The 144,179-nt window shown below is 37.0% G+C and overlaps 2 protein-coding genes and 1 long non-coding RNA gene across 8 annotated transcripts; 1 reads left to right on the forward strand and 2 right to left on the reverse strand.

The window, feature by feature from the left end:
• Positions 1-1,296: 1,296 nt before the first annotated feature.
• Positions 1,297-56,755, reverse strand: SCFD1 (sec1 family domain containing 1). Of its 4 annotated transcripts, none has more exons than XM_075151740.1 (25): positions 56,687-56,755; positions 52,221-52,291; positions 51,287-51,375; positions 50,178-50,268; positions 49,220-49,342; positions 47,921-48,008; positions 43,854-43,943; positions 42,561-42,616; positions 41,483-41,568; positions 40,129-40,228; positions 36,117-36,256; positions 35,592-35,682; positions 35,166-35,239; positions 32,833-32,914; positions 25,658-25,754; positions 21,715-21,782; positions 20,709-20,788; positions 20,085-20,147; positions 18,974-19,049; positions 16,714-16,767; positions 12,473-12,525; positions 9,718-9,751; positions 8,393-8,458; positions 4,210-4,278; positions 1,297-3,276 (listed from the first exon to the last, which is right to left on the reverse strand). In XM_075151740.1, exons 1-25 carry the CDS (start codon positions 56,715-56,717, stop codon positions 3,253-3,255), a joined length of 1,896 nt encoding a protein of 631 aa, XP_075007841.1. In that variant the 5' UTR covers positions 56,718-56,755; the 3' UTR covers positions 1,297-3,252. The 4 variants fall into 4 exon arrangements, with proteins under 4 accessions (XP_075007841.1, XP_075007840.1, XP_075007842.1 ...); XM_075151739.1 differs by having other exon boundaries at positions 21,715-21,785; XM_075151741.1 differs by lacking the exon at positions 49,220-49,342 and having other exon boundaries at positions 21,715-21,785.
• Positions 56,756-58,967: 2,212 nt separating this feature from the next.
• On the reverse strand, positions 58,968-83,340 carry G2E3 (G2/M-phase specific E3 ubiquitin protein ligase). Of its 3 annotated transcripts, none has more exons than XM_075151744.1 (16): positions 83,232-83,340; positions 80,256-80,311; positions 79,123-79,220; positions 77,495-77,596; positions 76,774-76,898; positions 74,867-75,032; positions 74,059-74,165; positions 72,912-73,028; positions 71,488-71,612; positions 71,252-71,384; positions 70,452-70,577; positions 68,994-69,304; positions 68,147-68,328; positions 67,811-67,983; positions 63,912-64,111; positions 58,968-63,270 (listed from the first exon to the last, which is right to left on the reverse strand). In XM_075151744.1, exons 2-16 carry the CDS (start codon positions 80,290-80,292, stop codon positions 63,038-63,040), a joined length of 2,235 nt encoding a protein of 744 aa, XP_075007845.1. In that variant the 5' UTR covers positions 80,293-80,311; positions 83,232-83,340; the 3' UTR covers positions 58,968-63,037. The 3 variants fall into 3 exon arrangements, with proteins under 3 accessions (XP_075007845.1, XP_075007846.1, XP_075007847.1); XM_075151745.1 differs by lacking the exon at positions 83,232-83,340 and adding an exon at positions 82,712-83,052; XM_075151746.1 differs by lacking the exons at positions 79,123-79,220; positions 80,256-80,311; positions 83,232-83,340 and having other exon boundaries at positions 76,774-76,935; positions 77,495-77,571.
• A 4,186-nt stretch (positions 83,341-87,526) lies between these two features.
• On the forward strand, positions 87,527-94,952 carry LOC142082936 (uncharacterized). The gene is made up of 3 exons (XR_012673895.1): positions 87,527-89,249; positions 90,166-90,276; positions 94,891-94,952. It is a non-coding gene; the product is annotated as an uncharacterized LOC142082936 (long non-coding RNA).
• Positions 94,953-144,179: the final 49,227 nt, after the last annotated feature.

Consider the following 144,179-nt stretch of genomic DNA (forward strand, 5'->3'; position numbering starts at 1 on the left):
TTACTCTTAGGATTGCTCCAGTCAACACACTGGACTAACCATTAAACAATTCCATTTTGGACTTTATCATTTAAGTGCAAAAATAAGTTTTTCAACTCTAATCATGGAGCTTCATATACATAGCAGTGTTGGCTCTGCAACTGCGGATGATGATAGCAGCGCTCCTATTATCTGAAGTACTGATGTGTTTTGGGAAAAAGCTGCTATTTTACATCCCATTCAGATTGATGTAAACACCATCAATCTTAGCAAAATTTTCTTCTAACATAGGAAAAAAAATATTGATTTGTATCAGCTAGCGTTATACTAGTAAGCGCATTTAAATCAAGTGGTGATCTCCAGAGCTTTCTTTTCCTCATTCGGATTGTTTCCTTTTTCATTGTTACTTTTTCTTTTTTAAAACTGTCTAATTCTGAAAAACAAAGGCACTAAATTAATCATTAATTCACAAAATATCAATCTAAATATTCCAAAACCTTCAAATCAAAACAGGAAAGCAAGCAAAGGGTTATTGTTTCAAAAACTGTGAATTAATTCTTAAGTGACAAGTATATGCAACCATTTGTAAGATTTGTCTGTTCTTCCTGAAAGACAGATGTGCCAGTTTTCCACAGCTGAAGACCGGACTGCTTATTGTCTTCCCGAGAACAAGTACAGCACTTGAAACTCAGCCTTGTGCTGCTTTTACTTACCTCAATGGGAAGGTAGGTCCCCATGAAGAATTGCCAGTCCTGAGACACGGAAGCTGGAGCTGCTGTGCCAGAGGCCGGCGCTGCCCTGCCAGGCAGCCCTGCCTGAGGTTTATTAACAAAGAAGAGGCTAGAAAAGTTCCAAAACTCCCTGGTCCGCCATGCAGCCACCTAAAATACTTATTAGCAACATGAATGCTGCTGGTACTATTTTGCTTAAAAGACTCGCTGAGCCAGACATAACCTCTCCTTTAAGCACAGGCCTTTGAGGGACCTTTGAGGACGTGAAGGGCATAGCGACTGGCTATAAATTGAATAAGCTTGCCAAAGAGCCAGCTTACTTTTAACATTGTTTGCCTCTAGATTAACCGTGGAGACTTCTTGTACAACCTTCTACATTCCTAATTCCACAAGAGGTATTCAGGGAAATGGGCCACGTAACAAAACCCAGCATGCCATAACTCAGGCTGGGTCAGAAGGGAAGAAGCGTGACGAGTACGCTGTTGTTACAGAGGTAAGAGTGGTAAATCTGAGATTTTAATGGTAACAGAGCGCTTTAAGACTACTAATACAACAAAACAAAATTTGGAGAGGAAAGAGAAGAATGTCTGAGGTATCAAAACTGTATTTATTCATTTTTTAAAAAAACCAAAATCTGAATTGGCCAGTGGATGCTCACACAACAGACCTGAAGATCCAGCTACAAAGCTGGGCACAAACGAAACCTGTCTCCAGAGGCAGTGCAAAGACTGCAAATTAAGTTTTTGAACACAGCCACCAAAGTAATTTCTGATATCTTTACATAGTTTACTGAAACAGCAAATTCTGTGAGCTGTGATTTAGGAGTGCTCCTGGTTTAAATGGGCAGGGTCCATCGTATCACAGGCTGCCACAAGATTTGGACAAAAAGCCATCAGCAGATTTTTCAGAAGTTGGTTGTCAGCTGCAAGGTTAAAACTCTTTGCACAGGAAGCACAGTTTTCTTGGGGATGGATTATTTCAAGCTCCTGGAACGAACTCCCACAGGAAGCAATAAACACCTTAAATGTCATTTTCTTTTCCAAATGCACTTTGACCTTGTTTTTACTAACAAATAGAGTATATATAGGGAATTAGAATAACAAACTGCACTTGACAGTGAGTCTTTGCTGATTGATGTATGGGAGAGTGCTCACATACAACAACTATAGTTAACACCACAATAAATATATTTATTGACTTGCCAGAGTTAGAAGTTTATAGTAGTAGTGTGGAGTAGCTTACAACACTCAGCTGAGATAATTAAATAACATTATTACTTTTTGATAACATGGTCTAGGTTATGCATATTTTTATTGTGATACTCTTATGGAATAGATCAACTGCATTTCTTGTATAGATGTTCTGAAAAAAATCTAGCTGGGGAAAAAGTATTGCATGTAGAGCAAAATTAACATTCAACATTGAAGAATAGTGAAAAAAACACTGCTGAAAAATTTACACTAAGCCAGTAATTCTTATGATCTCACAGTTTGCTAATAAACCAACAAGAAGTGTTTTCTTCTCACTTTTTGAGTATGTTAGGCCTCATTTTGAAGACAAATTATTGCTTCACCAGAAGCAGTGCTGTTTCCAGAGAGGACATTTCTAGAGGCAGAGACCTATACCTATGAAGAAATTTTGTTACCTTCTCTCAATTCCCGTATGCACTCTCCAGAGCTATCATTACTGGCAAAACTTAATTACATCATGAGATTCTTTAAACTAGTAAACCACCCCTACCTAATGCAATTGTTAAAAACTGTATTTTAAGTATGTGCTTATAAAACAGTGAAGCGCTGTTCTGTGAGTACGAGTTGGTTTCTTCCCAAACATAACAGTCAAAGCAGTTACAATAAAAAGTGCAGAAGAAAATTATACTACAGATTTCACAGTTTTACAGTTTGAAACTGTGACTGTGTAGGCAAGCAATTTTCTCTTAACCTTAAGAGAAAAGCTAAATTACTGTATCAGAATCTTGTACTGAAGGTATCTTCAAATACATCTTTGGACCATCAAGCAAAGACTCCACAAATCTAAGTACAAGTATAATGACTTTGGTAAAATAAAAGGGTAAGAACTAGAAGTCGTAGTTCTTTTGCACTACAGCTGTTTATCTGTGGTCCTAAAAGGCAGTTTTGTCCTTTTCACTTTTGTTAAATAAAGGTAGTCTGGCTTTCAGGAACACCACATCTCCTAAAGACAGACTCGAGCTTTTGTTCAAGGTATTGCTTTGTCTACTGTAACAGAAACTATATAGAAGAACTTGAAAATGCTATGCTTTTCAGCCAGCTCTGTCATATACCATAGCTAATATTGCATTTAGAATGCAATAATGTGAAACTGACCCCCACCAAAAATATAGCAGGTTTTAAGGTTTATTTCCAAATGCTGATATACACCGTATTAATTACAGATCTTTTTTTAAAAGTTATCATATTAATGAAATGGGTTTAAGTTTTAATATAATGACAAAATTATAGATATGAAGATATCTGAATGTTGTAACAATTCCCTGTTGTCACGCTGCCATCCAGTTTCAGTCTTATTTCTGGCCAAGTTGGGACAGCTAAACATGAAAAGACAGAAAACCATTAGGTTGCTAATCTTATTCTTTCACTCAAACTAATATCCAGTTCTTACCATAAGTATTTCTGTCCGATAAGCTTTGTTTGTCTCTTACAACCAAAAGTATGCTGGTAATAGAATATTTAATGCATACCCTCACAGGAAAGGATCTAAGCTTCAAATCTTAAGATTTGAATAAATCTCAGAGGTAAAGGTACACAGTCAAGTCAACAAAAAAGTTAATCAAGCTGACTGAAGGGTTATAAGCTGATAAGTACCATTTGTCTGCTTCAAGTGCAACAAGAATACATTTAAAATGTAGTTGTGATTAACAATTTATTCTCATCTTAGTAGGAAGTAAAACCATAGGTGGTGACAGCTACTGAAGGGCCCCTACTTGCTGACCACCGTGAATAATTTTTATTTTGCATATGTATTGGAATGAGGCATGGAGAAGTAATGGTGACGATAATGTTTCTAACAGCACTAAAAGATTGATTTTACTATAGGTATGGACAACATCAAGCTCCCACTAGGCCAGTATTTATAAATAGCAAAATTTAGGACAAAGTTGAATAGCAGTTTTTAACTTGTAAAAGTCACTAGAATAGTCTGGAAAGACATGGTATTTGTGAAAGTATCAAGAACTGAGTCATTTTTTCATTAGGATTTATGTTAAGGCTATTATTACGAACTTGTTCACCTGCAGTACCTGTGAACTCACATTGACAATACAGGTCTTCAAAAGTTAATTAAAAACAATGACTCCAAACCCCCATTTCCATCAAGTGAAAATAGATAACAAGAACATGTATTAATCTTTCACAAATTAGTTTGGGGTTTTTTTTGTAAAAATCCATGGAGAGATGCAAAGGTAAGTCAACACACAGTTACAGAAGTAATAAATATTACAGACGTTATCAAAGGTACCTACCTGTTTTATAAACTGTGTAGCGTTAAAAAGTTCACTGCAGCCATACAGGACATGTTTGCCTTGTTTACCCTGAAAAAAGAAAAGACAGGAAGAAATCAAGTGTTTAACAGAGTAGCAGAAGTGGCTTAAACTAATTGTATACCAAAAAAAAAAAAATTATCTTGATGATGTTGAAGCCTTACACTTTTGGCTGGAAAAAGAACAGTTGTTCCACCAGAGGAAAAAAAACCCTGTAATTAAATTGAAGTGGAAAATGGAAGACCAGAGGCACAAAGAAAGTGGAAAAAAAGGGGCATTTTACACATTTAAACTCACTAGATGTGAAGTTCTCTGACATATCTATGAATGGCCTGGGGAAGCTAACAACCTTACCTGAGCAAACCCTACCCCCTAAAATAGCTGGGCACTGCACTAAGAATAGTAACAACATATTTACTGTTTCTGTTGTGTTAGAACCTGAAAACGTCCATCTGTAATTCATTTCCATATGATGACGATGTTAAAAACAGCGCTTTTTTTGTAAAGGGGTTCTGAAACAGAACGTTATGTTGATTTCAATCGGATGCATAATAAACCTAGTTTGCAGTTTAACAGTACTCGCTTGATAGTAAGGCTACCAAAGTGCTATGTTAGCATTTTGGAAGTGAAAATTAGTTTAAGTAACACATAGTGTCAGACTGAGTTTATTTCCAGTGTTGGGCTAATAATCCCATGGTTCCTCAAAGTTCAAGTATAGACTTGAGAAATCTGTTTCACGGTTAAATTATTTTGCATTTTCCCATATTAGTTAGGTAAAACTTACTTATTAAAGAGCAAAATAGGAACATAAGGAGCAAAATAGGAACATAAGCCTTGACAAAATGATTTTGTTTCATATATACATTTCATATATATTACTTTCTGCTGAAACGGCACAATTGGTAACAGAAGCAGATTCAAACAGTCCTTAGCTGGTGGTCACATGCTAATTGGGGAGATGGTAACCCTGGTTCAAGTCCTCATCTTTTTCTTCATAATTTTGAGTGGTTTGTGGTAATAAGCTATTCTTGTCGCTGAGCAGGATCTTGAGCTTGCACCTTCCCACATTTCAGGCCAGTTTTTTCTAATCTTGCTGCCCAAACAGGTCTGGTTTTTATCTAAACTGGTATTTTGACAGATTCCAGTTTCAGTAGTATGACTGAATAGCATTTGTTTCTGCCTAGTACCAAAAAAAATTTTAAACTATACAAATAATTGTGAAATGGGACTGTTGCCTTTCAGGCAGCTCTAAAATACGTTAATGTACACTTCCAGTCTGTCATATATATTCTTCAAAAAGTGTAATTTTTAAAATGTGTATGCTTTTATTTAAAGTTAATTATTTAGTCCATTCAAACAAAGTGCTATATCTCCAAACAATTATTGGAGACAAGTTGAAACTGCTTAACATCTAAAAAAAAAAAAAAACCAACAAACCTCAAAGTCCAGTATTTTTTAATGACTGAAAAACTATGCTGGATTTAAATTTCTTGTGATAAATGATAATGTCTATCACATGTAGATTGGAACAGATTATCAAGCAGTAACTTTCTAACCATCTACAAAAGGAAATTAAAGGACATGCTAAATTCTTTTGTACAAAACAGCATGCTAGTCTCCTCTTCGAAGATCCCTACAGCTTGCAATTTTGATGACACATTTGCAGCATGTTGAACTGAACTTGGCCAATATATTTATTTTAAGGCACAATCTGCCTTACTGACATTATAAATATTTGCTTTTTGATGACGTGAGATAGTGCATTCTAGCGCAGAACTGCAAATAATTAGATTTGAGGGTTGCTCTTAATTCTCCTACAAAAAAACCCAGAATGTCAAAGCTGAATGAACATTGCTTCCTGTTTTAGAAAGTTTTAAAATACCTTCTCTGTGCTTTCAGAGGCAAACTGGCAAAACAGATAGCGTTTAGAAAAATAAAGCAGTGAATAAAATCTTTGTGGTATCTGCTTGCAAAAACAGAGCTGTTGGTTTTTCTCTTTTTTATTCTGGAGGAAGACATTGAATATTAGAATAATTAATAAGCTGCATCTGTTGAAACAACAGATGCTGGAAGTGTACTACATGGAAAAGCAAATTTTATTGGGTAAGCCTGTAAGAGTCACCTGGGAGAGGCAGACAAGTCTTCGGGGGGTGGAATTAAGGCTTTCATTAATATTTCTTGTTTTTTCAAGAGCAAACAGCTAAGTGGAATAAAGGTGAGGGAGTTTCCCCCTTGAGAAGTACGCAGTCTGATTGGAAAAACATACAGGACCCTTCAGCTGTGACAACGGATGAGGAAGAAACCTCTGTCCACGGGTTCCAGAAGAAGAAAAACTACATCCAACTTCTGACTCTCCGTAAGATCTAACATTACCATTCCTGTAGTTTTCAGTTCCTTCTATCCTCTCCGTTTACCAAATGACCTCCTGTTTGCCCTCTTATTCCTCAGAAACTTCAGCTTCCTGCCACTTTGCATGAAGTGCCAAGTGTTTAACTTGTCATCACGCTTTGTATATACACATGTATACATATATGCATACACAGCAAACCTCAGCTCTGTCAGTATGCAGCTACCTATCAGAGAAGTGTATTAGCCTCTAGGGGATTCACAGTTTTATTTTATTAGGAAGTAACAAATATACATCACAAACATACAAGTTGCCGGCCATCTTTTGAATTGATATGGCACCTGGAGTGGCTTTGGGTAAACTAAGTAGCAAGCCAGAAGTTTGACAATGCACTCTGCTGCAGGCAGATGCCCCGCTGAATGCTGTAATTAGTTATCAAGAATAGTGATAAGTGCTAAGCTGAGCCTAAATAACTGCTTTAACTGACATTCCTTTTCCTCTCCTTTCCCCTATCCCGACCAGCTCTGTTCCAAAATGGCTGCCTGTTAGAGTGGGAAAACAACTCAGCACGCACGTTCTGACTTTATGTTCTTCAAGATCTACCTGGACATAAAACTCTCATGTGCTTGTTTTGTGGAAGAAGCATTTTTCAGTGACCAATGCTCCATATTTATTCTTTTGTGTGAAAAGCCTCAATTCAGTCCATCATAGGATAGGATGATTGTACCATGAACAAGGTTAAGATCAGGAAGGAAGAGTGGTATGCTGCTGCTCTTAAATAATTTATTACCTACTTCAAAATTTTATCAAAGTTCCTTTTGTACTTTTTATTCCTGGAAAATGCTTGAATTCCACCCCTGCCCCCTAAGAACTGTAACGATGTAGTTACTTTTCTCCATCCACTGATTTTTGGTATACGTGTGTTCTGCTAGGCTGGCCAGCTGGAACCAAAGAAATTAAATCTGTTACACCAGCTTTACATACTTGGTTACATATTTTCTTCTTTGTTCATATGACACCTCTTATGATTTCTACATAGAATCAAATGATGCAGCATATCAAGAATGAGCTTCCATTAACTCATGAACAAAAACTTCTAAATGTGGGTAAATAATAAATGCTTAGATACTGATGCCAATCTGATCTTTGTCTTGACAGATAGCATAGTATTTGCATTATGTTGGCTTCTGAAACAACAGACATTATGCTCAAGTAAGATTGTTGTAAAATAAGATACTGTTATCTCTAGGCCTTGTTTTGAACTGACTTCATATTGCTAAGCTGCATACGAAAAAGCACTGTAGTATCTCTTTTGCAAGATTTATGGAAACTAGAGAATTCTGAGCAGTTCCTTACTTTCAAGGCTATGATACGCTACAGCTGCTTTGTTTAACAACAGCAAATGAAAACTAATAACAGGACCCTCAAACATGGACAGCCAAACTGACAGCATTTGATGTATCAGTACAGAAGACAGGTTAATTCAGTTAGCTACATCTGCTGACAGTTTTCAACCACGTTAGTGTGTATGAAGACAAAATAAAGCAGAATGCAGTTTATTTACTCAATTCAAAAGTGCAACATGAGCAAAAACACCAGCAACAGTAACTCTTTGTTGGTCTGAATTTATAATCCACATTTTCAACTGATTTCTTACATACTTTTTTCCCAGACTCTGTATACAATAAGGATGTTTGTTAAGGCTAATTACATAGACTTGATCTTCTAAATACTACAGAAAATGTATGTTACAGGTAACCTGCTAAAACTGGTTTCTATCAGTAAGTTATAGACCACAACCAACAGAAGTGCACATACCTTTATGTAGTCAATAAGATTTTGATATTCAATATAGTTGCCTCCTCCAACTACAAACACTATCGCCTAAAAGGCAACACACACATAATCAGAGTATGCATTCAAATTCTTAACATTTCAGTAGTAAAATATATACCAAATCATTAAAACTACAGCAAAAATCATCCTAATCACACTGCAGTCTAATAAGAACTGGATAGAGAACCACTACTTTCCTACCTGAAAGAAGATAATAGAAGAGTTGTAGTAGGATGCAGAATAGCAAGCTGAGAGCTTTTAACATGTCACTATCTTCTACTAAGAAATATTTGAAACATAAACAGTTTCAACATGTTACTTTTTTGTGTGGAGATGTCTCCAGTGTCCATAGGAACAGTTAAAATATTTCCATGGATGCTTAAGAATTAATTCAGGACACAAATAAAATACTTCTGTTATAAAGGAATATACTTTTTCACTATTTTTCCCCCTCCCACTTACTCCTAGTAATAATCTATAATATTACAGGTAAAGGCCTTCGGTATTTTCTGAGCTATGTTTAAAAGAGAACAATTACTGAACAGAAAAAGGAGACTTAATAGTTGCATCATTTTTTTTAACATTCACTATCCAAAATTGTTTGACTATACTATACGAATTTATGTTACTACTCACATTTTTGCTATGATCATCTGCTAGCCATATATATGACACCGCATGGTAGTTCTTTTGTTCAGGAGGATAATTAGGACATTTCAAGAGAAATCCAAGACATTTGTATATTGCCAAGGCAAAGATTTTGCTTATGAAACTTGGTAGTAAGATCAGATAAGTAAGACTTTTACTATTTGCACATATTTATGTTGAAAAATACTGAAAGTTATTGGCATTTGTATAAGATGACAACATTTGTTGTTTTGCTTTTTTCCTTTAATTGCAGAGACTGTTTAAAACACTGTCACTTAAATCAGTGGTCAACACTGCTGTTTAAGGCCGGACAAAGGATTAAATCTAGAGAGCATTCTAAAGATTTGGTATAAAAGTCGGGGTTTTAAATTGCTGAGTACCCAATTATGATATTAATAATCTCTGTAATTACCTCCAGAAGAATTTTCTAGATCTTTTTTTCTCCAGTATTAGTTAATGCTTACATAGTCCTCTGAAGATGAAGAGACTTCTTCAGAATAACAGCTAATTATAATTAATACTAGATGTAATTAGTCTAAGTGGTTTTTGCAAACAAGGCCTCTCGTTTTCTTAATCATGATCATCAAAAATGACTTGTACTTCAGGATTTTTTTTTTTTTAACACATGAACACTGAAAAATAATTTCTACACGACTTACCTCCTGGAATGGATTTTTGTTTCTTGGAACTGAGCTATAAAAAGAAACACAAACAAACGACAACTTAAATTTTATTAGACATTAATATAAATATGCAAAATAAGTACCATGTACACATCATGTTTATGGAATACTATATAATATCAGACAAAGATATAAAACAGAACAATAATTGCCTTTCTGCATTCATTCTGCAAGTATTTTGTTTAAATGATTTGTTATGGAAAACCATTCATTCTACAGGACTGAATACATGAGTAAATAGGCGTTTTACTTCATCAGTTTTAAGGTTGCTGTTTGAATCATAAGCTTTACGACAACACTTCTTTTAGAGCTTAAAAGCTCTAACTATAGTGCTGCTAGCTAGGAGCAAATACAATGAGTAAAAAATTTCATTAGCATTAGCACAGTTCATGGCATTTACAAATCCTGCCTACTGGAATCTTAACTAGGTAAGCCAGTCACCAGTTTGCAGTGCCTGCATATATACTTACCGATGCTTCAAAATCTCAAAAACTACTATAGGCAGCAGGTATGTGTTCTGCTGTCAGGTGTCAGGGCAACATTAGGATTAAAATGATTTAAGAAGGAAGAGGTAAGTTACAGTTTGGGTAGTACAGACTCTTCCTCCCCTTTTGAATACACAGTCCTAGCCACAGGGAGAGGGGGAGAAACCTCTCTTCCTGCACCACCTTGCACCTTCAGGAGGAAGGGAAAAAGCAAAGAGAAAGCTCTGAAGGGTCAGTCTGCTCTTCTGCCCTTTGCTCACAGGCTACCACTACCATCCTGCCCTGTACTGGCCTGCAGCCCCAGGTAGTCAAATATATCTCATGTTCTAACACAGATTAAAACCATTGCATTTTTCCCTTCAACTTATCTTTTCCCTTATTTCAGGAAGTTTTCTCTGAGTGAGCAACAACAATTGACTCAACACAGATTCCAGTGTATCAGAAAAATAGGTTTTAAGAGGGAATGGCTATCTATCTCTAATACGTTGTTTTGATCTGTCATGAATACTATAGACTCCCCATAAGTAGAACTGTTAGCCCCATTCTCTCGTTGTTGGAATATAGTATGACAAATCCACATACATTTTGTGTCATCCTTCTGGAGGGCGAGGCCTGTTTATACTTGACGTAAGCTTACACAGGATATAAAGATACTGTTTTGCTAAGACTGAATTACAGTAATGCAGTTCCTACTCTATTAAAAAAATAATAGGTAGAAATGCCTATACTTCTTAAAATAGGAGTAGATTAGGGGAAAAAAGTCACTTTTTAATATCATTCCATTAATTATACACTATACGATATTGTTCTTTTAAACTAGTAATATTTTGTCAAGCCAGCTAACCTATGTTTTTTTTTATCATCTACATAAATATTTGAAGGGAGAATTAGACAAACCCCTATATGGCTATACTAGAGTTTTGTTGTCATGCTCAAATATGATTTAAGGAATATAACTTGAGTTTATGTACAAAACCCAAACAAAGCCCAAACCAGAAATAAAAAGTTTTTCCCTGTGATGATTATTATAGCTACACAGAATGGCACATTTATGAACTGCTGTAAATGCGTATCTTTACATTGTTTAAAGCAACATAAGAACTATATGGAGTGGGTAAAAATGCACATTTACGTGAGAAAAACCCTTTGGCTTTAATAAAACAAATCTTTGCCCTTTTGCACAAAATCCTCCAAAAATGCTATAAAAGAATAACAAAACAATGAAAGTTGCAACTAAAATGAAACATAAAATACTGGCAATTTTCTTCTTTGATGCTTTCAAAATCTGCTTATCTTTGAAATTATATAGTCTGTAATAATACTTTCCATTAAAACATATGTATTATCTGAAATTTGTTTCCTATTACTACTTACACTGTCAGAAATACACTTTCCATGTTTCAAGAATAGAGGAAGTGGGGACAGATTTTAATGCAAATAACTAAAACCAAGTCTGGACCTACTTTATCCATATTCGTCCTGTAAAAAACCCCTGCAATTAACTGAACTGATTGTTTTGCCACAGGTTTGATGAAAGTTAGTTTTAGGTGGTATGTTAAAATTAAGTATCTTCTCTGTTTCTAGGATATTAGAGATGAGATTATCAGCCACAGTTATTGGTCAAAGATATAAAGCAAAAGATATAAATTTATAAACTTCTAGTGTAATTCCTTTTCCTCTCTTTTATTGGAAAAATAAACTATATCCAACTCTCCCTTCATATGCACATGAATATATAATATGCACCTGCCTACACAAGAGCAAATGCAGTCAATTTTTAATGATTTTTTCCCAAAGTTATTAACAAATTACTAAAGAAGGATTGTATTCAAATTAAAATTTTAACTGTTTAAAAAGCGATAAAGAAATTTTGATGTGCTATCTGATAACTTTTTAACATTGAAAACCCACAACGTTTCAAAGAAACTAAGAAGTACAATTATAAAGAGTTCTAACATTTATTATTGCTAAATATTAGTACACGTTCCTGTGACTGAACTGATGTACATGTTAGCAGCACGTCGAGTCACTGGAACAAAAGATTTTTTTTTTTTACAGTGTTACAAAAATTTATCTGATTGATCCAAGTTCCCGTTGTGAATTCCTTCAAGACCAACTGTCTTGACTTAGAATTAATTATGATTAAAATTAATTACTTGTAGTCAGCAAGTAAAATAAAACTGGATTTCTTAAGTTAGCCTTTTCACAGGGTACAAGGAAAGAAGCAAAACTCATAGTAAACTCACCTGTCACTGCCTCGTAGCATCTTGGGGTCAAAATACCGGTAGTCATCTGTCTCCTAATGAAAAGTATGTTTTTATCTCAAAAGATCGGAATTTTGGCTTATGAATTTCTGCTTGTATCTATTACATTAAACATCATTCAAACCAATATCATTTCCCATTTAGCAGTTGCATCATTCAAAATTAACTGTGGTGTCCACTAATATTTATAGTATTTGTACATAATTGAACCAGTACAGAATAAACAAGAGCGAGAGAGCTATGAAGGGTGCTATTGAGCTTTTTGTTTCTGGTTCATCTAAAATTGACTACACACTTTCAAAGAAATACATCGGTTGCATAATAAATCCCAACAGAAAGGCAGTATGCAGAAAGAAAAATGAAGGTATTACCAGCTTTAGAGGAACATCATATGGTTAGTTATAAATGCTAAAATTTTTCAGGTTACAGAGTTCTGCTATTGATTTAATATTATAAAACAAAACACTTTTACAGCAATGAATAGATAGATCAAAATCTGCTACTGTTACGTAACTTACCCTTTCATTTCATGATTTATGACTACTATTAAACCAAAATTAAGCTCTTGAAGAAGAAATGAGTTCCACAAGAATTTGAAAAGTCTGACTGTCTAAACTATACAAAAAATTTTTTTCTTCAGACAAAACACTGAGGCACTTCCAATATTTTTATTGGCCATAAGCAGGATTTTTGCTAATTATTACGGATGAAAACCAAAACTTCTTAGTAACTCCTTCTGACAACTATTTGGCTTTCTTCTGTTTCTATACTACATTTTCATCCAGGTTCTGTGAAGTTTGTGGATAAACTGCATGCAGGACTGCAGCTGATTTCATCTGAGTGCTTACATGCAAAATCTCTGTGTTTTGATGATTCTGTAGAGCAGAAATAGTTCTTCTTGAGTAATAGACAGATCATCTGGGGCATTTATTAGAGCTCACAAAGCATAACTATCTCCAATACTACAAAATATTTAGTATACATGTGGTGGTTACACACACAGAAAATAAATCTATTTGATATTAAGAACTTTTATGTAATTACATAAAATAAGTCTCTTATCCTCAAGTTTGGCTTTTTCAAAAATTTAATTTAGATCTGATTTCACACTGAACCTCTGTAAAATGCTTTTATATGCTCCACTGGGAATTTCAGCTGCATTTGTAAAGTCTGCCAGCATTCATGATTTTGGCAGCCTCGTACATAAATGTGGTATAGCGACTTTGAAGTAATGAGAGAGCTGGGAATGGATAGATATTGCTAGACTAAAACTGAGAGGTATTTGAAAAAACTTCAACTCGGATAAAGAGCTGCAGCTTCCCTGCTTGTTAGAGTGAATTACAGATTAATGCCAGAACTAAAATCAAAGTTAAAAAAGCAATATTACAAACATTTCCTCCTGAATGTATTACTGCTTTGTTTTTTCGCTGTGGGCTTGTGTAAGTAGACACACGAAAAGTGGTAAAATAATAGAAATGTGATAAGCTAGTTTATTTTTCTGTTGCTTAAATACACCATTCCTGCTGAAATCAGTTCTGAGGGTGCAGGGAAAGAAACCCTACTAGATTTTATTTGCTCTAAGAAATAGCTAGTCTGCCGATAAAAACAACTGAATAGCAGTTTCCTTACACAGGTGGTCAATTTCATATCTATGAATTAAAATTTGTGTATACTTGACAACCTGATTTTTTTTGTGTTAGGAAGATTTAAGGTTTTAATCAATCTCTATTTAGCGATACCAAAACAAAGCAACTATGTTATTAGATTTATGGACAGAACATTCCTTTATGAAAACATAATCCCAAAAGCAATTGCTTAAAATCTGCTTCAACCAATAAATGTTAAAAAAAACCAAGTAATGGATTACTTTAAGTTCATCAATGAATGTTTCTGAATAAATATTTCAAGAAAAAAGTGTAACTATAGTTAAACAATCTAGACAAATTTAAAAAATTAGAGGATGGTATTATTGCTCATAAGAACTGTTCTATCTGTTCCTGCTTCTGAAAAACTTGGAAAGCACAGGTGCAGACTCCTTTGTCCTTCCTGGTAGCTTTTGCCCGTGTGAGACAAAAGAAGCAGCAGGGACAAGTAACACACAAAGTGATTTACAGACAACCCTACAGAGTTTTGCACAGCATGTAGTTCTGAATAGGTTTAAAATTTCAACTGACAATAATAATTGCGAATGTTGGTGGTACAAGTTGTACATTTCATATATTTACTTTATTGTTGCATTTTATATTTAGAAAATAATTTAAATTATTTACATTCATTGTAATAATTGTTTGACTTCTCAATTATCTGTTCTAATTTTGCATTATAACTTTTATCTGTATGTATGTTTCATACACTGATTACTGTGGTTAGTAAGATTCAAAGAACTATAAAGGAGTTTTTTTTCTGTGTTGTGAAAAAAATAAAATCTTAAGGTTTTTTTTCCCTCCCTTTGTATTTTGCCTGCAGTGCAAGAGTTTTCTATTCCGGGGAATAGAAAAGGACCTCAAACATCAGAAGATGAACAGAGGCCACAGTGGTGTATTTCTACACATTGTCCTTTTCCAGATACAATTTCACTTCTGTTGATGGTACAGCAAGTCTAAACATATTCCACAACGATTCCCTGGCTTGCTTCTGTTAGCTGAAACTTACTCAAAAAGTCGCTGTTAATTTTCCTGCAGGTTAGGAGAATCATTCTTTAGGGCTTGCCTGGTCTCCTATGACTTGAAAAGTAGGACTCCCTGTTCTGGGCCATGAATTCCAGTCTCTGACATGGCAGTGAAACATGAAGCCGCTGTCTGACAGACTGGCTCAATCTCTGCTTTTTCAAGTGAGAATATCAATGTTTTCTCCAAATTATCAAAGTGATCGTGGTTGTTTTCTACTAAGTCAAATGTGACAATATCAAGTCATCAAAAAAACCCCGTATGACTTGTAAACTTTTCCAAATCAATTCCTAAACTTGTAGCCTGAGGAAGCTGGTGTTTATTAAAAAAAAAATTGTTTCATTTTTCACCTACTTGTAAGTTACCTGTGGTTTTTAATTTCAGCTTTTCGTATTAAGTGTTCTGAGTGACCTCTACTGGTTGACTAGATAAAATTAGCCCTGTACATATTTTCCAAGTCCTGCAAATAGGGACAACAATCGACTGCCACTGAAAACAGCGTCAATTTCTTTGTTCGTTAAGAGAAAGCAAATTTTCTGCTAACAATCATGACATGTATTATCTATGAAGTACAGTTTAAGAAAAGACAGGATTACTTGCATGTTGATCATTTTCATATTTTACCATTATTTATCTCCCTTTACATATAGTTAATACCTGAAGGTGAAAGTGGACTAAGAAGAATGTTTTAAATCTACTAACCAGTGTGGGATACTACAATTGTACCTCTCTGTCTGACGCTGATGCCATTAAAACAGGAAGACTGATACGATGTGGCAAACATATTAAAGCTTTCTAAATGACTTTTAAGAGATGATTTTTTCTGAACAAGTTTGTGCACAGGATGGTCGTATCTAAAAGTTCTGAAGAAATGAAATACATAGCATGAAAAAAAGACTGCTTTGACTATACACTATGTACAAAAAGACTTAGTGCTATTTTTAGCTGTAAATTCTAGCAAGTGTCTTGACTACATAGCTAACATTTAAGTGTTTCAAAAGTTTGTAACTTATGTAAGTCTGAGTAAATATTCACAGAAGCAAGGGGAAAGGAGGACTCTTCTGACACAAAACCAACTCTGCTTGCAAACTGAAAGACTGCATGAGTACTAAAATATTTTCCTCTAAATAACAAAGCTTCAAAGATGTAGGCAGCAAAATTTTCTTAACATACCTCTCTGTAACTACTTTACTTCTGAAATTGCGCTCTTAAAAAAAAAATCACCTTGATGCAAAGAACATTTCAGACCACAGTTTAACTTTTAGAAGTTTAGGAGCAACAGAAACTCAGTATAGCACATGAGTAATAGAAGCTCAGAATAGAAAAAAACCTCAAAAACACTAGTTCCAATGAGATACAATAAATTGTCATTGTTTAGAAATTATTTTTATGCAAAAAATCTTATTAAATAGTTATGAAAATGGTTCTATTCTTGAGATACTGCATGATCAGATTTAACTGCATTATCATGAAAAAAATAGCCATGACATATTACATATCACAGCCTCAAGATTTCATTTGTTCCACCTCTTTCCATGTGAAGGCAGTTATACTCACAGGGTTTGACTTCATCTCCATAAGGTTGTCCAATATACGTGTGACTGGTAGATTCTGTAAAACATAATGTGAAATTAATGGAATGCCGAAATGCTCACTAAGAATTATTCACAGGCATACTATTATTTACAGACTAGTTCACAGAGCATTTGAAATACTACTTTAAATAGTTTTCCTCTTATATTTCGTAAAGGTTGAGCATTTTTATCATCACCTAAATGATCTTTCTGTATAGAAAATGCAAACATTTGAGGAGCATCTAGCTAGGGGATGAACAGAAAGTGCAAGAAAAGTGTGAAGATAGGAACAGAGTTGTATTTAGGTATTACTAATATATGCAGACATGTAACGATGTATGAATTCTTATTAAAAAAAATACTTCGCAGTTTAAGAAAAGACTTTTAAAGCTGAAGATTAGAATTAAGGGCGTGATTCTAAAAAATGTTGTCAAAGAACCAGGTAAAAAAAGCAATCCTGGCAACAAATATTTGAATAAACTGGAATGGAATAAACTGAGGTGAGATTCAAGGTGACTTTTCCTTCTTTAAGATGGGAAATGTTAGCTTGGACAAAAGATCAGAAGTATTAAACAGTCCAAACCACTTTAGCTATAATAAACGGTGGGAGAGTTTAGATTGCAATGGAATTGGAAACGTGTCTTGTTGACAGAATATCTCAAGAAAGGACATTCCAAAGGATGATCTACAAATAGCACTGAAAAACGCTTCGTAAAAAACCAATGTAAATCCCCGAATGACCGAATGAGAAATAAAAAGTTAACTTTAATAGAAGCTACATCAAGCTTAAAAATATGAGGAAGAACAGCATTTTATTTGGCTACCCCAAAACACCTGGAGAAGAAATTAAAAGCCAGAAGAAAAATATCCTGAAAACATCGGCATTGTGGCTTCTTACTCACTCAGAACCCAAAACAAAGCAAGCCATTTTGTCAAGAATAATACTAACTTTTTAAAGCCACACACGTTAAAAGAAATGACAAAATGTTTAATACAAGAAGAATAGGAAGTCTCATTTAGAATACAATTATTATCTATTGTTATAAGTAACAGTTTATCTGAAGATCTCTCTATAAAATATAACATACAGGCAAACTGCATATTTAAAACAGTTTCCTCAACTATATTTCACGACATACCACTGCTTTGTAACTGTGCAATGCAACTTATCATATCTAGTCATAGTGAAATTCCTGCAGAATTAATTTCATTGCGACAAATGCAACAGAAATAATTTTTTAAAACTTTTATGTGATAGCTGATACTTTTCATGCATAAATTATGTCTATAACAGGATGACTAAACAAACAACGGCTATGATAAGATTAACTGTGTCAAAAAGATGCACATTTAATTAGAGGTGAGATTTCATTTTATTAAGTTTTGTATGCTGTATTTCTAAATTAAATTCTGATTCTTCCACTAAGAATTATAATATGATGAATGATCTTTTTCTTATAAATGTTGATGTCAAAATATTACAGAATTAAGATTTTTAACTGTAAATATTTTTTATTGCCATCTGACGAAAGCGCATATTGGAGACAATAATGCGTTCTCTACAGGGAAGCAGGTTTCTGGGAACCACAATTCAAAATTTCAGCTACAACAAGTTATACAACCAGTGTCTTTTTTTTGTTGTTTGTTTTCTTTTGGGGGACGTACATTGAAATTTGCATGCAAGTTATACTCAGAAATATTTTCTAAAGTTAAGTGAATATTTCAAGGTGGCCATGTCATTATAAACACACCTTGATTTTCTAGCACATTTCAAGATTATGGTTGCTGTACATTATTTATGTGGGAAAACTAGAAATGCTTGAATTGTAACTGAACAGCGAATGAACACTTTCATCTTTGAATCACTCTGGAATAGATGCATTTAACACATGCTGTTCTAAGTAAAGACATGGAGGTTTTTTTTTGTTTATGAAGGTCTAGTTTATTTTGAGTATTCCACAGCTGCTCTTTTTATAATGCTGAAATCAGTCTTAATCACACATACTGGAATCTAATTCCTTACAAATGGAGGTATTCAAAGAAAATTTGAACATTATTCGTTACTTGTCTAAAAACTGGAAGCTACAAAGTGATAGGTCTATCCACCAGCAGAGGCTGATGTTTGTTTTTTTTACTCTACAACTAATTTTATTAATAAGACAGAGGTACTGAAAGTTGTTTTTTCTAAATGTTCACAATGCTCATACGATAGACCATTTTTTTAAATTGTTTTTTAAACTTACTTGTTGCTTCAGTACCAAGTTTTTCACTCCTTCCATTACAAACTGTGATCCTGTATTCATAACACGTGAAAACAGACTGAAAAACAAAATAAAGATGATGTGCAAGACCTTCTTTTTTTAATTTGCATTCTTAAGCTTTATGCTAACATCCAATTCCCATTAAAGTTGGTGGGACTTACGTACCAAGTTATTCAATTTGTCATGAAATATATTCTTCAAACCACACGGCAACCAAGTGTATGGGAATACACCTATAATCTAGCCGTTAGATCCTCACCTATCAATAGGAGTCTTGAGTTCTAGTCCTTAATCCATTGAACAGTTTATTTTACAACTTCAGTAATGCAAGGATTTGAGTGCTCCATTCAAGTGGGTGTCCTAATCACCAGAGTTAACAGAGTGTCTCCAACCAACCAAACAGTAATTTTTCCAAGTGAGACAGCACTGGAATTCTCTCTAACCGTACTGCGCCACAGTTTCCTTATGACAGTGACAGTGCATTCCTGAAAATAAAGTTTGTAGTGAGGATTCAAATCCTCTCAAGCGTGGAAAGACCCTAGTCCCATATCCTGTATGAGATATATGTACCCTTAGCACAGTCATTTTTTTTAATTTTCATGTCTCCAAATAAATAACTACACCTTTCAACAAGCAGACAAGACACCCAGTCCAGGATATCCTAATGAAAAAGCAGTACGTTCTTGCATCCCTGACAGTCTCCAAGCCCTGGAAAGAACCAGTTTTGAATACACGGGGCTGTTCTTGTCTTCTGCCATTGACTAAATAAGGCTCAAAATGACGGCTGTCATATATCCATTTCCTGGTGCCGAATTCTTCTCCTATGAGAGCCTGCACATATAATGTGCAGGTGCAGATATCACTATATTAAGTTACTTTGTGGATTTAGTCACAGTTCCTTTTATTTTCCTGTGTGTAAGTCCTATGCACTGTTAAAGGGAGATGAATGCTTGTAATTGTCTGTAACTTAAAACTTCTTACAAATGAGGAAATGTTTTATTCTGGGCCTTGTATAGCACTAATCACACTTTCAGTACTACTAAAATAAGCTAAAAGAACCCAAAGGCTTACAGAAAATTCATCAAAAGCATACCCCAAAGGTTTAGGCGTAGTGTTTCCATAGCTGGTTGGAGCTGAAGCCATCTTAGTGAAAGCCCTGTGAAAGCAGGGATAGAAATCAAATGCTTATCTCATGGCACATACTGCTGTAGGATGTTCCACTCTGGTCATCTGAAAGTGAAAAAACTTCTGCTTCTCAAACTCTTTCAGGAAGTAACTATTTATTACATGCATCCCTCTTGTCTAGAAATACAATAGTTAAGGAACTGAAAGGAGTTAGATTTTATACTTAAAAGACAAAATTATTTTGATACCATGTAAAACTAAAATAACTGATGGCCCTTTGGTATGAACCAAAAAAACTTAAGAGTCTGAACTAGCACAACTTTTCATTTAATTCAGTAAGTTGTTTCTGTCTTGGATCATTAAGTACACTGCTATGTGTCACGTTCAATAGTATTCTGGCATTACTGGAGTTTAGTTTTAAAATAAGATTTGCATGTATTACCACAACAATCACAGCAAAAAATGCCAGAATGAATGTTTAAGGATAATTTACGATGTATGAGAAGTAACACATAATTCTTTGATAACAATGCTGAGTTCTGTAAAATTACCCAGTTATAGCCTCACATAGCAGAAAAAAGAAATTACTTACTTCCACTGTTTTATGTAGCTCAAAGGAGCAAGATTACAACCTGCATCCATCAACGCTTTTTTATACTGCTCCAAATCAACCTGAAATTATGAAGTGGAGAATTGCAAAAGGTTGAAACTATTCTTAACTCTCTTTATGTGGAAAGACAAGATATTCTTATCTAAATACTAAATAAGCTGTGTAAAGTTATAGCATTAACCAAAGTTAAAAAGTAATTATGAGTCTTAATCCCATCTCCTACCAACTATGAAAATATAACTTAAAATGCAATTTGCTCTGAGTAGCTCTCATTAAACTTAACAGTATTTGTGGAATTAAATCCTGTGCATTTTCAGATATGGGAAGTCTTTTATATCAGCATCTTTAAAAAACCTAACAGAATACTGGTTTCTGTAAAATGTTACAACAGCAAATAATAAAAACGAAGAGGAGTTAACATACATTTATAAGAATACTTTCTCTCTGCCTAACCCAACATATTTCTTCTACCACATAATATTTATACAGTATAATAAAAATCTTCCTTGAAATTAATCATCATAAGTTCAAAAGAAATATTAAGAAATTGTTTCCTGAATTATTCAGATATTGGCACAAGAAGCATTTCTCCTTTATTCATCTGCTAGTCAACTCACACAATTATTCTGCAATATAAAAGGACAGAGTGAAAAGAGTCTTATCGACATTTTGTTTTATCTACTTCTATTGAGCAGTCGAGCAGAATAATAGAAAGTATGCCAAGATGTGTCTTGCAGTAGCTCTGAACTAAATATTTCAGAAGATAATCTTCCATCTTACTAGTCATTCATATCCTTCGAAATGGTGGCTAAAGCTTTGTGAGCAGATTCCTGATAATACTATAAAATTTATTTAAAGTTTTAATATTTCCTGGGCATTTCATACTTCGCTTCAAAGAGAAGCGGAAATACTTATTTAGTGCTGAAACGATATAGAAAAATCCTGTGTGGTAGAATTTGGTGTTGGAAGCTGTAAAGAACATACATACCTCTGAAGGTGCCTGAGCTGAGCTTATGTAATAGATAAGAAATAATCGCATTTTGTCTTCTGGAGTTCCTGCTGCAGTGAAAAAAAAGAAAATAAACTAAAACCCTACAATTGTAACTATGCTGCTATCTCAATTGCTCTTCAGTAACAATATATATGTACATTCAGACCTTTAGTTATGACAATAATTGTTATCTATAACCATGGCTTTGTTCAGTGGATAAAATGGTAGAAAGACATTTAGCAATTTTATTAAAAGTTAGACTGGCTCACTGTTCCTGGAAGTTTACTTACACCTCCCCCTTTTGCTTATAGTGAATGTGATTCTTCAAATAACATACTAAATAAGTTATGAAGTGGCATTATGTCTTATTTTATGCGGGGATTGCAAGCATTAGCAGGGAGTAGATCCATGAAAGAGGAGACTAAAGAAAAATCATAAAAGTAAAAGCCACAGCACACTATTTTTTAGCTCTACAATTTGTTTATGCAGCTCTATGGTTGTACTGAAATACTTGAGGGCTGCAAAAGCACTTATGTGAACTTTTGGTCAGGAAAAAAATCCTGAACTTTCAGCTTGACTTCAGGAAGGATTTCACCTCCTGAATCATCTTTTGCCACACCATTTATTGGAGAAAAACACCACTACAAATTCTTGGGAAGCATTATCAATGGCAATCAAAATTCATCTCCACCAGATCAAAAAGATGATGTGGCCATCCCTGTGTTACTTAAACTATAACCTCCTACAGCAGATTTTGAACACCATCTACTTTTTTCCTAGAAGAGGATCACTATTAGTAAAGATCATAGTTTCAAATGAAGATTTCAGAAGTACAACTTCTCAAAACAAACATTTCAAATTAGTAATCCAATACTTCATTAAAAAAGCTTAATACCCTTAGATACAGTACAATATTTTATAAAAATGCACTTTCTTGTACTTGTGGGTAAGAAAAAAGATTTTTTTTTCTGGTTTTTTGTTTGGGGTTTTTTCCCCCCACTATGGAATGTGGATCGTGTCAGCAGGGGATCATCTAATGTAATCTGCAGCTTTTGTTTATATGTAAGCATATATTTAGTTTGGCAGAAGTTAAGAGTAAGCACTGTCATAATGAACGTTTATGACGTGGTACAATTTTTTCTGGGAAATAAGTTTTATTAATCTTTACCAAATACCTGTAGGCCAGAAGATCAAGAACTGAAGAAACTTTGTATTATCTAAACCAAAAGCCAGCTTTCAAGGTAGACATCCACTTGGAGCTCACTTTGGTAAAAAAAGCACTTAAACATTCTAAATATACAGTGTAACTGACTTTGGTTTCTGTAACTGACTTGGAAGCTTGGTTTCCAGTTTGCCAGTTTATAGCTTGTTTCAGTACTTTGCAGATCAAGAAGTTTCAGTTTCAACTGGAATCCGCTGGCATTTCGATAGCGTTTCCCTCGCTGGGCCTATTTACCATGTCTACAAAACTCCTAGAAGGTTTGTGTTCACAGGAGTGTAAGTGGTCTCACTTACACATGAGCATAAGTGATATTTTGTCTTACTAAAAGATAATAAATTAAAAAAAAACCACCTGTGATTGTATTGTGTACGCTTTACTAAATCTTAGGAAAACCACTCTGTTTGGCAAAAATACCGTACTCTTGACATACTACTGATGTAAATCATAGCTGTGATAAACAGCTCTAAGACCCACGTCAGTTGCCTGTAAAATGTTCACTATTTTTTCCTAGGCTATGGTCTGCAACAGCATAGAGAGGGGGAGTGCTAAGTGTTCTGAAGAAAATTTAACTTGGTAAACCTAAACCAGAACAATTTTATTTTCCACTCAAAATCCAGCAGGCAGCCTTTAGGGCTACTGATTAACTACTAGAGCAAAGCAAAACCAGTAACTCCCGTTTTATCACTACTCCAGGATATAATCATATCCATTGAACTGGGAGGCAGCTAATAGCCCTGAGTGGTAGATTAGTAGTAAGAAATGGGAGGCTAAAGCCTGAAGCTGTTAAGTGGTCAAGTCTACGTGCATTTGTGAAGAGCTCTGCAGATATCATTGTCCACAAGACATGTATCCCCACAGATAATGCAAACAAGTAGTTCACCACTGAAAGCACTGGAAGACTTGATGCATTATTCTTTCAAAATGTTTTCTGCTGGTATTTCTCAGTGACTCACACAATAGGACGCTGGCCAGTTTTACAAGATAGAATGCCTGGAAATAGTCGACATGATTTAACTTAAATCCTTTTGTTATATAAATTTACCTTAAACCTAGGCAATGCATATGAAATGCTAACATGCTATTGTGAACCCCTGAATACTTAGCTTATGAAGGAAAACTCTAGCCTGGAAATCTAATCTTTCTCTTGCGTATAAAGCCAGTAACTTTACTAACAGGAATGTTGATATGATACATCAGGCTTGGGAAACAATTTGCTTTATATTGCAATCTAAAAACGCATGGAAAATGTGGATTCAGGTAAAAAGCAATTCATCCAGTAGGAAATACTAGCAAGCATAATAATTTGTTTTCATATCTAAGTTCATGCAAACATAAAAGCTGAAATCAAAATAGTACATGAACAGTTAATTCTGAACATGGAAAAGGACTGGTTTGTATCAACGCTTAATAAAAGTACAAATTATACATATTCTTATTAGCTTCATATTAACAATGAATGTCTGTATTGAATTACAGATTGATGCCTGACAGTAGATTTTCTGAAAGTCTGTTAGTTTCTAGACTTGATTCAATCTGAGATCTGTAAAATTTTAGTTCAGACTTCTACCAACCGTGTACTATTTCTGCCACTGCCTTTTGATTCTATAGCACAGACACTAATAAAAGATTTTTTTTAAAAAGTCAGCAGGATTTATATATACTCTTTCTATAAATATGAATCATTATGCAAACTCCAAGCAGACATTATGTCCAGTACGTGGCTACAAGACTACACACATAAGCATGCATAACAAAACATTTTCTTAAAGAGCATACTGAGAAAAGAGCAGGAACCCTGGGTCTCTGAAGGCTCGAGGTTTGCCAATATACTTGCCAATACGCAGACACGCCAGTGGTCATAACTTAAGTTTTACAATCTTGCTCTGCAGGTTATTTTGTTCCAGCCAACTGGTATCAGATCATACTGAAATCTGTCAGAGGGTTGTGACATACCTCAGGTTGTGAGAGGTTGAAACGAGAGTTGATGCTATGATACTACAAAAAGCTGAGACCCGTTCTGGTCTCAACCTTTTACAGAAAGACCCGTAGTGACTCCTGCTAATAGAGAATCTGAGTATCACCCAGTCTGTAAAGCTTTGTTATGTATGAACCATATATGAAACAGAAGCTGCGATGCACTGCTCTTAGACAATGAAAACAGACATGCCACAGCTGGGTCAAGGCATGCAAAACTTCAGGTGAGTCTCTCAGTGAACTGTCCAATTTACGTCTTGCTTCCCTTCTCTCCATCTTCTGCCATCCATCTTTCTCCTCACACAAGCAAGAGCTACCTACATTACAACCCCTTGACTTAACCAAATTATATGAAATACCCTTTTTCATTCTGTTTGTGAGGTATGCGTGTGTTCTAAAACATGGAGTAGGATTCTAAAGAATCATTATTGTTCAGACCACACAATTCCATGCTATACTAATAAATACTGGAGAAGCACAAAAGTTAAAATATTTTGACCTTCAGAAACAAAGAGTTAGGAAAGGATTTTAGTAGAGCTGCAAAAGTTGCCAGTATTTTGGATATTACTCAACTGAAATACTAAACTCTCCAGACTGCTACTAAAAATCAATAAAAAGCTGTTTTCTTTACAAGTCTTGCAGAGCTTGCACGTAAGCTCTTTACCAACCCTGAAGTCCCAACAGGTACAGATTTATTGTGTATCTTAACAAATTTTATACCAACTTCAGATTTAAAGTACTCACCATCTGGGTCAGAAATCATGTCCAGAAGAGATTTATCCAGAGTGGATTTGCTCATTATTTTTTCCTCATATTCAAAATACACATCCAGCTTTCGACTCTGTTTAAGAACAAGTGTTAGGGTTAACATCTTAACACTGTGAAAGAATATTTATTTCCTCTTCAAAAAGGTATATAGTTTTAGTTATCAAGACTGCTTTTAAAAATTTATTTTAAAGTAAATTATCAGTAAAAATAACTAATGCTTGCATTATAATATGGTTTTATTAACTCTCAGAAAATTGATGCTATGTAATTCTCGTATTAAAAGTGAAAATGCAAGTTAAGCAAGGCATGTCTGACATGCAAATATTAAACTGGAAGAGGAGCTTTGTTTTTAACTACAGTTTTGCCATAGCTGAAAACTACATGCCATCATACGTAGTGTTATGCTGTAATAGGAAAAAATAACGTTCAAGTGAACCTCAAGTCTCTCAGCCAACAAGGCAATTACTTAATGCAGATAAATGTGGGGAATTCCTAAATACATTAAGGCATCATCCCAGAGAAAAGTTGGCAACTGCCAACTTGGGCTGGTACCGAAATAACTACCTCAGATCAAAGGCTTGCAGTAATTCATTCACACCAAAGATGGAGGACTTCATAGTTAGATTATCTTACTAACACTGGAAAAGAAGTCTCTCATTATACAATGACACACATAGATCAAGTTGTGAAAATCCTTTTTTAGGGAGGATGGCACAGGGACTGCACAAAATTAATGTGGCAAAAGCTTTATAGAAGACATCACACGGTCATGCATTGCAATGACTGCAGTCTAATGACTGCATTGCAATACATCTGCACAAACAGCCAAGCTTTGCACTTCTCGACCATCATACCATGAACTTACAATTTGAAGATAGAAAAACGCATTCAAAAACTTATTTAAAAAAATTCCATTACATCACAGATTATTATGAGCATTTGAACATTAAAATGTAGCACCACAACAAATGCTACAACTACTCAGCTTACAAAACCTTAATATCTGGTAACTAACTAAATCTTGGTGTCTGGACACATTCAGCTCTGTATTGGCTCAAAGAGGAGACCAGCAGAGTGGATCTCCATCGCGTTGCCTTGGAAGTGTTTCAGCTCCACATCACACCCGTTGGGAGATTGAAATGATATTGCCAGAGTGAGGCAAGAGTCACCGGGGTTTTTCTTGGGTTAAGAGATTCAGGAAATTTTGCCTGATAATGTCGAGGCATGCAAAACTGCTATGGCCCCTTCTAACGCAGTGCAGTAGTTGTTGTAATGACTGCAACATAAAAGCTTTAGAAGTCTGGTTTTCACATGTTTTTGAATTCTACTAAAATTATTCCTGAGATCACAAATAAGGAAATGGAATTTAAAAAACCAGTTATTTCATCACTCCCCCCAAAAAAGGAAAAAAAGAAAGGAGAAAAAAAAAGGTACTTCTTTAGCCTAAGGATATTAGGGTAGTTGACCTTCTGAGTATTATAAGTTCATCAAAAAAGAGCTGGAGATGAGAATACAAAATAAAAGAAGAGGTAAGTCACAGGAATATTTTAATATTGAAAGCCTTTGGCAATCAGCTTATGATGCAGGTAGCTATGTAACACTTCTATTTCTCATTCACCATCTACTGAACTTATTGAGAAGAGCAGTTACTTGCAGAACAGCAACTTAATTTAAAGTCTCTGTGGAAGCTTGTAATTACAGCTTATAAAGTAAATTACCATGAAGAGTGCTCAAAAAATGACCACTCGCTACTTTTAGGGGCAGAAGGATGTCTTCTGTTGTTTGTGATAGTGACTATGACTACACATAAGGTGTACGAAGTGACAAAAAAAAATAGCTAGAGCTTCTTTCAAGCTATATTTATCTTGAGCTCGTGTTAGAAGAGTAGTCACAGCCAAATTTTGGTAGTTACGCTACTGTAAAACCTTGGATTAATCCTGTAGTTAGCTAAAGTTAAAGTGATTATTAGCAGTTATGTTACACTAGTTTAAAGTCTGAATAGAACTGAACTACCAGCCTTTTTCCAAGTCCTTACTTCAGATGCAATTTGGTATCCAGCACGTCAGACACGTTCTGACTTCAATTCTACAGCACCTTGGAGACTATCTGCGTTATAGTTTCCTTAACTCTCTCTAGAGAGATAAAACAATTGCAAAGAAACTACTACTATTTTTCTAGTCTTTCCATTATATTCACTTGCTTTTTGTGTTTTAACTGCATTTGTATCTCCTTACATGGAGCTAAATTCAATGTTTTTAAGTTTAAAATATTTTCCCCAGACAAAAGGCATCCAACAAACAAAGGATTGTCTTGAAATGTGGAAACTCAATCTTATTAAAATAAATATATTATTGTTGAATTTGGCAATGCCCATATTATCTTAGCTGGTAATCTGTTTAAGACAAATTTATTCAGATGGCATGTAAAAATGTAGAACATAAAAAAAAGATTCACTAATTCACTATATTTGCTTACAGATCAACTTTTAAATAAAATTATGTAATTCAAACATGAGATACTTTAAATTTTAAGAACAGATTTACAGTTGTTAACTTACTTGGAGCACAAACTAGGTAAAATTCTTCTCAGCCATGTGCCATTTTATGACTGTTTGACTAAGACTGCTGAAGAAAACAGACTAACCGCAGCAAAGAAAACTCACTGGTTGCATATATTTGCTATACTTTGAGCCTAAACTGAAACATTAATGGTACATGTACACTCACTCTCTTCAAAAATTTTGGACAATTACTTTTGGAGTGTGAACTTAGCACTCTTTGGGGGAAAAAAAAAACCAAACTGAAAATTCTAAAACTTCAGGTCCTTTATTTCTATCCACAATAGGGACATCAGAGGTAAGCAGCAATATAAAATTTTCGACACTCTTTTTGATGCAACAAAAGCACGAACTAAATAGATGGATCAATATGGTGAGTCTATTCAGCTGCTTCTTCACTAGATAACTAACGAAGGTTACTAGCAAAGACACTAATCAGGGCAATATTTTTCTTATACTGGTTCACTAGGAATTAGCTGGACACCTAATCAAATTTCATATCGATTACCGAATAGCCTTAAACACTACTAGTTACCTTTTGACAGATTTCCCAGATATGCCACATCAATGAGACAGTTACTTCCCGAAGAATCAACTTGTCTAAGAAATGCTGATAAGAAGCAGATGTCCCATTTTATTTAAGTAACTGCAATTTTGCTCACTCAATGGCAAACTCACAGACATGCCAAGAGGAAAAGCTGGGGAATAGGAGCTAAACAATCCTGTAGATTCAATAAAAAAAGACAGCAAAGAAGAGGTTCTTATGGGTGCCAAACTGGCAAGCAAAGTGAAGAAAAATAATAATAAAAAACAATAATAAAATCAAGATGCATTTACATTTACAGTTATTCCCTTTCTGCCTCCTGCTCTTGATTTCCTACTATATCTTGTTCCACAGCAATCTCATTCAGGACACCTTTCTGGCTGCCAATTCAGGGACAGGATCTGTATTGCAGTTAAAGCACTACACTTCAGTTTGCTTTGTCTTTTTTTTTTTTAATATATTTGTGAAAGCTTTCAACTTAGCATCTTTAAAAACAAGCTGTTCGTAAGCCAAAACTTATTTTAGGGAAAATCACTGAAGTGCATGGGAATCTCTACCTGAGCTCTGTACTCCAAAATGAACACAAAATTCCTTCTTTTTTAATCAGAGAAGTGGAAGCAGGACTCATCGAAATCTCTTGGAGGGTTATTTTTGTAAGGACTTGTAGGAGGCTCTCCTATCCTCTTTACAGTACAAAGGTTCTTCCTTTTAGAGAGAGAGAGAGAGAGAACATGCAGAAGAGAAAAGAAATTTTCTAAGAAATTACTGGGAGGAATTTCTCAAAGATACTGACAGAAAACAACCAGAAATAACAGCCCCTAGAATGACTGAGGTAATTATAGTGTGCTCCTATCAAGAGGAAGAGGAACTCTGGGAGAAGGCTGAGAGTGGCAGCTACAGCCAGTTCCCTTTGACTGAATTGCACAGAATGATGCCGGAAAGGTCACTGTAATTGAACTCAGAAAAAGCTGTTGTTTACTGGGAAGTTACTCAATTATCAGTTCTGAACTACAGAAAAACAGCCTGGACCACTGTGACATATATATTTCACAAACACACACCGTTTCTGTTCACATGGTAAGACAAAAACATAACCTCATTTAAAACAGAGTAGTTAAAACAGTGGAATTCCTTTACAAAATATGAATTCGATAATTTGAAAGGCTATTGGCAATCCCAGTAATGGAGTCATTCAAAGTATCAGGCCTTGAGATCAAGCAAAATTGGAGATACGTGATAAGAAAATTATGTAGGAATTAAAAAAAAAACCCTAAACCAAACAAGTGTAAGTAATCTAAGACAGATAATAATTCACAAAAAACCTGCCACTTAAATTCATATGTATAGAATTCTAGCAAGATGTTATCTAATCTACCCCCTCTCCAATTAATCATTTTAGAAAAGTGTACATGTACACCTTTTTATATGCCACAACTTAACATACTTCAGTAATCCTAGTATTCACATTAGAATGACACACAAAAATAAGCATTACTGGAAACTCTAAAGCAGCTAGAAAGATATCCATAATTCTAGTCCTAAAACTGTTATCTGTTGGGTACAGTACTTCAGCCACCAGCTTCTTCAGAGAAAAAACAATCAATGCAAAACAAGGATGCATTTGTTCTAAGCACTGACAATAAATACTTGATGGTTCACTTCGTGAAAAAAGTGATGCATTCTTTCCATTATTTCACTAAACACCTAGATATGCCAGAAAACTGCCAGGACCCCTGAGTATGTGATTAATTTCTGGTTTCCTCTTGCTGTGTCTTAGAAAATGATCCAAAAGAATGTGGAAAGCAGCTGTAAACTGAACACTACAAGAAAAATTAAATTCACTTAGTATATCCAAAGCAGGTCTCGTACCATTCTTTGCACTGATTCTCATATATGTAGTGAAGAAAAATGCTCAAATACTTAATGTAGTAAAAAAACCATAATGGACAATGCAAACAGTCTGTTTTAAAGTATGAATGTGCTTCCAGATTATTTTAAAAGTAAAAATATAGTAACCTGAAGAAGAGCATGGTGCCTCACTAGCTCCTCATGACTGGGCACTCGCCAAAAAAATTCTCTCTTATCCTAATCTGTTTGAATTATTTAATTGTATAGAAAACCTATTAACCACAGACTCCAGGTGCCATCAGAATTTCTTTAAAAAGTACTGGCTGAGACATTGCCCTTTTTGAGAGTATTCTTGAGGAATCCATTAAGTAGCATATCATCCTGCATGTTAACATTCTACAGCTCAAGATAGAAAGATACTTTTTGTAACACCGGAGAGTGAAAAGAGGGGAGAAAATGGATAGGACAAAGCAGTTGGAAGAAACTTTACATTCATTCAGTGAAAAGGCTTTAGCGTAGGTAAATTCCAACAGAAAAACCATGTGCTTCTGCATTGGTTTGAGTTTAACATAGTTTCCTAAATATCTGGAGATGAAGGAAGTGATTCTTTCTAAATCAAAAGAAAAGATGACACAGATGCACATATCACCAATATATTGAAGAAACTGCACGCCCATTTGTCTCACAATCTTCTTTGACAGCTATACAATAAGAAGGAGCCTGAGCACTTCGCAATACTAGACTTAAGAATCATTTATAGAGAAATGGATCACCGTTCCCTGGGAACTCTCTAATAGCAGGCTCCCTGTCAGAGGAGAGAGCCTAAGGGCTAGTAGAGTGCTGTGGCAGAGGGACTCTAAGGTAATTCCTTCCACCTCTAGGTAACAGAAAAGCGTGTCACTATCACCTAATGGAGAACGAACAAGTGCATCTGGCTCCCGTCCATTGCCAAAGGGATGCTGGCAATCAAAACTGACATTATTGCCATTCCACATCCTGATCTGAAACCTGGCTTCCGTCCAACAAATAATATATAAAATACTAGTGGTGTAGACCTGACACTACCCACTCAGTATCTTTCTTAGAAAAGTGAATTTACAGATAAGGCATCAAATAAAACATCGACATTGTCAACTTCTGTTTTTTTTTCAATGGTATTAATGTGCTGCTTTTAAATTACCAGATATGAAAATTGACATGTCTTATACTGCAAAAGCACGTAAACTAGCCCCTACAGTAATAAACCAAACATAGAGACACACTTATATCTCTTCCCCAATTTTATAAATATGTAAAATTCATTTATTCACTAAAATTCAGAATGAATCCTTTGTTCATTATAGTACTTAGCTGGAAAAAATTCAGTAGCAGTAATAATTGAGGACAGATCTTAGGCACTTTACAAATGTTAAAGTTAGCTTCAAAACACATTGCCTTCCATGAGTTATAAATTTTCTAACTATTGGTTTTCAGTGAGACTTGGTGCTTGAATCACTTTCAAAACCAGAATTTCAGTGTTTCTGAAAGCCTCATGTATCATTTCTGTTCTCATACTGTGAAAACAGATCCATCTTCCAAGTTATCCTAGTAGTAACTATGGTCTTTACTCGATACTGAAACCACCTGCAAGTTCTCTGATACAAGAGCAGCAGACTTAAACAGAAAAGAGGACAAACATCCTTCTGAAGTGCTTAAATTATGCACAGGACAGCTAACACAGACCCTGCTGGAAAGACCAGTTCAGTAACTTGCATCATTATTGCCACACCTCTATGTATCATTTTTGTTGGTGAACAGTAAACAGTACCCTTCTGATAAACACATACAGAACAGAAAACTGTTTAGACTGAAGTCGTAACTTGCCATGACACATCCCTAAAGTAAACAAAACACTTCCATCATAAACTTATTTTAGAAAGACTTCAACCCACAATAAAGGTCGTGGCCATCATAAAAAAAAAAGAAAGTATACTAGTAAATTCTGATAAGAAAAAAATTGATAACTTGCTTTGCTTTCCATGCAGAGGCATTCAAAATTCATTCCCTCTCACCTCCAACACTAAGCAATGTTATACAGTGATTTCTGTAAAAGGCAGCACAAATGAGAAGGCTCACTTTCTTATCTTACTTCACCTGCTCAAATATATTTCTTCAGGTAAGGAGCACTACTGTCAGAAAACTGAAGTTCGACAGCAATCATACCTTTATATGCTCCAAAACGGCTGTTGCAACATTGGTATGAAGATCAATGAGCCTCTTCTTTTCCAGAAGTTCTGGAAGAGAGCTGAAGAGATTAAATACAAACTAACCTGCTGAGTTGCACAGTTAGCTGAATTGTGTTACAGTCGGTACAAAAAATTTATAGAATCATAGAACAGTTTGGGTTGGAAGGGATTAAAGATTATTAAAATCTAAAATTATAGAATACAGTAGGATTGGAACTAAAAAATTACAAAGTATAGATGTAATGATTCTTATAACAGAGTACATTATCCACGTGTAATGTAGTAAAACAAGTTTTTACCGTGACTAGCAAAAAATACAGATAATGTAGGTAATTTAATATTCCTATTGAAAGCTTGTGATCAACAAGATACATGCCCTGCTTACCTAAACAAACAATCTACTAGAATTATGGCTTATATAATCAACATTTAGTTCATGTCTGATACATGTAAAAGTGTCAATATCTGCCAAATAATAACAAATAATGTCAAATAATCATCAAATAATATTAAATAATAATAGTATCTGTCAAATAAACACAGAACCTCTGGATGTTCTGGAATTTGTCACAGGTGCTTCTGCATAGAACACAATTCTCCATACAGGATTCATGACAAATCTTTTCTTTTGTGAAATAGGAAACTGAATGGTGAAGTTTACTTTGTAGAAAATTTGTTACTTAAGGTGTTGTGATCTATATGATTTTCACTGCTGGCACTTGAGCATCACATGTATAAAAGACTTCTCAGGTTCTATACACTTCCACATCCAAAAGCACCCCGTGCAGTCAGTGTCTTAACAATAAGTGGATGAGAAGGCACTTAATGGCATTGACTGCATGTCCTGAAGAATCATGAAGTTAAGTAACCATACTTTCTTTCCTCCTTTAAGCAATTATAAAATCAATGTTATCTATGATGACTGACATTAATGACCTTATAGCTGGAAGGTACTTATAGCTAGTACTGCCTTTGTAAAGCACTGCATTTAAAAAAAAAAAAGAAAAAAGACAGGAGATCCTCTGGTTTTTAATTACTAATAGATATTCCAAAGTTTTCTAAAAATTGTAAAGCCTAAGACAACTCTGAAGGGTATCTTCTTCCTGCTAGCAGATGACGGACAACAAAACAGCCAAGCCTAGTCTAATTCTCCAGAAACATGCCTAAATGGAAGATCCTAATGGTATTTGGACTTCTCAGCATAATCCTAAAGATTAGAGCCGAAACACTGCAATAGGAGAGTTTACTGTGTTATACGCTTTTCTGAAGGGGATCAAGATTTTCCTTAACAATGTCAGATTATAGAAAACAGTCACATAGAGGCTAATTGAACAGTAAAACTTCCTGATGAAGCTTTAGTCATATGATTTTTTTTTTTGCTATCAGTTTAAAGCTTTTGATGCTTGTCACTTTCATACCTTGCTGCTTTAACCTGAAAACTAGCATCTTGAGAAGTACAAAACTTTAAAACTTTATAGGGGGAGCTTGGAAACACCTGCTCGCTTTTTTGAAACTGTCTGATCCATCCCACATCCTTTGTAATTCCAATCAAATTCTAACCAGGGCATAGCATACAAAAAACCTTTGAAACTCACAAAGAGACAACTAATGCTGGATTTCACAGGACACTGGGCATATCACCCCATCTATTCTCAGAGTAACTACAGTTCCTTCTTCCTTCTGATTGGGGTCTTAGCGAAAGGCAACAAACTGAACATCTCCCTTCTCCAAGGCCTCAGTGGAATGAAAAACAGATTTACAATGAGGAACAAGTCTAAAACTCAGACTTCCAGTGTCATCCATGGTGGCTAGGTCTCCAAAAGCAGGAAAGTAAATTTCCCATGCAGAGTTCTTAATGACTATAATCTTGCCAACAGATGTTATACTAACTACAATAATCCAAATGTAATTAATTACACATTGTGCAAAGCAAGCAGATGCTTCAGGACGTGGATTTCACTAACAATTTTTTTAAGGAAGGAATGCAGAGGTAGGTAATTGGGTTTTTCTGGTGGAAGAGTGTAAGCAAATCTATGATGCACTTAGATTATTCAGCTTTGCTGAGGAAACACTCCAAAGCCATGCGTAGAGGGCTCACACACACATGCTGTGGAAGTTACATGTGCAAGTACTTGTCTAAGACATTGCATTAAACTTTACCAGAATTATAAAGCATTTAAACTTTACTATTGAGCTGAATAGCCTACTTTTAAAGCTATTTATTTCAAAGGATATCAAAAGTGAAACGACAGAAAAGAATTAGAAATGGTTCCAAATTAATTAAACAATAATGCATTATTGATTACTTACCTGACAGCTGAAGTTAGCTTAGCTGTATTATCAGAAAGCATACTTATTGCTCCTTCATCCTCCCCTTCTATACCCTGGGTTTTGGGGAAGGGTTTGGAAAGAGGAATAAAAATAGTCATAATAAATACAAAGATCACACATGCAAATACAGTCAGTACATTTAGAACCTATTTTCTCGTAATGGTATTAATGTCTGGATTGTGTTTTACAGTTATTATGCAAGTTATATAAACGTGATGCCAATAAATGCAAGAAATTGAACCTTCTCATGAAATATGGTAGTTCTAGTCCTACTTTTAAGATTGTATTATGCCTAAAATTCAGCATGTGCTGATAATTTTTGTGTGTGGGGTGACAGAGTGGGCTAAGTATCTCTACAAGTCCTATTATGCTTTACATAAAGCACATATAGGTGATAAAACTTACCATGATACTTTTAAGTCTTTTGACTTCATCTTCTTGGGCTCTGTAGGATTCCAGTTCTTGCTGAACAGATTCAGCTACCTCTGGAAAAGGACTAATGCAATACTCTGCATTAGGCTCAGTTAAATTGTTAAATTGAAGTTAAATTGAAGCACTAGAACCAGACAAGTTGTATGATCAAGATGATCATGAAAACATTTTCAGAAATATCAATACACAAATCATGCAGCAGTATCAGATCAGTGAAAATAATGACATCTTACTATAATTTTACTTAAACTTTCTAAGATATATTCACTGCTTTCAATATTTTTATATAATTTTGATAAGAACAATTTTGTGCTCTGTAACAAAAGCTAATATACAATTAATATGAACAATGAATATTGACACTGATCATTCCTTAAAAAACCCCCAAACTTTAAAAATATTTTCAAAGAAGCTTAAAAATAGAACTACCATAATATGAAGAATACTTAGAATTTATATTTACTAAATTAATATAAACTCTGTACTTATACAGCTTACCTGCCCTTATGTTTCTGCCAGAATTTATCAGATGCAGTTAAATCATAGGACTTCTTATTTTTCTTCTTAGGTCTAGCACCTGCTGGAGAACTTTCCATTCCTGTTGATTCTTCCAAGTTAACTCTATTCAAATGGAAATCCTAAAAAAAGAGGAACCTTACGTAAATATTTGACAGTTTTTAATTATTTAATCAGTCTTTTATACTTGACCAATTCTCGTCCAGAATATTTTCTAAAAAACATTAACACAGCTATTTATTAGAATTTCATGAGAGGGCAAGAAACAGTTTACTAACTAACTAGATAATAACAGCAGCAATGTAACTACTCCAAAATTACTCACACTTATTAAAAAAACACCAAACAAAGCAACAAATGTTAAGCAAAGACATCTGATTGTCTCACGTGCAGGCAATATTCTGACACTGAACTCTCAACACTGTTTTCTGTAGGGAAAGTAAATTATTTAGCAGTAACTGAGCTCTAACAACTGACCAAAACTTTAAAGTAACAAAAGTTTCAGTGTTGCAGACAAAAAGTGTTTCTAAGGCTCAATTTCACTTACACAACTACAACAAATGTATCAAAGCTGCAAAGAAGCTCGTGACATCAGCAACAGGAATATCCACTGTAAGGACTATTTAGCTACACCTTCACAGCTCTTTCTCTGTTTTTTTTAAACACTAGTAAAATAGCAAGTGCATGTTAAAGCAACAGTTCGCAACAAAGCTGCTATTTCTCCATATAGCTTTTCTTCTTCCACAGATACATCAACCTAGAAACCACATCTTTGTGCTAGATGACACAGTTATGCTCACATGTCAGCACACTGCTCCCTGTATGTCTTCTGGTTCTTTCCCCCATTACTTTTGCCAAGGACAGCTCTGTATCTCTGCAGCATACATATTCCCTCTGGTTTTCAACAAAGATTAACAAGCATTCCACTTGCTGACTTTATTCGAACCTTTTTCAAGAACACTTAAAATTTCAAAAGTGCTCTTTGCTTGGCAAATAATGATAAAGAAAGTCAAATCTTCAACTATGCAGAATCTGCCAGGAATCTTTTAGAATAGATATTTTTTGCAGAAATAAAACTCCACTTTATTACATTCATTACAGTATACAGAACTAGATCACTGTAAGAGAAATTGTCAAAAAAAATTTTAAAATGTTTCTAGTTATCCCTTGGCAGAGTTCACACTTAAAATGAAATAAAATAAATGATCCGTGCCAGAATAGAAACAAACCCAAGTAGCTACTCAAAGGAAGCACACACAGTCAATGAGCACAAACCTCATCTTCCAAGGCATGTTTAATGTTTTCAGCAAAAAAAGAGTATTTTTCAAGTACATATGTTCAATAAAAACTTAAAGGGAAAAAAAATCATTTGATTGCAAATTCAGCTGTAATTTTTAATGGACATCTATGTTTTGGCTCAGTTTAATTCACCAGTGACCCGAGTTTCCAAGTTAGTTTTGCCATTTACAAGGAGTTTGACCAAAATGGTTCTTACCGATTAACATTTCTCCTTTCACCTCCCCATTTTGTCTTTATAAGGTTTTCTATCCACGCCTCCCATTTTTCTGTATCCACTCCTGAAAGGTTTTTTTATTCAGAAATGGGAGTCTCTTCATATAAGCCTGTTTATGCGTAGAAGCACCACCATTATAATCTAAACAGATGCAGCACACGACTTTGCGGCTGGGTTAGCATTTAGTTCAACACCCCACAGAATTCCTGGACTATTGTAACTGAGAGCTTAAATGAAAAACAATTTATTTGAAAGTACAGTTATATAATCACCACCTTGGTAACACTTTCATGGTTACCATTTATGGCTTTTTAAAGGGCTACTGTGGTTATTTCATGAAATATTATGGTCAGTACATGAAGAAGCTGGCATGCTTGCCTTTAAGATGAATAACTTGACTGGTTTTGAAATTAAACTTTTGCCCTTGACATGGAATCACAGGCCACTTGTTACAATTTCACTAGACAAATTCATAATCCTATCAACTCGGTCAAAAATTAGATGCAACATGCAACATTTAACAAGTTGTTGCAGAGAAACTACTGAAGCCTGATGCAGTACATATAAATATCCAACAATCCTCAGATCACTCTTCAGGTGTTATTCTAATACCCCTCCATATTTGTAGTACTAGTTGTCTCAGCTTCCACTACATCTTTGATCCCTCTGCATCTTGATGCACTGAAGTCCTAACCCCAACACAGGCCTGAGGCCACCCGACACTACCTTCTCTACCTAGCAGCTGAGTAGCAGGCAAGTACATGAAGATTTGCATGGATTTACTATCTAGTAAGCGAGCATTTTCTGATTAAATGGTTGGCAAGTAACAAACTGAACTAAGTGCAGACCTTGTGCAATAGCATTTACATCTGTAAAAATTCTAATTTGGGTTTCCATCCCCTATTCTTTCACTGCTTTTCAAAAGAAACCTTTAGAAATTCAGTACTTCTATTTGCAAGTGTCTAGCCAGTTCAACAGTTATTGGAGAAAACACAGTGCAAACCATGTTTTTTTCATATGTGCCTTTCCTAAAGAAAACAGGGCAAAAATTGTTATTTGTAAAAAGCACCCTTAAGTTTAAGAGGAAGGGACTTTTCACAAGGAATGAATTACATAAAATAGAATTTAAAAGTGTCCTGAAACATCCCATTAGTGCTAAAATATTTTCATGGTAGCAATGCAAGTTTCTGGATGACACTGTATGTATGACTATACAGTTCACAACCAACTTGGTATACAAACACACATCTGCATATTTTACAGATTCCTCTAACAGTCTCAATAATAAAACCAATATATTTCTCAAAGCTAGATATTGAAATGATTTGCATGACTAACCTACAATATAAAAAATCCTCCAGAAAGTAATTATTCTTACTCATATTATCTTTTCTTATTTAGTCTGGAACTATATACGAAATGCATAAATCTTAGGTAAACAGTATTTGCTTTCATTCAAGTATGTTTCTACTACTGGTTTTATAAAATAAACTTGAGGAAATAAAAGTGGTTTAAGGCTATCTGAATTTCAAAAGAATTATTAAAAAAATCTATTTTAGATTCCTCACAGTAGGGTCATACACCACTTGGTATCTCTATATTGAACACCTACACCACCTTGTGGAGAAAAACAGAAATAGGTTTCAAACTAACACTAAAACCGGTTTAAAGACTCATTAAAAGCATTTATTTTTCAAAACTGAATTGCACTTAATGGAGTTTGGAGTTTACATAACATAAAACACCATGAAGAAAAAACTAGGACTGCTGAATTACCTACCTTTTGATAATATCAAAATGTCAACTTGTTGTGGTTTAACCTGGCAGGCAGCCAAATACCACACAGCCGCTCACTCACTCCCCCCGCCCCCCCAGTGGGACGGGGAGAGAATTGGAAGGGTAAGAGTGAGAAAAACTCGTGGGTTGAGATAAAGACAGTTTAATAGAACAGAAAAGGGAAAATAATGATAATAATGATAGAATATACAATATGAGTGATGCACAATGCAATTGCTCACCACCCGCGCTGACCGATAACCAAGTAGCGATCGCTACTTCCTGGATCACGCCTACCGTTCATATACTGAGCATGACGTCACATGGTATGGAATACCCCATTAGCCAGCTGGGCTGGCTGTCCTGATTATGTTCCCTCCCACCTTGTGTACCTAGCTCAGTCAGTAGGCATGGGAGCTGTCCTTGGACTAGGAGGGCACTTAGCAAAAACTGAAAACATCAGTGTGTTATCAACATTCTCCTCATACTAAATCCAAAATACAGCACTAGGAAGAAATTTAACCCTATCCCAGCCGAAACCGGGACACAACTTTTTAACCATTTTAGAAATTATTGCTAAATAAACCTTCTAGAGAAAATAAAACAGACAAAACAGATTTTGGATTAAGAGAGAATCTGGTATTAAGTTTAATAACAAACTGAGTGAAAAAATAGTTTTGGTAACAAAATCAGATTTATTCTTACCAGAACATCATGCACTAAAGCTTGGTATGTCCATGTATGATGTAGAGGAGTTGCTAAATCTATGTTTCTGTCAACAAGGACTAATAGGGGCCTTTGGAAGCTGAAAAGATGACACTGTATTAGTACTTCTTTAAACATGTTTAGAACATCCCAGTAACATCCTGAGTTGTATCAGCTATCTTCCACGTCACATTTCAAATTAAAAGCCAGACTGCCTACTGCAGAGTTCCTCCAGCCTTCCCCAAAGCATCTGGGGCTGATCACTGCCAGAAATTCCATGAAGCACTGTCTTAGTAATGATAAAAAGAGTATTTTATTTTGTACTAAGTGAAATTACCAATCCATAAATATTGAGCAGAAGCCAAAACAAACCTTTCCTTGTATTTTGATTTTCTGAGGGTAATGATGCTATATTATCAGGAAACCAAGCCACCCCTCTGAAGGAAGAACAGTGGTTACAATTCAGTTCCCATGAAAATGAGGGAACTGGTACTTCACAGCTGTTCTGTCTCCTAATCTCATTTCAGTCTCATTCCATTTTGCCACTTGATGTTTTTTATGTCTTTTATCCGAGTTCTGCTCTTAATTTGAGATAAAAATATGATGACTATTTTATATCCAGTTAGGAGATCATAACTGTTTTCTTCAGCTACAGTCTTCCCAATACATCTCCTCACCTTTCCATGTACAGTGTAAACTCCTGTAATACGCTCTCCTAAGGCAGCCTGGGGAATATTCAACTATCCGGGGGCAACAGTATACACAGGAGGCAAGCATCCACAATGTCTTTTCTCACCCCTCTTTCCCCTCAAAGGATTCAAATGGTCATGACTTAACAGTCCTTAACTGTTATCTAATTATCCAAGTGGTAGTCCTTAAGCAGTCCTCCTCTGGTAGACATAGAGATCAGCTGAGAAACACTTGCTTTTGACATAACTACAACTGATAACAGTGCTCACAAGTGAGAAAATGTGTATTTCTTTCTTTTTAATGGACTAAAGGTTGCTAACAGATATGTTCAGACATCCGATTGCATACCCTGGTCCTGTAAACTGAGTATATTTGCAGGACTTTGGTTCGTGCTGGGTTTAGAGGTTGAACAAAATTACCTGGTTCGTTAAATAATTTTTGTCTCACTGTCCCAGGACTGCACACTTAGCTACAAAAGTTTTCAAATCGGTTACGCTAAGAGATGGGAAAACTCCCTTAAGAGTATATAAATTCTTTTAATATAGAATTTGACCCAAATTCTTGTAAATACAGTTTTCAGTACAGTGGTGACTTATCCTAATGAGATATTTCAGACAACTGAAATATGAAAAATAAAAATACATAGTTATTACTAACACCATACCTGAATTGGCCAGCTCCAAGTGTGTCACCTGTAAAAAGACTGTTTCTGGCATCTCTTAGATTCTCTCTGAGCTTCTTATCTAATTTCTGAAGGGGGAAAAAAACCATAACAGCTTTTAACAAACCAGTGGTTTCCTAACCTCTTTATATGATCAACATTTAAAGATTTATTGTGCTGTTTTTGTAGTTTATAAATGTCTTAGCTGCAGGAAGTCTAGGTCCACTGCACATGGGAAAGAAAGAAATCTGCTCCTTCTATTTTCTCCCTCCAGCATTTATATCTATATCCAGGACTACACAGAAGATATTTCCTTTATGTCCACTGATCTCCTCCCAGGGAATTAGCACCCTCTCCCTAAACATGCGAATAGAAAATATCAGTAGGATGCACCAAGAGGGAACCAGAGCAGAAGCAGCAAATTGGGCTGTCAGACGCTGCCACACTAAGTGTTTCATAAAAATGAGATTACTCTCTATGAATGCATGCACACTGAATACCTAGGTTTAATCAGTATCAAGGCTTCACTGACAAAGAGAGATGTGAGGAAGATGGAAGAAATGAAGCACAGTGCTCTAATGAAGGCAGTGCTGTAGAGATTTTTAATTGTGATTTAGTTTGGTAATTTCATCCCTACTTGATGATCAAGTTCAGTGTCAGTTTAGTTTGATATTTGATATAGTAAAAATGTCTTGTGCTTACGGGGTTTCCCAGTAAGATAGATAAAAATTTCTTACTAAGATACACAGAAAAACCCAGGCCAGACTTTTTAAACTGTGTAGATATAGCTTAATGGCTGTAATTATAATGCCTGTCAGAAAATCTTGATAAACTCTAGATTAGGAATGATTATTCATGTTTAAGTTTCTCACCAGCTGATTCCATAATATTACAATTTCTACAGATGAGTTCCATGGAACTGAAATCAGAAAGGAAAACTGGTATATCTCCTTTCAGTTTTATTTCCTTCATAAGAAAAAGGATACAATGACACTAGATCTCTGCCTAGTATTGAGAAAAGTAAACAAGCTATTAGGAAAGTTTTAAAACAATGATTCTTGTTTAGAAAATAGTTTCTTACCACTGCCACCATTTCAGCTGCAGTTCCTCTTGAACATCTGATTATAGGAATAGCTCCTAATAAAAGATATATTGACTTCTACTTGTATTATAGTTTTCAGATTATAAATTAGTGTACTTTTCATAAAACAAATTTTTAGTAACATTCTGAGATGAAATTTTTCAAGTGGACAATACTAACTTACATTAAATTTGTCTCTTGCAGTCTTTATCTATGAAACAAAAAATACTATATGGAAATATTAAACAAAGTTTTACAAAAGTAAGTGAATACCTCACACCAGAATTTATGAGAAGTATAGCGTACACTAGAAAGATAGCTAACGTACTATGGAGGGGACAGGCTATCTCATATAGAAGCATTAAAACTTAGTTTCAAAAGATTAAAGTCCCTTGAAAACAGTAATAATAAGTACTATAACACCACCATCACCACAATATATCAGTTACAACTCACTGCAGGGTAATGTTATTTTCAAAAGCACGTTTTCCATTGGCTTTCAGGTTTCAAAATCTTTAGCTACTGTTTCTCACTTAGCTATATAAATATGAAAATTCCAGCACCATAGAGTTTAAGTGACTGAGTAAAAGAGATTTCATTTGTATCACACTAACGCTTGAAAGAACTCAATAGGTCCAAGGGAATCTCTCTTGAACAGACTGCCCCATAGTGATCCCCAGCTCCCCTCGTAGGAATGCTGTCTCAGACTGACTGACTTCAGTGAGAACTTAGGTTAAATGTCATCACTATGAAAAATCTATGAGCTAATCATCAAGAAAACTCACAATAAAATAAATACATTTAATATATTTAGATATATTTATAATTTATAATCGATAAGATTTAGTTAAAATATCTTCCTATTGCTTGAGTTATTTCAGCTAGATCTTTGCAGGGTTTGTGTGAGGGTTTTTTTCTTCTTTTTCTGAGGGTTTTTTTTTTTTTGAGAGCTACAAATCCAAACTCAAAGCACTATTGATCTTCTTTGCAAACTAGGATTTTGTAAAAACAGTGAATCCAAACCTTTGCATTTCGGTATTCTTTTCCCACTGATACCGAAGACTAAGACTCAACTCCCATGTAGGACAGCCTTTAATGTCTTTTGCAGTGATGTACAGCAATAATTTGAGCAAGATCATTAACCCACCCTGTGAACTATTAAGATTTCTGTCACAGATCTAAAATGCCTTTAATTTGCTATATGAAATCATTAAACTTCTAGGTATCTCATTGAATATGGATCCTTTCTAAGAGGAAAACATATGGAAAATATGCTAGAATTTGAAAACTTACCAAGTGTAACAAAAAAACAGAAGAGGCTATCAACAATAGTGTCCATTATAGTTTCCATTTCTGTATCCGTTATATCTGGTCGGTTAATGGCTAAAACAGCGTGGAAAAGAGTTAAGAATAGGGTTAAAGAAGTTTATGCCACTTTAATACTGAGAAAGCGATCCTCTTCTTACCTAATGGCTGTTAACAACCAACAGCTTTTTTTGCAAAAAGAGATCAAATCGTGAAATGCCCCTCTTAGCACATCCATCATTTTTCCCCCCCTTTTTTTTTTTAGTTTTTTTGAGCAAAATATTGGGAGAACTTAATTATTGCTCACTGTATAAGGTCAAACACTACACAACCTTTTCCAATTATCTCTGACAATGCATACTATAACTTCTGGATTGTGTTAGTATTGCATCATTAAAAACCTCCTAGAAAACCATGTTACAGAACAGAAATAGCCATCCATTTGGAAACCATTTTTCAGATATAAAATCCTCAAGAATTACTTGTGTAATTTAAAAAGAATTACAGTATGCAGTTATCTATGTTTAAAGCCTCTAAATCCCACCTCTTGTAATGGAGATTCCTTTTTTTTTTTTCCTTTAATAAATTTATTCTTAGTCTCTAGGTTAGGGATAATTCCCAAGTTCTAAAACATTTCACACTACAGATAGAAAGATTTCCCTCACATATTTAGGTTAGAACAAGAGAGACATAGTATTCTCTTTCGTTTTATTTTACCTTTAAAAATTTCTCATATAATCACCTGTCTTACACTTTTTCTTCAAAAATGAACTTCAAAACTCTGAATATTAATAAGCCTTCTATCTCAAATTTATGCATAGCCAGCCATACTAATTCTCTAACTTTAAAGGTGCTTTTTTTCCCCCAGCTTTTGTCCTCTAAGAACTTTAGAGAGATGGATTATATTAGCAATTTCTATCAGCAGCTATACTTAGTAAGTCAAACTTTTTACTAGGCTGCAAGGATGACAGCAGCAACAGAAGCACTCTCCTCACCTTTTTTTTTATTCTGAGTTCAAGTTGCTGAAATATCAGCACCAAGAAAGGCAGACTGTTCCCAATATCTGTATTTTCCTGTAATGACCAGGACACAAAGCTTTGAAATTAACTGGGGCTATCATTCTGTAGTTATCTCCAACTAATGGTCTCCCAGTTTATGGGGGGAAATAATCTTATTTTTACTCCCTTGCCTTTCTCAATGTTAAAATTTAATTCCTTCCCTATTATTATGTTTAAGGTACTCATTTATGATGTTCCAGTAATCTGCATACTGTCAGTGCCTTCTAATTTTGTGTAACATGCACATTTTATGAGCACATTCCTTTTTTTTGTGCCATAGCAATCAACACAAATATTCAATATTACTGCTCCTTAGGTCAACCTTTGAGAAACTCCATTAATAATCTTTCAGTAAAATGTTCTATCATGTTTTCTATATATTCCTCTCTCTCCACTGTAACAAGCTTATTGGGGATGCACCTATTACAGAAAAGTAAGCTTAGGTCTCCTACATTTTCTTGTTGTTTTACAAAATTGATCCAAATTTGTGAAAGCAGCATTCAAATCGCATCAAACAGGATGCCAGGAACATCAACTTTATACCAATGTTGCAGATTTACTTTTCCTTCTACGCAGTCATAGAAAAACAGAACCAAAGGGAGCCTGAGGGATTACCTGGTCAGTCCTCTTGCCCAAAGATGAGTTATTTCTGTATCTACACCAATTCCCAAAGCCTCCCAGTCATGAAAATGCCATAATGTTTATAGGTAATCTATTCTAATATTTCACTATCTTTAATGTTAGAAAGTGCTCCTAATATCTAATCAGAAACTTTCTTGTTGCAATTTAAGCTCATCACTTTTTGTCCATTACTACATGGACAGAGAAAATGTGTTACCTCCTTTCTGTCCGTGAAAGCCTTTTACATAATGGAAGAATGTTATCAGGCTTATTTGTCCTGACATTACCTCTCTGTAAACGCAGTCATACAGCCAGGAAATCAGGAAACAGAAAATTAACCTTTTTTGTTACATTTGTTCTTAGTTCACCCATTCAGCTACATGCGCGGCCACACGTGGCAGTGCTGCTGCAAGAACAGCAGCAGTCTTTCATCACCGTCTTATTTACTTTGACTTACGTAGATTATGAAACTACATACAAACTGGCAGTTTCCTGCTAGGGTTACTCTCCAAAGGCAAAAAAGACCATTTCTTCTTCGCCCCTGCACTCCTGCTGCCTGCCTGGGTCAGATCTAGAACTCACACAGCGAGATGGATTGGCTCAGTGCTCTAATGGAAAACTAATCACTCTCTATAGGAGATTAGACTTCTGTTCGATCAGCTTTTGGAAACAGCCCACTTCTAGATTGGTTTAAACATGGTGTGAAACCACATGTCATGTGACAAATTTCAGCAGCCCAAGAGAGGAAAACAAACCACATAGAAACTGACAGGTGCAAAACATTCTCAGTCATTTTAATCCAAATTCCTTGTTAGCTAGCAGGAATCTTATGAGAGCCTGTCAAGTATCTTTACATACACACAAATACATCACAAAACAATTATTACTAAAACTCTTAACAGCAGGTTTTAGTAAAAAAACCCAAAAGTCTGCTTTTCAAACAAAAATGCCCTTCATTCTGACAATGGAATCCATCCCCAGTGTGAGACAGAACTCAGTATTATGGATCCAGTTTCAAAGAAAGGTACTGACTTTGGAAATTGGGCAAGAGGTGAGAAAAATCTCACCGCTAAATGTTAGGCATATGGAGACGTCTCATCTCTACCTAGTCACTAGTGAGTATTCTGTGCATCCAAATAAATCAGGAATTAACTGTGTGACACTGTGTGTAGACACTGCGACTACACTAAAGTAATGAGGAGCTGCTGCTAAAAAAGGGCTATCTTGCCTCTAACTTACACACTTCTGCTGCTTCCCCTGCATTGGATTTGTAGATCACACAAATGAGCTGGTATTTTCTATGGAATGAGTCAACTGAACACACACTCTGCAGCTCCAAGATTACTGGTTCTGATGTAAGAATGTAAGATGAGGGAAACTACAGCAGGGGCAGCAAGACAACCCACCCTGTAATAGCTAGCCATTTGAGCAAGAGGGGCAGGACAGGTACAGTGATAGTTCTCTGTTGATTTAGCATATTGAATGGGTCAGGGGAGCACAAAAAACAGATCAAAGGAGGGAGGAAAACCATGTGGACAATTATGACAACTATTTTATATGTTGACTTGGGCTGCCGTAGCACTATAGCTGTAGAGGTAACTGACCTAAGGCAGCCACTTGTTTTCCTGCTAGTTCCAAAACTGGTCCAACAGAAGTCTCAAGAAAAGAAAAAAAGAGTTCCATGAGGCTGACTTCACTTGCAACTCTGAGACTTTACGAAGAAGCTGACATGTGACATGCTTGGCTCACATGCTTGCAGAAGCAATCAGCGTTTCTTATTTTCTAGAATGCCCATTCCCAGATTCTTCCCTGTGCTACTCCAGCCCCTGATCCTAACTATCTCCCCTTGCACAGCCCCACATGTTTTCACTGCCTAGAAGACACAAGAAACTCCGTCATCTTTCTTGCTTTGCATTCCTTACAGTAACTTTCCAACTGACCATTCACACAGAAACAAAATACTTAATTCCTTAAGAACTGCAGAAGGGATCATGACTAAATAGTGGTGCCTAAACACAGCAGCCACCCACAGTGTCTATCTACATGTGTAAACTATATGAAATTTTTCCTATATTATTCCATGTATAAAAAGCCCTACTATCCATATATGCCTATACTGCAGTTTTGCTTTACTAAATTTGTTATTTAAAAATACATAATTATTTTTCAATATTACAATAGCCGTGTAGTAAAGATGCTGAAATTAATACCTAAGAACTGCTTCCTTCATAACTTTAAACTACACAGCTAACAGATTATCCTGAATTCTGAGCAGATCAAAGCAAAATAAAATCATTGCTTGGTATAAGCTACAACTTCAAAAGTAAATTTCAACTTTAGACATTCCAGTATAATTTTTATACAAATTTTACTTACCACGATACGAAACAAGTTCTTTGTTTTGGTTACACAATACAAACATGTCATCTTCTAAAGTAATAAAATTAAGATATTGATCAAACACCTAGAAATCAAGGAATAACGGTCAGAACAGCCCAGGTTGAAGCATAAAAAAAAAAAAAATTATCTGTGATTTATTGCTACTTTTTTTGAACCTTTTACAGAACTACCTATTAAAAGAAAGAAATGCAAGATACAATGCACGAATTAAAAAGCCTGTGTAAGGATTGAGTGATAACACAAAACATTAGAGCACCTGAAAAGTGCTAAAAGAAAACAGTCCAAGTATTTCCGTGGACAAATTTTTAGTAGCCAATCATCACTGAAAAAACACATATGGAGGTCATTATAATATTACAGATTTATTTTTTATTAATATGAAGGACTACAACATAAACAGTGCTGAGCTCTCAGGCACGAGAGAGGAAAGAGGGCAATACCTACACAATGAGAGATTATAGCCCACAAATTCTAATTTTTCTGTAACATACCTGTACACTCAGGAAAAAAATTAAACCTCTCTATAGCATAAACTGTTAATGGGACATCACAACAGAAAAATAGATTTAAGAAAGTTAGTTCACAATTTACTCCTGCTGAAGACCTAAGGCTTAAACAATATTAGTAGTTTTCATTTCATTTCACAACAGTTTGTTTCTCTCATGCCAGTAGTACTCCCTAACAGGAATGAGAAAAAGTGAATATATAGTATAGTATATATGAAAATAATTAGTTAATAATTTGCAGGTTTTGGTACAGGCATTCAACAAAAATAAGAGGGGACATACCTGACACCTGCTTTTAAATCATAAAGGTATAGGAGTGTACTGAATAACAGTGCATATGAATGAAACATCCACCTCCACGATACACTGCTTATTTAAAATGACAACTGCACTCATACTGCACTTTTTCTGTATTTAGGAGCTAAAAACCCCACCACATTACATATGCACTGGATGCACTCATTGAGCTGATGAGATCGTGAATACTCTGAAACCGCTGTATTTCCCCTCTTATCATTTAGCACAAAGGTCTTGCAGCACTTGGACTTTTGACTAAGCTGAAGTACAGTACTAGGCTGCATTACTGAGATGTCTGTAGATTCCTTCTTTGACCCCAATAAATCTATGCCTGACATTGAGTCCAGCTAAACATTTATCTTGTTCATGATTCAGTCAGAAAAGCTGTGTATGGCACTGAAGTGGCCACATAAGAATGCAGTAACACCTGTAATGGTAGTATCTTTAATTAGAGACTGGGGGATTTTCTTACCTTAGCCACTTGAGTTACTGCATTAGCACCTATGGCAGCATTTGCAATATCTTCCAGTTTACTTCTCGAAATGGCAGAAATAAAGTTTAAATAATAAGACTCATAAAGCTGGTTTCGAAGATCCTAAAAGGAAAGAAAACCACAAACTTTTTCCTGAATAAGTACTAATATATTTCTGACTAATTAAAAAACATTCTTACTTTTACTATGTGATGTTCTAATTATCCACAGTCAAACTAGATTCTTGGAAGTGCTTAGCTGTCTGTTTATACAGCCCTGTACGCAGTGTTTTGACTACATAACTAGCTATAACTAACCTAACACAGAACCGCAAAAACCAGGAAATGAAATTTGAGCTACCAGATAACAACCACTACTCCACACCTTACCACTGACCAAAAGTACCCTTTGCTCTTCTCCCTTCCTTCAGTGAAGATGTCAACCTTCCATCAATTCCTCCCAGAGAATGTGAAACACTGAGGTTAGCCTAGTCCAACCCCCCTGCTCAAAGCAGAGTCAAATAGACAGGTGGCTCAGGATCGTGTCCAGCCGAGTTTTGAACATCCCCAAGGATGGAGACTCCAGAAACATTCCAGGCAATCTGTTCCAGCATTCGGCCATCCTCATTAAAGTAGCTTCTTCTTATGTTTAAATGGAATTGCCTATATTTCGATATGTGCCCACTGCCTCTTGTCTTTTCACTCCCAAAACTCTCCCTCCGAAACACAGAAGACATTTTACCCCTCTATTTTCTAGGAAATTGAAATTTTGCACGTAAAAATTTTTGGTAGTACTTTTATGACAAATATGTGCTAATGTATAAAAAATGCAAGCAAAGGTGTTCAGACACGCAAAAGAACTAGATACAAAATGGTCACACTCCGGTGAGTGCAGGATTACTCCACACACTCTACCTCTGTTGTGTCCACTCATTTGAAACATTAAGCATGCAAGTTACCTGGCACATTCTGTCAATATTTTCTTCTGTCGGCATTACAAAGTAAATAGCTGGAACATCTGGAATAGCATCCCGATCTGAATGCAAAAGCCTGAAAGGAAGAAAAAATACATCTCTAATGTGTTCCTCCTCTGATTTGTGTAACATTATAAAAGTTAAAGAAATTATTTATTTATACAGACACGTTTCGTTTCCTACAATTTCTTCCTATATTTAGCTAGATTTTAGCAAGAACAAAACATGTAAAAATAGCAAAATCATATTTGTATAATTTTTGGCTGAATATATTAATAGAGGTCTCCAAAGTTTATTCAAAGCTTGAGAAAAGGCTTTGCAAATCTTCAAAAATAGATTAATCCATTCAGAGGAAGGTAAAATACTGCATCCACAAAGTTCATATATCAATTATTGATTGTTGACATGATAACAAAAAACCCGCACATCTCATACTGTTAAACTTGCCTTTCCTGCTCATTAAAACAAAGTCAGGCAAGGTGCTTACACGCTTCTCACATTTCTGCTGATATGTCAACATGTTAAACTGTCTTTTCATTTCTAGCCTTCACTTAGTAAAAGTTAATAAACTTTTGAAAAAAAAAAACGTATCTTCAAAGATCCTCCATGACTATTACCACAGCTAAGGAATGACAATGAACTAAATAAACATAATCTGGAGAAAGCAAAATGGGAAATTTTAAAAATAATACTTAAAGATTCCGTATCTTTGACAAGAGACAATTAACATCTATGTGCAAAAAGACAAGCAGAGAATATGCACAGTCCCATGAAACAGTTTGTGCCAAAATAATTTTAAGATATATGAATACAGAGGGGATTGTACAGGCAGATTCCCCAAAACACCTATTGGATAATTCTTATTTTGAGCAGGGGTCTCCTCTACTTAGTAAGAAATCCTACTGAACAGTGTTCTGAATGCCCTTTCTACTCCCTGATTCTGAATAATACCGCCTGATTTTAGAAACAAGGCAGGGTATAAACTTTATTTTAGTACTTATTCATCAAATGATTTTCAATTTTTGTTTGTGATTTTGGGGGAATATTAAAGAAAGTTCTTTTTAGCAAAAAAAAATCCTGATTTTTTTACTTACAGATGCAAAGTGATCCCCATATCTCTCAGCTCTTTCACTGACAGCAAAGGTGAGATTATATCTTGGCCAAATCTGTCATAAATGAGAACCTGAAAGAGAAATACATCTTTTTACAAAGTGGTGTAAAAAGTAGATACAGTAGAATAGGGGATACAGGAATTCAGGTTTAAGGAACTACTGTCGTAACCTGAAAAGTGCTAAACATTTGCCAATTTATAATACATCATTAATTTGTCATGGATTTCCTTTTGTGTTTACTAATACAAAAAAAAAAAAAAAAGAAGAATGAAAAGAAACTCAATGATAAAGGGAAATAAATTCATCACTTTCATCTCCTGAAAAGCGTCAGTCAAACAGGAATCTCCTGTCAGAAATTTGTTATTGTAAGTGCAGAATTTCTCTTAACTGCATTTGGGAGGAAACAGAAGGAGAAGCAGAGAGGGAAAAAAGGAATTAGCAAAAAAAAGACAACAGAATGGATGAAGAGACAGAATATATGCTTTGTAGTAGTAAAAACTTCCCACAAATTACTTTTTAAAGCTAATAAAGGTAGCTTGAGCTCAGTTGTCCCAAATTTAAGGCTATCAATAGTTCCTCCCTTTCTATGGGCTTCTTTCTGATTCTGCAAGTTCACCTGTAAGGTATTATGCAACTTTCTGCCAACAGGTATCAATAAGACCTAAGTATATTCCAAAAATGTCCTCCTCAGTTGCTCATTAAAATATTGCCTACAGAATCAGTCATTGGGTCTTCAAGCAGCCAATATCTCAAATATGTTTTTTTCTCAGCAATTCTGATATTCAATTCTGTATATTCATAAAACACAAGTACAAGTTAAGAACATAGAGAAGATACTCAAGTTAGTTAAAATTTGAAAATCTGCACTTTTTTGAAGAGTATAAAATTCTCCTATTCCTATTCAAATAGTTCTTACCTTCCACACTGGTTCTCCTGTGCTGTTTTTAACAGGAGGAACATTGAAGTTCAGCATACGTTTCAAAGCCACTGGAAAATACAGCAGAAAAATGCTTTACTCTCTTTACACTTCAACCATAGAGATTAAACACATTACCAGGATTTTATTACACGTTTCGTTTGAGAGAAAAAACATCATAAAATATAAATGCAACAAGTCACATTTTCATTATTTTTAAGCAGCTTTGACTGACAAGGGGCACACGTCAGCTAGAATTTATGGGCTCTGGAAGACACTGAAAAAGGAAAAGAAGCAAGTCCCAAAACATGAAGAAACAATCTCTCTCCTCAGTTATACGGGCTATATTCTGTCGCAGTTTGCCTTAAAAATAATTCCAGTATTTTCCTGAAGGTGCATTCTGTTCTGAAAGAACTAGTTTGCTTTATTCCCCTGATCTGCCTTTCCCACCCCACAGGAACAACACAAGCAAAAAATACCTTTTCACCTGACTAAAACTGATACACATTTGGAAACATTTTGAGAACTTTGAAGAATTTGAAGAAATTGCTGCTTTAAGGGGTACAAAAATACCCCTAATTTGCAGCAGGAAAACTCTCTGAAGCAGGAATGAGCTTTCATTTAACTTCGCATTCAACACAGAAACCAAAGCAGATGCCTCCACCTACCTCTAACTTATAAATCTATTAAGTAAGGAGTCCTTCCTCATTTACCTGATTAAACGATACACTATGTGCTATTCTCCCATCTTTGACTAGAAGCAAAAGAGTATTTGCATCAATATAAGTTAGTTATTCTCTTCAAACTCATAAACAAAATCATCACAAAGCTTTGCAAAGAGGGAAAACTTTCAGAAATTGGGGCAATGTGCTCATAAATGGAGAGCAGTAGAAATGGTTAACTTTTAACTCTTTGGCTGAATGAGGCTTGTGAGTGTACTCAGTGCAGTTCCCCTGGGGCTTACAGTATCACAAGACAGCTCAGGCTGGAAAGGACCTCAAGAGATCTCCAGTCCAACCTCCAGCTGTGAGGTCAGGCCAGGCTGCTCAGGGATTTATCCAGTCAAGTCTTGAAAACCTCCAGGGATGGAGATGCCACAACCACCCCGCGCATCCTGTGGCACTGACTGTCCTTGTGGTGAAAAAGTTTTTCCTTATATCCAGTTTGAATATCTTGTTTCCATTTATGCCTGTTGTTCCTCGCCCTCCTGCCACACACCACCCCAAGGAGCCTGGCTCCATCTTCTCAAGAAGGAGGTACCGGGGAGCTGCTGTTAGGTCCCCCTGCGAAGCTGCCTTTTCTCCAGGCTGAACAAGCCCCAGTCCTGCAGCCTCACCTCACAGGGCAAGTGCTCCAGCCCCTGACCATCTTGGTACTCCTTTGCTGAACTCCCTTCAACCGACAAACACCTTTCCTGTACCGGTAGCCACAAATTGGACACGGTATCTAGATGTGGTCTGCTGGGGCTGAGTAGGGGGGGGATAATCACTCCCCTCAATCTACTGGCTGTGCTCCTGTGAATATGGCTCAGGCTGCTGCTATGTGGGGGCACGCTGTGGGCTGATGTTCAGCTCACTGTCCACCGAGAGCCCTCGTGGGCCTTCTCCACAGAGCTGCTCTCCAGTCTGCCGGTCCCCTGCACTGTCGCCTGTATTTTGCAAGGGGTTCTTCCTTTCCAGGTGTAGGAATTTACATTTGTCATTGCTGAATTTCATAAGGTCCCTGTTGGCCCATCTAAGTCCCTCTGAGTGGCAGCTCTGCCTGCGAGTATATTAACCGATTCCCGTAGTTTGCTGTCACCTGCACACAATGAGAGTGCACTTTGATACTTCCTCCAGGTCACTGATAGAGATTTTAAACAGTACAGGTCACAGGACAGACCCATGCAGTGCTCCAGTTGTTACCAGCCTCCACGTATAGTATGTCTGATTAATCACAACCCTCTGAGCCTGACCATCCAACCATTTTTTTACTTGTCTAGTTGTCCACCCCTCCAGCCCATAACATCCTAACTTGGATACAAGAATACAATTTCAAAAGCCTCGCTGAAGTCAAGGTAAATGACATACTCTGTCTCCTGTTGCCTACAAATCCAGCCATTTTATCACTAAGGGCAATCAGGCTGGTCAGGCATGATTTACCATACATAAATCCGTGCTTGCCTTCTCCTTCACATGATGAGAAATATTTTCCAAAGGGATTCACTCCATGATGACTCTAAAGTGACACAAAGGCCTGGGAGAATTTGTTGGTGAAGAGTGAGGCAAAGAAGGCCTTGGGTACCTCAGCCTTATCTGCATCCATCACCACTAAATGACTGGCTCCATTGAGCAATGATCCAATATTTTTCCTTATTCATATTTTCACTACTAATGTCGCAGCAGCAGTTGCTAAAGTTGAACTTTAGCTTTCCTAACACCATCCATCCATGCCAGACAATGTTTCTAAAGTCCTCCTTTGCAGTCTGTCCCTGCCTACTCCTCCTGTGTACTGCCTTTTCAAATCACATCACCGACAGTGAAACTTGACCATGGGAGGAAGCAAGATAGCAGTGAGTGCTGGGCCTCCCTGGAATCCAGCCTTCCACTTGCTTAATATTTTTTTTTTCCTTTTTTTTTTTTTTTTTTTAACACCATGGATTAATCCTGAAAGCTGATTATAGACTGCTCCTGGAGCCTTTGCTCCCCCAGTGCCAGTGATACCTTCCATACATTACAGTTGTACGAGCAATTTTGTAGAAAGCTGCATGGTTATGTATTTTGGTACTACTGGATCTGAAGCAGCTGCTTTGTAGAGTTTACCATTTAAATTAAAACTTGGAATAAGCTCTCTACTAAGGAAGACAGCAATCAAACCAGTGATGTGCTGTGACAATCACCACAAACATTCACCAAGTCTCTGGGTTTCTTTTTTGTATTTATATTGACATTTCATTCACGTTTAGCCTGAATACTCTCTGGGGCAAGGACCAGGTTTTTACTGTGCTTGCACAATTACATGCTTTGACTGGTTATGAACCAGGATAAAGGCCACAACAGATGGTGCACATACATGGTAATACAAACACTAAACAATAATAAATATTTTCCTTTTGCTGAGTATCTTTTAGTCGTTGAATCTACTTCCTTGCAAATGACCTCCCCAATGGAAGACAACATGGGTTCACTGGTAAAGCTGACTGAAATAATCAAGTAACAAGGTGAAGCAAATAGAAAAGAATAGAGCTGTACGGAATAAGGGCTCAGAGACAGTGGGCTTTATCAGAAAGGTAGCAAAGAAAAGAAAAGTAAAGGATTGCAAAGGAATATCAAATAGCACTATTAATGGTAGATGGCCACAGGAATGAGATTACAGAAAGTAGACTTCTGGTACAAAAAGAAGATGGAGAATACAAGGAAATATTTAAGGTCCACAGAGAAACTCAGACCGAGATTTTTAAGCAGATTATTTTAGACATTTCATGTTAAATAAATGCACCCAGAATCCTCTATACCACCAGAAAGATACTGCAGTTGTCAAGGAGAAGGTGACAAGATTACAGCTCAAACTACTGACAAAAACTTCGGCAAGCAAGGGAAGTAGAGAACTATGGAGTCGACATGCTTTATGCTTTAGGAGTATGTTCAAATGGGTGGATCAAGGCTCCATAAAGCAGCATCAAGACAGAGAAGAAAGTCGATTATGAACTTGTAGTAATGTGTAAGGAGGGGCTGAATAACTAACCCTTTACCCACAGGAAACCTCCTGCAAAATTACTTGTAGTTGTTAATCTCATATTCTCAATTTCTTGAGGGTCACTGCACACTCCGAGGCCCCTGCATTAACAGGGACATCACAACAGAAGCTTTATTTTTGCACCATTAAACGGTATTTGCCATTGATCCTTGCCACGGGCAGAAAGGAAGCTGAAACGGAGGGAGAGCACAACCCACTGCCCACGGCCACGGGAGAAGGGCACCGCTCAGGTCCGGGCCCGCGCAAACCCCTCCCCGGGGGCGATTTCCACAGCACGGCGGCACCTGTGGCACGTCCCTTGGGCCTGGGCCCGCCGCCGCCCAGGCTGGGCGCACCCACGGCCCTGTGCCCCACAGCGGGGTCGGGCCCCCTCGGCAAGAGCTGCGGCCAGAGGCCCCCCGAGCCCCGCTCCGCCGGGCCCGCCGCTGCAGAGGCAGCTGAGCGGCGCCCCAGTTCCTCCGCCCCAGCGGCCGCCGGGGTAGGAGGAGGGAGGAGGCCGCCGTCCCGTTGCCGGGAGACCCAAGCCGGGCGAGAGGGCGCGAATCCCCCGGCGGAGGCGAGGCGAGGCGGCGCAGAGACGCCCACATCCCGCCCCGGAGCCCCGGGGGCGGGGGGGAGGCAGGCAGGAGCCCCCGGCCGCAGCGTGAGGCTGACCTTGCTCCCTTCCTCCCCCGAGCCCCGGGAAGGGCAGCTGCCGCGCCGCGCGTCGGAGGCCGCGGGAAGCCGCTTACCTGTCTGCTTCTCCCGGATACCGGCCGCCATTTTCCTGCCCCGCCAGCCCGGCCGCGGCGCGGCGCCCCGCCCACCGCCGCGTACGCAGCCGCCGGACGACGTGGCGGGCCGTGCGGCGGCGCCAGGCCCGTCCCGGCCGCCCCTCCTTCGCGGCTGCCCGGGCGCCGCCGGGTGCGGTGCCCCCGCCGGCTGGGCGGTCCCCGACGGCCTCCCCCGGCGGCAGCCCCGGCACAGCTCTCCGCTCTCCTCGCCCCGGCGGGCCGCAGCGCGGGGGGAGGTGGTGCCTCCCGCCCGGAGGCAGCCCCGGGAGCCCTAGCAGCAGCGCCGTTCTTAAGGGAGCTGTAATTAAAAAACGGCATCTGAGGATTTAAATTTGGGCCTGTGCTTTTCCGCAGCTGCGAACAAAAAAACAGGCTGGTGCTCTTTTTCACCCTTTTTTCCCCGAGCAAAAAGTCACATTAACAGTTTTTGCTCTACTCTCAGTCTGATTTTCAAGAAGAGAGAACTGAAATGATTTCTGGAAAATAGCTTAAATGCAACCAGGGCAGCTCTGAGGCACTTAATGTAGTTAATCTAAAAGGACTCATGTTTCAAAAACAGGCAGCTAGCTACAAATGAAGTCATCAAGTTCTGGTGACTTATTGAAAAGGAAAATATTTAAAGTTTGCTTGTCTCTGCATCAGGTAGCATATACCAAGATGCAGCCTTCCTTCTCCATGCCTTCACTGCTGTGCCCTTACAGAAATCCTACAGTGGGAAGGGCCCCACTCACCTTTGTATCCAAAACCGAGTTAGGGTATCTGGGTAAACATGCTATAGTTGTATATAAAGGTGTATAGAATCATAGAATCGTTAAGGTTGGAAAAGACCTCTAAGATCATCGAGTCCAACCGTAAACCCAACACCACCATACCCACTACACCATGTCCCTAAGCGCCACATCTACACGTCTTTTAAATACTTCCAGGGATGGTGACTCAACCACTTCCCTGGGCAGCCTGTTCCAAGGCCTGACCACTCTTTCAGTAAAGAAATTTCTCCTAATGTCCAGTCTAAACCTCCCTTGGCACAACTTGAGGCCATTTCCTCTCGTCCTATCGCTAGTTACTTGGGAGAAGAGACCAACACCACCTCGCTACAACCTCCTTTCAGGTAGTTGTAGAGCGCGATGAGGTCTCCGCTGAGCCTCCTCTTCTCCAGGCTGAACAACCCCAGTTCCCTCAGCCGCTCCTCATAAGACTTGTGCTCCAGGCCCTTCACCAGCTTCGTTGCCCTCCTCTGGACACGCTCCAGCACCTCCATGTCCTTCTTGTAGTGAGGGGCCCAAAACTGAACACAGGATTCGAGGTACGGCCTCACCAGTGCCGAGTACAGGGGCACGATCACCTCCCTGCTCCTGCTGGCCACACTATTTCTGATACAGGCCAGGAGGCCATTGGCCTTCTTGGCCACCTGGGCACACTGCCGGCTCATGTTCAGCCGGCTGTCAACCAGCACCCCCAGGTCCTTTTCCTCTGGGCACTTTCCAGCCACTCTGCCCCAAGCCTGTAGCGTTGCCTGGGGTTGTTATGGCCGAAGTGCAGGACCCGGCACTTGGCCTTGTTGAACCTCATACAGTTGGCCTCGGCCCATCGATCCAGCCTGTCCAGGTCCCTCTGCAGAGCCTTCCTACCCTCGAGCAGATCAACGCTCCCGCCCAGCTTGGTGTCATCTGCAAACTTACTGAGGGAGCACTCGATCCCCTCATCCAGATCGTTGATAAAGATATTGAACAAGACCGGCCCCAAAACCGAGCCCTGGGGAACACCGCTCGTGACCGGCCGCCAGCTGGATTTAACTCCGTTCACCACAGCTCTCTGGGCTCGGCCGTCCAGCCAGGTTTTTACCCAGCGAAGAGTGCACCTGTCTAGGCCGTGAGCCGCCAGCTTCTCTAGGAGAATGGTACACAAATGAAACTACAGAAAATAGTGGTAACACTTCTAGAGCTAAAACCCATTAAATCACCAAAATAAAAACACTGAAGAAAGTTACATATTTATTTCAACAGAAATTTAACCCTTTATTGCACTTTGAACATATACATGACAGTTATTTCTCACAATTACTGATTATTTCAACACTGATGCTACACCTGTCAAGTATAATGTTGCTTGAAGATGCAACATTTCAGGCACTGATCCTGCAGTTCAAGTTAGAGCTAAAAGTATTTACAAAATTATACTTTCTTGTGTAATATTCTAATTACCAAAAGTTTAAAAAGAACATTTATGCAATACAAAATCAGAGGGTTGCATTTTTTTTAATACAAACATTAATATTTTGAGAATGATTTTCTCTATACATATGACTTGACATTTCAGAAGTTTTTGCATTTTAATTTTTCTTTTATCCAACTAGCAATTCCCTTCCTTAAGTAAAAAACAGTAAAGCTTGAGCTTTAAAATGCTTTACCATATAATACAGAATCAAGATAAACTTTAAAAGCATATTTTGTAGCCTCCAGAGTTGCATTTCCTTCTATTTGAATGAGAATTTTTTCATACTATTTTCAAAATGTACATGCAGAATGTGAGTGTGAATTAATGGCTAATACTCTGCTCTACATTTTAAATATACCTCTCAAAATCCTCAAGTGTTCCAATGCCAAGACTGAACATCTCAATGAAAAAAGTCAAAGCTGCAGCACATGATGATTTAGACCTTAAGTATCAACTGATATTAATTTCTTCTCCTTTTGGCTATATTTCACTCATAAACCAGTTAAAAATGCTAAGAGCTTTTTCTATTAAGCATCCTTTGCACAGGTGAAAGCAAGTCACAGAAATTTCTTATCCCTTGGTTTTTCAAACATAGATCTAAATACTTGAGGGTTTGTTTTAAATTATATGTGCTTTATTAAGGAGACCATACTAAAACCGCTAATACTAATCTATTGTTTACTAGAAAATGATCACTCTAGAAAATAAATAGCTTATTTGATGTGCTAATTCCAGATGGAAGCTTAGGGTTTGATGCAGAAACTGCAGGGTGAAGTTCTTTGGCCAAACACAGTCAAAGAGGACTGCAATAGTTCTCATGTGGCCCTGACAAATCTTATAAAAGATGTAACTTCTATAAAAATATATTTAATACATGACAGCTAATGTATATGCAATTATTCTCTTTGTGTTACAGAAATACTGAAAGTAAGCAAATTCCCTAATTTCCAGATGTGCCTCAGGTTAAAGTTTTTGTAAAATGAAAACTACCCAACAATATTGCACTTCAGTGACCTGCTATAGCAGTTAAAAACCTGATGGTCATTATAGCTACAGAAATCGCTCTTACGGTTTCCAGACAAAAGAGACCTTTCTGCGTTTTGATGGATTGGAAGTCAGCTTATTCAATTGAATTTTAATGACCAGTTTGAGTATATTGGTTGGTCTATATAAATAAATGCTGAAAATGAGCAGAAGAGAGGAAGTTCATCTCCATAGTAGCATTTAGGAATACAACTTGAATATATCAAGGATTATATTAGAATGTCTAGATAGAGCTGATCAAACCAACAAGAAAGGAAAGACAACTTGTCCTGAATGTGTACATCAGTATTAGAAAATGGGAACAAGTTCTGTGTAAGAAAAATCTTTCCAAGCAATATTAGAGACTAGAGGATGCTACGAATTCCCTGTTTTGGTATAGCATTGTATAGCAGATAGTTTTAGTTAACTTAAGATTTCTCTTACAGCTGACAAATAGGTTAGTTCTACCTTTATATAAAACCTATCAGCAAACTAATAAGCAATAAAAGGTGTGAACCCTATTTTTATCTTCTATTCACATTACCTTATTATTTCTTTCTCCACTAAAAGGTTTTAAAATGCAGTTTATTTAGTTCCAAGTTCTAAACCATTTCCCTTGCCACTGCAGGTACCAAAAATCCAAGAATTGTCCTTTAAAATTATCCACACTTTGCTTGCTACTTCTGTAAGTTCTGTACTTCCCATACAGAAAAACAACATAATATTACAGAATACATTTCTCTCTAACTGGGCAAGAAAAAGGAATACTGCACTGGATACACCACTCATTTTTAAAGTATAATACTCTACCTGCAGGAGACTCATTGCTGTATTTTAAAAATATTAACATACAACATGAATCCTTATTATGTAAATAAATTTGCAACAAACCTCCTTTCTTATAATGGTAACAGACCATTCTGAAGGGTAAGAATATAAGTAAGTTATTGACAGTATGACATTCAAAAATTATGCAAAGACAACAAACATAGGATATTACTGGAGAAAAAAAAATCAGAAGAGAATGAGAAAATGCTTAGTATATAAACAAGTCAAATGACATTCTCCAAGAGCTCATACATTTATTTTAAAGGGGACTTTAATATGCTTTTGGCTCAGAACCGTAAAAACACCACTAGCCCTGTCTTAATTTCAAATATTCTTAAATTTCTAATGACAGGACTTTGATGAGATTAAATTGTTTTAGCTCTTTGAAAGTAGTGAGAAATGCCTGATGTAAGCCTTGCAATAATTTAGAGACTTTCAGCAGGGGGAGGGGGGGAAAACTGGCATGCACGCTTTTGTTACCCAGTGATGGAAATAGGTCTGTATAAAAAAAAGATTAGCACCTCTCCCAAGATCAAGAAAGAAAGAGAAGCTGTAGCAGTTTAAGTAAGATTTCAAAATATCTGCATATTGTTAAATGAACTGTGTAATTTAAATACCCATCTGCCTCTTTGTCTTTAACTTTTTATAGCATGGTCTCAAATTTAGTGAGTCTTGACTGCCACTTCCAGAGTTCTTGAGTTGCAGTATGTTGCTATGTAATTAGCATTTAGTAATACAGTTTGTTAATTAGAGTAATACTTGCAATGAACCATAAACCAGAACCTGAAACCAGATTAGTTTGGATTATTATTATTTTTAGAAGCACCTATCCATTTATAGTTTACTGTGGATGTACTTTCTTGCCAAGGCATTCAAAAGTAAAGCAATCCTGCTTGTATTTTCAATTAAAACCAAGCTATATTAATTTAAAAAGTGTATGATTACTTTTCAGTATTTTGAAGAATGTGGATATATATAGATATGTACAGATATGTATCTATCTATATACATCTATAGCACAACCTATGTTTGGGAGATAGTATAGGGGGGCAAACTGACAAGGGAGAAATAGTAATTTCAAGAGAGACCTGCACACATTTTAAAATGTTCTTAAATGTCCTTTTAGTTTCATAGTTTTAGTATTATTAACTTTAAAGTGTTACTATGTAAGAATTTCACTACTTATATTTTATGGCTTAATGGTATCTATACAAATACTGCAGAATTGAAATATATTTTATGCAGTTGAAGTTGCTCAGAATGCACCTACAACTGAACAGGAAGAGTTTAGACTAAAAGCTAGAGAAGTGTCAGGCACTGATAAGCTTGATGGTGGACTGCCTGTAGTTTAACAAGTAGTTTTAGTGCATATTCCTATGAAAATACTGACTTTCATGGAAGACAAAGTAACATGTTCTAGTGAGCAACAAATTCTTATACTTTCATACTTGACAACATTAAGTCTAACTCTTATATTACATTTTGAAAGACCACTTATTGTTGCATATTCAAGATTTACTTACAGTTTTTACTATTTTGGCTATATGTATAATTAAAAACTAATGTATAACAGTAGAATGCAGAAATGTGTGCAAATGTCAAAGATTTTGCTTAACAACAGAAACTCAAGTTCCACCAGATTTTGTTTTTGCGCCTTATTATTTTGCCTAGGTTTTCTCCAGACCTTCATTATATTTTAATGCACTAACCACAATGACCTTAAAACTCCAAGTTTCTTAACTTTCATAGGTTTGTATGAATCATCAAAACGTAAATGAATCATCAATATAAAAACAATTACTGGAAAAATATACATGGAACAAGTGAAGAACTGCATCACAGTTTTACTTGAGACAAAGCTCTACAGCAGTTATCTTCAAAATGTACCTGATTTGACTTTGATAAATAAGTTACTGAAGTATGTAATATAACCAACATACTTACCTGTGGGAAATAGCTAGAATGTTACAGTTTGGTAAATTTCATATGTGTCTACAGCAAAAGTAGACATTTAAAATCTGACTCTTGAATCATCCCGTTTCAAGTTGGCTTTAACAGATAAAGTGTATTTTCATTTGAAAATTGTTTTCCATCTTACAAGATTACTACTTTTAGCATAACTTTGGGGGAAAAGTGGGAAAAGGCTGAGAGCATGCTGTCCAAAAATACAGTAGCGATTTGCAAGCAGACGTTCCTGCAGAAAATTGAAGTTTCCAACATGCAGTTTAGTAGCAAAAATACTTATTCTCTTTCGACTCTTAGTGTGTTTCTGATGGTGAACTCCATTTTATTTTTAAACTGCTCATATGTCTTTGTTATAGGGAGCTCCAAGCAATTAAGGAGTCTGTTTCCAACGGGATACCTTATACACAAAAATTTAATAGTAGGTTCAGGATCAAAACCAATGGGCGGTATAGAAAAAGAGCCTGTTACGAAGAACAGAATATCCTCCAATGTCACTACAGACTCACCACCTAAAAAAACAAGATTAGGTTGTATCATTTATTACCTATTACCCATAAACCATTATCCTGCATGTTAAGTGTTAGAGGAAAAAAACCCGGAAATCAGGAAACCCCAGATCAATATGCTGAATGAATATGCAGTTATACGGCCCAATAAGAAAAATTTTAGCAAGAAAAACCCACTCGGGTTAGTTTTGAAAAATCTTAAGTCAATAGAAAAAACACTCTTCTGCAAGAAGAGACCACTGTTTTCTATCTTTTTTTTTTTTGAGACGCACACTATCTAATAAGAATAAGTTCACAGCGAAGCTGAAGAGAGGGGATTAAAGGATTCTTCTGTACCACTCAGGTTGGTTTTTTGTTTTTGGTTTTTTAAAACAAACAAACAAACAAAAAACCCAAACTCACAGCAGTTCTAGTACCAATCTTTCAGATACTTACTCCTCTCAAGTTTGATTGTAATTGGGCAACAGTTTCAGAAATTATAATTAGTAAGGAAGAGGGGGAAGAAGGAACAATTAGGAACTGACAGTGATCTCAAACCCTTCATTTATTTACCCCACTGAACTCTAAAAACCAAACCCTGTATGTATACCAGCAGCTAAATACCCTGAATAGGGAAGGGGGAAAAGAAAAAAAAAATTACTTACTTTCCACATCTTGCAAATAACCCATCCAAAAATCAGCACCTTCAACTTTATTTACATCTGATGAGGAATGGATTGTAAAGAGATCACAAATAGTTTCTGCTGAAAGTCTTTCAGGCTTGTGGCACAATATACTAGAGAACGCATCCGGATGCATTTGCATTTTCTCTAGCACACCAAGAGTTTTCAAACCTTGCCTAAAACTAAGAGGGGGGGGAAAGAGCGAGCATGCATCAGAAAGCCAGTAGGTAACTAATTGTACTCTGCATTTTATAAAGCTGTAAGACTGGACATAATAAAGTTTCCCCATCTGCAGTCTCCAAGTCTCGTCAATAAGGTGTACATAGTAGTCCCATTTTATTTTAATCTTGGAAAATGCATTTAATTCTCATTTTAACAATCTAAGTGTTTCTGTGGAGCTTTTCGGGCACATGAAAGAAATAGCAGTGATATGCAGAAATTTAACTTTATTTCCTAGTCCTTGACTGCATGAGCATGGTTTACTTTTAATTTTTATGTAAGAACATACTGAATTTCTTTCTTACAAATATCCTTTAGAAAACACAGTTTAAATTCCTTGTCCCTAGGCAAAATGAGGTGTCTTAAAAGATAGCCTTCACTTGGCTTCTGCCGTCTGCATTTGTTTACATGCTATTATTTCCCCCTGTGGCAAATGCAGGTAACAGTATCCTGGGCTGCATTAGGAATCATAGTGCCAGCAGGTCAAGGGACCCACACTTGGAGTGCTGTGTCCAGTTCTGGGCTTCCCAGTACAAGGGATATGGACGTTGACGACTGGAGGCTTGCCAATGTGACGCCCATCTACAAGAAGGGCCGGAAGGAGGATCCAGGGAACTACAGACCGGTCAGCCAGACGTCGGTGCCGGGGAAGATTATGAGCAGTTCATCTTGAGGGCGCCCACAAGGCATGTGTGGGGCAACCAGGGGATCAGGCCCAGCCAGCATGGGTTCACGGAAGGCAGGTCCTGCTTGACCAACCTGATCTCCTTCTATGACTGGGTGACCCACCTAGTGGATGAGGGAGAGGCTGTGGATGTGGTCTACCTGGACTTCAGTAAAGCCTTTGACACTGTCTCCCACAGCATTCTCCTAGAGAACCTGGCGGCTCACGGCCTAGACAGGTGCACTCTTCGCTGGGTAAAAAACTGGCTGGACGGCCGAGCCCAGAGAGTTGTGGTCAATGGAGTTAAATCCAGTTGGCGGCCGGTCACGAGCAGTGTTCCCCAGGGCTCAGTACTGGGGCCGGTCCTGTTCAATATCTTTATCAACGATCTGGATGAGGGGATCGAGTGCTCCCTCAGTAAGTTTGCAGACGACACCAAGTTGGGCGGGAGTGTTGATCTGCTCGAGGGTAGGAAGGCTCTGCAGAGGGACCTGGACAGGCTGGATCGATGGGCCAAGGCCAACTGTATGAGGTTCAGCAAGGCCAAGTGCCGGGTCCTGCGCTTCAGCCACAACAATCCCAGGCAACGCTACAGGCTTGGGGAAGAGTGGCTGGAAAGCTGCCCAGAGGAAAAGGACCTGGGGGTGCTGGTTGACAGCCGGCTGAACATGAGCCGGCAGTGTGCCCAGGTGGCCAAGAAGGCCAACGGCATCCTGGCCTGTATCAGAAATAGTGTGGCCAGCAGGAGCAGGGAGGTGATCGTGCCCCTGTACTCGGCACTGGTGAGGCCGCACCTCGAATACTGTGTTCGGTTTTGGGCCCTCACTACAAGAAAGACATGGAGATGCTGGAGCGTGTCCAGAGAAGGGCAACGAAGCTGGTGAAGGGCCTGGAGCACAAGTCTTATGAGGAGCGGCTGAGGGAACTGGGGTTGTTCAGCCTGGAGAAGAGGAGGCTCAGGAGAGACCTCATCGCGCTCTACAACTACCTGAAAGGAGGTTGTAGCGAGGTGGGTGTTGGTCTCTTCTCCCAAGTAACTAGCGATAGGACAAGAGGAAATGGCCTCAAGTTGTGCCAAGGGAGGTTTAGACTGGACATTAGGTGAAATTTCTTTACTGAAAGAGTGGTCAGGCCTTGGAACAGGCTGCCCAGGGAAGTGGTTGAGTCACCATCCCTGGAAGTGATCCCACCTCTTTTAAATAAGACATGTAAATAAGGCCCTTAGGGACATGGTTTAGTGGGCATGGTGGTGTTGAGTTGACGGTTGGACCCAATTATGTTAGAGGTCTTTTCCAACCTTAATGATTCTATGATTCTGTAGAGAGCCCAACAGAGGGCCACTAGGATGATTAAGGGACTGGAGCATAACCCTGTGAGGAACGGCTGAGAGAGGTGGGACTGTTCAGCCTGGAGAAGAGAAGGCTCAGGTGGAATCTTGATGTGTAGAAGTATCTGAAGGGAGTGTGCAAAGAAGTCAGAGCTGGGCTCTTTTCCGCGGTGCCCAGTGACAGGACCAGAGGCAATGGGCACAAACTGAAACACAGGAGGTTCCGTCTGAACATCAGGAAGCACTTTACTGTGAGGGTGACCGAGCATTGGCACAGGTTGCCCAGAGAAGTTGTAGAGTCTCCATCCAAATGGAGATACTCAAAAGCTGTCTGGAAATGGTCCTGGGCAACTGGCTTTAGGTGGCCTGGCTTAAGCAGGGGGTGGTGGACAAGATGACTTCCAGAAGTCCCTTCCAATGTACACACCAATCTGATTCTGTGATTTAACTCTTAAAAAAAAAACCCCACAGCTCTGCAGGTTGAAAAAACTTCACTAGTTACTGTGTACTGGATAAGAACATTTCAACAAACTGGCTTTACAATTTAACCATGTTAAATCAGAATTAAAGTTTTACTTAAGTTTTTTTACTGATAATTTCTTAGATATTCTGAATTTTACTGATTCAGCCTATCAATAACAATGTTGAAAGTGTACAGTCAGTGGTGTAGATCATTAACAGCTAAAGTGACTAACTCTTTACTTACTCTCAGTTGTTGATATTGACAAGCAAATTCTTGCATTGCTCACTTTTGCACATTTTAAGCCCATCTCCAAAAATGCACAAACCCACATTTTCCCATAACCAAATAGGCTACTTATTACCTTTCACTTTTTAACTGACTAGTTTTAAAATATGATATAGATTGGTCAAATATGCCACAGAGGGCCTTGACTGAAAGACTAATTACTCTCAACTTTGTTAAAAAAGTCCTCACATTTAAATTAGTTTTTCATAGCTCTTGGAGATTCAGTTGATTCAAATTTGTCAAAGATAACACCATAAATGTGTTAAGTATAAATCCAACTATACTTGTTGGAAAAATTAGCATCCAATGCCTTTTTACTGAGCAGATGAAGAATGCAAATTGGAAGTAAGGTCAGAAACCCATCAAAAAAATAGTCAACGGCTGCAACTTTCCCAGCTATTTGAAGTCATCACTACCTCATGGAAACACCAATGCAATGCTTACATTCTAAGTAGGCCAACTTACACTTATGCACATTATCGCCCTCCTAATGGCACACACAAACTCCCTAATTAGAACTCCAGAAAACTCATTTAAACTCTAAACATATGTTTAGCACTTCTAAAATTTAAAGATTCTAAATTCAAGCAATTCTGAATTAAAAATTAACATAAGCTAGAGAAATTCTGTAGTGCAAAAGGTCTTTGTCATGCTATAGTTTACAGCTGTGAATCTGCCCTCTTCATAAGGTTGAAAAACAGAACGTGACCAAGGAAACGTGGAACGGAGTGGATATGTAGATAAGTCATTTCAGTCTTTCAGTTTAACTAACTAGTTAACAGTTGATCTTAATCCACTGAAAATTACAGTATATTTAACTGGTTTAAATGGAGAATAAGTAAGAACACGTGAAAGTTAGTTTTAGCAACATATTATTCAGTGAGAAAAAAACCAGGAAGTTTGAAAACTCAAACAAAACAAACCTTTCTAAGGGTGAAATAATTCTCTTGATTACATGATGGATCAGTATGTCATTCACCAGCATATTCTTATCACACAAAGCTGTTATAGGTCTTAAACATCCAGCAGCAGCAAGAAATTCATAACAGTTGTGTATTGTAGACCGTAGGCTGGACAGACTGTTTGCATATTTTATCTGTATAAGAAGATAAAAGTCAGGAATTTGTTTACTACATGCATGTGCATATATATAAAAAATAAGCTTTTTAATTTGAACTAAAGTTATATTCAATAAGCCCTTCTTTATCTCCAAATATAGTTTTGAACAAGAATTTGCCAATAAGTTTAGTTTTATTTACCATTTTTATTGTTTGTGCTACATCAACATCAGCAACATCTTCCAAAGCTGGCTTCACATTCTCTGGACCATAGACAAGACAATTGAACAGTGTTTTGGAAAAGAAACCAGGAGATGGGCCACCGTGAACCAGAGAAACTGCAATCATTTTACCAGCTTCAAAATAGAAATTCTCCTTTACAGCTGCAAATGAAAAAAATATATTTACTATATGTGCATAAAAATCATTTGTGATCCTCAATTTTTAATAGAAAATCTCATAATGCAATTCATTCTTACTTTAGGAGATACAACAAATGAGGTTGCCATCTCCTGATGGTTGAAACAGTAAGACCGGTATTTTTTACATAGGAGTACCATATTCTTTTACTCCAACTCTTCAGCCGCTATCAAGGTTTGGGAGGAAATGTAACTTCCTCTTCCACTTTGTACCCAATGCACATTTAATTCTGAAGCATAAGAACTCAAAGAAGCTAACTTTTAATCTTTAGGGAGCATGCTATCAGAGATAATGTTCTAGAAATTTGAGGAAAGGAAAGTAAGTAACAGAGAAAGTGAATTCACTTGTAGAGAACAAATCATTCATTAAAAAGCTCCAAGTCTAATTATATGCTGTATTTTCTTCTTGGTTGTCATCAACTTTTCCAACTAAACCAATTTTTTTTGTTGTTATTACAGATGCACACCCCACCCTCCTTTAGAATTGAAAAAGCAAAAAAAACCCCAAACAAACCAATTTCTATCCATCAGGACTATAATTGTGAACTGACAATCATACTGGCTGAAGATTTAAAACCCTTTCAAGTTACAGAGTTCTTAATGTATTTTCGAACAAAACATTTAATTACCTTGAAAATCAAGGGACAAGTTCTTTGCAGAAGAGCCCTCAAACAACGATGAATTCTGAAGGTGAAGCATTAATAATTGGAAGAAACGGTGTTTTGATGCAGCAGAAGTATCTGTCTTTGATCTATTTTTGCAGTTTGTGAACTTTATTTCAATGGTGTTTGTAGGACTGAAGTTGCGCTGTCTAAATCCTTTCAAAGCACTATTCCAGATATTTTCTGCATTGATGTTAAGCCTTGTAGTTTTTGTATTAACTTGTAGCTTTAACTCCTTCAGTATATTAGAAACTTCCCTTCTTTGGTTTCTTAAATGCCTACAAGAAAATTGCATGTATTTTCAGCTGAAATCGATGATTAATAATTAGCAACAGTTTACAGGAAACATCCTAAAATCTATCAAGAAAAACACCTCTTTAAATACTTCGGTACATTTACATATTGCCTAAATTATATCAATAAAATATTTGGTGTAGATTCTTCAAATTTTAACTTTGTAGTGGCAAATTTTAAAGTACCTCTTAGAACTAGAAAAAAGGAGGTAGAAATAATTACCTTCACATAAAATGAATAGCTATTTTCTTAATTCAGTTACACCAACATAGTGCCAAACAATTCTCACACCATCATTCTACATTTGAATGATGTGAAACAAGTGAGAAATTGAAGAGCTTACCATGTTTGTGTTAAAGAGATGTTTTGCACCCAAATTAGAATACGCTGGTAACTATTCACTAATATTTAATCTTTGTCACTATAATCAAAAATACATTTGTGTAGGGAGAAATGAGAAATGTTGCAGTTCTCATTTAAAAAATTAAGACACGAATCTAAATAAGACCCCTTGTTTTCTAACTTGTAACCAAAAGTATTTCAAATACCCTACCTACTAGAAGTAACTAATTCCCTTATCAGAATTTTTAGCACATATTACAGATAGAATTCATAAATTAAGTACTCACAACAAGACAAAAGAATTTTGTACCCTTAAACTGAATATTCTATATTAAAAAATGTAATTTTACCACTGACTTTAGCATAATCACGAACTATTCCTATGGTACAGATGGAAAAACATTGAAAATTCAGGACACGTCTAATTTGAAGAAAGTAATTAGGATTCTTTTTATTCCCCCTTTTCTAAAGAATGGCTAGCCGTGCTTCGGTAAGGACAAATATGCATTTCTGAGTTTTGATCCCCACACTACCTAACCTAAAAATTCTCAATAGGTATCATTCTTTTCTCCTCACCGCTCTTTAGCATTTAGAGACAGCAGAAGCCTTTATCAAGTTATGACTTCAGCTCTTCACCACAATCATTCCATTTTTCCAGTGACTATATATACACACACACAAATATATATAGCCACTATATATACACACACACACCATGTTCTGTAGGAAATATGGTATAAAGCCATGTGCTAGATTATTCTTCAACGTAAGAAAAATAGAAGAAAATACTTTTTCCTCAGGGACCAGTTCCTGTTTGACATCAGCGGGGATAAGGACATCGTCACTCTGTTGGATGTTGGAAGTTCTAGGTGTGAGCAGGGTGACAAATTGTTCTGGCACATTATCTTTGGTGATCTACAAGCCCAATTAAGAAGAGATATTGAAGAATGCATAAACACTTCTTATTTGAAGGTAGTAATATAATTTCCCCCTGTTTCAGTACTGAAACTCATTTGTATGTTCGTTTACATGAAGTCCATCAGTGCCTGAACTACAATTTTAAAAATAATAATTCAGTATTTATTATGTGGTGGTTTTAGGATCTGTTTTTAGTTGCATCCCATACATAAGATGGAAGTCCTGACTGAGACAAGTAAAAACTAAAAATATTAGTTTCTACAGACTTGAAAAGCTTTTATTACAGCAAAGGAAAACATTATTTATATATCTCTTGCTAGATTTCTAGCACACTATTAACATAGAAATAATACTGATAAGCAACCTTAGCTTTAAGTTTTGCCATTTGTACATTGGAAGTTACCTCTAAATTGTTAAGATTCCTTTTACAAGGATCTAATTTTATCAAACTAAAAACTGGTTTACATGCCACCAGATGCAAATAACTATAGCAAATTTACAGAGCTCATGGCTTACTCGGAAACCTTCAATCACTAAACTTTACTCCAATTTTATTTAATTTGCAATTTAGTGTAAGAAGTTTCTCCTACGGAATAAGTCATCACCTCCTCATGTTTAAATACTATTTTATGTTATAATCAGTTTCTGCTTGAAAACAGAAAGTTACACACTGGAGAAGAAAATTGCGTTGAGATCCAGGTGACTGCCGAGGGTACTTTGGAGATGGCTCTTCCCCCAAACAAGTTGTCCCATCTGTCTTTTCAGAGGTAGCCAAAGAACGCTTTTTCTGTTTGCTATAGTTCCCTGTATGATTAAATTATATTAATTTAGTGCATTTGCTATCTGTAAAATACATAGTATTAAAATTTATCACTTTAAGAAGTCACTGTCACATCCATAACTTTACCTGATTTTGCAAAGATACTTCTGCATTCCATGCACTCCCAGTTTTGCTCCCATGACTTCATAGATGAACAGGCCAAATGAGTTCCACGGGAACCACAACACTGACAACGCTTTATTTCCCATTTACTAAAATTAAAAACTTACATATTTAGAATTTGACAGAAGAGTGAGGCTAGTTAAAACAAAGAATATTCAACAGTAAGTGTAATCCAGACACTAAACTGACAAAGCCTAATTTTATCAATCTGGTAGGACTGTATATAATCAAGGGGAACTTTCTTCAGACACGATGTACTCACAATTCCTGGCTGCAACAAGAAAAAAAAAAGAGCTACCTGTGTTCCAGCACCTTGTATTGAAAGAGGCTATGACTTAGTGTGCTCCCCTGCCTTGAAGTCAATAGCTTGCAGTCAATATTTTCATATTGCCGGTCAGCAACATCCTCTGTATTTTATGGGTATCCACCATTCAGCTTTCCAAATGGTATATTTTTTAAAGGAGCATATCTGATTATTCTTACACATTCTAAATAAGACTCTTCATTAATGACAGTGTTTAAGTTATCTGTTAGGTTTTTGTCTAGGTTTCTTCAATTCTGCTTAAACATACAATGGAACAATGCAACTGATATTAGTTCAAATATTGGAAGCCTAAGGTACAACTCTTAAAGGCAAAGTAAATCCTGAGGTGCACACATACCATGCACGCACCAAGCAATGTTTGGTACAAAGCAAAGTTAATGTCTACAGGGAGTAACCTACCACAGTACTACAGAAACAAGTCTTCAAAGCAGGGGCTCTGACAGCTTTGAGTATACTCACGCCAATGGAAGATATATATTTCAGCAGCACACAAATAAAACAAAAAAGAATGCAGAAAATGAACTTGTTAATCAAAAATTACGCAAGTGGTAGAGCAGAATAAAGCCTTTTACATGATCACTCAAGCCTCTCATTAAGCTATCAACAATATTCTAGCTGCCATTTGCATGCAGAGGGATAGCTTGCAGCTAGGTTGATTTTACACAGCTAGTTAATTTTCAGCTAAGTCTAGTACTTCAATGAATTTCTTATAAAGGTATTAAGTATTCTAACAATTATTAAATCGTTGAATTAAGCTTTGAATGAGAGATAGACAACATTAGTTTAGGCACATGCTATTCTACATGTTATGTGCGTGTATAAATTCTACTTCAGCTCTGTATCAAATGAGAATAAGGACAAGATAACTGATAATCTATTGGTTTGGTTTTCTTGGCTTTTATAACCTGATTAAATTAAAGAAAATTAGTATTGAAATATTATGATTATAGGGAGTAAAACAAACATTTTATTTGGACACAGTGTCTTGACTCGACATTAAAACCTGATGTTGAAAAGTATTAAAGCATTTAAATAAAATAAAAAAACACCAGAAGTGTCATACCTATCAGGTTCATTATAGTCTCTTCCTTTCTTGCAGAGACATCTTTTAATGTCACAGTGTTGATAACATTGCAGTAGGTCTTGATATGCATTCTCTTCAAGTTCCCAAGATGCGTCCCTATAAACAAGAGAGAAGATCTGTTATTGCAACTGTATTTCCGGTTGTCTTTGGAAAAGATGTATGTAATAACCACATGAAGATATTTCAATCATGTAATGTTCTAGGCAACAGCTAGACAACTGAGAGGGGGAAGAAAAAAGTCTAGGAACAAAAATACTATAAATACACAGACATTTTCTTGCGTACAGTTACTTTGATTAAAGTATTTATTATTTTTCGTATGACCTCAGTGCATGTTTGCTCTGTTTCATATTACTCCGCTTTCTCTCTCACAGCAGACATGGATATTTGTTTTGGCAGTCTCATGAGAGCATTTTCAGTGGTAACTTGAGTAGAAGTAACTCAGAATTTTCCAGGCCAGTACGGCAAAGTTCATCAAGTATTTTGACTCTTCTTCCTCTCCAAAACCTTGAGCTTCTGTCTCCGGAAGGAATTAATGGCAGTCTCTGAAGAGACTAATAGTTATTAAAGAATCATACTTCTAACAAAGAAACATAATTCTGATCACTTTCTGTCTTATTTTGAGCCCCATCAAATGGTGGAAACTTATGAAAAACAGCTCAGATTTTTAGAAGCAGTTGTTATACTAAACATATCCTTAGCAATCCCTTGGGAGAAGATGGAAGCTGTATGACTGAGTAATCAGTTGATTATAACACTGTCTGGACAGAAATTCAGATAATTTAAAAACCAGGGCACAGAAAACACACTTCTCAGCAACCTCTATGTTAATGCGAAATTATTGTATTTAAGAAGTGATCTTTTAAATAGGTCCCTGGTTGAATCATGGCATTAAAAATGACTTTTCAGAGCTTCCTGCTTTATATTTGAGATAACTAATTTGGCCTTTAACAATATTTATGCATAACTTAAAAGAAACAGGCTACTCCTTACCAAACCAAACAATTCTACCATAGAACCGAAGTTTCACATATTAATAGATGCAGTTCTATAGAATAAATAAAAAATGGTTTTAACACCCTACCAAAATTTTTGTAGAAGAGCGATTATTTACAAAATTACTTACTTTTCTGGAATGTGTATGCCCATTCTCAACATTTCTTTCTGAAATTTGTCCTTGTTATTACATACTGTGCACCTAAAGAAAAATATCCCAGCACTCAAAGCTTGATACTGTGTCAAGAAAAAAAAAACACAACAAAAAACCAAACCAATTATTGAATTACTACCATCCTTAGGGTGACAATAAATAATGCCTTAATATCTATAACCATTACATTCATGGATACTGTCCTGACATGGATGTTAAAGCTGACATCTATCATGATGTCACTTGACATTGAAGCAAATGGCGAGCATTTTCTCTTCCTTTAAAGGATAAGAGCTCACATGCTAGAATCAGGTTCATAAACAAAAGCACAATCCTTTTCAGTCAACCTCTCCAGATCTAGAATGAGTTTACAAAAAGCACCTTATAATTTTTTCCAGCTCTGGACTTAAGCAAAGAGAACTGATGATGGATAAATGACATTTTTAGCATTTAGATTCTGCACACAATGACTTGCAAGATGGCAACTACCTAGGGTGGACTTCAGTTCCTAAAAATAACTAAAGGCATGAAGTGTATCACACTTGCAGAAACATGGAGGGGGTGGAAATGAATAGCATAAAAAAAAATTATTCTTGTAAGACACTAGTGTCCAAACCACAATTTTAGCATTGTCCTTCAAACCTAGTATATTTCCATACTTACTGCCTACATTATCCCTAAGCAATTTTACACAGTTTTAAGCAACTGTTCCATTACTCTTAAATACAACAGAAATGTGATCTCTGTGGATGCAAAGAGAAAAGAAAGGGAGAACCTGTGTTACCTGCAAGCATTCTCGATGAAACCAAGCGTTTTTACAGCAGGGACTTTTCAATACAGTGTACAGTGGAAGCTGTTCAACCAAATCCAGGCATATTGTACACTGTGAAGTTCCTCTAGATTCTTTATCTGGAAACTTTTGGACTGGTTTATGTTCCCAACAGTAAGATCTAAAAATAATAATTTAAGGTTCCCTTATCAAAACAACATTTTAAGAACCTTCCTTACAAAATTTGAAGATATCAAAATGAATTCCCTATTATACCTGTTTTTCATGAATAAACGCTGTGCAACAAAATAAGAAGGCAGACAAGTACTGATTTTGGCTGGGATACAGTTAGTTTTCTTCATAGTAGCTAGTATGGGGCTATGTTTTGGATTTGTGCTGAAAACAGTGTTGATAATATAGAGATGTTGTTGTTATTGCAGAGCAGTGCTTACACAGAGCCAAGGCCTTTTCTGCTTCTCACACTGCCCCACCAGCAAGTAGGCTGGGGGTGCACAAGAAGTTGGGAGGGGACACAGCTGGGACAGCTGACCCCTACTGACCAAAGGGATATTCCATACCATATGACATCAAGCTCAGCAATAAAACTGGGGGAAAGAAGGAGGAGGGGGAGACGTTCGGAGTTAAAGCATTTGTCTTCCCGAGTAACTGTTACACATGATGGAGCCCTGCTTTCCTGGAAATAGCTGAACACCTGCCTGTTGATGGGAAGCAGTAAATGAATTCCTTATTTTGCTTTGCTTGCACATGCAGCTGTTGCTTTCCCTATTAAACTGCCTTTATCTCAACCCATGAGTTTTCTCACTTTCACCCTTCCAATTCTCTCCCCGACCCGCTGGGGGTAGTGAGCAAGCAGCTGTGTGGTGCTCTGCTGCCTATCAGGGTTAAACCACAACACACATGTAAACAAATTATGTACCTAACAGAGTAAGCCAATAGAACAATAGTAAGGAAGAAGTGTGTTGCCAACTGATGCTCTGTAAACTACAGAGATCATATACCCCCTTTCTCTCAAAACTTCTTTTGGTCCAAATAATGCGTTTCCTTACCTCAGAACCTCAAGTTCTTCCTATATTTCAATGTCACCGTGACATTAAAGGAGCAATTTTGAGTTTGCATATTGATTCTGCAGAGTCTAGGTAGCGTGGTAAATTTTATAATTTAGCACATTTTCAAAGAAATAAGACAGCCAAGAAATGCAGCTCTAGAAGAAACCTTTCTGAAAATGCATTATTTTTACATGTGCTTGACGTAATACGGGTCATTTATTTAAGAAGTGCCTGCCAGACTTCAATCCACCCACCCTACAAACTCAGCTTACAGTAGGCAGAATAAAGCCGTTATCAAATGCACTCAAGAGTATTTTGACTATAGCCAAGATGCTAGACAGATGATAGTAAAAGAAAATAAAACATTTTAGACATTTGATATTAAACCCGTTTCTCCTGCAGTCCATCTCTAATAAGCAGATCTAGAAGTCTTGTGCTTCGAAATACGGCAGAATGGCGTACAGTGTGTTTTGACTGCTGAGAGAGATAGGCAGCCAAACCATTGCCATTTCAACAAAGGCACAGGAGGTAGACAACCAAAAAACCCAAACCAACCATTTTGCAGTTTATGTCAGAGTTTAGGATTTAATGCTCAATTTTATAAACAATTGAACTACTTGTAGAAGCATAAAATTATATCTTTAAAATTTTTGAGAATTTAGTTTATAGGTACTAGGTATGCCATATAACTGCTTGGCCTTCATGATTTCCACAAATCAGATATTTTTTCTTAGATAACCCGGATGTAATTTATAATTAACAGCCTATCCAGTGACAACCCATGAAAAAACAAATCACCTCCTGTATAAACATAATGAATTGAAAATGAAAAAGCAACAAAACCCCAGAACTTACCTGAAGTCTTCCATGAACTGGAAAATACATTCCTTTTGTATCCCACAAGGAAAATGGTAACTTCGTTTGCATTTGGGAGCTACACATCCAATTGAAGCACCCTTTTTCTTACAGATATTACATTTCTAGGAATAATTTGTTTTAGAAACAGAATATTAACACCTAAAGTCCAAGTAAAATTACAGGAGTTAAACCAATAGAAAAATTATAAAGTGTGTAAGAAAGAATATCAGCCAATAGATTGTAACTGTGACAAGACTATCGTGTTTTAGCTCTATTTCAAAGAGTAAAGATATATAGTTATTTCACAGACTTTGATTATGTATTGTTTTATATGCATGTTGACTTGTGACACGTAAGCCAAAATACAAGTTATTTTACCAGTACCTATAGTTTAGTTGCATCTATAAAATTACGTAATGTCAGCTTGAGGCTCAGCATGATGTCATGACATATTATGCGTGTGTAATTTGCTCTTATTCATTTATCTGCAACACACCCAGGAAATAAAAATATTAACAAACTTCTGCAGGTTTTATTGTTCCTTGTGGCTTCCACGAACCCAATATACTTGATACTTAAATGTAAAATTCAGATGTTTGAATGGGCTCAGCACACTGCCCATTGGAGAAAGAAAACAAAACAAACCTGACAGGTGATACCAAGTGCGCTTAAAAGTTACTTTTGTTTCCCTTGTAAATACCAAAGACCTCATTCTTACCAGTTTTGCAGCTCTATTTACTTCTTTTCTAATATCCGTGATTAAGAATCCATCTACACCTTCATCTTCCTCCCCTCTCTGCCAAATGCCACTTGACATCAACTATGAAAACAAATTAAGTATTTTAAAACATCCACCTACCAAAAGATTTAAAATTACCTACACTGCGTTTGTCAAGTAAGAGAGAAGTTTAGTCTAAGAAAGTTTTTGTGCAAACATTTTAATGATTAAAAAACTGATCCAAAATATCTATACATTTTTGTCTAATATGACACAATAGGGAATAGTAACCAGTAACATGAAAATAAATATTTCATAACATCAAAGTCTTATGTAATACTGTAGGGCCCAAGATGGTGTATTTTACCTTCCTTTTTGAAGTATACGGACTATTCAGATAATTGTCAAACAATTACTTTCAGCACGTAAAGCTTCAGAGGAAGTAAAATTAAATTAGTTTAGTTAACGTGAATGACAATTCTGCTGTGGAGATAATGAAGCACAGTAGGAAGTATCTGTACTGAAGTGCAACCTAAGAGGAAAAGTAATTCACTTTAGAGAAGAATTAAATAAAAGCAAAATCAGGACTTTTTCCCTATCATTTCATATGGCCTTACGTATGAGACAAAATTATCACCAACAGACCTAAATTTCCTTACAGATGCTTAGAATTTATTTAAGAAAAAAAACCATCGTATCTGTATGTAACTTCAGAAAACTTCCACTCTGCCTAGTCTTTGAAGGATTCAATATCCAACCTATGAAGCCATCTGCAATCAACACAATCTTTAAAGAACTGGTTGAGAAAACAAACAAAACCCCCAATTGTTCCTGATATTCTTGAGACTGTTTTTTGAAATGTGGGAAAAAAATTCAAACTGTATTTATTAACGAACAAAAAAACCTGATTTTTTTTTTTAAAGTAGCCATACTATTTTAAAGACCTGCAAAAATTTAGAGTTTGAAAGGTAGTTTAAGTATACCTTTAAGAATACGAATCTTGGAAAACATCAAGTGTGATAACAAGAGATACTCAACTGTAGTTTATATCTATAGCTTTTACTAAATAGTGATACAGTAGCTGTATATGATCAGTAGGGTACATATTACTGAACTGAAAAGTAGGACTATGTTTTAAGTGTTACAATGTCCTATGTAATGTCAGAGAATAACTCACAGCCGAACAAGAAGCAGTGAGAAACGAGAAAAAAAAAGAACTCTTTTCTCTACTTTGTCCACACGGCATGGAATTTTCACATTCCAAATTTTGAAACTACACTTCTTTCATAGAAGCAAATATGTAGGTGCAATCTCTTCCCTTTTTCTTAACATGTACCTTCATTGCTATGATAGGCTGGGAGAATTAACTCAGTAATTCATTTAAACAGGTCATGAACAGAATTTAGCTTTGAATAAAGGCTTGTTGGGATTTATTTATTTCATCTGCTGCACCTGACAAGTACAAGCCTTCAAGGCTACAAGTTAGAGCTGCCAGTTCAAGCTTTACAACAACACAAGTGTTATCACAACTGTTTGGACAGATTATTACTATTTAATACTTGTTGCATTTACTTTTTTTTTTTCCCAGTTAAAACAGACAATCTCCAAGATCAATACCACATTCTTACCAAACAGTAATAATGAACAGTGAGATTGTGTTCCACATAGGTCCTTTTTTCTCCATACTTTTCAGGGCAGTCATCTGTCCGTCCACAGAGAACACAGACTAAAATATAGAATCATGTTTATAATCACAGTGAATATACTGGAATTACTATGGATCAGCTGTACAGCAGTAACTTTCATCTTTTTTAATCACATGCATCTTGAAGTAGATTATGGGATAAAGGACAGCAGATATCCCTCTCTCCTTAATGTTGAATTCCATAGTAAATACAGAAGAGGATACTATTTGTTCCTTCTCTAGTTCCTAAAAAAAAAATACTTCACCTGCCTGCTGATTCAGGAGAGGGCTATCACTCAAGCTAAATTCCCAAGCCGATTGTGCTCCCAACTGTTCGTCCCAAAACACCCAAAGAAAATTATCAAATAGCCAACAATGTCCAGATGCGTGTGAAATATCTCATCTAATTGTTTTTAGTATTGTACATGAAGACATCACCATATTAGAATCCATGAAGCAACTCAACTGTTTCTTTGTATGCCTCTGTGATAATCTTTGTGAAAAGCATAGGAATGGTATCCTGACTATCAAGTCATATGCTACCAGTGCTTTTAAAACGTATGCTAGTTTCAAAACATTCAAGGATTTGAGACAACATTGGAGTCAACTAAAACCTTGAGGATTTCCCCATTTCTGCAGTTCCTAGCCCACTAACATACTTCCACAGACATTTAATATCTTCCCTTCAATTCTCAATAGATTTATAAGAAACATTTTCAATATTCTAACATCAAGAACAGTCACAGTAGTGATGAGAATAGAGGTACTGCTTCAGCCTAAGAAAGTCTTGAATGATACGTCTCAAACACAGCTGTGTGAGATTTGGCAGCCGAATTCCCAAGGTTACTTTCTTAAAACATCTGCAGAAGAGAGTATTTTTAAATAGTCCAATTACAGCAAACAAATCCAAGGAAGTTTACAAGTTTTTTTTTTTTCATTCCCTGAGACAAGTGGTTCCAACACAATTTGATTACTGAAAATCCACCTGTTCTTTGAGCCCAAATAAAGCAAGTTATAATTGTTATTATATATGCAGATTAAAGATTTCTATACCTATTTAATAAAAACCTTACTTACATGGACTTTGAATGTCAAAATTATTATTTTTACTCATCTTGAGTTCTTCTGGCTGTCTGTCATGAAAAAAATATGAGGTGTTAAATATATCTAGTGCATTAATAATGACCATTATATACCACTTTTATATTTTACTTTATTTTAAATTGAAAAAAAAAAACAAACTCAGTAAAGTAAAAATGGGATCAAGAACAAAAATATATTATAATTCAACTGTTATTGTGAGAGATAGGGGTTCAGAAAGCAGGATGCAAATGTTCAGAAAAAATATTCCCAGACCAATGAAACATGTAGCAACTTTTAACTATTTCCCCAAACTCTCAAACAAGATATTTTATTTTTGAAAGAGAAAATAAAAAAGTCCAATGCAACAGCTAGTTATATATAGACGTAATTGTACAAAAGAGTTTGTAGTTATTTTAAACATCAAAAATAACTATCCAAGGACAACCAAGGAAGTGGCAGTGACTCCTGCTCAAATAAAGATTATATTAATGTGAGGAACTTGGAAGAAAAAAATTAACTGGGTAGGATATTGACGTAACTATGAAGATAGTCTCCATTGTTTGGAGAAAATGCAGGATCCTGGCCTACCCAAAGAAATCCTTATCTGAAGAAAAAAAAAAAAAATGGTGAGGAATCCAAACCAGGGACATGCATACAGAGGATTTTACACCATTTAGAACTATGTATTTTACATTCTGAAGTGGAGAGTAATTTATTTAGAAACATTGACCTAACCCGCATTTCTTTCAAACATCACATGCCCCTAAAAATTAGACCCTCAAGATACATTAATATGGATATACTGGGAGCTGGCCTTTACTGTGTGCCACACCATGCATCCTAGCCCACCTTGGAAAAAAAAAAAAAAACACATGGTTCTTCAGCGCAGCACTAAGATGATTATTCTTTCTCTAGTGCAAAGTAGAACCCCTTTTAGGAACGTATCTTTGGAACAGATCTTTGACTTGCCTTCTCTTCGGAAGCTGGAGAAAGCATTACATAAGTTTTGCAAGACAAGAATCGCGGGTGATTGCCTGCAGATCCATGCTTGACCCCACAGGTAGGCGGACAACTTCCTTCACACACCCGAAGTGAGCACGGAGGCAGCCGGTAACAAATCCAACGTCCAAACCAGAAGCCTGACAGACTCCGAGCTATCGGAGTTTTGGTATTTACAGTTTAGATGACTGCCAGGTACAGGCTTCAGGAACAAACCTCAGGCTAATCCAAACCATTGCAAATAAAGTACTGCAGTCATTTTACTGGAGTTTTAGGAAAGGAGTTGTATTGAGAAAGAAAAAAAAAAGGGAGGCAGAAGTCTCAGGCATAAGGCAACTGCTCTACGCCATTGCACTTCGTTAGAGAACCGGAGTATTCGTATACAAAAGACCTTTGCCAGAAAACAGTCTAAAAGGAAAACAAACAAAAAATAAACAACGCTGCAACCAAATTAGGTCAAGAGGCTCTCAGGAACACACACTGCAGCGACAGTCAGACGAAATAATTGGTTCCAAGTTCCAGTTTTCCCAGAAACACACTTCCCTCTTTCAAAATTACAGAAAATAAATATACTTAATCAGGTACAGGGGGAGCAAAAGACAAGCATTCTCTTCTCTTCGGGATTTCCCAAGAATGGTCACTGTCAGTTTCACAGTCCTGAATCTAATAGGGTAACACAACAAAGAAACAATCTATATATAACCACACAAGACCAGATTTTCACCTCAGTGTGTTGTAAAAAGCCCTACCAGGTGGAGAAAGCACATATGTGGCTGGAAAAAAGAAAAGCACCTTCCTACCTCTCCCTGGCTCCAGCAAAAGAGAAAAAAAAATCGCTACCCTTCTCCCCCCCACAAATTCCTTCTACTTGTCTCAAATTCTTTCAGGGAAATGAACCCGGAGTTCAAATTTGCAAGTTAAAAGATATGCGAGAACAACCACTGAGGCTCCATGCATAAGTCCTACGGGGCTTTCTACAGGAACAAAGCAATTCCGTATCAGTCTCTTTGCAAGACAGGAACACATTATCACCCAGTGTTTATAAAAACCGGAGTGTAAATAAAATGTATCTACTTTGCCTAAATAGGCTAAAAAAATCCTTAGAGTGGATATTTAGGTTTTGCTAAGACTCTTTTCTGCTCCAGAACATAAGATGTTTTTTAACTAGAAGATGGGAAAATAAAAATCAAAAAACAACCCCAAGAGGCAAGGTTTCAGGTACACGTTTTCTCTAGCATACGAACAAAGGAACCCTCCCAGATCCCATCCGTTCATGCTGTGTATCCTGAATTCACATATGACAGGGTCTCCAGCTCATCTCGTGGTTTAAAACACGACGCCGTGTCCTGGAAGAAACCCATCCCTCAGCAACCACCACCCGGGCGGGTGCAGGGGAACTCCCGCCACGTTTCAAGGAACCCCAACGGATTAAGATTCAGGCGGCCACTTACTGTCCGAGTCACACACGGGTTCAACCACGAAACGTGACCGGCGTCTTTTTAAAAGGCACAGCGGCCATGGCAGTTTTCGTGGAAAGAGCCACCCAGCCAGCCCCCGTCCCGCCTCCCTCCCGCGGCCGCACCGGGCGAGTCTCCCTCGGAAGCTGCTCGCCTCCCGCTAGTTTTCCTCCCAGAAGCGTGATCGCAAGAGAGGGAAGATTTCCTCCTAGACTAGTTGTTCCGCCGCCTCCTGCCCTCCGACAAGCGGGGGGAGCTTGGCACCGCCTGCTCCCCAAAGCGCGGGTGGGAAGCTGTTGCACGTTGCTCCGCCGCTCGGCTCCCCTCACGGACAAGCAGGGGGCTCCCGCTCCCCCGCCGCGGCAGTTTAAACTGCCGCTTCAGCGGCTCAACGCCCCACCCGCCTCTCCTCGCCCTTTGTAAGGCGGCACTCCCCCCCTTGTCCCCAGGCTCCGCCAACCCCGAGGCCAGAGGCAGCAGGGCAAAGCCTCAGCCCACTGAAGGCGTTACTCACCCCGAAGGCAGCCCCGCCAACCACGCACCCCGGCGGCCGCCCCGACGCCGAGCCGCCCGCGCCAACTGACAGACTATTCAAACCCCAACATCCGCCGCCGTTCCGGAAGCGGGGAGCCAGCCTCCCGCTCCGCCCACCGCCGCGCCCGCCATCCGTTGCATCGGCGCTCGGCCACCTTCGCCGAGCAGCCGGCTCAACGGGAGGAGGCAGGCGATCCTGGAGATCAGTACTTGGCTGGAGGGGCCAGCGGCTGCAGCTCGGCGACCGGCCCGCGGGCGGCGCTGCGGGGCCGGGGGCTGCGGGGCCGGGGGCTGCGGGGCCGGGGGCTGCGGGGCCGGGGGCTGCGGGGCCGGGGGCTGCGGGGCGGTGCTGGGGCCCGCCGCCTCCTGCCTGCTAGGGGCAGCGCTCCCCGTGCTGGTGTTTGACGGGACTGCCTGGCTTCTGGGGACGCCGGGGAGAGGGGCGCCGCCGCGCAGAAGGAAAACCCTACAAACGGCCGTGGGCAGCGGGTACCGTGCCGGCAAGCTGGCCTGCCGTCATCGGTAGCCTCTGTCCTGACAAGGTGCATGGTCTCCACAGGCTGTTTACCCTCAGCCCTTGCAAACTCCGTAATACCGATACTCTTCCAGAAAGTCTGTTGTGGAGTACTTACCTAAGGAAACAAGAAGGTTTTTTTTTTTTCTGATAAATCCACTTTTTTTGTTTGTTTGTTTGTTTTTAAATTACTATCTTCTGCAGTTTGTTCTCAAGGGGCCTAAGCTGTCCCACTGTAAGGCCGCAGTGCTGACCTGTTTTTCCCATAGCTGATGGGAACCCGCTTGGACACAGTGACGTTTGCTGCAGTAGAATGGAGTTTCTCAGCTAAAGCTCTGTATTTGATGTTCACGCTGATGTTTTGCCACCTGAATGCCGCTGTAATGGTGGACTGCGTCAAAAGGAAAATCGGTCCAGGGGGCTTTGGCACGTAGGCGAGCTCTCCTTCCCCATCCACTACCGCCGGGCTGCTGCAGTCCCTCGGCCCGAAGTCCAGCCGGTGGGAATGCTGAGCAGGTGTCCCCAGTGCAACGCCCACCCACCACCCACCCACCAGACAGTGTTGGTAGCAGAGCTCCCACCTCATCCCTCCTTACCCAGGCGGGATGTGTGGGAGCCACGAATGTGATGCAGGCAAATGCATTCTTGTGTGTCAGGCAAGGAAGGCGAGCATTGTGCAAAGCCCTGGTGAGAACTCGCCTATACCACTATGGACATTTCTCTCCAATACCTGGTCCAGACCTATATTCCACCCAGTAACTTGACTGTCAAACCTGGAGTCTCTGCAGTGCCTGACACTGAGACCCAAGCTCTCTCCAGTAGCTGGGTCTCAGACCTCTTACCCTGTTCGCTAGCTACCCTGTCTTGAAGTTTGCTAGCAGCACACACAGACAGAAGAGAGAGCTTACTCTGGAACATGGTTAGGACTTGGCTAGGCAAGTGTGCTGACCAGCAGCTTGTTTTCACACAACTGGCCCCTGTTGTCCCATTGCCTCTCTGTTTTCTTGTGCTTGTTCATCCTTAACGTACCTTCATCCCACCTTTTCCCCATCTTTGACCTTTCCCCTAAAAATCCCATAATGCATTTTGCACAATCATACAAACTCCCTAAAATATCCCATAATGAGTTTGTTCCTGAAAGACTTGTGACAGGAACTTGACTCTTCCTTCCCCCTTATGAGTTAGAAAGTTCCAGTTGAATGTCCTCAAGACTTTCCATCAGGGGGCCTGAGATTTCTGGTCTTTGGTATTGTCTCCATTATCTCCTGGGTTTGTGTATCTGGGGCTTAATTACTTCTGTCTGTTGTCCAAGTCTTGTATGTTAAACAGCTGTTAATCAGATATCCTCAGAAAAAAATGATTATTCCACATACCTTTACAGTGTGTACTTCTGAAAAAGAAGAAGGGCATCTCTGGGTGTGAAACAGAGCAAAAGGTAGAGATAGACAATTATAGGTAATTATTGGTTTGCTTAAAAAAAAAAAGTGATTTTTAACAAATTACATTGGTTTTCTTAAATGTGCCTCAGTATGGTGGATGTCCCATTTTATCCAATAACAGAGCACCTACATGCTGTATGAAAAATCCAGAACAGATTCCATCCTCCCAAGTGGATTTGAATCCATATTTTCAAGAAGTGTAGAGTATCATTCTTGTCTGTACCCTCTCTGGCTTGCTGGCTATTTTCATATATAAAAGGAAGCGTCACACTGCCAATGGGAATGATGAGCTTTAACGTTGTCTTTTGAGAGTCAGGGGTTAAACCACAGTCTGCCACATTCTGGATAAATGTCCCAAGTAATGGTCTACTGAATAAAGAGAGGATGTTGTTATTATTATACTACCTCCATCTTTTGTAATATATACCATTATTTCCTTTGCTGTATGCTGATAATTTCCAAATATAGAATATTCCATTTTGGGTGAGCTGATATGTTCTGTTAGTTTTTTTTTAATTATTATTTTCAGTCAGAAAAAGCCTGAACATTTTTGTTTTCTTTCAGTCTTTATCAGTCATTCGGGTAGACCTGCCCAGAAGGGAGAAAAAACTCTAAAAAAGGAATTACCATTTGAATGTATCTCTGTGTTTTGCTGGTTTTTATGGATTTTCTTTTAATGAAACAGCCTCAAACATTTTTCTGTATTTATGTAATGCTCTGACAAGCAATAGTATCCTCTAAATATCTGAAGTACGGTAGGCTGTCTAGAACTCCAAATCGCATATGGAGATGCTCAGTTATGGCATAGCGTGTTAAGTTTTTAGGATCTAACCATGACGGTAGCATTTTATACTCAATTTGCATAGTTATATATTAATAAAATTAAAAGAATAACTGATCAGGTCCTTATTCTTTAATTGCTTTTAGCATAAAGGTGGCCAGCTTACCTTAATTTTTTTTTTTAATCATGGGCTCTCTTGGTTCCTGGTTTTCACATAACTCTTTGAAAAGTACTGGCTCACTATTTATCACAGAGCACAAGGTTTTTTTTTCCCTAGTTCTCCCCTGTTATCTTTTCTGGTCCTTGTTTGAATGTTTTGATCTGAAACCACTTCTGACTGTTCTCGGTATCTTTTGAACTCAAACATACCACCTCTTGGCAGCAGGAATTGCCTCACAAAACATCAATTTCAGGTCTCCTGGTACCGGGTTGCTCAGATAATAAGCAGGTATGTAAGCAGCAATGGTTAGGGGTGATATTTCTCCTGCTGTGAGACGGTGTGGCTTCACCCTGCAGAGCGCATCTGCTGCCTGCATTGCTGTGTTCATTCTGGGTCAGGAGCTTAATGTGTCTATATAGATGCAATACCACTCTGTTCTATTCCTTGGCCTTTCAGACAGGACATAAGCTAAATTGCTTATAATTTTTCCTTCCTGAGCTAAAAGTTTAAATGGTGCTTCTCCTTTGATGTATCTGAACACTGTGATCCGCGATCAGCACTCTCCCGAGGGCAAGACAATTGCGTTGGGTGGATGAACCCTGGGGGAACAACCATGATGTTGAGGTGAAAGTGATTACACACATTGTATCTGTTACCCTTCCTGAAAGCTTCCTGAGAAAGCACTTAAAATTATCTTTCTACATGCGATGACTAGTTGTAGATCATGAATCTATGTTTTTTTAACTTGCTTGTTTATTGAGATTTTTAGGTTCATTAAAAAACTTAGACAGTTTTTCCTTTTTCGTCCTGTAAATAAGAGGGAGGAAAACTTCCATTTATCATCTTCCAATCCAAATGAACAAACTCTAGTCTGTAGATGTAAATGTGCTGTTTTGCTTGAATAGTTTATGTTTTGTTTTATGTTTGAAAGTTATATTTAAATGTCAGTTAATACTTGCCTTGCAGAAAGCATTTTGTAGAGTCATTAATTGCAGATTGTGAGTGATGCTGATGATACTTTGTGAAGTATTTGATTAAGATGCAAACAAGCAGCCACAATATCTTCAAAGCGTAAGATACATCCTGTTTTCTAAAGGACAGGAGAACACTGCCAGGTCTTATGTGGCTTCTTCAGCACTCTGAATTAGTTTTTGTAAAGAAAAATACTTTTGTTTTAGAGACTTCTAAAAATTCCAAAAGAAAATTGTATCATTTTTGTACAGTAGGTAGCTTTAAGGAAAATGGGTAGGTGGGAAAATGTTTTGGTATTCTACTGCCACTTAGTTCTTTGAAGGTCGAAGTCTTTCTGTATTTCTTACATCTTTAAAACAGTTTAAGGTTTCTTGAGGTGTTCATTCGAGCATACAAATATTTTACATAATTTGGGAGATACGTAGCCTTGCTTATGAAATTCCCAACCCACCTTGGGCAAGAATCTTACCTATAAAAGTTAAATAGAATATAAAACATTTTCTTTGAGCATTTAAATAAAATACTTATTTTAAAGGTGGGCAGGGGTTGTTCCGTTAAGGGCTTGTATTTTCTGTTTAGTTTACTGTGGAAATCTTAACATTTTTATAAATAAGCAGAAGTAAGCAAACTTAACTGAAATCTGTTGAACCAAAGTACTTCAGTGAGATAGACCGTAGTTAGCTTACTTATTGAGTAATAACTAAACAAGTCCACGTCAGTGCAGAGTGAAACAGGTTACCAAGAAGACTCAGAGGAGGGAGCAGTCAGTGGATGCAGAAACAGAAATTTCTCAAGCATCTCGAAATCAAACAAAAGTGTACTTCAGATGATGGCTTTTTTATTTGAAGAAGGTTTCTGTCTGTTCACTCCTTAGCATGTTACTTCTGCTAAAAGCTCATGGAGAACCCTACTGGAGAGGTGGTGAGTACTAGTTTTTCTATCTTAATAAATTAGGACTTGTTATTTTTTTGCTGATCTTTAATGAGGATGTCAGAAAGAGCCTCAGATTTTGGAAACAATGGGAACACATCCCTGAATTGTCATTGAGGGTTAACCGTCATTTAGGGTTGACTTTAAATTCCTTTCACCTAATATCCAGTCAATCATATTTTCTTTTCCTTTGATACTGAGGCTCTGAACATCATTCACAACTAAGATGGATAAGACCCTCATAATTTTTACAGATACAGGGACAAAACTTCACACACCAAAAAGGAAGCTGCCCTGACAAAAGTAAGTTGTTTGGGTTTTTCTTTTTAATACATGTTTTTTAAAGACATTTGGGTTTAACTGTGACAATTAAGATGCTAATTTTGGCTTCTCAGACAATGGTAGATCATCCTTCAGTGCACCCTGCAAACCCTTTGTTTTCATCAGACCCAGACAAGACAGAAACACAGCTCCAATCCCATGTGAAACCGGTGGCGTACCCTGAGGGGGTATGTAATTGTCCTGTGCTGCACAAATGCCTTTGAATTACATATGAATGAAGATCCCAGCTCCAAGATCCAGAATGCCTATTGCAATTTTGTTGGTTTGTAACACTAAATCTCTTTTCAAAAGATTTAGATGCTAATACAGGAATTTCACCATGAAAGATTAGTTCTGGAGTCTGACAAAAGCAGAAGAAAAATGGTGATGGCCTCAGTGAACTCTCTGCTGCCTGTACTTCACTTAAGTAAAAAGCAGGAAGGTGTCAGGGGATTACAATAGCTACATTTTGTTTGCCGCAGTAAAGAGTCTAGGAGGGAAGAGCCTATGCAGTGCTCTCATGAAGTTCGTGGATAGATGTAAGGAAAATACCGGATGAGCTAACACCAGCCAAGGAAGCATTATTCACTGGTGACAAATCAGTATGAGTCTTGATTATTTGTATTTGTTACTGATTATTTCTTTTGTATTTACAGAAAAAGGAAATTTGATCTTAAACCTCTTTATTATTTCTTCTCAAGCGCTGAGGTGGGATTAAATTCTCAGCTCTGAAATGGCTAGACAACCTGAAATCTTTATTGTTTTAATGCTTATGATATATTCTGCACCTGAATTCAGCTGTGCTACCCTTACATAAGGATTCTATGTTTAATTTACTATGTTCCCATTCTACCGAGGAAGACCTTCTTTGGAGAACACAAGTAAGTTTGGTTGAGATGTTGTCTCATAAGTGTTATCTCACTGCAGAAATTTAGAGCTGAAACTCACTACCACAATCCATGATTATCCAGACTTCTCACATTCTGCAAATTGCCCAAGATCTGAAAATTGGCTAGACAAAAGATTAAAAATAGCAGGAGATTATTTAGTTCCTTGAATACATTCTTATTGGATCACTGTCAGGGGAGTACAGCCTTTAGTCTTTTCAAATACGCAAATAGTTACAAATGAAGAATTTTATTATAAAATTGATAGTTTTTAAACTAGAAGCAGGGAAAATTATTCCTATTTAAAAGTCTGTTCTTCTGTTTAGGCATTTTTCCTTTCTCTAAGGTATGAGTGTAACAGGAGAAGAAGGTTCTAGTATACAGCTATAAGACCACAGTATTAGCACTGGGGACCAGCTCTGGGGTATAATTTAAAAGGCAAATAGAAAAGCGCCAGTACCTGACATTGGTCTTTTTAATACATTAATAAAGCTGTGTTTCTTACAACTCTATTTGCTGCTTCACTTACCATGAAAAATATAGTACTGTACTTGTTTCAAGTTGTGCATTTATTGTGTTGATCTATATCTTATTTATGAACAGTCAGAAGAGAAGTGAACTCTCACTCCTATCAAACTACTCATACCAAATTATTAGTTAGATGCTCTAGAGGATGTAATATATCCTAAAAGACTGATCTCTTGCTAGGCTGTAGTTGGCTCATACATGAAGACATCCTGTATCTCCATCACTTGAAAATTGGAAAAGAACTTTTCCTCTATTTTTTATTTCGGTAATCATGTCTGAGAGATGAGTATCCTATGAAATTCCAGCATTTTTTAACTGTTTAGCTACCGAGTCACTCTCAGTTGTCTAGAGAATTATTTAAAGATGCTCTATTCATCCACAGGTGTTGACAAGGACAGCATGTAGAATACTACTTTGTCCTGGAAGCAGTGTACTGAGCACATGTAATGTCTTGGGAGAATGAGCGCTAGAAGCTAAGAATTCCTTCAATCCAGTGAGTTTTCATTAGTACTCTTGTCAAAGGAATATAGGTTTGAGTGGGAGAGGGCTTGGCTCTACACATTCTGTGAATCAACTGTGGTTGATTAAAACCGGCAGAGAGTAAGTGAGATTCTTTATTGACACATACTATTTATACTGTTTTTGGCAGAGCACTCTGTTTGCCGAGTTTACTCACTGAAAATAATCTTTGGATAATTTCACCACTGAATGCTTTCAACATTTGAATTTTAGCTCTGAAAACACAGTTCACTATAGCGCTAATCCTTTGCTCAGTGTCCTAGGTGTTATGGCAGACTATGACTGACAAGGTAGTGGTAGTCAGATCAAGCTAGAGTTGAACCCCAATCATCCTGCTTATGGAATGATGTTTATTTATATCAGTAATTGATATTTTTCTCATAGTTGTGGACAAGTTCACAATTTATTGATAGCTTTCCAAATTATTAATTGGGAAGTGTTATGTATTTGACTTTGCATAGAATAGAACAGTATTTTTGCATAGAATAGAACAGGACATTTTTGTTGCCCTGTCATGGAAACTCTGGAGGTGAATACTGGGCCTCCTTCCTGAGGTCCACTGTATTGCTTGAACAGCAGGGCTAATCAAGGACATTCAGCTTCCATGCTCTGGAAGAGGCTGGGAGGGAGCATTGCCAGGACAGCTGGCCCAGCTGGCCAATGGGGTATTCCATACCATGTGATGTCATGTTCAGTATATGAATGGTAGGCGTGATCCAGGAAGTAGCGATCGCTACTTGGTTATCGGTCAGTGCGGGTGGTGAGCAATTGCATTGTGCATCACTCATTTTGTATATTCTATCATTATCGTTATTATTTTTTTTTTCCTTTTTCTGTTCTATTAAACTGTCTTTATCTCAACCCACGAGTTTTTCACCCTCTTGCCCTTCCGATTCTCTCCCCGTCCCAATGCGGGGGGTGGGGTGGGTGAGCAAGCGGCTGTGTGGTTTTTGGCTGCCTGCTGGGTTAAACCACGACAGTTGTAAAAATAGAAATAAAAATTGACCTTGTTTGATGTCCACACTCCCCCAAAGCCCCAAACCTTCACACTGTTAAAATCACTTTCATCTCTAGTTCCTTTGATTCTGATCACTATGGACTTCATTTTCTTTTCATTGACCCTGAATAAACATGCAGCAGTCTGGTGCATATACTGCTTTCCAAGCCTCTCAAACTTCACAAGCAGACTTACATTTTAGTTGTTATGTAAACAAGAATATCCAAAATGACTTCATCGGGATTAAATGCTTTTGAAAAATGACAGTTATTGCCCTGGGGACTTGACACTGCTTTTTTTCTATAGAATAAGGTAGATCATCGGGGAGTGGCAGTGTAAATTTCTTCATGCCATGCTGCCACTTTGATTCAGTTGTACATGAGTGGGGACTGCGTAAGCGGATTAGGTTCTGAAATCTAACGAGTTTTATATTGTCTCAGCAGGCTGCAAACGTGCTTGCTTGTAAATGGCTAAGGTGGTGGCTGCAGTGATATGGCTCTCTCCTCTAAGTTATAAAATGAAAAAATACCATTTCATTTCATGTCATTATGGAGTGCCTGTCACCACCAGTTTGTCATTGATCTGAGCCAAAAACATCCAAGGAGAAAGACTCTGCCTCCCTTGTTCTGGTTCTCTGCGGGGAAACCCTGAGCCGAGTGGCTGGGGAGGCTCAGGTTCTTTTCTACATTCTGGCACTGGCCAAAATTGTCTCATTTCCTCTCTCAGCTTCCCAAGCTGAGATACATACACTTACCCAAGTGTATGAAAAATGATGTTGACTTTCTTTGCCAGACATTTTGAGCACGATTCTTGGAAGAGATACAGGCATTACTAGCAATTGATTTTCCTAAGATTAAAATTTAAATGCTTAAGCATAGGTTTGAAACTGATTTACTTCAATACTATAAAAAGTCTAAAAGCGTTTCATATATCAATCAAGTGGATTGCTGTTGTTATCTGTTGTTGTTTCTTGAAGTGTAACAAATTAGAATCAAAGCTTGGAATAGAGTTCCCAACTGAAGCAGAGTTGCAAGTGAAAATTACAGAAAATCACCACTAGATGGAGTCGATGATTTTCTAAATTATTCTTCATCGCTTTGGATATAATAGAGTTGCAAAATGATTATGATCACTGAGTTGTTAAGTGGAATATGATAATTTAAGTAGCTCACCTGTATCTTGTTATAATTACATTATCTGTTCTTTAAGCTTTACAATTCTATGATTTTTCACCTAATCTAAAAATATTTTTTACGATTTGATGCTGAATAACAATATTTTAATAGAATTCTTTATCAGACTTACAACATCCTGTATCAATGCTCACATTCCCTGTTCAGGTCTCTAAGTTGTTCTTATGATTCTCTTCAATCCTGTCATTTCAAAGGCTAAGTTCAATTCTAGTGGTTTCATCCTTTTTATTCATTATAAATTGATAAATAGGGTGAATTGCCATACTTATTTTTAGTTCATGTTTAAATAAAAATACTGTTATGCAGTGTTCTGAAAAGCAACTTGGAAATCATCAACAATCATGAAATCCCAGCTGTTAGAAGTAAGCTGTGCTAAATTTACCAGCACAAAGATTCTTCTGTCAGCACCTGCAAACTTCACCTTAGACCAGCATTATTTTCGTTTCAAGTGTCATCCAATTGAAATTGTAATAATTTTTTCCATGATGCATTACTTAGAATAGTCTGACTTCCTTATCTGAAGATAGCTAGCTAGCCAAAAATTTCAATCATTTTTATTCCATAAAACATAACTTGTTTTCACCAAAGGGTTGACCAGATGTGCCAGCTTTCTTCCCATGGGCCATTACTAACTTGTCACTTGTGAAGTTGTGCCGAATATACAGCCATTCTCAACTTCTTCATTTTCTGAGATTTTTGCCCTGAAGGCAGACCCATTGTCGTTGTCTTTTGTACAAAACAGAAAAGGGAGAAAAGATTTCCCTTCAACAACATTGCTCTTCTTGGACTACAAGTACCAGACAGATTTTTAGGAACTTGTTGAAGAAAACCACTTCATTTCTGGCAAAACAAGCACGTGTCAGTACTTAAACGGAACTCTTTCACTATTTGGTGAATATAATCACTAGTTCAGAACTCTTTTACCAGTGCTGGAACTCTTCTAACACAGCTCTTAACTTATTTTGTTTCTTCTGTTAATAACAAGAAAAAAAGTAATAAAAAGAAAAATCTCATCTTATACTTAATGTATCTGTTACTAGGCAAATTAGTTAATGCTTTCAGATATTACTTTTACCCAGCTTCTTAGAATATTCATTAATACTAATAAAGGAATTATTAATGATACTGAAAATAGAAGATAACAATTTTGGATATGTATACCACAGAGTGAAAAAACCACACAAACAGAAAGATTTATATTATTTAAATACTATAGGAAAAACAATGAGAAAAGTATAACTTTAAAATCTATTGTTGGCTGTAACTATACAAAATTATAACTATTTAAAGAAAGCAGATGACTTGCATCTTATTTTTTATTATCCTCATCAAAAAGTATTACTGAAAAGAAATTAAGAGATTTATGTGAATCCCTTACTCGCTTTTCATCATCTGGTGTTTGGTGAAAAACATAAACAAAAGTGATGAGGAAGAAAAAAAAATGGATGTTTTTGAGCCAAAAGCCTGTGCTTTGTTTTATATCTAAAATCTGAGCCCTATTATTCCTGTATAATATTACTGTAGAACTCAAACAGTCATATTCAAGTCTATCTATAGGCAGCTTTTTCTATTCAGGTTGCTGAAAGCCAGACCGAGAATTTATCTAAATTCTGCTAATTATTTTTGGTCAAGTATTGTCCAAAGCACAATTATTTTGCAGACTAAATTCATGTTCTTTTAATCAACTACTGCTGCAGGGCCATAGGTTTAAAAATACATGGTACAATTACTTTCATACATAATGATGTAGCTAAGACTTTAATAGTTTCTGGTGTCTTTTCACATTTAAACAAGTAAATGGGTTTATGCAACAATTGTGTTGAATAAAGGTCACACACTAACAAATGAAATGGAACACATTAGAATAAGTGATTTCTATATAAGCTTAATTTTGTAAAGTTTACAAAGATTATTTTTAAACCATATGTAGGCTTGGAGTCAGCTATATTGTGTATCTGATGATATAGTCATCTCTTGGAATAGTTTGTTTCACTATCCAATTAATTTCAGAATTATACTGTATGGATTTGACGTGTTTGCTTTATGCATTCGTAGCTGTTATCAAGAACTTTAATGGCTTCCTAACCCCCCACCTATGAATAAAGCTTTTTCCTTTGTAAAACTGGAAGGATGTGGCAGAATAGAAGCAAAAAGAGTTTTTACACCTCCTCTTGTCAGTCTGAATGATTCACTAGTCATGGTAGGCTGTATGCTCTATATCAATACAATTAAATAATCAGTACCTGTAAGTTAAATCACTTTTCACACCCACTAGTAAAAATATGACAATAAAGCTATTCCCATTATAGTCTTCTTTTTTTCATTGAAAGTAATTACATACAGTTTAGAGACTACAGCTACAAGAGATAAAAAGATACCTAAAACTTTTTCTCTGTAGGTAATAAACTAAACAGAAGAAAAGAGACATTTCTGTAGAAGTACAGTATGTAATTTTTACAGGGACAAGACACAGAGACATGGTAAAGTATCTTTTGTTTATTTAATTGTGGGCCCTGTAAATGTCATTAGGATCCTAGACAAACATTATTTTTGACTTGAGAATTAACTGCATGATGCAGTAGTTATAAAATGAATATATAAAACATTTTTTTTAAAAAGTGAAGCATTGGCTTAACACTTAAACGCATTCGGTAGGAAGAAGGTGCTTATTCTTACTATGAGCTGCTTGGCTGGATCTTCTAATAACCTGCATTGGGTCTCGACAGCTCAAAAGCTCTGCTAATTCCATGTAAAACCTGTTGTCCCTATATTAGATTTCCACTAGAAACACGGGTGGCAATGGAAGTTTTTTGCTATCTGTTCACAGGGTTCTTTATCTGAAATGAAGTTGTTACCAATGTGGTAGCTATAGTGTAAAAAATATCATTATGATTAATAAGAATTAGTATCTCTGAACTTGTGACTTTCTTAATCCACTCTGAACTATATCTGGGCACCATGAAATGTCCAACTCACTGTCTTTTGAATTTGATTTTAACAGTGCCTTAAAGAAATAGTGAGAAAACAATAAGGTTAATCTCTACAAGTTTATGTTCTACAATGATTCATGCTCTAGAGGTGGACAGGCCAACCTTGGGCTCTCTACATCTTAGAAATGCAGATAAAAGGAAACTCCTACCTTTTGTTGTGTTTGAGTAATGAGTACCTAAATAATGTAGCTGAGCTCTTTTTGGCACCAGCTTACAAAACAAAGCATTTCAGGGAAGCTCTAGGCATGAAATTTAGATGCTCGGTCTAGACAGATAGTACAATCAAGCATTAGTATTTTGAGGCTGCATGTAGCATTCAACATACATGAAAGGAGATAATATATATTATACATTGTCTTTTGATAACTTAGGTGGTGGTTTTAATGGACGGAGGATAATGAAAACTTAGAAGTGATGCAACTGGCCATCAATGAAGAATGGCTAGAAGAGGAAGCATCTCAAGGCATTTTTTTGCAGGAAGGTTTCATTTTGCCTTGTAAACTCTTGTATATACCTCTGTCATCCTGGACCTCTACTTTTTTACTATGAGAAAAGATTTTAAGTCTTTGTTGGGGAAAGAATTCAATTTTGGCCTTTTAGACTTTCTGTCCTTTTGCCAGATTTAGAAGGAGCATAAATGTCAAAAGGCAGATGAGTTTCAGTAAGAATTCATATTGAAGTTTCTCAAGCAGGGAAAGTATTATATGAAGAAGTTACAGGGTAGAGCAAGATATTTTGAGGAATACATCTTGACAGACTCATTTTGTTGGCTTGCATGAAATGGACTGCAGACTTTATGTACTGAAGTTTGAAAATAAACTTAATTTGGCATTTATCCATGAAACTTAAGCAAGTTACCTTTATTTTACAGTATAATGCAATGCCATTTTAGAATGCGCAATATGCCTTCGCCATTGATAGTGTCATAGGAAGGTGGGTGGCCACACTGGAGGTTGTTGAGACAGACAGCCTTATTAGTATTGATACATTGTGGGAGATGTACTTGGACTGCAGGAAGCTTTTTTTTTTGGCTGAACACCTAAGGCAACAGCAAAAGTTAGTGCTGATATTAAAACTGGCACTTTTATTACAGAGTTCACAGCTAAACTTAAATGAATCGGCAGAGTTAACATATCTGATAGATTACTGCTCGAGGATGTCTGCAGACCAGCCAGATAGTGCAGCATTGGTTACTCCAAATCTGCAACATGTCCCCCCGCCCTGCCCCCTCACATTTTCTGAAACACAATTCTGTTAGTGTCTTTTAGCAAAGTATATGAGCCAACTAGTCTGCATCCATAATGCCTTCTGAGACTTTTAAGGACCAAGCCATTCATACGCACACTGAAGGTCTTCAGCATGCCCTCGAGCCCTTCCCAAGCCCTTAAGGTCCTGTGACGTACCATGTGAATACAGGTATGCTGAAGTGGCCATTGTTCCTCTATAAACACGTGTATAGTGTGGTTCTGTAGTAGAGGCCAGTGCAGGGATGGTAGAAAGGAACAGACAAGAAGGAGAATGCTGAGAATTTCTGTTCATGTCTATCACAAAAGATACCTGGTGGTATTTCAGAATTCTCTCTGCTGAGTTTCTCACCTCTGCTTCCAGGCTGGCAGTGAGACTCACAGGAGTTTTATGTCATCTGCTGTGCACTGACCATACTAATTGGGATAAAAGGTCTTGTGATGAGCAGACTCATGAGAAAGTGAGGGATGGCCTGGGATGCCACAGAGAAAGCTATTCCCACAGCTGAGAGCTGCTTCTGACTTTTTCTTCTCTTTTTGTGTGTGTATGGGGAAAAGTGCTTTTCCCAAAATTGATACTGATGGCTAGGCTACCCTTTGACACACCCTGGGAGAAGGCAGGAAAAAGAGATCTGCTCAGTTCGTCAGCTATTACCTTGCAGAGTAGCTTAACAGGTACAAATCGTACTTGCAACATGTGCAATTAACCCTGACTAATAAAGTCTATTGTGATTGGGTAGGGGTGCTAGATATGAGAGATTGTTAAGACAGGTTATTTAGAAATGCTGGCAAGATTTGCTGGAGCGGGGGCTCCAGAGCGTTGCTGCCTTTTGAAGCCACAAGCTGGAGGAGGATATGAGTTGCAGCTACCAGCCATGTGTGTGAAAGTTTGGCAGGCCCAATTCCAGGCCTAAGCATACATTTTTCTTTCATTTGTGACAATACTGCATTCTGCACATGGATTCTGGTGCATCCCCCCAGCAGGTACGTTACAGCTGTGGCAGCACGGGTAGTCCAGGGAACCAGTCCTAAAAACACAAAACAGGCAAGATAGCGGACTGTAATTAGTGAATTTTGTGAATGCAATATTACAAGCTGGGCAAATGGCAGCGGGCATCTGTTTCCTTTATGTGGGCAGATCTCTGTAATGTCCCACTTCCTGCAGTGGCTTAAATTGAACTTCGGTCTTGGGACAGTTTTTTAAACATTTGTCGTGATTTTTCCAGCATTAGGTGTGAGCCACATTTACATCAGTACGTGACTCATATCAATAATTAGATCCTTACTCACACAGCTTAGGGAGCGCTCTGCTTATAATATTTAAGTCAACTCTTCCTTTCTGAGACAGAAAAAGTACTGTGAATAATTCTGCTGTGCAATTTGTGATTCTGTTGTGTAGGTCTTTCCGATTTATTTATATATCAGGTATTTCTCCTGATGCTTGCCAAAACTCAAGGTATGTCCTTATATGTTTGAGCCATATTTTGTATATATCTCTTTGCCTTTTGTTTATCCAACAGTTAATATAAGCAGAAGGATACAAATTAAGTTTTTAGCTGGAGTGCTGACTGATTAGTTTTCCAAGAGAAAGACATCAATGGTATTATATATGGTTTTAAGATGCACAGCACTGGTGATATTTATGAACACAGGGTAGGTGTGCATAAATGAGTATGTTTGTGTGCATGTAAAGTGGCATTTTATTGAAGAATCTGAGGTGGGTTGTCATGGAGATTAAAAGCTTTGAAATGCTATTCATTGGTATTAGTTGTGTTTGCTGGGCATAAGGATATTCGTTCTGCTACTTTGAAACTTTAATTGTAAAAACAGTTACACTTTTACCTGTATTGCAAAGGCTATTCTAGCAGGCTAAGTAAATAAAGACTTGTGATGAGCACACTCAACTGAAGGAAAATAATTTATTTTTGATCAACATTATAATTTTAGTTTCTAAGCCATTAAGGTGCTTGTCTTTTAACTGTGTAGTGTTTCAGGCTATTTATAAGGTGGCAGAAAATTGTCAACTCCCCCAAACCTTCCTACCCCTTACCAAGAAAAAAATAAAGGTCTGGTCACTGGTAAATGAAAAGATTTTCTTTAGATGGAAATGATATGGAAATGAAAAGCATCAAATATGTTTTGCTAACATTTGCTTTTACAGTATTATATTTATTTTTAGCTTTCTCTGTATAAAAAGCTAGGAAATTTCTGGTGCTTTTTCCTAAAGCAATTAGAGTAAAAACTTATAGACAAGTTTACCTTTGAAGAGCATTGTTTTCTGCATGAGATCGTTGATGTGTTGCAGTTAGCGTGGTGGTTTTTTTAACCAATAAATCAATGAAAATGCTGCCAGAAATGCTGCATACGTATACAACATCACACACACTCTGAATGAGTAATACAGTTTTCATAACAGACTTGAAGTGATGATTATTAACTAGAATTATATATATTTATATTTAAACTGACACTACAGAATTCTTTTGAGTCTTGACAGATATGTGGAATATTTAAATGGAGTAATTATAGTTACCAGACCTCCTGGGATTAACCTGCTGGAAAGAAAGTGACATTTTGCAAAGAGAAAAATGAATTTATAATGTGGAAAAAAGCTAAAAATGAGGTTATGGTGTGCCTGTTTATAACCATTCAGGAGCAAAATATGTTTACACGGAGTCACTAATATACTGTAGCAATATACTTCACTTACACTTAATTATAGAGGGGCTTTGAATAGAACTTATTGGGTTCTATGTTTCCTGAAACAGAATAAGCCTTACTGAAAGTAAACTTATCAGTTATTTTATTTTTGGTGCATTCGTGTTTAGGAGTGGATTCTGTGCTATTTATATTTTCATCAGGAATAACTCTATCAAATTCAACATGCACTATGCCAATATAGAAAAAATACATCCAAAAGAGAACAATACCAACCTCTCCCTCTGTGGCACAAACTATTTTTACATAAATCACACCCCTTCACTTATAAGAGGGACCTATTCTCTCAGGCATACTCAGATTTTCAATTAGAATTCAATGACAAACACTGCTGCTGAGCTCTCCTGAACTGGAGTTGAATAGAATCACAGAATCACCACAAAATTTAGGTTGGAAGAGACCTTTTGAGGTCATCTGGCCCCACTCAGAGCAAGGCCAACTTAAATAGGTTACTCAATACCGTCCCTGATTGAGTTTTGAGAGGTCGTGATGCCACAACTTCTCTGGGAAACCTGTTCCACAGTTTGACTATGGTGAAAATATTTTTCCTAAAATCTAATTGGCATTTTCCATGTTGCAATATGTGTCCACCACCCCTCATCCTATCGCTGTGCACCCTAGAAGGAGTTTGGCTCTGTTCTTTCATACCCTCCTGGCAGGTAGTTGAAGACAGCAGTAAGATCAATAAGATCTCCCCTTTGCTTATTCTTAAGACTGAACGAACCCACTTCTTTCAGCCCCTTCTTGTACACCATGTGGCCTGGTGGCTGGCTGGTACAGACAGCCGGTGTCCGTGGAGATTGTGGTTGATTGCTAAGAACAGAACTAGAAAAATTCAGGGTTAATTGGAAAGAGGTTGTTTCAGAAGAAGGAAGTGACTAAGCAGGAGAGAGATCAACTGTTCCTTTAGGGATTTGCAAAGACCCTAATGTCAAGCGTATGTAACAGATAATGCCATCCATGAGCTGGCAAGGAAAACTAAGCCATAAGAACCTATGAAATTACAATTTAAGAGAAACATTACATTCATGGGTATTGAAATGACCTTAACTCCTGATCTACCTATGTACTATGATATTATCTACAGCATGAATAAAAGTGAGGCATGGTGTATGACAACTATACCTTCCTACATTATAGAATTCTCATTTAATCACAACTTTTACATAATATATAATAAATATAATGTATTTTTATTAATTTAACATATTTATCATATTTTCTCACCATCCTTCAGTCAGCCAGGACACCATAAGTAATTTTCTTCTCCTAAGTGCTCCAGGCTAATAAACTGATAATGCATGACTAAGATGAGGTGAAACACACATGACCTTCTCTTTCTATAACCTGCCATTTAGCATCTAAAACCTGAGGTTACTACTGTTGCTTTTCCTGTAACTATGGTTATTAGTTAACTTCAACTGCTATTACTAGGAAGAAAAATGCTGTCACTAGTCTCTTTTTAGCAGCAAAAATTTCTCCTGTTTTTCCCACAGCACAGTCATTCAACCTTTACTGAAAGCTACGCTTGCCCAGAAATAGTACCTGCTGCTATGCTCTACAGTCTCTGTCTCACCTTGCCCAGGCAGTAGAAGAGGATTTCAGAAAATATATCTACACTATAAATTGCTGCAATGAACCATGCAACTTGTTAATTAAATATAAGCATTTCATTTGGCCAAGTATTTCTTGAAGGTAATCACATGCAATTCCAATTGCAGAATGATTACCCCTTCCCTGAGAAGTAACCACAGTAAATGAAGAGTAAATAAAGGGAAAAAAGCCCCAAACATGTGAAGTCCCCTTTACAATATTTTATTCTCTTCTTACACTCTCTTCTATCTTCATCAGGGTAGTGTCAGCACCTTGTAGTTGTGCATTAAGCTAGGTCTATAATGAGCAGATCATTCTCTTTCTTAGCTTCTCCTCAGGGGGAGAATTAAATGTGCACTCATACATCCTGTTTTGGTGGCGTTTTATTTTTTAATTTTTTAGAAGATTTATGCAGAAAGTTGTCAGAATGAAGGACTCAGGGGACAGAGAATTACAGAGCAAAACATGATTACGTATCCTAGTAACTACTCTTTTAATCCTGTCTCAGCCTATACAAGCACAAAGGGGCAGAAGGAGGAATAAAGGCCTATTTCCCTTCTTTCCCAAATCCACATGTGATTCTACAAAGCAAGGCAAGCACTGAAGTGCTTAGCTGTTGGGAGCTCTGCTGGACAGTGGGATCTTCTCGGGTGTGTGGAGGAAGGTAGGTAGTGTCATCCCACTCGCAAGCTGTCCTAGGGGATTTCTTTTCAGGAGCTACACATGGTACAGCCAAGCCATTTTGGAAGAGGGTCTTTTAAAACTTAATAGATGTCTCCTTTTCCCCACTTTATTCTTTCATGTTTTGCTGAATGTTGGGAGAATAAAAAGACAAGGAAGAGAGGGAAATATTTGCCTAATATGAAAAAGAGAGTTACAAAATGAGCATTCAACTTGAAAAGAATGTCAGGGAACAACAGTACCTTATACTGCACTCTGAAAAATTGTAAAAAGTACAAAGGTTCCTAACATATTGTAAAGAAAATTCTTTAGAAATTGCTCTGTTATCTTGGAGGTAACAGACACACCATATGCTGTGTCTGGCAGTTGCTATGGCAACTACTTTTAAAATTTAAGCATGGGGAAACTATTGCCTAAAATCTCCATGACTTGGGGCCAAATCTTGCATGATGCTGAGCACCAAGGGAGAGTAAAAAAAGACATAAAGTAAATCTTAAAATATCTTTCTCGTTAGCTTTTGAAATTTTATCTTGAAATACTTCTTATTTGTTTCAGGAGATTGCAAGCCCTGGACTCCCGAGAACATTGAAAAAGGGATGAAGGGGATGATTGCAATATCTTAAATTTAATACCATGCAAACTATTTGCAATGAAAAATAGGAAAAACCTATTTGTTCATAGAGGTGTTTTACATAAAAATTGTGATATTTATCTGAATGTCATCTTTTTGTCACTGTTTTATGTGCTTGCGAGTTCTTGCCTAGAAGTCAAAGAATAGTAAAATTCTTGAAGAAAATAGATGGGAAGGTAATACATCTTAATAATCTGCCAGTACTTATTAAAAATTAACATATGCAGAAGTTTCTGTGGAAGAGTAGTTTCAAGCTTTGAATAATGTTTGCACTATCCCACCAGCAGCCTGCATAATGCACTTCTGAGGCAAAAGAGGCTTAAAATATCAAATAAGGATGCTTCTAAGGAAAAATCAGTGCAAATAAAATTAAGAAGATTTTGTTCTCTTTCACCTAAAAAGGTCTATCAGACCATGGTGCAATGAATGCTGTCATAAACAAGTTCAGCACCTCGGTGACTGGATTTCTGTGATCAAGCTGCATCAATAAATTCTATCTTGCCCACATGCCTTCTACAGTGCCTCTAGAGGAGGCTGCAAAGGTGGGACACAATTTAGCCAGAATACAATAGTGGTGGACTATAGCTCTTAACAAAACTACCCATACAAATTGCACAACATGGCCTGGAGTAATTCAGTAATCGTCTGATCCAAAGCCACTGAAGTCGGTGGGATTCTCTCTATGGACATCCCCAGGCTTTGTTCAAGGCACTGCCCCATGCTGCTAACCTTATATTGATACATATCAGATTAATCATTACCAAAAATGTCTCATGTTTTGAGCACACATCATGTAACGCTGGTTCTTTAAAAGTGTTTGTTTTTTTTTTTTAAATTGTATTAAAAAATCTTCGATTATGTAAGATCCTTGAAAGAAAGTTTAATTGGTCTCAAGGGTATTTATCTCATGCTGTTAGGTCACACTGGGGTAAGAACTTTCTGTAAGTTCCCCCTCCAAAATAATGTATCCTGAGAGTTATTATCCTGTGATTCTGACTCTCATAAGCTGCTACAAAATTGCCAGTGCTATTATTCACCAGAGAAAGAGTTTCAACTTCAACCCTAGTGTAGGCACTAGTCCACTCAGGGCTCTTGGAATTAATGAAATTATTTACATTGTAAAGAAAAATGTATGTTTTAAAGGCACCCTGTTCAACTACAAGGATCATTATTCTGTCTTCCTCACTTTGTCTGCTACCATTAATGAAGGCACCTTAATTTAACTTCGTGAAATATTCTTTAGTGGACAGCAGCAATAGAAGAGGTTAAACTGACTTGCGAGTAATGTGCCATTGACTAGATTATGCAAATGGCAAATATATTCTCTGTCTGAGAAATTATTAATAAGTAGGGATCTGAAATGTGTAGCAGAGGTTGGAAGAAAGTGAGGAAAAGGCTTTCTTTTTTGGCTACCAATCCCATTTAAGTTTTGGGCAGGGAATTGTAAAAGGATCAGGACGGTACTGAAGGAGATTGGATTTAGTCTGGCAGAACCAGCTGTTAAAATCACAGCTGGTTTCTGGACCTACTATTAAACGGGGTTTTAGCACGTTTCTTCTCTGCTGCTACTCCCTCTCTGGGGAAATGGTGACCAACTCCTTCTCCTCTGTTCCCTGTCCACCCAGGTTTGGACCTGAAAGTCACTGCCACGTCTGTGAGAAAGACAAGGACTGCTTGTTCTTGTCCCTGTCCTCTGCCTCTATCCCTGTACTGTCTGGCCTTCTAGAAATGTCTGACGTTTGCTTGGCAGCCCATTTCTGAAGGGGATATACATGATTTCACCACAGATCTGACAATTCTGGATGCCACGTTAAGGTATTTGTTTGCAAAAGCCGACTTGCTGCTGAGTATACACTAAGGCACTGATGTTCACAGTATAGCTGATAGCTGGTGGAAATGAAATAATCTGTATTGACACATTTGGAAGTTTCACATCTTTTTCCACTTAACATGCTAACGTGATAATTGCTAGACTGATGATTTTTCCAGTGACACGTCTCCTTTTGTCAATATTTAGACCTGTGTATAGAAAGCTTATCTATCACACCTGGCTAATTTTCACTTAATTTAAAAATAAATGGAACATGTTTAGTTTGCAGGGTTAGCAGAACAAAGAGTTTTTTATAAACATTTTTCTTGAAACATTCTTTGAAGGATAGGAAAAGATAATGACAAAAAGGATACAAAATCTGGCTCAAATGAAGCTAGATTCCATGAAACAGTCAATTATTTCAATGCTTAAATAAAACTAATTGAACATGGAAGTTGAGACTTCATTTTGCTTACCATTTAATGCAAATGAAAACAACACATAATGCCAAATAAAAATAGCAACAAATAATACCCAATAAAATCACTAAGTAGCACACTCTGGGAAACAGACAAATTTTTAGCTGAATTGATTCTGTGTCTCACTGGACATTTGTTCATAGGGTTTAAATATGGAATCCCAGGGCTTTATTAGCCAAACAATTCATTCAGCTAGGCTTCTGTCGTAGCGCTTGTTTGCTGTGCGTGCAATGACTTTCACTACTAGTGAAAGGTAACAACTCACTTCTAGGTACAATTACTACTAGGTAACAATTTGTCAGTGAAGGAACATAGGCGGTAGTATTTTGAGTATCCTGAAAGAACTGGAAAACTGTATTAGGTTTAGTTTTCTTTAGCCTTGGTACTTTTTGCAGGACTGATCCTCAGGAATGAGTGTGACCAGACTGATCTGCAAGAATAGCTATCACGATCGTGGAAGGAATCTCTTAACCATTACTTTGAAAGGTTGAAGTCACAACATTTCTTCTACATGCAATTTTTATTCTTGCCATAGTTCTGTTTTCACACCAGTGTCTTGCAACTGTGTTCTACCTCTTGGGGTGGAAGGTTTATTCTCTTATCTTTAATAGCAGCACTTCTGTCGAGAGGAATTGTGTTCACCTACTTAAAGCTCTTATTCTATAACACTTCTTAAATAGTTCTGCTTTATTGTGGGAAACACTGATACTCCAGTCACATGATGGAGAATTCAATCATGGTCAGCTTTTACTGAATGGTTATGAGATCCTACATGTAATAGAGGTGTTTCACAGGGTTTTCAGTATTATACCTATGATATATCATAACTTTTGGATATCATTAAGTTAATTAAGGGTTTTTTCCCCCACCTTTTTCTTCAGATAATGAGAACCCACCTTTGGGTTTTGCATTTGGAAACTTTTGTCTCACAATCTGAAGGATGGCTAGTATTCTAGAAATATGCCACTGTGAATTTGCAACATGCACCTACACATAAAAGAGGCATAATTCATACTTTTTTTCTGTCAGGTCATCATCATTCCTAATCCTTCTTTAATGTTAGTTTATTTCGGATATCACAAATATGTCATCTGAAAAAAACTTTTGTCTTGTACATTTTTATGAGATCCAAGAAAGAATCTTTTTCTGTGTGACTGCTGTCATTACAGTAGCTTTGTCTTCTAGTTACATGCTTATTAATACATTTCTGCTTTTCTTTGCATTGTGTGGTGCAATTTGTGCTGAAACATGGAAACCAACTGCTTTCACTGCATGTCTGACACGGTCCTTCTTTGCTGAAAATCTCTGAAATTGTTTCCATGTGTCTTAGGAACAAATCTGGTCTTTGCCATTTGACTATATTGATATTCTCGTTTAATGCCAATTTATTAATTTTTATCTAACAGACATTATTTCACATATTATCTCTCAGTAGATGGTTTTAATTTATCCTTCAGATAGTTGCGGTTGCTTATGAAATTTCTCAAATAGCTTGTCTTTGATCAGGTATCAGGGATTCTGTATGCAGCTTTTACTGTTTTTTCAGCTCCATACACTTCACCATTATTGTGCAGGCCTTTAAAATCAGAAATGTGGGTAAGTGGAAAGAAAACGTGCTTTTGCAATCAAAAGTCTTGTTAGAAATATTCTGAATTATTCTGTCTTGCAAGCCTTGCAAAGGACTTTGCAAATCTCTCTCATTCTGCTGAAAGATTATGTTGTAGCTTGCTATAACCTGCAGACACAGCTGAATATCTGATTTCTGGAGTGGTAGTGCTTTTTTCCACAAAAATCTGGAAATATTGCCTTCATTTCTTTCAATTCTCAGGTTCCTATCCAGACTAAGAGATTCAGATGGCTTATTTTTTCCAGAAAAAACAGAAAATTCACCCAATCCCATAAATTAGAAGTGTCAGAATATTTGCAGAATGCCAGTTACTTGAAAAGGTCAGGATTACAATAGGTTTGTACCCTTTCACGTGACAGTACCCATTAACTTCTGGAGCAATAAAATTAACCTGCAGCCCATGGATCCAACATTGTCATCTTTCAGATTTTATCATGGCCTTGTGATATGTGGTGCATTTCTCTATGTTTCAGCTGCTAAAATTATTGAAGAGAGGCGAATCTGAGGATATCTTTTAATAAAAATATAAATTCCTAGACTTTATGTTTCTCAAAAAAATTTTAACATATGATTTAGATTTTCACAAGAGTTTTAAAAATGAAAGTAAATAAAATTCTAAAATGTATTATTAAATGCATATTTTTAACTTATTATAATTTTGGTCCCAAAGCAAAGGATAGGGAGTGTTTTATGATGCTTGAATGCTTGTGGTTGATAATGTTGTGAACCAGGGCACGATTTTGCCAAATCCATGCCATTTTTGGAACTACCAAATTTCTGTCTGGGTTTGTTCTTCTGTAGGTATATTTGCACAGAAAGGGAACATTAGGACTCTGGTAGGGAAAAACATAAAAACAGCGGAGACTAGCTTTGCCTTAAGACTAGACAGTGTTATAATCCCCCTCCACAGCTTTGGGAAACAAGAGTCTTGGTTTTGCATTTAAATCTGTTTGGCAATATGCACTATGTCTCCCAGCCACTTGGCTATTTGTAGAATTTGCTGTATTCAGGGAGATTGAAATACTTTAAAACAAATTGAGCTGAATGGGGATCTTAAACCATTTCCTGATTGGTGTGTCCTCCAGCCCCCAATGTGCCTTTCTAGGTCTTAGTTATTTCCTTTTCATAAAAAAATAATTGCTCTTAAAAATGTCTGGTTGGATTTCTTTTGTAAAGAGAGCCGAACTGAGGAGCTCTAGGCAGATTAACTGGACTGCTTCGTTTAGTAGGCTCTCTGAGCTTTGAAGAATGCTTCAAAAGTATGGAATAAAGCTCTTTTTCTTCCTATTTTTACATGCGCTAACAACTTCCCAGTCTTTTAATTTGCTGTCCTGTTGCATTAGAGTTCATTATCTTTGTGTTACAGTTTAGTAATTCTGTCTGAGTTTCTATCCTTTCTCTCTTCTGAGTCCCTGCTGAAAATGGCAATACAAGGAACACAGCAGAAGCTTGTATACAGGCAGAAGATATAATGAGAATAGCACTTCTCGTGGGAATTAAATGCTGCATCATAGGGTTTCATTTGCAAATATCTGCAATGGAAAAGCATGTTTAAAAGTGCATTCAGATTCACTGTTTGGAGTCTTTTCTCTTCTGTACCATGCCTGCACTGTTCACATTATAAAACAAGGGATGCAGTTTGAGGTTGGTTGAGGGTTAGATATGTAAATTTAGAGGAAACAAAGTCAGAACATGGTTTTAAGGTACAGTAAAGACAAAAATGACTTTAAAACTACAACAGAAGCACAAAGCAATTTGCAAATATTGGTTAATAATATCTTTACTTTACAAATGAGAAATTCAAAGAACAAAGACTTCAAGTGACTTATCCACTGTTGTTTGGCCAGGTGGTGGCAAAACACAGGTCTTCAAATGACAGTTCCATGTGCTGACTTCTCAGGGAGATTATCACATTAGCTTTGAACACACAGATTATGTTCTGAGTGGAAAACCTGACCAGTCTTGTACCAGTCCAGAAGTCTTTTACAACATAATAAAAGGTGGGGAGAATGGATATGCATAGTTCACACATGGAACTGCTAATTCTGTGAAATGACTAGCTATTGTCATAACTATATGTAGTTACAGTTACTAACTGGAAAAAGAAAGAATATACTGTGTGGAAAAAATTATAATGGCTCTTCTATGAGATTCGTTCCCTTTGGCCTTCAAAGGATCTTCCATCAATTCCTTTTCTTTTTTAATATGAAACTTGGGAAAAGCTTAAAATGCCAATGTAGGTATTTTTTCTTTTAATGACAAAGAATGCAAAACTTCCAGAAAGGTAATCTCGCCTTTCAAAGAGATCTTGTCAGTTCTGTTGATGTCAGTATCAAAAGAAGTTAATAATAATCTGAAGAAAACACATTTCTCTTAGTTACTTTCTTTCTCATACAAAATTTCTCAGGTTAATCACAGCAGCAGATCTGCAGGGGTATGTACCGTGCACCTTCACTTTTGCAGCACATTGTCTAAATGGTACCAAGATTCATACAGGCAATTATAGCGTTATACCTTCTCTGGCATGACTAAACTTATGTTTGATAGGCTGCAAAGAGAAAAACCTAGTAGTTATCTTAAACGTGTATTTCTTGTACAGTATAATTATACCAAAGGAGTGAGTTGCCTTTTTGCTATCTATAGGTCACATGTTTGGCCATGTTGTATATCATTTAAAGGGGACTATAGCACATGTTGAAGGTGAACAGGTAACTTGTGGAAAATTGTGAGTGAATTTCACTTCTGTATGATTAGTGTTTATTTGAGACAAATAAACCTCAGCATTATTATTAAATGTCATGAGTTCTTCAGCCAGAACGGGCTCTATTCTGTGGAGTATTGGTCCTGATTTTGATCTGTACACCACTTCTAAAAGAGTGTTAACTTGTGAAGCCACTGGAGGACTTCCTGATGAGAGTTTAATTTCTAACTGAATTGCCATCAAGATCAGTTCTGAAAATCATCTAGATGATGAAAGAAATAAAAATGCCTTACTGCAAATGAAGCAGTGATCATTCTTTCTTTTCTATAAGGAATAAAAGAAATTCTAATACAGTAGTGCTCTTTGAATTCTCTTTAAAATTTCCTTCAGAATGCAATAGGATAATCCTGTCTACAACTTCCTTTGGTTGGGATTGTGCAGGATGGTTCAGACAATGACATCTTCAATTCTGCTCAACAGGAATTATCAGCAGAATAGTGCGCAGCAACATTTATTCATTTATTTATTGTGTTCCATTTTACAGAATTTTTTAAGGTCTTATAGCTTAAAAAGGCATGTCTTTTGACCATTATGTTTCTTTCAAAGCTGCATCCATGAAAAGTAAAAGGAGCTTGGAAATGCTAGAAATTCAAAATTTCCTACATACTAATTTGCTCTCCTTTGGATTTTTCATAAAGACAAATCAGGCAGCACATTTCTCTGCCTTAGTTTCCTCAGCTGGAGAAGGAGGGGAAAAAAAAGAAGCTGTGCTAACTCCCACATATATTGGGAGGATAAATGCGTTTGATAGGCTTGAATGGAAAGCTTTACATGAGGATATTTACAATAACCAATGCTTTATTTTGTCTGGCCTCTCATCAAAAGAAACACAGGGTTAATTCTGGAAGCTAATTCTTGGAGCTCTGCTGTTGTATAAATCTAACCTTGGTATTATTCAGTGCTATGTTCTAAGAAACACCACGCTTTTTTTTTCTCTCTCTCTCTTTTTTTTTTTCCCCAAATAGTACTGCACCATAATTACAATTGCCGTAGAGGCAGGAGCTAAGCAATTAAATTCCCCATAGGTGTCGCATGTAATTGTTCCTAGCGAATCAGAAGATTAAACATGGCAACAATGCACAGCACAAGATAGCCTAAACTCAGTTTTTCTTGCAGAACTGCAAATAGTAGCAAATCAAAAGACTGTTCTCCTTAATTACCACTGTATGAGGCATCAAGCTAAAAGCAGGCTCACTCTGTAATGTTTTCTATACAACTACAGTATGTACATACAATGCAAGCCTTTATGTACCACGTAATAGACAATATTATACACACAATTATTGCTAACTTTCATTTTACAGGGAGAAATCACTGGTGAGCCTAGGACATTGGCCTCTCAGCTTCCCCAGCAAGCAATGTGTTGACTAAACTAAGGGAACAGTTTTACTTCCTGAAGCCAGTAGAGACTATTTATACTTAAACACATTTCTTCACAACTTACAGCATGTTGTATTAGGTGAGAGTTTGCGAGCTGGATGGGCTGCAATCTCTGTGAGGTTTGCAAGCTGGAGCTTGTGGAGCACTTCACCAAGTTTACACATTTTCTCTCTCTTTTTATTCTGAAATCAGCTACCCTGCTGATCAGAAGTCCGTTTGGGACTTGAACTCAAGTCATCATGAGTCAAAGAGCTGAAACAATAAAAACAATGTGGGGTTTTGGGGAAGAAATTGTCATTCTTGTACATTAATGTAACATGTAGCAGTCCGATCAATATTTTTTTTGTTGTTCTGAGCCAAAATAAGTATTGGTGCAAGCTGAAATATCTGTCATTATCCTCACTACCACTTTTGCCAGGATTTTATATAGTTTCACATCATTATTTCTTTAATCAGCCTTACAAGTGCTGTAAGGCAGCAAGCTATCCCAGTAATGAGTTTCTTCCTATTGTAGGTTAACTGCGTGTTGAGATTTCCATTCTGTTGGAGAAACCATCTTGCTCTCTGACATGTTTTTACTGATTATCAGGGTTACTGGATGCGCTGTGCTCTGAATTTTAATTGGCATCAAGCTATATATTTTTAGTGAGAAAAATGGGAAGTGCTTTTCATGAAATCCTTGGGAATTCAAGTACTGTCTTTGAGGAGAAACTGATTCATAAGACTTACTAATTCACACATCAGAAGCAGATTATAAATCAACCTTCCCATTTATGAAATGTTCACCTGAGGCATAAACAAAGGAAAGGAAATTGTGAAAATCCTTATTTAAACATACAATTATTCATGTTGTTATAGTAAGTATTATTTTTGTTATTGTACAAGGTCACCAGCTGGCAAGTGGATTTTAACTTCCAGCATATTAACTTGTTTTTATGTATGAATTGAAATAACTCAATTGTACTAAAAAATGACTCCAAACAGTTGCATTTTATAAAGGTTTCTTTTAGCAATATTAGTACACCAAGTAACAGTTATCTTTTTTTTTTTACATTAATAAAATGCAATGCTGGAGAAACAAAAGAGGAAAAAATGAATTTATCAGTAAATTGCCTGAAGGATGGAAAGTAAAATAAACCTAGGTAAGCAGATTTGCACTATTTTTAATACCAGTAACCAGACAGATGCACAGTTTTAAATTTTATAACAAGTGAGTCAGAAATAAATACACTTAAGTTGGAGTGCATCAAACATTTTTTAATTATGGCACAACAGACAATCCCATCCACCTAGGAAGCCTAGGTGCTAACTTTCCAGCCTGTAATTATGAAATCCATTACCTCATCTTCTTGAAAAGACAGAAAATATTCTGTACTCCCTCAAATCATCACAGTCCAGCCAGCTGGGGGGAAGAAATGAACTCTCTAAAGCAGCTTGTAATTCCACATATTTGCCACCAGTTAATTAAAAGGTAATGTCCGTAATCCATATTTTCATTAGTAAAAGACAGGTAAAAGGATACAGAGAATCATTAAGGAAAAGAGAATCATTAAGAAATACTGTAGCCACGGTAACACCATGTTTTGTGGAAATGAGATACACACCTTTTGAGACCATTTTATTAGTGATGATTAGTCTACGCAAAACAAAAACTTTCATTATATATATTAGCAAAGAAGTTGCATCTATATTTATTCCTTTAGAAATGTTTTAAACACTGCAGAATGAACCAGCCTAAAGATGAAATGCAACGTAGATTTTTTTCTGATTTGCATGAGGTGATAAGCCACTGTTAAGCTACAAATAATGGAAAGACAGGAAACGAAAAATATACTAATGAACATGTTGCAATGAAACTCTCTCAATGACTCTCTCAATGCCTGAGTCTATTTTCCTTCAAACGTGGCCTGATTTGTAGTTGTTTGCACAGTTATTAATAGTTTAATTTTATTAGTTCACTGCAGAAAAACCTGATTTACATCTTGTGCAATTAAGTGATGAGTCAGACTCAATCACATACTAATCTCAATTACTTGAATGCAACATTGAAGGTGACCTCAATATGTTTTTGACATTGAACTTACAAAAAGCGTTCTGAAAAACAAAATTTTGTACTGTGCCTCAAGAAAAGTAGACTCCAAAAGACAGAACTTTATTGCCTCTTTCAAAATTGATGGGTTGACTAAAATTTGATTCCAGTGACACCATAATTAATGAACTTCTGGTTTTACACTATTGTAAATTTTAGAAATGTAGCCTGTAGCCATCTGGTGAAAAAGGTAATCTTGCAAATACAGAAAGAATACTTTAGGATGGGAAATAGTCTAACTTGTGTGCTGAATAGCTATGTGGGAATTTGCTGCAGTAATTACCCTCCTATCATTAGTGACAAGTAATTGCTATAGCAACCCCACTGCCACCTGTCTTACACACACTCTTTCTCTCTTTCAAACTCTCTCTCTCTCTCTCTCTCCATATTCATAGTATTGAAACAAAAGCAGAAAAGCCAGTAGCTTAATGTCATTTACTGAATCACTGTTTTTTCTAATCAACAAAAAATAACCTCTTCCTCCCCTGCCAACTTCTCATAAATATTTATTAAAAATAAAATATTTGTGTTGTAGAAAATAGTGCTGTTCAACCAAAGTATCTCTATTCAACACTAATTCTGTGAGGGAGAGAAAAGAGAATTCTCACAGCTTGATTTCTTTTTTTACTTTATTGCATACACTGGGCCTGATCTCGCAGATATGGATGTGAATTCTAACAAAGGCAACCATCTAGCATATGTAAAACTGGTTTGATATTCACAATCAGGGCAGCTGAGATTCGTTCTCTTTCATTTAGACACATCTAAACCCACCATGTTTTCTGCAGCTTTCTGTCAGCAGCAGGTATTGCTTTATTGCATACAAGCACTTACAGTTTGTACACAAAATTTTTATCTTGTTGGCAGTGGGTGGAGACTGAAGAACAGGCTGGCTATCAAGGTTTCACTATGGCATTGTCTAACCCTGGTTCTAGTCTTCTATTTTGCTACTGCTCCTGACAATATCAAGGGAACCTGACTTTGAAATCTTAAAATAATCTACATGAAGAACAGTTTCTTTGTATTTGAAAGTACCAGATATTCTCTGTTCCCTATGATTAGGCAGTGAAAGAAGAGAACTGTTGCAGAAGCCTTTCTTCTGCAGCTTACGAAATGCCAGCCTCGCACCCACGGTTACAAGCATTCTTCATAATGTGATGATCCTGCTACATCAGCATAGAACATAAAATTGGCAAACAGCTTTGTCACCACTAGATGTCATCAAAATACCAATAAACAGGGTTTAGATGTGCAAATTTAAAAACACTAGATCTCTCTAACCCTATCACTCAGCATGTTCTAATGTGAAGATGAAATAAAACAGCATTTATAATATGAAAGAACAGTAAGGAAATGCAGGAACAGCACACCTTGACATAAGCCATTTATGTCCCACATGCTTATTCCACCTCTTTTGATCAAAAGAGACCATTCATATTTAGTTCTTAATATACGTATTTTTTCCTAAACAAGACACAGATTTTCTCATTCTGCTCACTCCATCTAAAAATAATTCCGTCCTACAGTTCTTCATGCTGCTGAGGAAGAGAAGGGAGATGTCTAATGAAGTACAATGGTATTCAATTTTTTCAGATAAACAAATTGTATGGAATATTATTCCAGACAAAAGCTTGGATGCAAGAAGTAAATCTATGTAATATTTTTATGGAAATGAACTCTACTGTTTTCATTGTTTTGTTGAATAAAAAATTGATTAAAGAAATTCAGATCAACCAGTAGTAGTTTTAATCTTAAAATGACCTTACAGACTTTTGATAAGGGCACTGAAAGCTATGTGCCTCCTTAAATCCACCAAACAACTCACTGCATCTGCTAGCAATCCGAATGTTTTATCTATTTGGTTTAGAAACTAACAGGAAAAAACCTACTTCCGATCAACTCACCATTTAGTGTGGAATGGTTGGCTGGTCATGTGAAACATGGGTAGACTTCAGCTTTCAAGAAGGAAATCCATGTATACTGTCCCTTATACTATTTGTCTCATCTATTTCTGATTAAATTATTCATTCTTTTTCTGATGTTCTATCTCAAGACAATACAGCCTGTCAAAATACAGAGTTTGCAAGCAGAAAGTAATATTCATTTCCCAGACGTGTGTAGTCCTTCTGTGCTAAATCTTTAAGCAGTATACATTAATCTGAGCGTTTTGTTCACAAATTATGTCCTATATTTTGTCACCCATGTGTCTTGAATTGTTCCACATATCTGAGGATTAAAAGGCCACATGTATTGTTAATGGGAAATTTCTGCCTGTTAACAACTGGGAATATTTAAAGACAAATTAACAACAACAAAAAAGAAAACTCTGCAAACCTGTAAAACATGAAATGGAGTCTCAAAAACTTTATAGTCAGAACTATCTAATAGCTTATGACGAAGAGGAGACAAACAGTTTTTTTTAATGTCCATCAGAAATAATACTGTGCTAGAATGAGTCGCAGGAGAGAGAGAGCACGCTACCAGAGCTCTTTTCACAAGTGTCAGGCGTGCATTCAGCCAGTGCCCAATACCATGACATACTAAGAGGTTCTTGTAACTCTGCTCTACTTAGGTTGAGACTGTTTAGCGTTTTGCAGAAAATACCTGTCTTTTTATGGATTCAGGTTCCTATTTTGTGTCCTTCAGAAAAAAGAATTCCAGAGATTTTCCTGAAGCTTACTATTAGAAATGAACAATTCATTCCATTATTTCTGTGCTCAGTTCAGCCAGCCAAATACATTCATTTTGCTTTCAGCGATGAAGAGGTGTTTGTACAATTTATCTCCTGAACATCAGTGCACAAGTAAAGACAAAAACCTGTGACAGTGAGTATTAAAATCCAGTACTGCTCAAGACTCAAGTGTTTAATAGCACATGAACTTCTTATTTCTGTCCCTTAATATTAAGAACCTGATCTCTTCCTGATCCTAGTCATGTAGCAACTCCTCCCAGAGGAGGAGGCAGAGCATCCTGGGGACTGTTCTAGGAGATTGTACTCTCATAGCGTGGTTGATACTTGCAAGAAAAACCGCACCAGTGCCTTCATATTTGCTGACAGAAATAGTATGCGCAACTCAAGTCCGTGGGCAGAAAGGCTGGTTATTTCTCTAATGTAATGGAAATAACAGAACAAAATATCCAGTTCACACCTGACTGTGGGTTCTGCAGACCTAAGGATCATTCTATTAAAGTCAAAGCCCATTAGCAGTGTGTAAACAACATCTTAGACACTGACTGTTCATGTTGAATATATTTTTAAATGTTTTCAGTTCTCATTCAAGGCAGAAATGTCAACACTTTTGCCAGACAGTAAAGGGCAGACATTAAAGGGTGCTACAATCTTGAGGCTGCCATCTGGTATCTTTGAGTGCCAGTCCTGATGGAAAGGAGAGGTGATACTTAAGAAGGATAACAACGGAGAGGCAGTGGGAGGGATTGAAGGGGGTAGGCTTTGTCAGGAATTTCTGTTGCTCTTTCACATTGACTTTTCACTAAAATCTTGCACATAAATGATTTTTTTTTGTTCTGGAGATGAAAACTGCTGACCTCTCAAAATCTGCTTGGTATCTTACGAAATCTCAGTGCCTTATACATGTGATTCAAATACAAATAAAGGATTGATGGCATTTATAACGTCTTCTACAGAAGGCATATTGATGGGGATTCATGAGTCACAAACAAATTGCACATGTGAAAGCAAACTGTATTGGAACACATTGCACTTCCATCCAGAGGCTGGTTTAGGAAGCTAAATACTACGGATTAATCATTATGAGGGTGTCATGGTTTAACCCCAGCTGGCAACTAAGCCCCACACAGCTGCTTGCTCACTACCCCCCCGGTGGTATGTGGGAGAGAATCGAAAGGGTAAAAGTGAGAAAACTCGCGGGTTGAGATAAAGACAGTTTAATAGGGAAAGCAACAGCTGCGCATGCAAGCAAAGAAAAAGAAGGAATTCATTCCCTACTTCCCATCGGCAGGCAGGTGTTCAGCCACCTCCAGGAAAGCAGGGCTCCATCATGCGTAACAGTTACTTGGGAAGACAAACTCCATCACTCCGAACATCCCTGCCTTCCTTCTTCTTCCCCCAGCTTTATATGCTGAGCATGATGTCATATGGTATGGAATATCCCTTTGGTCAGTTGGGGTCAGCTGTCCCAGCTGTGTCCCTTCTCAACTTCTTACGCACCCCCAGCCTGCTCGCTGGTGGGGTGGTGTGAGAAGCAGAAAAAGCCTTGACTCCGTGTCAGCACTGCTCAGCAATAACAAAAACATCCCTGTGTTATCAACACTGTTTCATTATCAACACAAATCCCAAACATAGCCCCATACTAGCTACTATAAAGAAAATTAACTCTATCCCAGCCAGAACCAGCACAGGAGGAAAACTGCATTTTAAATGGTAGTGGAACATATTCTCTGACACAAATGGATGAGGAAAGTTCTTTTCCTTTTCGTCTATTGCCAAAAAGAGGGAGAAACACCGCCGTGCCAGTAGGATGACAAATGTTTGAGAATCCAAGAGAATGCAGATTGTGTTGTTTCCTCCCTACTAGACTTACGCTGAAAGGGAATTGCCAAGTCATTCCCAGATAAGTAGGGACGAAGAAGTCAGAATCTATTTTATATTTTCTGTCAAAGACCAATGGTTTTATTACCCTTTCTGACCAACCTCTTCTAGCCTTAAAACATGAAATCTGCATTTACATCCAGAGACCTTTGATGAGATTCTAGATTTCTAGCTGTGATGACAGATACTTGGAATCACTTTGCCTGAAAATCAGTAATTATTTGTCAGATAGGTATACTAAATAGTCATTCAGCTAATGAAAGTGAATGGTTACGAAAAGGCTAATCACATTCTAGAAAGTTGGTGTGTATTTTGAACCTCTATTGTCCCTCATGATATGATAGACCAAAATTCAGAATAAATTATACTTTAGTAGACTGAGACACTTAACTGAATACTAGTATACTTACACTGGTGTAACTGAAAGCAAAGATAGCAAATACGAAAACCATCGGACCAAGATGTTACTTCTATAATTCAGATCAAAATTATGAGACTGGCTGGTGCTGCAAAATCAACCTTTAAAGTTTGAGGTTTCCATTTGGAAACATCACTCACAACGTGAGTTAAAATATCTCCCAAGATAGGTCATGTGGAAAATGACGCCAAAATAACTGGTAAGTCAGTAGCAATCTGCAGATTCTTTCTATCTCCTTGCAGACTGATCATATTTTTAAAGTGAAAAACTGGGATGTTGTGTTCAGGGGTTCTCAGGGAAACATTCTGGCACAGGGAAAGGGAAGCTGGCCAGGAATTCAGGAAAAAAAAAAGGGGGGGCACTCTTCATCTCACTTTCAGTGCTAAAATAGGAAACTGGGACACTTTGTAGTAAGGACAGGTTGGGATAAATTGTTATCACTGTGTCACCTCTTCCCTATCTCCACTCTCAATTTCATTCATTCAAATCTAGCTCAAGTCTTGCCCTCTTATGTCAACATGCACACCGCCAATTCTATACATGATTTATTTTGCTTTTTCTGCACTCAGTTTCGACAACACAACTCAACCATTTTTAGCTCAGAATCTGCCATAATTTTCCAGTCATTAACTTAAGATCTCTAAGAGAACTTAAGCTCTCTCTTCAGAAATAGTCCCCCATTTCACGTTACGATTTCCTCTTTCTCCTTTTTGATCATTTTGCACTTAGGACCAACACTTCAGTGCTGAAACTTCCATCACCTGACACTTTGAGGTTCAGGGTACTACTCTTCTCTCTTTCCTTTCCTACATTCCCTTCCAAGATCAAAAATTTTCCTTTGATTGAAAACTCACTTTCCTTTATTATAAAGTCCACACCTCACCACACTCTTACACCTCACCCCCTGTTCTGCACTACCTCTTACTGACTGAAAAATCTGAGTATATAGCTATAAAGGCAATGATGAACTTTGTATGCAGGGAGGTGTTAGTTACAAACAGACCTCTTCATTCTCCCCAACCCTCTGCTGAACTATTGCAATATCTTTCACAATATTTCATTAGAATCAATAATTCTCAGATTTATAGGAGGAAGAACATACACTTTATTACCAAATTTCAGTATGTTCTTGAGCAAAAGATAGTAAGCAGTTACAAAAAAATTATCCTCCAGGAAACCTGCCTGGAGCAAAAATGGTAGAGGAATGCCAAACAGTTTCCCAATGATAACTTGGAAAATATATTAAACTTTAAAAAGAAAGTAACTAGCAACCCACCACAGTAACAAGAATACTATCAATTTATAAGTGGTCATACATTATAAGTGCTCAAAAGTGTGATTTTCAGGAAGAACAGATGATATTCAACAAAACTGCAGAAAACATCAATTCTTAGATCACAAACACCAGCTCTCCTACAATAACGGAACAACCATGTGAAACATGGAAACTTTACAATATGGAAAACTTCAATGCTTTGGAATTCAATGGGGATCAAATCCATTAAATTTAAGCATGCATTATATCTTTACAGGCTCAGTGCCTGAGTAGAAGATGCAGAGTATACAGTTTAAATCTGTACAGTGGATGAAAAGCTGTAAAAACAGGGATTGAATTCAGTCAAAATCAGTGTGACTTTCATTCTATGAGTTTTTGATCTGCTTCTTGTATTATTTGATAGGGTTATCAGATTTGAAAGGTACTGTGTTTAATTTACATTCGAATTAAGAAAGTAGTTGTCCTAGAAGTAGGGTAGAGGTTGATGAAAACTTATGAATATTCATCCTTGCTATGTTATAATGGTATAGCCATTTAGCAGGGAGAACTTTTAGGCAATTCAAGAAAGAAATAAAATGTAGAAATAAATATAAGCTAACTTGAATACAGGTGTGTTAGTATGGTGAGGTTGTGGAGTCTCTGTCTGTGGAGATAATCAACACCTGACTGGACATGGTCCTGAGCAACCTGCTCAAGCTCACCCTGCCTGAGCAAGGGGTGGGACTAATGACCTCCAAAGGTCCTTTCCAATCTCAACCATTCTGTGATTCTATGATCCTCCCAGGCTAATTTCTTCCACTAGCTAGAAATAGCCAAGTTTTCCTACTAAAACTCTGTTGTTGCAAAGTAGGATACAGAGGATATATCCTGTTTATAAATATGATCTTGTTACCACCACGAAATAATCTGTCAGTTAATTTAATTAATTCAAAAAAAAAAAAACACATCTCAGATGAAAGCTAGCTTGGAAGTAGCTTTCTGACCTCTGGTCAGAAACTGAAATCTTTGATGTATGCTTGATTATCTCAGTCTTCAACATAGGTCCTTGCATGATGCTGTCTATAAGTTTCTGAAAATGAGGAAGACACTCCACATTTCCAGTGGGTGTAGGAACAGTGAAAACGAGCAAGAAAGTGAACTTCCTGGATAATGCAATGGAAATAGCATCTCTATGCCCATCTGAAACTTCGATTAACCAGCTCAGGTTTACAGTCAGTCTAACATTACAGTGCTAAATTAATTCAGAGGCTAAATTGGCTTATTGCAAGTGAAAACAGTATTGCAAGCGTTAATGTCATTTCTGAATTTGACACTAGGCATTCCATGACTTTGGTAGAATATAGGTCATTTGAGTCTGGGCCTTTAAGTCTACCTATGTAAGCTACATCAAAACAACTAAAAATTCTGTATTAAAACCGTAAGATGATTAAAACCTCAAGAACTTGTAAAATAATTCTGCCAGTATTAAGCAAGTCTGTACAAGAAATTAAAGTTTTGAAACAAATTTAAATTACCAAGTTTTCCATAATATTTAGCTAATTTGAAAGAGTTTGGGCCTGATTTTTCAGAGCATTTTAAATAACAAGCATAGATCCAACTCATTTCAGTCACAGCTGTGATCACTTGGCACTTCTATGTATCTGCCAAGGATGACTCAAATAGGTACCCACAAAATGTGGCCATTTTTAGCAGCCATTAGCAGCCATATGTGAAAATTTTGGTTTAAGTGTCTCGATTACCATCACATTAGAACTTTGTGGTAGATTCAGTTCTCACTGTCACAATTCAAATCCCTTATCCTTCACTTACCATTTCCAGACATACTCTGCTCCTACAGACTTTCCTAGTTACATGATGGATGAATCAGTTTTCTTTCGGTCATTATCCTCCCTCGTAGTTTATCCTTGATATGCTTCCAGAACATAGTGTAGTCTATTCAATTATGCAAAATGTGAAAAAATTCTTGCAAGAACAGATAAATAAGGACTACAGCCTAAAACATACGTGTGAGGGCTGAATTAACATTGCTGAATCAACCTTAATTCCTGGGTTTCCTAAGTTTTGAGTTTCTAACTTAGAAAATTAACATTCTTGCACTGCAATACATACAATTTCTGATTTTTTTGCCAGAAAATAAATAGCAAAAATTAGCTGCATAGTAACCATGTTGCATCTTGTATATAATCACCAGCACAGAACTTTAGTAGTATATCTGGGCAAATAGTTGGTAACTAGTAAGCTATTGTCTTTAAGCTGAGGTTACATCATTTTCCCAGTATGCTTCACAGGTATTTTTCTCACAGCAGAAGAATCCTGGAGCAATTAAGCGGGAAATAGTATAGTTATGTTGGCAGATTGCTTCCCTGTAGCTAATGAGCCTGCGGTCTTAGCAGGTTTGTTAGAATGGATGCAGTTTGATGCTGATGTGCCTAAACCACTTTTGGACTTGACCTAGTTTCTTTAAATTGGAGTACATCGGACTGTATGGCTGTTGGCTGCTGGGTAGACTTGAAGGATGCCTAGTGCACAGTGTCATGCACTATTGAGTTAAGCATGCCCAGTGTTCAGGAAATTATATTGCTCAATTCTGAAAGCTTCTTACTAAGATCTAGTATGTGATATTCCTTAGTACAAGATGAACTGTAATATCTAAAAGTTCATATCTTGACTGTATTTGGCTGGACAAAATTGAGATTTCTGCTTCAAAGCATGCATGGGCTAAGAATTCCTTATGAAAGGCTTATAGTATTAGCAAATCTTTGAAAAATATTCAGCATCCAACACCTGACATGAGAATTTGAGTTCAGAGTTTGAAAATTTAGAAAATTTAAATGTAAGTCAAAATTGTATATTAAAATGGTAAAGTGTTAGACAACCTTAAGTCTAGACATTTTCTAAAATTAGTGTCTGTTGTGCGTAGGAGCATGTGTAAAAATGATAATATAAAATTACTATCTTTTTGTTAGCCTACTCTTTATCTGCTTTCAGCCGAATTAAAAACCACAATGCAGCTCCTATGATCCTGGATTATTTCCTCCCCTATATTTGTAAAGATGTGTAAGTTAGTTTTCATAAGTCCTCTTCAGAAGGCAAATGGATGTTTGCTTCTGTTTTCTGCGGTGGAACGTATGTGACTAAATATTGTCAAGGATATATAAACTTGTATAAGTAAGTTTAACAAGATATTAAAGGAATGATAATGCAGATACCTCTCAATGTTTCAGATGGAATAGATACATATTCTCCAACTGAAAAACAATATCTTCTGTATTAGTAACCTCATTATTGTGACTTTCTCAAATGATGAGTAAACCAGAGATTGGGGAAGAAGTTTGGTATGATTGTCTTTCATGATATTACTAATATTTTATGTTATATGGCAGTCCCGTGCATAACCTTTCATGTATGTTTACAAAGTAATGACATAATTGTTCATGCTTGCATGATAATTAAATGTGTTGATGTTTACAATTAGATGTAATAACATAAAGATGGTCTGAACATTTGCCAATGTATCCCCTCTCTGGATCTTTTAAAAAATAATACATAGCAACTAATTAGGTGACTAATCTTTATGGCAATTTACAAATGGTCTGTATGATATACACACAAGCAGACACACATACACATACTTACATTCTTACCTATCTAAACATAATTAGATGGATAAAGTGAGAACATTTTTAGTATAAGTGGATTTAAATTGAAATACAATATATGTAATTGTGAAGTATTTTATAATAAAGTTTACATTATCTGACATTATGAAAAGAAATTTTTCTTAGTGCTGTTATTTGTACATATATTTTAGACTAGTAGTGTGAATCAATCAACTCCTGTAGAGGAATGACAAAAAGGGTCATTTATATGTCTGACATAGAATTTGCATAAGAACAGATGTTTTTTGTATTTTGATAAAGGTATTTCTTGTTTGCTAAACCTGAAAACCTTGAATGATTTTTTCTTGCAGTGACATTATAAAGGATAGAAGGCTATAAGTATTGTCACTTCAGAAAAATGTACAACACAATCTTTAACCATTGCAATTAACAACAATTTCCTTACAGAAAAAGGATAAATCATGGGCTATTTAAATATCCACAAATGAATACTAATATATTTCTCTTTTCAAACGTTCTTTGGGAAAGCTTGGTTTCACGTTTTAAGTTTTCAAGGACTGGGGATTAATGTGGCCACTGTACATTTCTGAAGAAACAAACAATTTATTAAAACTGACCTGTAGGAAACTTAAACACAGCAGGAACTTAATAACCTTTGTTCATTGCAGCTTTATAGAACCTAGAAGAGGGGACAGTGCATAAGTACTGCTTAACACATTTGATATGTTACAGTTGTAAAACTGTAACCATGAGCAGCTAATCTAATTTAAAAAAAAATCAGAAGTGATTATTAAGCTTCAAGGGAGCTGTGAACAAGTGTTAGTGATTGAAGAATACGTGGGACTTCCATTCAAACAGTCAAATTAAGTGATCAGCCCCTATTTAGGAGCCTTTTCAATATATTTTATACCCCAGGGAATCTAGATCCAACCAAGAGCCATGGCCTGTGGTTGTTCTGCCTACATTTGCAACAGCTTGAGGTATGCAATCTCACATGGCTTAGGGAAATTGCTGCCAGCATAAACCAAATAATTCCCTCCCTCTGTCCTCAAGAATAGCTGGGAAGTGTAATCTCTCATTATCAAACCTTCTGCTTTATTCTGTCCTGCTGTAGCTCAGTGTCACTGGCCTTGTTCACAGTCATCTCATCTTTGTTACAGATACATTTTTTTAATGTGACAGAACTGCATTTAGTAATCATGAGCTTGACAGATATGTATCTGTAAAAGAAAAAATATAGAGGGTAAATTTGGAAAGTTTTCATCAGTTTAATGCAAAAATGTATACATTTTTGCCCATGTAGGTTCACACATTTCAGTTGAATAGATAAAGCCTTGATTATGATGTAACCTTATATATTCTTCATTTAAATAATAATGGCATCCTACTTTAAAATTCCTTGTATTCAGTGTTCATTCTCTCCATTCTAATAATCCCTTCAAAAATATTCATTTCAATAGCTTCAAATTTAACCTGTAAAATCAAACCTTGAATTTTAGATTTGTCAGGAGCATTACCCTATTGTTTTCTTACATGTAAGTAAGCCTATCAGCGTAAACAGATTTCACTACGGATAAATAAGTGAGTGCTCATTTGCCACTGCCATAAACCAGCCCAAAGGTACAATCTTACCATTCATACACTCAATCTATTGCATATTTTTCCAGCCAAGAACTTTCAGATATAATTACCTTACCTTACTCAAATTACTTCACCTGACTCGATATAGCAACAGGGATGCCCTGGTGCACTAGCCTCACAACATCTGAGCAACCTGAAAACGTTAGACTTCAGGTTTTTTCTCCTGTCATATAATCCTGTAATTCATCGATTTGCAGATGAGGATCTGGGTTATTCCTCCGGCTTCACTGCAGATCGAGTTAGGGGTTATCTTGTGGACTACATGCAAAATATTGTGGAATGATGGGAGTGAACAGTTTTCGTGAAGCTTCGTAAGGCTAGTATTAAGTAGAAGGGATGGACTGCTGAACTGAAAGCATGAAGCTACTCTACAGAAAATTTGAGAAACTTCTGAGGGACGTTGTATATTTATAAGTGCTAAGTAATCTGCCCAATTTATGGCTATTAGTACTGAATGATGATATTCAGTGGTGAGCTTTCACTATTGCTCAAACTGACAAAGCAAGCCTACAAACAGCTGAAAGCCTCATAATCTTTTGTTGACTGCAAAAGCTCTCAAGCAGATCTCGTTCCCTTCTGGTCTGTAGGAATATACTATATTAGTCTAATCAGGATCTTGCTTTCTGAGTAGTAGGGGAAAAGGCAGAGGACATGCTCAAACATCTTAAAACAGACTCATTAGAAAGGGTAGAACCAAAGTGCTTTACTGGAAAATCTGGGAAGAACATTGTGTTCGACATTTTATAGCAAATCAGAGGCAGAATCAAGACTGAAATAAAAGTTTTCTGAGAGCATTTCTGTATCCAAACCCTAACAATTCTACATAAGGCAATTAACACATATTTCATCTTTTCTAGTAACTTTTGTCTAAAGAGTGGTTATTAGATATTAGAGTGTCATGTAAGTATAATGCATAATGATGAGAAAAACAGGAGGAAAAAAAAAAGATATACCTGAATTTATATACCCCAAAATGTATACTGAGAGTTGCCCCAAAGGGCTACTACAAGAAATTGGTCTCACTTACACAAACTCAGTGCTCTTCTCTTTGAAGTGTGATACAACATTTTTTTGTAAGAAGATATCATATGGAGAAGAAACAGCAAAAGCTTTACAAACACAGTGTTATCAGATTCCTTGAACATGGTGCTCTTTTCCAACCAGATTCTGGAATCTGATCTTATTTGTCCCATCATGGCTAGCTTCCAAATCTAATTCTTCTCAACAAGCTCCTTTAATAATAATTGGAGAAAAGCTTCTCTCTCTTTCTGACTGATTTCCAATATACTCCAGCTTATTTTTCTCAAAAGAACAAAAATCAGCACTGCAGCTAGAAACAGTCTAAGATGAGCAGGGAAAAAAGAATGACTGGACCAGACTGTCTCCCACATGCCAATCATTGCACATTAATTCACTTATGCTATGTATATCTGTTCTTTCTACAGGTCAATGGCCACCTTGCCTTACACCCCCTAGTTTTTGGAATAATATTCAATTTACTGGATGATGGTTTTATATCCTCCAAATTAATCTACTGGACTTATTCCACTCTTCACTAGTTTTACTGCAGGAAGAGATTAGGGCACGGGAATAGCTATATGATCGTCACATATTTATGTTCGGAATTTTTGAGAATACCAGCTATATTCTCTCTTGGGAATTCAGTGATCCATCACTATCAAAATCCCATGTTATCACTTTTCTTTTTTTTTTTTTTTTTACATTGCACACATGCAGACAAATATTGTAAGGAACTGCCACCCATATAGACAACGTAATTAACACACTGTGCCCAGTATTGCATTTGCCAACCATCAGATTAACTAGTGCTGTTCAAACCTTCCCTATTATGTCAGTAATTTCAAAGCTGCTATTGCAGAAAGTCAGATATTTTATATCAAAAGTCATTTGACCCACACATTCACTTTCCTCAGCAACTGTGTAGAAATGTGTTGTGACATCCCATCAGTAATAAGACTTAGTTCAGTGGTAGAAAAAATGACAGACTCTGATTAACAAAGACGACTACACAAGTTATTTTAACATGGGGTTTCAGGTTATGCCTGATTAAGCTGAAGTTTGCTGATCTCTATAGCCTTTGACCATGCATATATCCCTGGATGAAGATACATATAATTCAGAAATGAAGTCTAAATTGTTCATCTCTCTTGTTCCAAAGTTTTTGCCTTGCCAAGAGGATCTTGGTTTCCATCCTGCAAAGAGGGCATAGTACTTTCTGTCCCCGTTATGTATTTGCACAGCTCAGTAGATGATCTGTACAGACCGCCAGACCACAAATCTGGCATATGTCACTATGACACTTGTAATATCATTATATGATGCAATATTTTGCAGTGACACCTGCTACATTTCTCAGATGGCTACGTTTCTCTCAGAGAAGTTCAAGGTCTATCATGAGCTAAATTTTGCAATGTGAGAATATGGTTTATGAACAACCAACCCTGTAGACAATGGATTACATGGACACTTGCAAATTCAGGTTTTGTATCCAGTTTTTCTACTTGAAGATATGTTTGATTTTATAGTTTTTAACATTTTTTGGACTTACAGTTTTTGCACGTGTCTTTCAATGCAAGTGTTTTAAAGAAGCTGAAGTGCTCAAAACCCCATCCAATCTTGGTTTAACAGTGCCTATTTACACTGACATTGCTTTAGATTTAAAATATACTGAAATTTAAATTAACCTATTTAGTCCTTGATGATTTTGTTAAAATGGCTCGTTTCCATTAACAATGATAAAATAATTTTAAACTTAAAAGAAATTCCCCTTGCATCTTTTTATTTCAGTTTTTGTTGTGAGCCATATTTAAGGAGGAAGTGGGGTCAGTATTAAAACAAATTTCTTTTTTTTTTCCCTCTTAATTTTATCATCTAAGTGTTTGTTATAAGCACGTCATCAGCTGTTAAGAACTCGAATATTTCCTTTTGGAGAAGTGTAGAAGGTAAATAATGTCTAGAAGCAAATAAAAGAAACTGTTCTTCAGTGCTTCAAATGATTAGAATGGCATAAGCTAGGCTTTAGCTTCAGCGGCCTGCTTGATATTGTGTAAAGGTGAGTCACGAAACAAAACAAAACAGGCATAGAAAACTCATCAAGAAGGAATTATGATGGGAAGGTCAGCCAGCTTTATTAGAGTCAGGGGTGGAAGCAGAAAGGAGAGATGGGTACAAAAATGCTGAAAGGGCTTTTTCAGAGGTTTAAAATAGCAGGAAGTTATCTGACTCTCAAACCCATTGGAACTAGAGGGTCATTTGTCACATGAGAAAGACAGGTGGGAGCACAAGGAGGTGCTTCATCCCTTGGGAAAAAAAGTGTTACTGAGCATGCTGATTATTCATTCAAAGCCTAGGAATGGAGAATTTCTTTTTCCAATGACCTATTCCAGCTATTGTAACAAGATTTTGGGGTAGGGACATGGGTTTGGGTGTTCAAATGGTGTTGTTTCTCTTCCTGCGATTTTAACTTTCTCATATGGAAATTTGAATAGATGGCAACTTTTCTTTGTTTTACACTGTACCAGTCTTGTCACAGGTACTCAGTAAGTGATGGTTACTGATTTCAGTGACTATTATAATGTACATTTTATCCTCTTATCCAGTTTTATTACTATTTTTTAAATCAAGAAATGTAAGCCTATTCCAGTTGGATTCTGGTTTCCATAAAGACTAAACTACAATTTGCTTTTTATGCAACCAGTCAGTAATGACGCTGTCCTAGGCAAATGATGAATAGCTATTTTGGCTTGGTTCTTAAAAATGCTGTTTTCATATTGCATAGTGAGCTGAACAGAGGAACTCTACAGAAATTGGACTGAAACTGGCATTTTCTACAAACTCGCTCTATACTCGGGGGAAAGTATTATCCCAACAACTATACTGTTACCAGATCATTTCGTTAAAGACATGTTTCAAAAGATCATACCTGTGTTCCATCTTTCTCTTTTGCTCTCAGATATGATATGTGGGCTAAATTTACATAGAACTACACATGTACATTCCTGAGTCTTTGCTAAACTATTTTTTTCCTAAGCAAGTGACTTTTAAAAACTTTATTCCTGCTGTTTCATAGCCCTTCTTTTCCATTGCTATTTTTCTCTCTTGCATACTTGAATGGCAGAAAGCTGCACCCACTATCACATGACCTAAATATTCACTTACAGTGAAATATTTTCAAAGCAGTGACCTTCCAGAGCAGGCTACAAATTTGATAGTAAAAGCCATTCCATTCATGCTTCTCCTTTCCTTTGTTCCTTTCTCCTAAGGAAAGTAGATTGGAAACACAGCAATTATTCTGCCTGGAAATTGAAAGGGATTTCTGAGCAACCTTGCACAATTGAGCTGGCACATGTAAAAACTGTTTCTGACTCACTGAGCTGGCATATACTGCTAAATCAGCATTGGCAGGGCTCCAGACAGCCTGTCACCAACACTGGATATTGCAGTAATGCCAGTTCTGAGTATTGTATCCAAATTGGTTTTATTGAGTTGTTTCGTTCAGTGCTGCAAGGTCTGGTTTAAGAAACTAAAGCCTTGGAATAAAGATAAAGAGACCACAGTGGCAGTAAAAGTATGTCAGCTGAGCTATGGTAACTGAGTATGCTATTAATAAAAAGACTTTGCTTAAATTCCTTTCAATCCTTACACAGACAGATTTTAAAATCTTTTACAAGAGTATCAATAAATTTATCAATTATCTTTATGAAATAGTTCAGAAAAAAAACCCCACCACAAATATACAGAGAGTGATTATGAAGTGCAATACCCATGATTTTCTCAGCAATCTTTTTTTCTGGAAGTAAATGTTTTGTTACTTTTTATTTGGGGACATAGGAGGGATCCCTAAGGAACTGTTCTCTTTTATAGGTAACTAGGTAAATCTTGATATTATAGTCAATTAGTCAGTCAATTTCTCTTTTCAGTTTAAACTATGTCATGTTTTCTTTCACTTTCTGCAGACTAGGGACATCCACAGAGACAGCAATCACAGTTCAGCTAATCATGCAAATTTACTAATCTGCAATAATTCAGTTGAATCTGGGCTCTATGCTTGGTATATAAAGTGTGACACCCACTTTGGACAAGATTTGTCCCATTTGAACTTAGGCACATAGTAAGGACCTTCCAATATACTTGATGGAAAATAATAGATAGGTCTCCAGTAAGGTTCATATATTAAATGTTGTTGACTTTACGGAAAGAGAACATGGTAGAGGTTAAAATATCAGGAAATAGCACATTAGAATAATGGATCCTGCGATCATGCACCCTGGATGCCAGAAAGCCTGTACAGCTCTAAAAAGTCTGTGAGGTCTTCATGGCTCTTACTGTCTATGTTAACTGGATTAAAGGTAATCTCTGTCACCTATCTATGCTTCAATACATTCTTTGATTGCGTAATAGGCATACCCATAGGCTTTTGGAAAATAGGAATGGACCATAAGAAATCATCTAATCTACCCTCCTCTTGCAAAACAGAATGAACTGTATCTGAATTACTCCTGCTGTATCTTATGAAATCTGGTCCTAAAAGGCTTCAGCAATGGATTTAAAGATGGTCCGTCACATTCCAAACAATTTGTTTGGTTGACATCTGAAAACTTTTTAATTGTAGATGCCTACATTATCATCTCTCCAGTTAGAGGAGAGACAATGTCAGCTTCTAATAATGTGCTGGGAAATGCTAGAGTGCTTGATTGTCCCTGTCTGCAGGTTCAGCACATACTTCGAAATGGAATAAATCTTCTGTCATAGAATAACTGAATTCACCTGGCTTGAGACAATGGTGAAATAAATGTATTCATTTACAAAATAAAAACAAACAAAAAAGATAATACAGGTATTAAGACCATATGTACAGAAATTAAAAGATGTCATACCTCTGCCTAGTACTTAGTAAGTTCCAAAAATTTTTTCTCACCCTATTTGTATCTAGCTGTCAAGCTGAAACATACTTCATGGTTTCTGGCTGATGTACAACCCTGCATCTTCAAGTTGTATTAATGGAAAGGAATCTGTCAGTGAGGAGTCATACTTATTTTTATAGCAGATTATTTTTGAGAGCTATTCATATGCAAAATCCCCCTCCCTCCTACTCTTTCTGTTTTTCTTAATATTAACTCAGTGGTGAAAAGTTTCCTTTCATCACTCCATCACCTTCCCTTCTCAGCTTTGCAATGCCAAGGTCTTCTGGGCATGTTTAGATGCCATTATAATCTGCTGAAATACTCAGAGCTCCTCAAAGGTGAATCATTAACAAACCAAAAAGGAAAATGCTATTTCCTACCTCCTAAAGCAATGTTTAGCCATTGGTACCTTCTTATTTATGAAGATAAATTGTACTTTATGTTTCATGTGAATGTGTAAATTGACAATCAAACTTCTGCAAATGGGATTAATGCTTGCTTTTGATTAAGATTCTGTCCCTTTATTCATTTTTGATTAAGACTGGGTAATAAAATCTGACTTTGGGGTGATATTGAGCTTGGGGTGAACTAACCACCCAACCTGTCTTTAAGGTTCATGTAGCTATTGGTGACTCTACCATCTGCTGAATCTATCTACATCCATATGTTGTTATATTTTCTATTTACATGGTAGTTTTTAATGTCTAGTTTAAATTTTCCTTTTTGCAATTTTAGGCTATTCTTTCTCATCATATCCACCACAGTCCAGTTTACAGTTTAATAATATACTCCCTTCCTTGCTGCCTTCTCTCAGCCTTTTTTAGCTACTTTCTTCCAACCTGTAATCAAATATCATGTTTTCCAGATCTCTGTCCATTTTAGTTCCTCTTTTTTGGACTCTGTCCAGATGTGCACAGCTTACTTTAAGTAGCATTCTCCAAGACTGTATGGAGTTCTCCAGCTGATATCAAGGAGACCAAAAGGATAATTGAACATGCCTTGAACAACAAGGTATGAGACTTGATGTTTCAGATCGCATTCTACAGAATTCCTCCCTCACCTGTTACTGCCCATGCTGTGCCTGTATAGCTGATCATTGCTGCCTAGATGTAAAACTTTGACATTTGTTCCTATTAAGCAGCAGCCTCTTTTCAGCATCACCTTTCCAGTTTATGAAGAACTTTTTGAATGTGATTATGGTTTCCATTATACTTTCAATTTCTTCGAAGTTGTATCATCTTCAAATGTGATGTCTGTTTTCTATTCCATAATGCAAATAAATAACAAAAATACTGAACCAACACAGGAGAGATCCTTGTGGAGCCGTACTGATGTATCATTCTACTTAGATAATGTGGAAGGGTTTTCAGTTCACTTGATAGTAACTCTGTCACTGTACCTTAATTTGCTTCTGAGGATCTTATGGTGGACAGTACTAAAAGCCTTATAATCAATATAAATTACCTCCCTTATTATATTTACGTACAAACAAGTTTACACATTTTTTCAGCGTTAGTGTGGATATATCCAGTCAATATATTTGAACACACAAAAGTTACAGAATGTAAATGAATGCAACTATTTCAGATGAATGAGCATTATTTTAGTCAAAAAATACAGTTAAAGTCATATATATTTGTTGATATGAGAAATGTACTCTTTTAGGGCTTGTTCATGCAGCTTTTCCTGAAAACAAAAGGCTTCTCTGAAAAAGTGAGTATATGAAAATCTGCATTGAAATCAACTTCAGTGCCTTAACAGTCCATAGATAACCAAAGGAGTAGGCCTCAAGGTTTCTGAAAGAAAAATGCCAAGTTTTTCAGTAGATTCCCCATCTGCAGTCAGCCGGTTTTCTCTGTGGCATCACTATTTTTTACACCTTCAGCTTATGAAGATGTGCATGCTGAAATCCTTTGAATCAGTTGCTCTTCCTAGGACTGACTGACTTAAAGGAATTTAAGCAAGGGCAGCAGCCTTTCAATCCCTGCTGTAAGGAACCAGCTTTGGTTGTCACTTTGACAAAAACGGTTTCTACCCTGAATGGTTGTGTAATATATTGTGAAGTATGATTCATTGTAAGAGCTTTGCTAACCAATGATATAGTTAAATAATAATAAAAACTGAAATATTTGAATTGTTTTGAACAGATAGCTAAAGGACATCTTCCTACGTCTGTGAAAGAACACTAATGATGATCATATATAACATACTGAATACCTTTGCAAACCACTCTGTCCTGGATTGGCTTTATTCAGAACACAGACTGTGATTTTGCTTTGGAAATCTTTATAATTCCTATGACCTATACAGTTGGAAAAAACCACCAACCCACAGCTATACTTTTCCCAAAGCAGAACAAAGAGAAGAAATAACATACCTTTCACAAGGGACTTGGTATTATCTGAAACCCTATAATCCAAATCTCATTCTGTTCCTTCAATTGGTTGAGTGATTTCAGTAGGCGTGCCTGCAATCTAATCAATTTTAAAACAGCTGTAAAAATAGATTTCATTCACTGAAGGACATCCTACTCATGGATTAACATCAAAGTTAGTAAACATAAAAGGGAGTGTGATGAATTACAAATATCCTGATAGTACCATACAACTTACCCCAAGATTGTGATTTGTCAGTGCTATTTGGGATAACTGCTCCTTTGGAACCCACCACTATGACTGAGGAATAATATATATTAAAAAATCTTGCTTTATCTAGCAGCAGAGAGAGGTTTCTCTGCCAAGAAGATCTTGTGAAACACTATAATAACTGGTTAACACTCATCTGGAAGTTTTAAAAGGATGTTTACATAAATAAAATATCATAATCATTTTAGACATACAGAATATGTTATAGCTGAGATCAGCTACGGTAGCCTTGCTAATACTTTGATCTTATGTGTGCTTTCTTGAGAACAAAGGATGTTTTTGTTAGAGCTAGTTCTCAGAATGTGAGATACATCTCTGAATGGTGCCTTATCATTCATGGTGCCAATCATTCATGGTGTCTTACCAAGAATACTGTTTCTGCTGACAATAAATTACATTTATCTTCTTTAAAACACTTCTTTAAAACACTTTAAAACTCTTCTTTAAAAAAATATGGAAGGGTTGAGAGTGGGGGAAGCCTAATATGAAGCACCCTAAGAGAAACATTAAAGTATTTTGCAGTGCATTTCCCTCCTGTTTTTCAATAACAAATATTAGTATTACTCTGTACTTTACAATGAACACACAAAAGGAACATCTAAACAGGAAAAAAAATTACCAAGCAGGAAAAACCAGCAAATTTCTTGCTCTCATGATTCCAAAGGCAGAGGGATCAGAAATAGAAAGACTGCAATATATTGGTGCAAAAATCAAGCTTGTGCTTAGCCATACTTCAGGAGAATATTCTGAGCTTTGTTTAATAAAATACAGTCACACATATATTGTGAACAAGAAATTCCCTACACTTTCAGTCCAGTTCCTCTCTCTATAAATTGGCAGGTACTTCAGGGGAAGTCACAAAGGGCTCCACACTGAGCATACCAGAATTAATTTACCTAGAGGAAAAGTACTTTTTCTTAACTTTCTGTACGGTGATTTATGTTCATTAGAATGAAAGTTTATATGACTTCCAAATCCGAAATTCATAAGGCATTAGTAGTATCTCATGGCAATGTGTTCCCTTGATTGAATATCTATGGAATGTATTCTCTTCTTTCAGCTTGTTCTGTGTGTTTTACTCTTTCCTTCTCACTATAATGAAACTGCATTTTGCTTGTTAATCAAATTTGCCAAGCCATTTACATTTTCTCAGTAATGTTTTTTGAAATGCTTTTCTATTATTGATGTAATCTTTTTTGAGATAAGATGGTCAGGACTGAAATCAATTTAACGTGAGAGGATACTACTAATTTATATACATTCAGTATTATTTCTTTCTTACTCTTTATTTACAACAAACTTTATTTTCATAGTTGACTTAAATACAATGAACCACTCCCCCCCACATAGTTCCATTTTAATGGAGGTATTACAGACATTAATTTGATCCAGGATTTTTAAATGCTTCTTGTTTCCAGGTCTTGTTTCTCATATTAATGCCCTGTGCCAAATACTTGCTTCACTCATGGTAGCAGACATCTAACACCATTTTAACGTAATATCTGTGTTTTCTATTCATTTAATGTGACGATATTCAAATAGTTCCCTGCGCTAGTTATTGCATGCTTAATATCTATGGAAATCTAGAAGCCTGTAGATTTTACTTTATCTCAGCAGCAGCAGATGTGAACTTACTTGAGAGACTAATAGAAGTTGTGATACCCTTTAGCTCATCCTGTTAAATGATATATCCATTCAGATGGGGTCTGTGTCTTCTCTTGAACTATATACAAAATTGTTTTCTAAAATCATTTCATACATTTCATAAAAGTAATTGAAATGGGGAATCCTGAGTCCTTTCTAATACCTGGTATGTGTCACATGTGAAAGGTACCCTTCAGGAATAGCGTTGTCTTTGGTTGAGGGTTCTCTCCCACAATACTCTCTTGCATTCTTTTTTTAATATATGGTTTTACCATCCACAAAATCCCTGAGAATTTAATCTGAAAAGTTCATTTGCTATCATTCTGCTACCGAAGATGACAAATGAGAGTCCTGCCTATTAATATTAATTAAAGTTCCAAACTGGTACAAAAATAAACAACAGCAGATTGAAATTGCAAGAGTTCGGAAACAAGGAAACCACATGAACAAAATCAATAGATTTGATAGAATTGTCATAGAATTATCAGCGATGGCAAGGCGTAGTTTGGGCACCTCTGTCCTAAATCCCCACTAGGTCTGGAAGGTCTATAACCTGCCAGCTGAAACTCCACTGGAATCAACACACCTGTTTCCAACTCAGTTATACTGCATAACGGTCAATAATTCTTTCACTTTGCAAGCAAATTACCTGGGACTATAGTGTTCTCTCCTGTTTCCCTAGACTAAATATGCTCTATTTACCCAGGTAAATAGAAGAAAACTTCTGCTTCTATTTGTGACAGTAGGTAACAGTTTTAGGAATCATTTACTGCAGCCGATGTTGTTCTAATTACAGGCATTACCGGATATGAGGGGAGCTGTCGTTATATCTGCTACAAAGTAAGTTGCTGTTACTACACAAACCCATACTGGAGGTCCAGCAACTTCTTGTCTGTGCTGTTTTGAGGATGATGTGTTTTGAGGATGTTTTGCCTGCTGAATCCTTTCTCATGCAGCCTCCCTGTAGAATGCGTTATGTTATGCTCGTCTGCACGCCCACAAAGGAGCAGAGACACAATGGCAGGTGGGGGAAGTTTCTTTCAGGCCCATCATAGGAGCCATCAGCCCATCAGAGGCCCATCTCCACATGGCCAGAGGAGCACAGGGGCACAAAAGCAGCTGAGGAATGCAAATTAAGGACTGAAAGGACAGGATGTCCTATCAGACCTGTTCCAGGAAAGCCTGAGCCCCATTGTGCAGGTGTGAAACCCATCAAGATGAGTCAATACTGGAGCGCCTTTTGTACTGATGGGGGTTGCTGCCTAAGGATATGGGACACATTATGAGATGCAGGAGAAGAACATTTCAGGATTGCACAGGAATTACTATGGGATGTTTAAGGGAGGAACTAAAGGCAGGAAAAGTGAGGAATTTAGGTGATTTGGGGAGGAACAAGTGTGGGAAAAATAGAGGAATAAGGGGTTAAAAAGGGCCTGTCACATGTAAATAGTTTGCTGGTCGGTATGCTTGTGTGGCCACGCCTTGCGCCTGATCAGTGCAGTCTGTCCTATCTTCTTACTAAATTCCTCCCCACCTCTTTCTTGGGTGAGGGACGCTCTATTCTGTGTGCATGTGTGAGTATGGGTGTCTGGGTGACTCCAGACAGCTGGAGTCAGGCCGTGGGTTGGAGGGTCCGTGTGCCTGTGGTGCCAGCGGTGCCAGCAACTGGAGCGCGTGCAGACGCGTGAGCGAGCGTGCGAGCACTAGCAGAGATCAAACCGGACTAGCTAGCGAGCGGGTGAAGTGGCCAGGGAGCCGTGTGTGCGTGCGCGCGCGCGCATGTCTGTGCGTGCGTGTCTAAGGGTGAGACCACGGGAGGAGCTGACTGTTGGAGGGACCAGGGGAGTCCCGACCAGCTCTAGAGAAAGACCAGGAAGACCGTGGGGTCTGGGGGTCTCTAGAGTTGAGAGCTGCTGTGTTTGTATATCTCATGGGGGGTTGGCTACTGGGGGCTTCACTGCTCTCAGGCATTTGGATCCAGCCGCATTTCCCCTTGCAGACTGAGCAAATGTTGCGGTGTGCAGTGTCATCACTGGTGGAGACTCTTCTCCTAAAGTATTCCACTGTGCCATCTTCTGGCTTCCCCCCCAATCACAGACAATGAAAATTTCACTTAAAAAGTCACTTTATGTCTCTCCACTACAAAAAGCTGACAAAATAAAGTGTTCCGCATTAGTATAACTTCAAATCCCACATTAATGTAGAAAAAAAAATACAGGATATGTGCACAAGCATGCCTCTACCTCACAGATGGAAACCAGATGCAATTCTGCTGAAACGTAACATATAATAAATAAAAGGACTTTACAGACCTATGTTATCAACAATATCCTCTATATAATCTATAGTTGGCTCAAAATTCAGAGAATGCATTTTTTCTTCACAACTGTTTCTGCAAAGTTACAGTAGACTGAAGATCCAGTGAACTGTCAGTAGAGTGGCTGTTGCTTTGACAGACACTGAAGACCTTCATGTGTGAGGGTGATGATGGAAAAGCTAAACCTGTATCACCTTTACATTCAAGGCTGTCTGCAAACAAATAGCTTTTCCTTTATGCGCTCTGCACATTCAGTCATTCTTAGAGTGAGGGTAATGAAAGTGATTAAAAAGGCTTGTTAAGGAGTCAGATCTTTTCAGATAACATTCCAATAACTTAAAAAATTATGTATTCATTTATAATATTTTTGTGGGTCATTTTCAAAGTGTTTGCTACACATTTGTGTTGAGAGTTTTAGATTTCATTCAAGTTTTGAAATGACAGACTTGCCCAGCAACAGCAGTGGTTCAAAGTATCAATGCTTTCCTGTGATATCAGAGCATTAATGTTGTTTTAAAACTCTGCCTGTGAGAGTAGCATATAGTTTATATTTAGAAAGCAAATCCTACTGGGATTCCATAAATCTGCAAAATGGTCAGACTTTCATGTTGTTACGGTCCACTGCACAGCAATATTTCTGTGTGTGACTCAGGAATAAAAAATGCTAGGTCAGCTTCATATTAAAAAGCCAGAACATTTATTTGAAATGTGGGTTTTTTCTTCATTATGAATGAAGTTTTAATTTTGTGTACTGCTTATTAATCTATCCTCTTTTATTCCTTGTTCTGCTAATGACTTTAACATAATAATAAAGGAAAATCAGCCTGCTTTCCTTTTAATTGAAAGAAAATTTTTCATCTTAGACATTCAGACTGAGGCAGCTTCTTTTTAAGATTTGTAGAAAGGTGAGCTTTTGTATGATTTAATGGTAAAGCACCAGTGGCTGCAACTTTAATATCAATATGTATCTTTGCATAAGTATCATGAGGTAATAGTAGAAAAGAATCCAGCTGTGGAGGAAGGCATACCTACGTTGCTACACATATTTGCAGTCAGGTAGAGTCCTGTGTGTTCTTTCAGGGTCAAAGGTTCACACTAGTGCATGTCATTCGAAAATGAAATATTGTTGGTAAATTTTTAAATGGAGATTATACTGATACCCGTTACTAATTAGATCTTACTCAAACCTGACCTACTTATGTTTGGCAGAAAATTTGCAGCAAAACTTTCTAACGAGCAATATAGACAGAGTGAGTACTCACATACTAGAATGTGTTTCTAGGTTCTATACAAAACTACACCCTTATGGCTACAAGCTAAACCAATATTAAAAAATAAACAGCTGCGAGAGCTATTCAGGCTCTCATGTGAGTCTCAGGGACACATCCATACAGGCATATATATATATGCACAGAGCCAAACAGTAGAATCTTAACGATCTTGGTTGAAAGACATTTTGAACACTTGGGTAGCTTTTATTGTAATTATTATTCCTATGCTGCAACACCAGCTTGCTCACCATGAAGGAATTCAGGTGTATACATAGTAAGTATGTGCAAACAATCTGCTGCTGCCATCCGGAAAGTGTAGGACTTTCACTATTTTGGAACAGCACACCAGCACTTTGTTCTCTTCCTGTCTTCTTGAACAGATTCAGGGCTTAAGAAAGCAAGAAAAGAACTGCCCTGTACTTAGATAAAATTTGTTTTCCTTTTTGCAGTCTTCAAGTGTTAAATGAAACTATTTTCAAAGTAATTATATAATTCATTAATAGATGCATATATACTTCCTTTATTTATCTTGCCTATGTCTGTTGCTCCTGGTTTCGGTTAGGAAGAACATTTCAAAAAACTGCATCAGAAAAATCTATATTCCTGAATTTGGTACTCCTCATTTTTAAAAAAAATTTTTTTGCGCTTTGATTTTACTGACTGACTGAACTGTATGTAAAATGCAAACTGGGCTTTTCCAGTATGACACAGTTCTCAGTGAGTCTTTCACGTTTCTGCATCTCACTTAGAAAGTTTATATGGTATCTAACTGATGAATACAATGGATTTACAAAGTCTGCAAATGATACAAACCAATATCAGAATAAATACTGCTTACTGTATTTGTTAGAAATTTGCAAGGTCCTGGGGGACCACAGTCAGTCCTGTAACAGGCAGTTAAAGAGGAAATACTTTTGTTTTTTTAAGAAGGAGATGAAAACTAGATTACAATTCTTAAAACTGTGTTTCATGACACTAGCTGTAGTAGCTATATCTGGATTTTGTTTTCAGCTTTTTATTACAATAGGTATACAACAAATGGAAAGGCCATTCATGAAAGCTCAGTTTAATTTTAGACAAAGAGGAAATTAACCAATTGCAAACAAATACATGCTGCACAGCTAAATTAAGCACCAGTCTTGGCAAAATGATAGTCTCACTTTTATGTAAGCAATTTCCTCTGTCTTAAAACATTCTTAGCTATTGGATTCTAAATCATGAGAAGCAAAAAAATCATACACTTAGTAAAGTGTGCTTGCGTGTTTGTGCCAAAGCTTGCTTTAATTTAAATGTCTCAATTTATTTCTATATACATGGAGCAAGCTGGAGCATAAACAGTATGAATGAGGATGCTCATTTTGCCTTACTGTATTCTGTGACTGTATGCTAAGTTTACATAGAAAGAATCAAGAACACTGTGCATGCTACGTCAATGTTACCTGCTCTAATCTACATTTATGATCATGTAGAGAATGCATCTTCACTGCTACTACAGTGTCCTAGAAACATTATTGTATTATTGGCACTCAGAGGCTTGATCTTACATATTTACTTCCAAATAAATACATTTAAATGAGTGTAAAAACATTACATATGAGAAGACTGGGATGTCAAAGTTGTTAGTGTTTTACCTTAGTCTCATTAAAAGTACCTATCAACCTCTCCATTCATGGGCCTGCAAAATTTTAATGACACAACAGAAATGCACATTAAAACCAAATCCCTATATTCAACAGAAATTGAAAACTATGCCTAAACAACGTGAACTAAAATGTAAGCATTATCCTCTTCAGATGCTTTCTTCATTCTAGCAGTGGTCAAACTGGGATCACATTGGGTTCCAACAGAGAAGGAGCAGCAAGTGCAGGCTGTTCTGCCGGGGTGGTGAGCCAGAGCCGAGGGCGGCAGCAAGGCAGCGGGGGCAATGGCCTGACTGACAAGTGGCACAGTCCCACAGTACCTGAACAAGGAGAACAGAGTGGGTCTGGGACAGTTAGCCAACATGTCGGCCAGCAGGCAAGTCCATAAGCAGTAAGGCAGGTCCAAGGTCAAGCCAGGAAGTCCTGGTCAGCGGGTCAGGTGGGGTATGTGGGCAGGCACCCGCATGGCTGCAGCGTAGCCCAGGCAGGGACCAAGGGCAATGGCCCAGCTTTAGTGCAGCTCCTGAGCGAAAAGGGACAGCCTCTGCTACGGCTTCTTACAGCTCTTCCTCAACAGCTCTCTGATTCAAGGCCGCACAGCTGCGCTGTCAGTGCTGGCCCTAAGCCCAGGCAGCCAAAACCCCAAGAGGGGGCTCTGACAAAAACTTCCTCTAGTTCATCCTTTCTCATACCCTGATTGCAGCTAGGAAGTGGGAAACCAAAGATCTCTTACAATTTGGGCACTACTGAGAGAGTGACTTGTCATCTCCACTAGGGTGAGCGTTCATGCTGTGCCATTATTTCCCTTAGTGAGACCACATATGTATGTGACACTTTATATGGGTTGTACATGTGCATCATATAGTGCAAGAACATATTCTAAAGTCTCCTTATCATCTCTCTGGAAACCTTTGGCTATTGAACCCGTTACCTGTAGATCAGAGATTCAACTTCATCTCAAGCTGAGAGATGGCATTAGCTGCATACAAAATCAGTGTCCAGTTTTGTCAGTCCATTTCTTTCCTAATGCTCATACATATAAAAATATATATTTTTACAAATATAAATAAAATACAATGCCCCCTTATTTGTATCTGGTTGTTGCCTTCCAGTGCTCAGAATTTTTTGTGAATCAAGTAGAGGTGTGGTCTGTGCAATCTAAGAGCTTTTATTTTGAATGCAACATGCACATCGGTGACATGTTATGATGGATTTGAGTATAACCTACTCTGTAAAATCAACTCCGTCTCTAAAATTCAAGAGGTCCTATCTTAATATTTTAATCATTACAAAGTTACTACAGCCTCTCTTTTTATTTCTGTATCAGATAATGAAACTCTGGAGTAATTATGATTTTATTATATGTGCTCTTATTTAAGTAATTCCACTCCTCTCTGCAGTCTATTAATGAGCTTCCAGATTCTACAAATCAGTATAACACTAAGTGCATTGTGGTCAAATTCACCTCAAAATGGCAGATATAAGTATCACATAGATCCTTGCAATTCGAAGTGACACCCATAGCTCAGGGCATTAACACTGGATTAGAGTTACTATACAATATAATTGTTTATGCTGTTTTGCAGTGTAATACAGACAAGACTACACAATCAAAGCTTTCACAGACATAAACAGACATCACACACTGTAATTATATTTGTCTGCAAGATTATAATAATCATAGATGGCAGGTATTATAAGGCAGTTCTTTTTTTCTGGTTAACCCATTCAGTATATTCATCTGACTCCAAAAGCAACTTCCAGTAAGGGGGTAAAGGCCTGTTTTTGCTATATTCTTGTGGTGGGAATTTTCCATAAAATAGGTACAAAAGCTAAATATTAATTTACTTTACTTGTGGCCTTTTCACTCAGTGTTATAATGTGTAATATTTCCTTTTGACTTAAATTTTCTCATTCACTTTTTGTCTGAGAACTTTTCAGGACCTTAAAGCACAAAACCATAAAATGACTTCAGAAATGACTCTCAGAAGCAAAGGTTTATGTGTGACTTACAATTAGCACAGTGTCATACCATGTATATCAACACATAAGGATTTTATCTTAAAGCTACTGAATGCAGTTCTATTTTTAGAACACAGATAATCCTTTTTATGCCAAATGTAACAAAACCTTCTTTCTTGCACTGAGAGTGCAAAGGTACTGACATCAGGAAATGAATGAGACTGAGAGTCCTTACATAATAATAAAAATATGAATTTCCTGTATTTTTCCAGGGTTTTTGTGAAGAGAATCTTGACACCCTTTTGTTGTGCAGACTCAACACCATGACAGTGATGAGCAACTAGAAGGATGTGAGCAATTAAAGCATTGGAACGTTGTAGAACTTGGCCTACATCAGACATTAAAAAGCTAGGAGGTGATTAATAGGGGGAAGTTCATTTTACAAAAAATGGTTATAAAAATAGTTTGAGAAGTGTTTGGCCTGTTACACAGAGGAGTAACAGGGTAGAATGGGATAAAACCAAGAAGGAAATTTTTACTGACTAAGCTATGGAAAGTGACATGAGTGAGAGAAGAAATGGAAGCCCATTCTCTTGGAACAACAGTTAAAATAAATTTTTAAAAAAACCTAAAAAGCATGTTTTTACAAATTGATCCATCTAAAACTTCTTTCAGTCAATTGATTGAATCAGTCTTTATGTGAACTAAGATAGGACAGGGGAAAACATTATATGCTTCCCCAAAACATATTCCAAACATAAATTTTTAATGGCTGTACTTCCATTAAAATTTTTTACTACTATCATCATTAGGTATTTTTTTAACCAATGCACCACATATCTTACTGTCATGTACTTTAAAAACAATTATAAATATACAGTTCTTGCCATAGACAACTTACAGGAAATGGTAATATCAAATAAGTAAGTAAGAAGCAAACGAATAAATGGTATGTAAAAGTTCAATTACAAAGTTTTTGGATACAGAATTTTTCTTTGCCATTAAAACAAATTTTAATGAAGTTTATTCCTAATGGTCTCCAGCTGCTGTGTTCATGATTCATTAGCTATTGTCTGATAGTCATCTTGCCAGAGTAGGGTTTTGCAATTTGTCTACATATTTGAGAAAACAAGCTAGCACAAAGGTTCATTGGCTTCCCTCTTGAATGAATGAGCACAAAGAGTATGGATAAGGTAATGCCATGTTTCTGGCCCCTTTGACCCCAGATGTTATCTAGGAAAGTTGGCAGAAAGGGATGGAGCCCTGTGTGTTCACAACCACATCACATAGTATATAGAAGAATATGTATCGTGTTAGCTGGTGCTTTTTGATGGTTTAAAATTTTTTCAGCACCACACCATGCTATCTATCCCAAAGAAATCCAGCCTAATTGCAGTAGACGCTGTTTGATGATAGATTTTCAGAGCATAGTCCTTTGGAAAATCTGTCACTAATCCTGAAATAAGTGTTTCTGGTACAAAATTCCTTCCTGGAGTTACTCCTCTTTGAGGCAGCTCTGCACCTCCCCTTGGAAGCAAAAGAATGACGTGCAACCACAAAAATATGCAAAATTATGAATAGCCTCCACTTTATTTGTTAATATAATGCCACCATGGAAACTTGATGACTGGGCAGCTGCTCTTCTTCATCTCATAATGAAACTTAAAGCTTCAAAGCTATATTACAAATATCTTAATTGTGATCTTTTGATAGGACCTTTAAAATAAAAGAATTGGAGTTTCATTGGGAGCTGGAAGTCCAAAACTGATGTTCAAAATAATCTACATGCATCTCTGATATTAGAAGTTTTCTTTCACAGGGCTTTTTCAAAATAGTTTTCGTGTAAGGTAATCAAAGATCCTGAAGAAGGACTAATTTTTTCTCTGTTGTTAATAAACAAAAACTCATATAAGTTATAAATCTCTTTTGGCTTTGTACTGTGCTAGTTCTGAATACCTGCAATATCATTTGAAGCTGCTGAGGACATAGTTGGAATTTAGATCTCGCTTTACTTCTTGGTTTAAGAATAAATGACCCCTCTTAAGACACCAGAACATTCCGGACTGAAGTAACTTTTATTTTTAACAGGTTGTGCTTAGCAGTCTCATGGAATGAAGAATAAAGATCTACCTCCTCCATTCCTCTTAGACATTTTTTTTACCTTAGTTTTGTCTTAGACCTATCACAATTGTAAATTCCCATTCAGAGTACTTCCGGAATATCACAAAAGAACCACACACTGGAGGAGCAAGACTTTTGCAGATATTTTTTTCTTACAAATACTTCATACAATCTCTGACACCAAGGCTACAAACAGGTGGGAGGAGGATGGTTTCTTTTTCACCTTACACTAATTTTGGACCATCTAACATAATGAAAACAGGAAATTAGAAAACATAAAGAGATAAAGTAGAAAAAGAAGCCGACGACAGAATTTTATGAGATAAACAAGTAGAGTTTTGTCTTTCAATCTTGATTTCCAAGTGACAAAATCATGTCTGGAGCTGCTCTGTTTGATCACAGGAGAGCATCTCAGGGAAACAAGAAAGTGTTATGGCTGAAAAACTCTGGACCAGTGGTACTGGTGAACTCCCCAAACTTCATACTACGTGTCTTGTTTTAAGTGTGAATTTACAGTGGAAGTTTTGGGGTGGGAGAGACAAATTGTCTATTTATCCTCATTTCCAGCCTCCCTGCAAAAGAAAAGCAGGTGAAAAGAATCACAAGGCAGTTATGCAGTAGCCAGAGTGTGAGTT

Source organism: Calonectris borealis, chromosome 5 (genome assembly GCF_964195595.1).
Source record: "Calonectris borealis chromosome 5, bCalBor7.hap1.2, whole genome shotgun sequence".
Classification (NCBI taxonomy): Eukaryota; Metazoa; Chordata; class Aves; order Procellariiformes; family Procellariidae; genus Calonectris; species Calonectris borealis.

What these genes read in the sequence shown, in the direction of transcription:
- G2E3 (XM_075151744.1), bottom strand. Translation starts at nt 80,292, where the DNA reads ATGAGTAAAAATAATAATTTTGACATTCAAAGTCCAT. An exon ending in TTCATCGAGAATGCTTGCAG is followed by an intron (nt 74,166 to 74,866) that starts GTAACACAGGTT and finishes TTCTTGACACAG; the next exon opens with TATCAAGCTTTGAGTGCTGG. An exon ending in CAACGCAATTTTCTTCTCCA is followed by an intron (nt 70,578 to 71,251) that starts GTGTGTAACTTT and finishes TTGGGCTTGTAG; the next exon opens with ATCACCAAAGATAATGTGCC.
- SCFD1 (XM_075151739.1), bottom strand. Translation starts at nt 56,717, where the DNA reads ATGGCGGCCGGTATCCGGGAGAAGCAGACAG. An exon ending in TGGAGATGAAGTCAAACCCT is followed by an intron (nt 12,526 to 16,713) that starts GTGAGTATAACT and finishes ACTTTTCATTAG; the next exon opens with GAGACAGATGACTACCGGTA. An exon ending in CTACACAGTTTATAAAACAG is followed by an intron (nt 3,277 to 4,209) that starts GTAGGTACCTTT and finishes TTTCATGTTTAG; the next exon opens with CTGTCCCAACTTGGCCAGAA.